Source organism: Elgaria multicarinata, chromosome 13 (genome assembly GCF_023053635.1).
Source record: "Elgaria multicarinata webbii isolate HBS135686 ecotype San Diego chromosome 13, rElgMul1.1.pri, whole genome shotgun sequence".
Taxonomy (NCBI): Eukaryota; Metazoa; Chordata; class Lepidosauria; order Squamata; family Anguidae; genus Elgaria; species Elgaria multicarinata.
Genome location: NC_086183.1, coordinates 25,210,962 through 25,355,140, shown reverse-complemented (window position 1 = coordinate 25,355,140; position 144,179 = coordinate 25,210,962). Strand labels below are relative to the sequence as shown.

At 47.9% G+C, this 144,179-nt stretch overlaps 1 protein-coding gene across 1 annotated transcript; it reads left to right on the top strand.

Annotated features, from left to right (window-relative positions):
- The first annotated feature begins 31,414 nt into the window (after positions 1-31,414).
- IGLON5 (IgLON family member 5) lies at positions 31,415-137,338 on the top strand. The gene is made up of 8 exons (XM_063140072.1): positions 31,415-31,631; positions 105,393-105,471; positions 117,692-117,924; positions 124,059-124,178; positions 126,965-127,096; positions 127,909-128,029; positions 133,753-133,904; positions 136,787-137,338. Exons 1-8 carry the CDS (start codon positions 31,466-31,468, stop codon positions 136,885-136,887), a joined length of 1,104 nt encoding a protein of 367 aa, XP_062996142.1. The 5' UTR covers positions 31,415-31,465; the 3' UTR covers positions 136,888-137,338.
- Positions 137,339-144,179: the final 6,841 nt, after the last annotated feature.

Below are 144,179 nucleotides of genomic sequence, written 5' to 3'. Positions count from 1 at the left end.
AAGTGCAACAGAAATGCCAGGAGAACAGAATTTTGGAAACCGGTGTTTCCTTTGGCTGCTGTTGGGCCATTCCCTTTATTTGGCAGAATGACTGGTTAATAGCCCAGCACGGTCAGTGGGTTAAAGAGAGGATTTCCTGATCAGTGGGGAATCTACGTGTTGCAATGGGTAGACCCACAAGAGCTTGGAGAAGGTGACCTCGCCTCGGCGAAGGGGGCCGGCATAAAATGTAAGGTGTGTGAGTGAAAACAGAGATGGGTGGTTTGAGAAAGAGAGGCAGAAAGGTACGGGTTGTGTGAGGGTGCATAACCTTGGGATGCAGGCCTTTTCTGTCTCTGGTAGCAAACCAGCTTGCCTTCTGGGAGGACCTGTTTTTGCCACACCAGTCTGAATATCTCTATCTATCTGCCTGGTTATATACCTGAACATTTCTTTTTTTTTGGTGGTGGGAGGATACTAATTGGAGAAATGGGTCAGAGGGAGAGGCCCATTTGGGGTCTTTGGTGTGCCCAGCATCACGCTTATTGGGCGTTTGTGGGAAAAGTCTTCCTATCTCACCTGCATTGTTGGATCCACCTAGTGTGGGGAGAAATCCTCTTTTTCACTGGGGCAGGGAGTAAGAGAGACCCCTCCACAAAGAGGTGAAGCTGGCAATCTCCCCTCTTAACCAGGGGAACAATGTGGGGGGAACTTGGTAGCAAATGAAGTTAAATACCCTATTGTCACAGGGAAATTAACACCTTATAAATCACCCCGACAGGCGCTGGTTAAGGACAATTTTCTTCCTGTCAGGTCTCCTGGTGCATGATGTATTGGACAATATTTCCCAGGCTGCGTGGAGAGGTTTCGGCCTGAGGTGTTGCCATAACAACATAATTTTGGTCAGAGGTTTTATCTATATTGCTCCCCTTTCAATATGGATATAATAGAAATATTTGGGGTTAGGTTGAACCTTGAAGAGACAAAGCCAGGGCTGCTCCTTGACATGGAAAGGAGAAAGAATGGGAAAAGTACCCCACCCTGACGTGAGGAGAGCAAGGGTCACAAGCAATCGCGGGCTTTGAGGTTAATACAGCTGTGACTGTGTGTTACGGCTGTCTCCATTCTATCATCTCGGCTTGCCCTTTGAACGAGCCTTCATGTCCCTGAAGCTGTTCTCTCTTTTTCTTTTCTTTTTCTTTTATGCAGCCCCATCAAGGCACGAGCGGGCCTTGCAGCGTTTGCCTTCTTCATCTTCGCTGCAACCTGTTGTGATGCATCGGCGTTGCCGTTCCCATTTTACTGATGGAGGATCATGGGTGAGGGACAGTGGCACGTAAGAGGTGTGTTATTTGCTCGCTGAAAGACTGGCATCGCTGGTGGTGGTCTGTGCCACATGGATGTGGAATTACTAGAGGAGGAGGAGGAGACTGGAGGGGCTTCTCACAGAGGAGAGAAGAAAGTTGCTCTTATCCAAATAGCTCAGTGGTAGAGCACATGTTTTGTAGCATACACAGAAGGTCGGGAAAGATGCCTCTGTCTGTTTCACTTTCTCCCGGATTCAGGTATCAGAAAATCTCGCATTGGGTCTGTTCCCACAAACTGCTAATCTGTACTCAGTGGTTGAGTGTGGATTGTTGTTGAACCATGGGTTGTTCCTTGAACCATAGGTTAGTATGTTGTCATACTAACAGGACATTTTCTGCAGGGTGGCTCGTTAACCATACAGGGTGGCTTGTTCACCACCCTGAACAACCTGAACAACAAACCATGGGTTCTCAAGGTAGCTTGCTCGAGAAAATAAGCCGTACTGCATGGCTAACAATCCACCCTGCAGAAAATGTCCTGGGTTTGGACGACACACTAACCCACTGTTCAACAAGACAACCCACGGTTCAACATCAACCACTGAGTGTGGGTTAGCATGTTGCGTGAACCAGGTTATTTTTTCCTTGTCCGGTTTATGAAGAACTTTGCAAATTTTGGTAAGTTCTTATTAAAATTGAGCTGAAAGGAATTCTTACCCATCTGCACCACCCAATTTCAATTGGTGAACTGATTCCCAGCACGGAGAAGACTAAAGCCTTAGCTAGATCTAAGGTTTATCCTGGGATTGTCCCGGGGTCGTCCCTGCCTGCTACCGGGATCCTCTGTGTGTCATTTACATGAACAGGGATGACCCCAGGACATGCCAGGATAAACCTTAGGTCTAACTAAGGCCCAAGTAGTCTCAACCTGTCATGTAGCTGTTAAAGATCAGGAGCCTATCAGAAATAAAAAGAGAGGTGACAACTCTAACACAGCACCATTGACATGATGGAAGTGTGCAGGGATGCAGACCTGGGCTTTTAAGAGCCAAGCATTCGAGACCCTCTGGCTGGGTGGATGATTCAGTCAGTTTCACTTCCTCCCACATTCAGATTCTATTCCAGCAGGCCTATCCAGTAGAATTTTAGGATGTTTTTAGAAAATTTTAATAATGTATACTATGTTTTTAAATCAGTTTTATGTATTCTATACTTACAGTATTGATGTTCCCTGCCTCGATCCAAATGGAGAGGCAGGTAAGAAATAATAATAATAATAATAATAATAATAATAATAATAATAATAATAATAATATAATAATAATAATATCCCAAGCCCCTCTCCTCCCTTCCTTCTTCTCTTCTCCTATTATATTTCTAATTTGCCCAATTGCAAATGTTCCATTTATGAAGTCTGTTTGCAGTTTTTGGTAAGTTTTCATAACCTCCTGCTTCCACCAAACTTAATGAAATTCTCATCTGTCCCTACTCTTAACAGGAGATCCCTGGTTTGATTTCCAGCACCCTCTAGTCAAAAGGATCAGGTAGGAGGAAAAGGGAAAAACACCTCACTGACTAAGGCTGAAGCCCTATGCCTGTTTAGACCGGGGGGGGGGGGGGGGGCGGCGACGACGACACACTCCTGAAATTCCCAGCATCCCCCAGCCATGGCTGGCTGGGGAGTGCTGGGAGCTGTAGGACTTTTTTCTGTCCAAACATACATAGGATTGAATCTTCAGATGCTGGAGAGCTGCTACCAGACAGACTAGGCAACATTGGGCTACATGGACTTTCTTTCCCTTTTTTTTTTTTGAGGTCTATGTGCTCTTCTGTATCATAACGCTTAAAAAGTTAGTAACATACATAATAACAACAACAACAAAAACAACAACATTCTTCTTTGCATCTGGTCTTCTCTCTACCGTAGCATCGCCTATCTCTGTGCCACCTAGACAAGCTATTTTGTAAAGTCTTTGCTTGTGCTGGATTGATTGCCTCTGCAGGATCAGGACACTAGGGATGCAGTTCAAGCAGAGCCATTCACACAGGGAGCAGCCAGGTGCACATTTGTCATCAGAGTCAAGCTCTGGAGCTTGCAAAGTCCTCAGAGTCCATGTAGCCAGGTCGGTGTCGGTAGAGATAAAGCTGCCAGAGACTCTTCCCTCTTTTGTATCTGCTCACTCTAGGCAGGGCTCCTGCAGCTTTAACTGTTGTGATGAAGAGGGAATTTCACCAGGTGCTGCATACATACATATATATGACACCTGCTGAAATCCCCTTTTCTCTACAACTGTTAAAGATACAGGAGCCCTGTCCTCCTTTCCCTATGGTCACCCTAAGTAAGGCCGTAGCTACACCTAAGGTTTATCCCAGGATTCTCCTGGGGTCAAACCTGTTCATCTAAGTGCCACACAGGGCATCCAGCAGGGACAAACCCGGGATGATCCTGGGATAAACCTTAGGTCTAGCTACGGCCCAAGTGTAGGATAACTGTGAAATAAATAAATATTTTCTTTGCATTGACGCAGGAACTAGGATCAAAGAAGCATTTGCTAGACAGTTGCACGTACGAGGAGAGAATGCCCGCAAAGGGGAATGGAGGAAGCATCTATTTTCAAAAAGCCACTGTTTGGTTTCCTCCCACTCGGCGCTGCTGTGTCTGACTGTGTGTGACAGGGGCTTGTATATCTATAAAGTCTGTGTTTATTAACTCCAGATAATTTTCTGCTAATATTAGCTTGCAGGCACCATAATAACTTCTTCATCACCACATCATAAACCTCTGACCTTCTCCTCCAACATCTTCCCAGCAATAAAAAAACAAAACAAAAAGCCACCCATAAATATTTAGCATTGGGGACTGACTGACCAGCTATTACCAACAGCCGCTGGAGAAGGGGCACGGTGGCCATATTTTTGTAGGGTCATTACAACTGATTCATAGAATCATAGAACCATAGAATAGCAGAGTTGGAAGGGGCCTACAAGGCCATCGAGTCCAACCCCCTGCTCAATGCAGGAATCCATCCTAAAGCATCCCTGACAGATGGTTGTCCAGCTGCCTCTTGAAGGCCTCTAGTGTGGGAGAGCCCACAACCTCCCTAGGTAACTGATTCCATTGTCGCACTGCTCTAACAGTCAGGAAGTTTTTCCTGATGTCCAGCCGGAATCTGGCTTCCTTTAACTTGAGCCCGTTATTCCGTGTCCTGCCCTCTGGGAGGATCGAGAAGAGATTCTGGCCCTCCTCTGTGAGACAACCTTTTAAGTATTTGAAGAGTGCTATCATGTCTCCCCTCAATCTTCTCTTCTCCAGGCTAAACATGCCCAGTTCTTTTAGTCTCTCTTCATAGGGTTTTGTTTCCAGACCCCTGATCATCCTGGTTCTCTTCTAGTGGTATGCCTCTGGTAGCACAGTGGCTTCGGTCCTGTCCTCAGACTGTAATTACTTCTTGTCATATTACTTACCTGGAAGACGGAGGGCCTGATGAAAAAAGGACGGAGTAGCCAACCTTTGGTGCCTCCAGACGTAGTTGGACTACAATTCCTATCATCCATGGCCATTGGCTATGCTAGCTGGGGATGCTTGGAGTTGAAACTATCTGGAGGCCACCAGGTTGCCTGACCCTGTTATATGGCGTAAGCACTCAAACCTTTTTGCTTTCAGAGAGCACTTTGCACATTCATGGCCTGAGCAGCCCCTGATCCTTGAAAATGATTCTGCAAAATATTCTGGTGGGTGGAAGGTGGATCAGGATCCACAGACAGATCTCTGATTTGCATTAGATCAGGTGCTGGCAGAAGGTAGATTAGGATCTGGTGGCACGTCTCTAGATCAGAGGAGGGGAACGTGTGGCCTTCCGGATAGCTGTTGGACTCCAACACCCATCAGCCCCAGCCAACTCCCATCAGCTTGCCTAGCCCAGGTCTGACCAGAGCACCATGCTGGCTTTCAAGGACAGTGGCGACGCTTCCCTTTGGGGGTTGAGTAAGGGTCAAGGAGTGATTAGAAGCAGGAGAGGTGAAAATGGTACCCTTTGGCCAGTGGAGGCTGGTGGCTCCAGTGTCAGTGGGGCAGTGAATCTGCTCCTGGTTTCAGTCAGAACTGACTAAAACAGGAGATTTCTCCCAACCCCTTAGAAATATGGCAACAGAGCAACTGGGATGGGCATCCTGGTGATACAAATATAAATGGAACAAAAACTAATAATATTTTTTATATACTTAAAATATCAGGAAAAGCTTCCTGACTGTTAGAGCAGTATGACAATGTAACCAATGAGTTAGGGAGGTTGTGGGCTCTCCCACACTAGAGGCATTCAAGAGGCAGCTGGACAGCGGTCTGTCAGGGATGCTTTAAGGTGGATTCCTGCATTGAGCAGGGGCTTGGACTTGATGGCCTTTTAGGCCCCTTCCAACTCTACTATTCTATGATTCTATGATTCTATATACATAAAAACACTAAGTAAGAACACACTGTTTCCATGCTGTAAAACAGATACATCAAATCATTGAGAGAGAATGCAATGTTATAAAAACCTAACCATACCGAAAAATGACCAATACCAAATAAGCCAAATGCGTTTCGACATGCAGTCTTCCTCAGTGGTCCAGGGCTAAGGATATGGTCTAGTGTATAAGAGGTCTGACTCTGAACCAGTCAAAACTCTAGAGGTGCTATGCAAGGTGCTTTAGCATTCTGACTGGTTCAGACTGGCACACAGAGTGGATTCACCGCCCCACTGACATTGTAGCTGCCAGCCTTCACTGCCTTTGACCATGCATAAAGAGGCTTTGGGTGGGGTGAATTTAGGCTTAGGGGTGGGGTGCAGAAACAGCCCACTGGGGGTCCCAGTCCAGCCCTCTGAGGTTTCCCAGAAGTCCACGCCTCTTTTCCCCAGCTCCGCCTCCTTCCCACAATCATCAGTCTTTGGGTGTTTTTACAGCTTTCAAGCACCCACCCCCTCTAAAAGTCTGCAATGTCTTTTATAAGGCTTAAATACTAGCAGTAAGAGCTTTCAGCTCAAATAGGCTCCTCCCCCTTTTCCCTCTGCTGGAATCAGAACATAAGAAGAGCCCTGATGCTGGATCAGACCAAGGTATATACTGCTTCTGAGACTGGATGAATCCGGTCCCTAAGAGCTTCTCTGCAATTGCATTCGGCCCTTGCCTTGAAGGACGTTCTGCAATGCTGACTTTGAGCAACCAGATGCAATGCAAAGGAGGAACTCGTATAACTTTGGGAGTTTGGAACACTGGCACCTGGCTAATTCCCTTCTTCGATCCAGCCCTGCAAGGTACAGGAGTCCTGCCTTCCTTTGCATCTGGCTGTCGTGTGCCAGAGGCAGCTGCATTTCCACCACAGCACCAAGTGAAAAGCAAAGCAGCAGATTTTTTTATGAATTCATTTTTCATGAAATAATAATAATAATGATGATAAAATGATTTGGAATCCTTCAAAGCAGCCATTAGAGACACAGATGGAGGAGGGGGGATAGAGAGGAGGGGGAGGCAGGAATCTACCAGGGTGATCGATTTGGGTGGGGGTATATCAATTATGGAACCTGTTTGCTAAATGTCCGTTAATTAGAATTGAAGACGTCGATGGGAATTACGGCCTTGAATAAATACCCCAACCAAACATATGGCTTTGTTAGACTTAATAGGACAATTACTGCAAGTTCGATACAAATTAATAATTTATCCTTGAAATTATTTTTCTCCAAGGTTTAAGTAATGTTGCAATCAGATCTATGCATTGATATTGATGGGCTGAAGGAGGTTTGGCTTGCGACCGGAAGAAAGGAGAGGCAAACGGGTACTGAATTAGTTATGGTGCAGTGGGGAGACCAGAGCTGGTGCAAGGAACAAAGTGTGAGGCTAAAGAAAGATTTGGGACACCAAGGGCAGCTTTGGAGGTTCAGCTCTGGACTCACTGTGCAAGCAACCAAATCCCAGCCCTGGATCCCTGAACTTTTTATTTCACTGAGGGATTTCTATGCAGCCGTTTGTCAAAGATTCCACACAACACACTCTGTGGATGAGGGTGGGTTGTTGTTGAACCATGGGTTGTTTGTTGAACTGTTGGTTAGCTTGTTGTCTGAACCCAGGACCTCTTCCACTGTGTGGCTCGTTAACCACCCTGAATAACCCAACGACAAACCAGGGGTTCTTAAAGTGGTTTGTTTGAGAACCCTACGCCACACTGTATGGTTAACAAGCCACCTTGTGGAAAATGACCTGGGTTCAGATGACACACTAATCCACAGTTCAACAAACAAACCAGAGTTCATCAACAACCCATGCTCAAAGAGTGAGTGTGGGTTAGCATGTTGTGTGAACAGAGACATTGCCTTTTTCATTTTTCACAAAATATCTAGAGGGCACCAAATAGGAGGATGGCTGCTGTGAAACAGCAATGAAATAGTAGTTGAAGCAGCAGGAAGATCAAGCTGCTACCTACTGATAGCCAGTAATATTTATTTATTTATTTATTTATTTATTTATTTATTTATTACATTTCTATACTGTCCAATAGCCTGAGCTCTCTGGGCGGTTCACAAAAATATGGATGGCTTTAGAGGGGGGTTGGACATATTCATGGCTACTAGTCCTGATGGCCACTTGCTACCTCCAGTACCAGAGGCAGCATGTCTATGAAACCAGTTGCTGGAGAACATACGCGGCAGGTTGCTGTTGCATTCATGTCCTACTTGTGGAATTCTCATGGATAGATGTTAGGCCATTGTGCGAACAGATTGCTGGACTAGATGGATCTTTGGTCTGATCTATCAGGGCGCTTCATATGTTCTTAAGCTCTAATATATTTTTCAGAAGGCATGGGAGGGTGAAAAGAAGTAGCCTACTTCACAAGTTAGTTAGGAACATACAGTTCATAGTTAAACTTTGGAATTTACTACCACAAGATGTAGTGAGGGTGACCAATTTGGATGGCTTTAAAAGGGGACTGGGCAAATCCCTGGAGGAGAAGACTATCAATGGCTACTAGCCCTGATGGCAGTGTGCCTATTTACACCAGTTGCTGGGGAACATGGGTGGAGCACGTTGTCATGTTACCAGTGTTGAAATAAGATTCCGGAAACTTTCCAATTCCTCTCAATTTTGAATATGAAATTTCAAATTCAAACTTCACATTTGTGCTCATTTATTTATTTATTTATTTATTTATTAATTACATTTTTATACCGCCCAATAGCCGAAGCTCTCTGGGCGGTTCACAAAAATTAAAACCACAGTAAAACACCCAACAGGTTAAAACACAATTACGAAATACAATATAAAAAGCGCAACCAGGATAAAACCACACAGCAAAGTTGGAAGTAAAACGAAACAAAACAAAACCAACACTCATAATTTGAAATGTAAATGCTTCGGGAGTAAAGAAAATTTACTTTTGCTTCTTATTCCTTCCACGCTATTGGCTGAGCTGCTGTGATGCCACAGAATTTGCTATGAAGTCTTATGGAGAAATGATTGTGAGGGTGGCAAAAACCTGGCAGGGAAACAACTCACTCAAGGTCTTACATGGGATGGGGTGGGTCACTGTCTTGTGCTTGACCTCAGTTGGCAAAATGTCTTTGCCCACACACCTAAGGGGCCTTGAACTGCAGGATACGCCCTTCGCGTCTAGATGCCCAAACATCAGGCCTCATCCTGAATCTCTTAAGGACAGAGGGGACTCTGTTTTGCTGTCTGTGTACTATGCACAGAACAGCAGAGATCAGATTTGTGGTGGTTGGAGGGTGGTGGTGGTAGAGGGTGTGTGTGTGTGATGAGCTGTCACATGTGCCTATAATAGCCAGGATAATGACGCGCCATATTTCACCTCGGAAGTCTCTGTTCGGAGTGGGAGCGGTTCTCCTGCTGACGAGGCGGCTTGAAGGATTCCTCCTGCTGCCTGTGGGTTGGCAAGTGGGAGGGAAGCATGAAAATCAATGAGAATATCAGCGCTTGTGGTTTGAGAGACAGAGAAAGAGACCACAGCAGCGATGTATCATCCTTGACAGGTGCAGTTGTGTAAGGTTTTTTCTTTCTTTCCCATCCTCTAGCAGGAAGTGAGTCAAAGGACAGGGCTCCATTGTACTTTGATTTTGACATGGGCCTGGACCAACCCACTAAAGTAACTCTTCACTTTGTCCTATTGAGCACAACGATTCCTTATTCTTTTTAGACTTCCATCTTACCTCACGGGAATCACGAACGAAGACATTTAAAAGTCTTCTGAGTGTAACTTCAACCTCTGCACTCACCCTTCGTATCCACAATCTAAGAAAGCTAGGGTTGAAGCAAATTATTTGCAAATATGCAAAATTTGGGGGGTGGGGGGTGGAAATCCAATTTCTCTCTATTTTGAATGTGAAACTTCAAATTCAAAATTCACGTTTGTACTCATTGGAAACAAAACTAGAACATTACTCATATTTTGAAATGTAAATGTTTCGGGAGTGAAGAAAACGTTCTTTTGCTTTTTATTGGCCATTCCTTTGATGCTATTGGCTGAGCTGCTGTGATGTCACAGAATTTGTTATGGACATTCTGAAGTCTTATGGGGAAATGATCAGCAATAGAATGTTGATAAACTGTCAGACTTCATGAGGGAGGGAAAAACCTGGCTGGGAAACAAACTCATTCAGGGTCTTGGGATGGTTTGTGTGGGCTGAAATAAGACCAAAGAGGTGGTGGAAATGGGCTAAATTTCGTATATTGATTTGAACTAACCAGCCAAATCTCTGGCTGCAGGTTCCTTGTTAAGATACTAATGCAATTTGCATTGGCAACTGACATACACTGAGATAACTGGTGCTGTGCCAATTAAGCAGAAGGAGCGTGCATGTGTGTGTTAACAGTAGCACAGTAGTGTGAATCCTGAATTCAAAGTCTCACTGTCTATTTCATGTGCTTTGTTACCCTCATGTACTTTTAAAGATACTTGTTGGGAAATCATATAGAATATGCACATGAGTCTAATTTGTGGATTACCAGGGCATGCCCACTAACAGTGTCAAATAATTTTTGGTTGATTAATCATCTGCTGTATAACAGATCAACAGAGCAATTTTATATTCTGAGGGAGGGAGACGCAGCACCATTACACTAGCAGAGTGGCTGCTGGATCTATGCGTGATCAACCCAGGAGAGGAGGGGGGAAAGACAGAACCAGAAAATACACCCCCCCCCAAAGGTGTATAAACGGAATGCAGTGAAAGGGAACGACACATGGGTTGCCAAGTAGATACCCAAGCAAACTTGAGGTGTGCTTTGTCCTGGAACTCTTAATTGTTGGAATGGAATTTCAGATTGGGTGTTTGTGCTAGTATTAACATTCAAAGCTCTAAACAGCTTGGGGCCAGGTTATCCAAAGGAATGCCTCTTTCCATATCTATCTGCCCAGACCCTAAGATTATCTTCAGGGGTCCTCCTCCTTGAGCTCCTGCCAAAGAAAGTGAGGCAGATGGCTACCAGGAGGAGGGCCTTCTCTGCTGTGGCACCCCTAGAGAGGTTTGACTGGCACCTGTTATACACTTTTCGACGCCAGGTGAAGACTTCTTTATTTTCCCAGTATTTTCCCAGTTTACTATCTTAGTCTTTTAACTTTGCTGTTTTAAATCTGTATTTTAAACGTCTGCATTGTGGCTCGGTTTTATCGTGGTTGTTCTTTTATATTGTGTTTTTATTTTGTGTTTTTATATTGTGGTTTTTTTTATACCTTGAATTGTACTTGATGGTTTTAACTTTTGTTGAAAACACCCCCCTCAGAGAGCTTTGGCTATTGGGCGGTATAGAAATGCAATAAATAAATTAAAAATAAATCTGTAGCTGGAGTCCCAAGGTGAGGTACTGTAGCTGTTAGTATAGAATTATAAGGCAAAAAAGAATTAGCAACGTGCTCAAGTTCTTATAAGAGTTCTGGAGATAGTCTGTTTGTGCAAAGTGCCTTCTTTGTGTGTATGGTACCCTTTCGCCCTGCAATCCATCACTAAAGTTCTCCGCTGTGGGCTCTGAATGTGCATGATCTGAATCCAGAAAAATATGGCCCCATGCAGTGCACCCTGTCTTCTGAATTATGGTCTCCGCTAGGAGTGACGAACTTGGTACTCTCCATGGCCCTGAAATGACTTTGTTCCAGATCTGCACCAGTCGACTGCCTTACTATTATGCCACCATTTTTAAATCTGTTTTGGAAGACCTGGAGTCAGAAAGAGCAAAGGCGAGAGAGGACAAAAGAGGGCAGAGTTTCTTTACTATAAGTAACTGTGAAAGGGGGAGAGTCGAATTTGACAGGTGCAATTTCTGAACCCACCAGACAACCTGCCCAAACTCCCCTCTTGGTGTACAACACATGCTGGTTTCAATTTAGTTCAGTTTAAAGCAAGGGGGCCTTAATCTACCAACTGAACTTTGCAGTCTTGACGCCCATAAAGCCACAGGGGTCTCCAACTCGCAGCTCTCGGCCTAATTTCAAATGCCCTTTGCGAGCGATTAGTTCAGACCTCTGGCAGCAGAGATCTGTTCCTCCTCCATCAGGCTTATGGGTGGAGCAGAAGATGACAGAAGGGGAGAGAGAATAGCATGGCAGAAAGAGAGAGGGGGGGAGGTCTGGGGGAAAAAGGGGTGCCCTTGCCCACTTTTGGCTCCGGCACGTCTACAGCTGGCATGTTCCCCTCAACAGAAAAGAGGTTTCCTGCCCCTGGCACAGAAGCTTTAAATTTTAAAGATATCCCCCACCCAATCCACAGATATGACAGCTGCTAAAGCTCACAGAGCTTACACTGCCATGAGAGGTGACTACAGTAGACCGGGCCTCCCTGTTTGGTTCAAGGAAGACTCTATGAAACAGTGCTTGGTATGGAAGTTCTCTGAGGCCGGGCTAGTCAGTTCTCTCAAGGGCACGAAGGGAACGTAAAAGCCTGCTGGTTTCCCATTGATCACACCGCTGTACCGGCTGCGTCAATAAAGCCCAAGTAACCTGGAAACCGCTTGGGAATTGACCAGACAGTAAACTGGCCCATTGATTTCCTATGGCAATCAGACACATGCAGAAGGGCGGAGACGGAGGGGAACAAGCAAGGTCTAATACAGGTGGGGATTGATGCTATGGGTTGCACAAAACCCTTGGGGCTGGTCTAAAGTGTATGGTGGGTGTAGGGGAAGAGGGGAAATGCTGCATCCACCAGCTGTGCTTTGAACCGCAGGAAGAAGGTCCATCCCGCATTCAGCCTCCAACTTGGTAGGCCTTAGATAGAAAGGAGGTGGTGCCTCGCCCACCCACAGGGAAAAAGGGATGGAGACCACCAGAAGCAAAGGAAGATAAACTTCTTCTGTCTTTGCCGCATAAAAGGTGGAGTTTCAACAGATATAGTTTGTCATGTTGAGGTCAGAAAAGCTGCACCAACCAAACTTTCCCCATAGCTGTGCAGAGTCTCTGGTCCCATCTTCCTTTGCAGCCTGCACAGCTTTGTGAACCACCAGGACTGCTACAATTGGCTACGTGTGGTTAGAGTGGGACTCAGAAAACCCGGCTTCTAGTCCCCACTCAGCCATGAAGCTCAGTGGGTGATTTTGAGCCAGCAAGGGACTGTCCGCCTAACCTACCTCACAGGGTTGTTGTGGAGATAAAAGAGGATCATGCCGGCTGCCTTGAACTCCTTGGAGGACAGGTGGGATATAAATGTAACAAATAAAAGTAATAATAAAGAAATGTGGTGGTCTCCAAGGTGCTTGATAACACCCCTCTTTTTGTAGTCCCAGGTGGGCAGCCAAAACAGGAGATTGTTTATCCACACGTGGGTCTCCATGCAAGGCTGGTGGTCTCCATTTGGCTTGAGGGGTCGCACATCCCTGTACACGAGCCTGCCCAGCAATTAAGAATTGGAAGGCCTTCTCTGAGTGCCCCCCCCCATTTGAAGTTACATGGATGGCTACTAAAGAGATGGTCATGTCTGTGCCTAAATCTGTGCTCCTGCCATCTTCTTTGTGAAATTTTATGCACCAGGCAGAATCTGTCCTGTTTTCTTGGGCTTAGAATAGCATTGGATCTGCCAGGCACCAGGCAGATCTAGAAGGAACAACCAAGGTGATGAAAGAAAGAGCACCTCTGAGCATGTACAGGATGACTGTCTGTCATTATACCATGAACTGAGTGAACTTGTAGACATCTGAGATGAGAAAGATGAGCTATTAAGAAAGGAGTGAGTTCCCTGAGTCCTGACACACTTTTTTTTTTTAAGACATTAAACCTTTGGAGAACTGTATGGTCGATCAGGTGGGGGCTGTGTGGGAGGCAAATAAATAAACATTAACTTAACCTGAGCAGCAATTACATTTTATCCTCATTCATCTCCCCCTTTGATCCCATCTGCAACCCGCCCACCTTTTTGTCTGTTAGCCTGTAGAAGGATGAAGTTAATTGATAACGCTTAATCTTATACATTAATGTGTTTAAAATGATCCCTCTCTAATCTAACCCTGTTAATCTCTTCATCTGTTTAATCTAGTTTAAACCATTAAATTCTAATCCTTAATCTGAGTACTGGAAGATTTCTCTCTCTTTCTGTACCTGCCAACACCATTAACTACGGAATTGATCAGGCAGGAGCACCGGTCTGATGCCTCTATATCCTCTTCCCAATTTGGGGCATCTGCAATTACGCTGGACTCAAAATCAGTCAGAAATTAGGAAATCAAACAATCTTGGTTTATGTTGCGCTTTATCAGTGGAAAACTGTACATATTTACCAGAGAGAGAGAGAGAGAGAGAGAGAGAGAAGGAGCCAAGACAAAAAAACAGAACTCTACTACATTATTGTCCGGAGAACACCTGTGTTCATTTCTGTTCTTGCTCTTTTTCATTTCCCCCCTATCCCCATCTGATTCCCTCCTTCTCGGTGTGCCAAATCTCTCTCCCCACCCCAAATCCCTTTAGCAGGACTATTTGCTAAAGGGGTACTATTTGGTGACTTTTGGTAGGCAGGGGAATTGTAAGAATTTATGAGCAACCTGACGTTTAAAGCTGAAGGCTTTTCTTCTTCTTTTAAAATAAATAAATAAAAAGCCGTAGCTTTGCTTCAAGCATCAGCAAATTCATGGAGGATAAGGCCATCAATGGCTACTAGTCATGATAGCTATCTCCATAGAATGGAATACATATGGAATACATACGCTTTCTCTCAATTACAGTTAGGCTTCGACAAAAGTTAACCAAATAATCCAAATAAGAATCCATTTGAAGGGTCGTCTATAAGTCACCCGTTCAAATATTGAAAACATTGTAAGTTCCTCAATCCATTGCATTAGAGGAGGAGAGTGTTTATCCTTCCAATATCGTAATATCAGCCTTTTAGCTGCCAAAAGGGCACAGAGAATCAATTTATGCTGAGCATTTGTTCATTTCCATGAAAGAGGTAAATAATTTAAAAGAGCGTGTACATCAGTGAACATTAAAGACTGTTCCAGGACAAAATTTATCTGTGTAATAACCTCCCCGCAGAAAGAACCAACTGCTGGACAATGCCAAAACATATGTTTGAAAGAAGCATTAGCTTTATTGCATTGCCAGCAAATAACTAAATTAAACAATCCCTTATTAAAGAGATGTTGCAGTGTCTAATAGACAGGAAGCCAACGTTTTTGCTGAAGAAGATGCAGCCTAATAGTCATAGATGACAGGTAGATTCCAAAGCAGTGACCCACTGATTAGGCATGTTGTGGTGAGCCACAGCAGTTTCCCAAAATTCCGAAATTGGTAAACCAACAACAAGCCATGGTTTGTAGCTGGTTAACAAACCATGGTTTGTTGGTGAGGATGGGTTCAGGCTCAACAAGAAGTGAGATTCCAACAAACCATACCATGGCTTAAAGTTGTATGCGAATCAGGCCACTGTGTACTTTTTTGTCTGTACTTGTGCATCCACATGCACAAACATATGTAACAAAACCTGATGATGCTTTAGGGTGGATTCCTGCATTGAGCAGGGGATTGGACTAGATGGCCTTGTAGGCCCCTTCCAACTCTGCTATTCTATGATTCTATGATGATGATGATGATGATAATATGAATATGCCCATGGAGCGTGTGACATCAGGGAATGGGGCATATGACAGAAGTGGAGGAGCTTTGGTGAGCATGTCTTTCCATAGCTTACCTCCGCCTTCCCACTTTAACCTTGCTTCCTGCTCCCCCGTCCCGTGTCTCTTGGCTTCCATCGCCCCAAATGCCTCCCTTGCATCATCCCTCCTTTTGCACTCCACATCTGGACTGAAGGAGTCTGAGATGGCTCCTTTGTACCTGTTAACCATCTTGGGCTCACCATCCATGACGCCACTTAAGACCTTCATTACTATGTGCTGCACGAGTTTAATGAAGTGGCTGAGCTCTTGTACTGCATAATGAGGAGGAGTCCGTAAGGCTCATTATATCCGCTTTCCCTTTTGTGCAGCTTCTGTTTCAACACTCCAGAATTCAAAGAACAATTGTCAGAAGCCCCCCTCTAAATATTAATTTATTTTTTTTAAAAAAAACAAAAACAAAAACCCAAACTCTTTTGAAACCATGACCCGTATTAGAAAAGCTGTACCCCATCACTGAACCGTATTGGAAAGGCGGTTTCAAAGATGCAGCCCTAGGGAAAGAAAGGCATTTTCAATTCACATATGAAACCCCGTGATGATTGCAGTTCATAGTGTGTGTTTTTCTATATATATTTAAATGACGATCTTCTTTTAATTTCACTTCATTAAAAGCACCATCCCATTCATTCTTTAATGATGTCAATTCAAATGTGTGGATTTGAATTGATTGGTGGGAGAGCCAGGACAAATGAAAGGAACGGCTTCTTCACACAGCGCATAGTTAAATGACAGAACTCCCTACCACAAGATGTAGTGACGGCCACCAATCTGGATGGCTTTAAAAGGGGGGTTGGATCAATTCCTGGAGGCAAAGGTTATCAATGGCTACTAGCCCTGAGGGTTGTGTGCTATCTCCAGTATTCGAGGCAATAAGCTTGTGTGCACCGGTTGCTGGGAAATCATAGAATCATAGAATCATAGAATATCAGAGTTGGAAGGGGCCTACAAGGCCATCGAGTCCAACCCCCTGCTCAATGCAGGAATCCACCCTAAAGCATCCCCGACAGATGCTTGTCCAGCTGCCTCTTGAAGGCCTCTAGTGTGGGAGAGCCTACAACCTCCCTAGGTAACTGATTCCATTGTCGTACTGCTCTAACAGTCAGGAAATTTTTCCTGATGTCCAGCTGGAATCTGGCTTCCTTTAACTTGAGCCCGTTATTCTGTGTCCTGCACTCTGGAAGGATCGAGAAGAGATCCTGGCCCTCCTCTGTGTGACAACCTTTTAAGTATTTGAAGAGTGCTCTCATGTCTCCCCTCAGTCTCCTCTTCTCCAGGCTAAACATGCCTAGTTTAGAGCTTCGGCTATTGGGTGGTATAAAAATGTAATAAATAAATAAATAAATAAATAAATAAATAAATAAATAAATAAATAAATAAAGAAAGAAAGAAAGAAAGAAAGAAAGAAAGAAAGAAAGAAATAGTTTTTTCAGTCTCTCTTCATAGGGCTTTGTTTCCAGACCCCTGATCATCCTGGTCACCTTCCTCAGAACACGCTCTAGCTTGTCTGTGTCCTTCTTGAATCGTGGAGCCCAGAACTGAACGCAATACTCTAGATGAGGCCTAACCAGGAACATGGGTGGGAGGATGCTGTTGCACCATGTCCTGCTTGTTCATCCCTTGCTGATGGCTGCTTGGCCTCTGTGTGAACAGAGCGCTGGACTCGATGGACCTTTGGTCTGATCCAGCATCAGGGCACTTCTTAGGTTCTTATGAGTTGTGGAATTGTGCCAGGCGTTCACATGTGCCTTTTCTACTCTCGATTCTCCCTTCATGTGCTTTGTGGTTCACCCGAAGGGCACTGAACAACATTAGGGGGTTATTGCATGACTCATATTTACAGGGCCAGTATCAGACTATTTTGCGCCCTAGGCAAGGTGAGCTACTGAATCAAAATTTGCCAACTTTGATTCAGCTGTTCAAGAAGAGTTTCTGAACTATTATATTTCCCTTTTATTATGTTTTTTTCTTAAAACAGCTAATGTGTATAAAACTGTGAATCTTAAAGGGCAGTACTGCGCCCCTCTGAGGTCTGCGCCTTAGGCGGCCGCCTAGTTAGCCTAATGGTAGCATCGGCCCAGCCCATTTACTTTGATGAGCAGGAGAGGTTTTGAGTGGATCATTATCAGAGGGTGGGGAGGCAGGGCCGGTGCTACCATAGATGCCACTCAGGCGGCCGCCTAGAGCGCCAAGTTAAGAGTTGTTGGCTGTGAGCTGTCCCAGCCCGGCCCGAGGATTCAGCTGGGCCTGGGTGGGCGAGATGGCGCCTCACGCCCGCCCAGCCAAAGCAAAGCCAGGGGCGTTGGGGTGGGGGCGGCTCCACATTCAGACTTCCACCTGGAAGCCGCCCTCCCAGAGCCGCTCTAGCTGCCCGGAAGCCACTCTCCCAGAACTGGGAGGCCGCTGCCAGAAGAAGAAGAAGAAAAAGCATGTTGTGTGCTTGACCCTGGCTCAAGCCAGCCTCTGCCTTACTCCCGAGGAAAGGGCACCGGGTCACCTCGCCTCTCTCCTCAAACAGGCCGCGATGTCCGGGCAGGCGGGCAAGCGGGACTCCCTCTCCCTTTCCCCAGGAAAGCTAGGGAGTTGTGGACTCCTCGCTAGGCAAACTCTTCTGCTTCCCAATCCTGCACGCATGGATCAACGGGACTTGCATCCGAGAAAACGTTGCACCGGGAGGCACCATGCGGCCCGATCCGCCTATGCCTCCTTACTTGGAAGCCTTATTCCCTCGAGTAAACGTGCGGAGGGGATCGGGACGCCAGGCTGCGTAGCAAGTTGCGTTCGCACGGAAGTAAGTCCCGGTGAATTCCAGATGGCTTGTTCCCAAATCAAAGTGAGCCAATCCCAGCTCTCCACCCGGCGCACACTTTCGGACTTCTGCGCAATTTGGGGGTGGGTGGGTTTGCAAGTAGCTCACCTTGCCTAGGGCACAAAATAGTCTGGCACCGGCCCTGTGGGGAGGCAGTGGAGGTTGGTGGCATTGATGTCAGTGGCGTGGTGAATCTGCTCCGGGTTTCAGTCAGAACCAGTCAGAACTCTAAAGGAGCTATTCCGACTGGTTCTGACTGAAACCCGGAGCGGATTCACCACCCTACTGAATCAGAGCCACCAGCCTCCAGTGCTGGTGAGTGTTCTAGTTTGGCCACTAGTCATGTGGCTATATGCTACTTCCAAGTTCACAGGCAGTATTCCTATGACTACTGGTTGCTAGAGAGGAACAGGAGGAGGACGCTCATTTTTAAAGTGCACATCTTTCTAATGTATGCATTTTTTGAGAGAGAGAGGTCAAGACCTTTTTTTGGCTTGTTGTTGTTGTTGTTGTTATTTTGTTATTTACCCCTGTTGTTAGTCACCTTGAGTTCGTCTCAGGAAAAGCGAGATATAAATATTGATGATACATAAAATTAGCACTACTCATATTTAAAGAAGTTGGATAATAGTGCCTGCATGCTTCCAGACACAAGAGGGAGATAGTGAATATCCAGTAGCTTGAACCGTTGCTTTTTCCTGCTCCTTCTTCTTCCTGCTTTCTCTGCCTCTGCAGCTCAGCACCCTGTGGCTCTCTCCCTGAAGGAAGCAAGTAACCCCGTCTCATACCTTCGCTCCCTTACACTAATGCACCCAGCTTTAGGGGGTACGTGTAGTTCATAGAATCATAGAATAGTAGAGTTGGAAGGGGCCTACAAGGTCATTGAGTCCAACCCTCTGCTCAGTGCAGGAATCCACCTTAAAGCATCCCTGACAGATGCCTGTCCAGCTGCCTCTTGAATGCCTCTAGTGTGGGAGAGCCTACAACCTCCCTAGGTCATTGGTTACATTTTCATACTGCTCTAACAGTCAGGAAGTTTTTCTTGATGTCCAGCTGGAATCGGGCTTCCTGTCACTTGAGCCCATTAGTCCGTGTCCTGCACTCTGGGATGATCGAGAAGAGATCCTGGCCGTCCGCTTTGTGACTACCATTCAAGTATTTGAAGAGTGCTATCATGTCTCCCCTCAATCTTCTCTCTCCAGGCTAAAAATGCCCACAGTAGTTAAACAATGTTAGAGACAGCTTTCTCTGACAATGCGTACATGTAAAAGCACTCATAAAGTAGGTAAACAGGGGTGTCAGATGACATCATCGTCCCTGCTATCAAAACAGTCTTGGTGCTTTGGCCCTGTGAGCCGTGGTTCCACTACCTCACGGCTTCAGTGCTCTTCTAAACTGTGGAAGGGCGCTCTGCACATGCCTGTAGGCATGCGGTGCTTTTAAAAAGCTAGGCTGCCTCACCTTTTGTTTTCAGTGGCAATCTAAGGAAAGAATCACATAGGGTGGGGAGGGACAGGATATTACAGGACTACCTAATCTGTTATTTTCTTCTTCAGTTGTCTGCGATGGTGTCCCCCACCACTCCACGAGATCCCCCGGGGGTGGGGGGAGGCACAATCAGGAAGCATGATCAGGAAGACACATTGACAGCAGTAATTCTTCCTGTTTGTTTTTATTTGGTGGTTTGCTAGTAATAAATGTAATTAGTTTGGGGGGGAGCTGAAGAGAGATGCTGGGGACATGTGGAGTGTGGAGCCCAGGACTCCGGGGTCCTTTACAGAGAATGATGTCATCAAAATGGTTGGCTCACATTTGTAGGGTAGATAGTGGACTCCTGTGGTTGCTGATGGCTGCTGCGGATTTCCTCACCCAGTCCAAGGGACTTAATCCCTATGAAGGGGCTTGAGAGCTGATTTGATCTCTGCTGCAACCACAACTAAACAATAAAATAAATCAATAAATATTACCATTTACCATTTATTTTGCAAGGGAGTGGTCACCACTGTATGTGAGTGACATCGTTCCTATCCAGAAGGTGTCCTGTACGTTTTGTTTGCAAATGCGATCGGCGCATGCAGATTGGTTTGAGTCTTTAGAAGCAGAAATATTGCCCTCCTCTTTCTCAGGACAGTCTATGGGGAATTCCCTTTCAAACTCATAGTTCCTGCAAGGTTAAGAACATAAGTGCTTTGATGCTGGATCAGACCAACGGTCCATCTAGTCCAGCACTCTGTTCACACAGTGGCCAACCAGCCATCGGCCAGGGATGAACAAGCAGGACATGGTGCAACAGCACCCTCCCTCCCATGTTCCCCAGCAGCTGGTGCACACAGGCTTACTGCCTCGAATACTGGAGATAGCACATAACACAGGAGGTCTTGGGTACGAGACCTCATGGTCACATCGATTCTGGCTTCAAGGTTCTTCTTCGAGGGATCCCTATGAAGGGGCTTGAGAGCTGCTTCGCTGCTTCTGAACATTTCACTATTATCTATTTCTCTTTTAATGTCTGGATCTTGTATTTTATTGGGCTGTTAACTCGTAAGCTGTTTTGAAGACCCTTGGGTGGAGACGTGGCCTAAAACGAAATATTAATACAAACAAATAGCATGAACCGCAGCAATGACTAATTTGGGAAGACAGGGACTGAATGATTTCCTAAGAAGTCAACAGTTAAATTGAAATTAGGAAGTGCAAGTGGCGAGGGTGGGGGGGATGGGGAAAGAGATGTGTAACTTTTAGATTGTTCCAGCGGGTAAATTATATAATTTATCAAAAGGCATTTATTATGAGAAGGAATGGGGAGCGACAGCGTGAATTAGGCAGTCAGCTCAGTGGGGGCAGAAGAACTAGTAAAGAGAAGGGCAGTTCATAGTAAAATTCCAAGAGCAACTCTGAATAATAATAATAATAATAATAATAATAATAATAATAATAATAATTTAAAAATCCATCCCAGGGTTTTTGCCATCTGTATGTGCAGCACACACAGGTACTTGGAACATCATTTTGCCAGTTCCCCGACTCTGAGCAGAAGATGCTCAGTTGTACGGCAATCTCCTGGCCATGCTCCAGGGATCATCATGTGCAGCAATGGACTGTGTTCATTCATGATGCTGGGAACCTGGATCGGTACACACCTTAGCACTGTTGTCTCCAAGTCTTGTGATGTAAGAATCGTTCTACTTTATCCTGCATGAGTCAGATCTCATAGATTCATAGAACAGTAGAGTTGGAAGGGTCCTATAAGTCCATCGAGTCCAACCTCCTGCTCAATGCAGGAATCCACCCTAAAGCATACCTGACAGATGGCTGTCCAGCTGCCTCTTGAAGGCCTCCAGTGTGGGGAAGCCCACAACCTCCCTAGGTAACTGGTTTCATTGTCGTACTGCTCTAACGGTCACAGAGTGATGTGTCCAGTTCTGGGTCCTGCACTTTACGAAAGATGTAGACAATCTGGAATGGGTTCACAGGAGGCAACGGGCAACGAAGGTGGTCCAGGAGCATGGGAAAATGCGTGCCGTGAAGAAAGGTAGAAGGAACTGGGTCTCAGGGCCAGGGTAGGGATGGTTGGGCACTTGCCAAGGAACTACACACCATTAGCGGTCCCCTAACCAAAACCCCCGGGAGTCTTTTCTCCTCTTCTCCATTCCTACCTGCTTCTCTCGCACTGGCCCAGACAATGGGGGCAGCGAGATGGAGGAACAGCAGCTGCCCCTGCCAAATTGCTCACTGGTTCTCTGCCTGCCAAGCAAGTAAGTGGGAGCAGCGATAAGGGGACGAGGATCATGAGCAGCTGGTGGCAATGGAGGTCAGAGGGTAGACTCACTTAGGGAGTGGGTGTCCCGCCTAAGGGTCCTCCAAATCCTGGAGATAGTACTGGTGTGTTTAGCCGGGAGAAGAGAAGCCTGGAGGAGAGGAGTGGGGGAGTAGGAGCATGACAGCACTCTTCAAACACAGTGGCCTAGTTCAGACAACACGCTAAGCCATGCTGCTTAACCACAAAATGGTTAATGGAATGCATGCACTCCCTTAATCATTTTGTGGTTAAGCAGTATGGCTTAGCGTGTTGTCTGAACCACGCCACAGAAGAAGGCAAGGACGTATCCACTGCTGGAGGGCAGGGCTAAGTCTAAGAGACTTTAGTTACTGGAGGGCAGATTTCATTTTTGGACATTAGATGACAGGGCAGTTTGAAAATGGAACCATTTACTTAAAATGGGTGGTCTCTCTCCCATCCTACAGGTCTCTGGTATCAGAGGCAGAAAGGCTATGTACACCAGATGCTGGAGATTATGGGTGGGAGGGTGGTGTTGCATCGGGTCCTGCTTGTGGGTTCCTGATCGTCATCTGTTGGCCACTGTATGAACAGAATGCTGGATTAGATGGTCCCTTGGTCTGATCCAGCAGGGCTCTTCCTGTGTTCTTATGTCTTCAAGGAGAGTCTGGGCAGCCACCCGCTGGTGATGCTCTTGCTTTGGAATTCCTGAATTGAGCAGGGGGTCAGGCTAGATGGCCTTCATGGACACCTCCAATGCTGTGATGCTTTATCTACCCAACACCTAGGAGGAGGGCTTTCTCCGCTGTGGCACCCCGGTTGTGGAACGAGCTCCGCAGAGAGGTCCGCTTGGCGCCTACACTGTACTGTTTTCGTCGCCAGCTGAAGACCTTTTTATTCACTCAGTATTTTAACACTTAATTTTAACTTAAATTTAAATTTTACTGTTTTAACTCTGTATTTTAATCCTACATCAACTTTGCTGTGTGGTTTTATCCTGGTTGCGCTTTTTACACTGTATTTTGTATTTGTGTTTTTAACCTGTTGGTTGTTTTATGATGGTTTTAATTTTTGTGAACCGCCCAGAGAGCTTCGGCTATTGGGCGGTATAAAAATGTAATAAATAAACAAATAAATAAATAAATAAACACCAGTAAACAGTTCTGTCCTTAAACAACAACCAACCAAACAGAATAGGTTCAAGGAAAATGGTGTGTGTTAAAAAAATATGACATTTTAATATAAATATTGATATGTCAATCAGCATTCAAAACAATTGATTACCAGTCTATTAATATATTTACAACACTGACTTCCAAATCAAAAGGATGTACAAATATACAATGTCTATGTGGCTAGCGCGTTTCCGCCAAACTGGTCCTTTTCAGTGGGATATATATATATATATATATATATATATATATATATATATATATTACAGCCCTTACTAAAACAATGTTTTTCATGATGTTAAACTTCTTACATGGAACCATTAAATATTACCTATGCAAACTCTGGAATCCACAGAGCACGTCTGGTAGCTAAATGAAAAAAAAAAAAAAAAGGTGGGGTGGGGAGAGAACGCATTCAAAAATGATTAGTCCCTTCTGTGTATAGCAGACGTTTACAATAAACACAAAGGAATAAACAGGAGTGTTGTTTTGAACTGTTTTGTAGGTACTGGCACACTAGCTAACTGAACAGTTTTTGAGATACTGGCATACCGGCTAACTCTTGCAAAAGGTTTGGAAGCGTCCAAGGTTTTTGCAGGAGTTAGGCACTGTGCCAAAAGCATCAGCTACCCAAACAGTTTTAACCACAGATGTGCCAACGTGGGAGTGCAGAAATAAAGCACATAATGTGGCACTGGGTACAGGATTCAGATGCCTAAGAATCTCAGAATTTTCTCTCTTTTTAAAGGCAAGTTTCTAGTCCTTATAAAAAGCTTCGTGTGGCGCAGAGCAGTAAAGCAGCAGTTTCTGCAGCTGAAACTCTCCCCACGGCCTGAGTTCGATCCCAGCGGAAGCTGGTTTCAGGCAGCCGGCTCGGGTCGACTCAGCCTTCCATCCTCCCAAGGCCGGTAAAATGAGTACCCAGTTAGCTGGGGGAAAGGTAATAATGGCTGGGAAGGCAACGGCAAACCACCCCGCTATAAGGCCTGCCAAGAAAATGTCAGCGAAAGCTGGCGTCCCTCCAAGAGTCAGTAATGACTCAGTGCTTGCACGAGAGGTTCCTTTCCTTTCCCTTCTAGTCCTTATGGGAGCAAATATAAGCTTCAGCATGGGCAAGCAATATCTGCTGAAACTTACAAAGCCAGAAGAATGGGATGTGCCCTTTATAGATCTTTGCCCTTTCCCTGTGAACACACACACAAAACATCCTCATTCCTCCACCCTCTCCAAAACTACAAACAACAGCATGACTTAATTCCCCGCCCCAGCAGCATGCTCGTCTCCTATCTACTATGTGGCGATGGCACAGTGTGCTCGTTGAAGGCGAGACGAATAAAACGCAACGCATCTCTTCGTTGTGTGGAAAGGCCTTGAAGTAACAGAGGACAGCTTTGCTCAACCTGAGCTGCTAGATTGCAGACACCTGAGTTCTTGCAAGGGAGACTTAGCTCAGGATTCGCAAGCAAAGTAGGATCCTTTCTTTAAAAAAAAAATCCTAAAGGCCCATGAGCAATAGCCTGGGGATTGGGCCCAGCGAGATACCTTCTCTCCCTGACCCTTTTTGGATTGGCGTAATCAGCCGACGGCGCCTCGGAACATGGTTTCTCTCCTTGCTGTCTTAGCGCCGCCGCCATCCATTTCCCACCCACTCGGATGTCGCCTGCCAGACCGATGGGCCCACCTAACCTGGCACTCCTGCCTCACCCCCAATAGATCAGACCAACGGCCCCCATCTAGCCTTGAAGCGTGAAATTCGATTACCACGTCCCTATCATTAGCCTCATTGCTATAGCAACAGATGTTATTAGCAGTCGTAAAATTCCCCAAACCCTTTATTAAATCTAACTGCGGAATTTGACTCCTTGACCTGCTGCGTCTGCTGCAGCTGTTGGGTGATTAGAGTTGGGGGGATTGCAAGCCTCGTCTCTTGGGTCTTTCCGCTCATCAAGAGCAGGGCGAGTGGAGCCGGGGTTCCGCTCCTAATGCAGCCAGGGTAGGGCTAACCAGGCTGCCAGCTGGAGAGAGCATCTGTCTCTCTAAAGCAAGGGGTGCAGAGCCTAAGCCCCAGCCAGGGCCAAACCCAGCCCACCTGGGATTGCAATACGGCCTTCCAGTGTTCCTCAGATGTCCACCCACCCCTTCCCCTTTTCCCTGACCACCTGTCCTTTCATCATTTCCTGGGGTTTGCACAGGTTTTTCCCCCCATTCTGAAAAGTTGAAATGCCTCCAAGGTTTAATTATTCGCAGTCAGAGCTTTAAGGTAAAACAGGTGCCCCTCTTTGGCTCCGCCCAGTTTTGCCTTTGGGCCCACCCCTTTTTGCCTTGGGCCCGCCCACCAATGGAATGTGGCCCCTGGCAGCTCCTAAGAAACGGAATGCGGCCCTTGGGTGGAAAGAGGTTTGACCTCCCTGCTTTGAAAACTCTGCGATGATCACGGTGAAGGCAGATGTTCAGAAGGTGAAGACGCCCCTCCTCCAGGACACGTCTGCTTCTCCTGCTCGATGGAGCTGCCTCTCATTTCGACAAGGATGGGTGAACAGAGCAATGGAGGAGTAGGGCACCATGGAGAGCAAGGCCAGCTGAGCTCTGTGGAGCTGCCGCCGCCTGCCCTCTGGCTCAGGCAGTGACTCCTCTCATTGCAAGCCAATGAGACCTGCATCAGTTGAGGAAGCAGCCAGCGCAGCTCTTCAGAGAGCTGGCTAGGTCAAAATGCCCGGCTCTCCTTCCTCAGAGCCAGGAGCTGTGGAAGGAGCATTTTGGGTTCCAGGAGATGGCCTGTATAGGCTGCCTCCTGGGACATCCTTCCCATGCCTGGCTCTGAGGAAGGAGGTCTTCAGAGCCAGGCATTTCAGAGACATGGTGGTTGCTTCCTTCAGCTGATGTGGCTCTCTGGAAAGCCTGCCTGCCCTCTGGCTTGTGCGGTGCAGCATGATGCAGCAGTAAAGGGGGGCTGGAGGGAGTCACAATGTGCCAGGAAGAGGAAGGGGCTGTGCTGGGAGATGCAATGCAGTGCCAGTGGGAAGAGGGCATGTCAATGCAGGGCTCATGTGCTGTCCCATCGAAGGTGGTGGGACAGCTTGCACCAGGGCTTCTGGGACAGTGTGAGCTTTTTTAAAAAGACTTTACAATACGTCCTGAGTATTGCTATGTCTAATACCTGTGAGCTCTTCCTTTTGAGTCACTGGCTGAACAGCTGTGATGCCATGGAACATGGACCAACATTCTGCTTGTTGAGGGGAAAGGGCTGGTCATGCGATGTTGACAAACAGTACAGGAATTCAGTGCAATGGATTGCTCCAGTCTCCTCTGTCAGCCTGCTTGGCTTCTGTGCTAGCCAAGACTATCTTCCCCCATGACCATCTCAGAATTGCAGCGGGCTGGCGAAGGAGGACCAAAATATGACAAATATTTCGACTAGCCCAAGAACTTGGTAGTAGCCCACAGTTCACGGAGGACAGGACTTCCCCTCCTCTGTGACCAGCAAGGAAATACAGACCACTAGCTTCTTAGCAACACACTAGCCGAGGGCATGTCTATACCATGCCTTATCCCAGGGATCATTCCTATGCATCTGCATGATGCTCAGGGGATCCTGGGGGCAGGGAGTGACGATCCCTCCATTTCCCTGGGATAACTGGGACAGCTTTTAGCCCGATTTTTCCTGTGGTCTTGGGATTGTCCCGAGACCATGGGTGGTGTGGGCAGCCATACTGGTTTTGCCTGGCTCCTCATGAGTAAATATGAAGAGGACGGAACCGGGCATGGGGCACAGAGCTCTTCATGTGCTCTGTGCCCATTGGGGGTGGGGTGGGTGAAACCTTACATTTGCATTGGAGCACAACATCCCTCGTTCCTCCTGGGATGTCGCATGCTTGTCCATCCAAATGGGAGGATCTTGTGAGCACAATATCGCAAGATCCTCCCCCTTCCCTCCCGGAAGGCCGGGAGGTGTAGGCATGGCCCATGTCTTTTACAGGCTGGTAACTTTTGTGGGCCGATTGATGAGGCTGTTCTAACCACTGGGCCTTTGGCAGGTGAAGCTTTTCCTCACAGCTGTTAAAGACAGAAAGAGCCCTCTCAGTGGGGAAGCAGTGTGCGTGTGTGCGTGCGCGCACGCCCACGTGCAAGTTGGCAACGCTGCTTAAAGAGCAGCAAGGTATGAAATGGGCATCACGGACATTGAAGGTAGATGGAGTCAATGAAGCACAGAGAAAGAGAGAGAGAGGAGACCGTTCTCTCCTCCCACCCCTTCCAATCCAGCTCCATGGGAATTGCTCATATTAATGATCTTCTCCCTATCCCAGAAGCTGAGTGGTTCGTCGCTAATGGTGTAAAGAGGAGCAATTAAACCCCTGGTAATTAGCATCCATCACTAGCTCACCAACATCAGCGTTTCTGGAGCGGTGATACTATACCCAAATGAGTGAACGTCGGGGCTCACTAGGGGGCGCCCTCATTGCCGTCATGTCTGACCCCAATGGCAACTGTGCAGTGGGTGGCACCAGATGGGCTGGTAGCGGTACTGTGCCACAGGAGGGGAGGCGATTGACTCTCCTTATTAGGAGGGGGCAATTACTGAAGGGGAAATCAACCGGGGAGCAAACCCCCATTCAACAGGGGTCTGCCAGTGTGGGAAAATGGGGTTGCCCCATTTTTGTATTTTACTCTGACTCTGAGCTTGGCCTAATCTACACCAAGTAGGATATTGCACCATGAAAGTGGTATATAAGAGGCAGGAGCCACACCAAACAGGATACAGCGCGGTATGAAAGCGGTATATGGTATGTGTCAATGGACCCCAACCATCGTCAGTCCACTTCAGTACCGCTACAAAGCACTAGTGTGGCTCCTTCTCATTTTATATACCACTTTCATACCCCTTTCACCATCTTGCCTGGTATAGATCAGTCCCTAGACTCCAATGGCTGCATTTCTATCATCCTCCCAAACCCCCCTGTATCCCAGCCTCAACCCGTTCTCCCAACTCTCTCAGCTATCTTCACATTGGCCGTTAATGCAGGGCATGGTTGGTTCACATCACCTATTGTGGTGTAGTGGTTAGAGCCCCTGTGGTTTAGCAGTGAGAGAGTTGGAGTGGGACTCGGGAGTTCAGGGTTCTACGCCCCACTCGGCCATGGAAACCCACTGGGTGTCTTTGGGCCAGTCTCTGACTCTCAGCCTAATCTACCTCACAGGGTTGTTGTGAGGATAAAATGGAGTGGAGGATGACCATGAACTCAGCTTTGGGCTCCTTGGAGGGAAATGTCACAAACAGAGAAACAAAACAAACATCATTCTCCAGCTTAGTGTGGATGAGGCCCTTGTGGCTTTCTCAGGGGTTGGAACACAGATGTTCAAGTATGGTGCATGGGAGGCTGCCTTCTGAGTCATAGAATCATAGAATCATAGAATTGCAGAGTTGGAAGGGGCCTACAAGGCCATCGAGTCCAACCCCCCTGCTCAATGCAGGAATCCACCCTAAAGCATCCCTGACAGATGGTTGTCCAGCTGCCTCTTGAAGGCCTCTAGTGTGGGAGAGCCCACAACTTCACCAGGCAACTGATTCCATTGTCGTACTGCTCTAACAGTCAGGAAGTTTTTCCTGATGTCCAGCTGGAATCTGGCTTCCTTTAACTTGAGCCCGTTATTCTGTGTCCTGCACTCTGGAAGGATCGAGAAGAGATCCTGGCCCTCCTCTGTGTGACAACCTTTTATTTGAAGAGTGCTATCATGTCTCCCCTCAATCTTCTCTTCTCCAGGCTAAACATGCCCAGTTCTTTCAGTCTCTCTTCATAGGGCTTTGTTTCCAGATCCCTGATCATCCTGGTTGCCCTCCTCTGAACACGCTCCAGCTTGTCTGAGTCCTTCTTGAATTGTGGAGCCCAGAACCGGACACATAACTTCAGACCATCTAGCCCAGGTTCTTGGGGTTTCAGGCAGGATTCCCAACCCTCAGCCCTACCTGGAGAATCTGGGGGATCGAACCTGGGACCTTCTGTGTCCAAAGCAGGAGCTCTACCACTGAGCTATGCCCCCCCTCAAGTTCTCACTCTGGCTGAGCACAACTTTGGGAGGAGATGTTGCATGTTGGTTCCAATGAAGGAGATGGATGCCGGGGCGCTGGGAGATGGCATGCATATTTGAGGGCATCTAGGATGGATACACCTGCACAGAATTAGTGCTTGCATTTCCTGGGAGACCATTCTCCTGTTCTCAGATGCTGGGGGCTGCATCCTCCTCCCTAAACTCATACAGCTGTGGCAGGTGCTGAGCAGTCTTCACACCCTCAATGACACTCTTTCCATTATTATTATTACTTCACGTGTCATCAAGATTAGGTTCTGGCAGAATAAATAAATTAAAGGCTCCCAAAATGAGACTTGGTGGGTGCTGGGTTTGAATTGAGCCCTGCACAGGATGGGGAGAGGGTGTTGAGTTGGGGTGATGGGCTTGACAAAGGGCTAAGAGACTTGAAGATAAAGGACCTGAGAGAGACAGGATGCTGGCACTTTTGGACCAGCCTTCAGCAACTTGTATGTGTACAAGCCCCATCATCCCCACCAGTAAGATCATGCTGGGTGGACTGATGAAAGTTGTAGTCCAATCCGTTTGGAAGGTACCAGGTGGTGGGAGACTGCATGGTGAGGATGAGGAGAAAAGGAGAATTCTGCAACGATGGGAGAAGCTGCACGGCCCCCCAATTTCCCCTTCTAGACAATGAAAGGCACCAAAGCCCTGCCTGGTTTAGTATCTGGCAACCTTGAAGGAATCCGCAAGGTGCGTTCATTGACTCTCCACCCCGGCGCCTTACCCTTCTTCTTAGGAGTGGAGTGCATTTTGTTAGCCTAACAACAACCCAGCGAGGGAGGGCAGGGATAGAAAGTGTGGCTGTACAAGGGGGTGACTGCAGGCCCATAGGGCAGATATGATGAAAACATTGTTTTGCTGCCTGCTAAACCAAGGTGTTGTGGGAGGCAGAGCTCAGAGGCAGCGGAGCTAAGCAAAATAAGGGGACGTGATGACTTTGGATGCTGGAGGCCTAGTCAGGGGCTCGGAGGGATGAGGGGAAGAGAAACTTTAGAGCACAACAGCACTCAGTCGGTGCCCGCACACCCAGTGGAGGCTGGTGACTCCAACATCAGTAGCGCTGTGAATCCATTCCGAGGTTTCAGTCTGAACCAGCCAGAACTCTAAAGGAGCTATCCAAGGTGATGAGCCCTAGGCCCCAAAATTAGGTTCAGCACCTTGGATAGCTCCTGAGGTTTGGCTGTTCCTGACCAAAACCCAGAACGGGTTCACGGCCCCACCGAAATCAGAGCCACCAGCGTCCGCTGCTTACATCTGTTTCCCATTGAGGGTCTGTCAGAGTCCTGGGAAGAAACAAGACTCCGTGGGCTTCCCTTCCTTTAACTCCATCATCTCCACCGGACACCCCACACTCCCGCTTCTGTTCTCATGCCCTAGTAAATACAAGCACTTGAGAGCATGTGCAGAGTGTTTTCTCTCTCTTCCATCTCAGCTCAGAGCAGCTGCAACCTGCCTCCACGCAATCGAAGGAAGTTGAGCCCCAGGACGTTTCCCCCCTTATTTTCCTTCCTTTTTAAAGAAATCGAGGGCGAGTGAGTAAGGAGACGGTGAAGGGGTGAGGTGGGAGGGTTACGCACCCAGCAAAGACGAAGGACTGGGGAAAGCTTGACAGGGGAAGAGGAGGAGGGAGGAGGAGAGACTTTGGAAGGGATCAGACTATTGGAAGAAGGGGGGGGTATTGAGCAACGGACCGCATGGGTTAATTCCCCGTCCTCCCCCTTGGGAGACCCACAGATGATGATCTTCTCGGGGAAAGCCGGAGGAGGGCGACTAGGAGGGGGGAGGGAAGGAAAGCGACCGGCCAAGCTGGGATCTCTCTGGGTTTCCCTGATCGTGTGTGTGCGTGTGTGGTGGGGTGTTCTACTTCCTCCTCCCCCCCCCGTCCTCTTCCCCAGCATTGCTGCAGTAACAAAGAGCCCCTCATAAATCAGCTGCCCCCTCCCCGGCCCCTCCCACCAGCCCCCTCTCCCTCGCCCCCATTGGTGGGCCCTGCTCTCGTTCATTTGCATGCCCGGCCCTTTTCCCAGTTAGCCCATCTCCTGATTGGCCCTCCCTGGCACGTCCCTCATCTCTGCCCAGCTGTCTATCAGAATTTTCAACCCCTTCTGTGGCTTTCTCCCCCCCCCCCCTCCCTCCCTCTTCCTCCACAATACACCCCCTCTTATGAGATGCAGCAAGGCTGGCGGGTTGAATGCGAGCACCAGCCTGTACCTTCCTCCATCGCTCCCTGTGTCTCGCTCTCCCCCTCCAGCTGCTGCAGCGTTTCCCCGGCCGGCACCCAGGACCAGCGAGAGACATGCACTGCGTAGCGCTGGGCGCACTCCTCTCCAGGATGGGGATGCTGTTCCTCTACCAAGGTACTGCATACCAGCTCGGCTGCTGCTGTTGCTGCTAGTGGTGGTGATGCGGGATGGAGCGGGGAGGGGGGGAAGCTGAGCTGGGAGAGAAGGAGTGCGCGGACGGAATACCCAATGCGTACCTGTGCGCGCGTATGGGGGTGCGTGGGTACGCGCACCGCTGGGAGACACGGCTGTTGTGGCACGCCACCGCGATGGCACCATCTCACCCCTGTGCGGGTTTCTCTGCAGACTGCCGGATGCCACAGATGTACGTGGCTGTGCCTCTCTGTGGCACCATTCTGGCATTTTGGTGCGCGTTCCACCAAGGTACTCGAGGCGTTTCACTTCTGGAGTTGTCCCAAGTACAGGCGTGTGTGTCTGTGTGCGTGCGCTACCCCTCCTCTTCTCTCTCCGGTGTACACATTTGTGTCCTGGTTTTGGTGTCACGGATGCATGCCATGGAAACCCAGTTCCCCCCCACCCCACCCCACCGAGGCGTCACAACAACTGCATGCGTGCTGTACGAATGCACAATTTTGCCACCTCCTTACGAACATCCGGCTCGCTCTCTTCTGTGCCGTTCATTTTCTGTCTAAATGCTTACTGGGCATTTCCTTTCACGGAGAGCTATGTATGCACACCGGTGCTGTTCGCTTACTGAATTTGCACTCATGTTCCTGCCACGGGTTGCTAGCTGAAACCAGGGGGTGGGGGGTGGGGGGTGGGGCGGGGGAGAGACTTAAGAGCAAGCTGCCTAAAGAACTGCAAAGGCTTGTACAGTGGAGAAACACAGGGCACACTGTGTAGATCCGGAGAGAAACAGGCGGGTATGTGTACATCTTATGTGGAGGGATGGAGGGATGGACATATAGGAGAGAGCAAAAGGGAGACCATGGTCCATGAATGAGAGGTTTGTATGTCTGTTAATTGCTGGATGGCTACATTTGTTTATGTAGGGATAACAGTCAAAAGGGTACTTGTGTAGTGTGTGTGTGAGAGAGAGAAAGAGGGGGGGGGATTGAGGAGAGATGATGATATAGGTAATGGTGGTTGTGATGATGACCAGAATATTTATAGAGGCATAGAGGGACCCAAAGGATAGATGGAAGCTTCAGAAGGTGAGAGACACACAGAGATGCGCAGAGGGGAGCATGATCGCAATGCTCACTTGGGGAAAGCGAACCTGCAACCCTTCTGCACACTTACCTGGAAGCAGGTCCCGTTGAACACTGCAGGACTTATTTCCAAATCAAACAGCACAGGGATCCCACCTGCTTGGGTTCATGCCCTCTGTTCTCATCTTTGGCACATGGTCATCCCAGCCACCTGCCCGGCCCCATCACTCCATGCCTTGGGCTGCCATGGGGAGCACATGTGGGTATCATGGACATTGACCCAACTCAACCAAGGTGCTGCCAGTAGCATCACAGAGGCCAGTTCTGTCATTTTTGGTGCGGTTGTTGGCACTGATGGAGATGGTTCGATTATAAGGGCTTATAGTGTTGCTGATGTGGTTTGCGTGTCTTTGTGGTGTTGACAACGGTGCTAACAGTAGGGCAGGTGGTTTGGTGAGCCACGGATGGCTTTCTTGGCTTCAGGACATGCTAAGAAGAACCCTGTTGGATCTGACCAAAGTGGCCTAGTAATGGGCATTATTTCCAACAGAGGCAGGACATCTCCTGTTATTGTCCCAGCATCTGGCATTTGAAGGTATACTGCCCCTGAAGGGGAAGGCTCCATTTTGCTCTCAGGGCCAACTGCCATCAACAGCTTTAATCCCTTCTTAAAATTCATCTAAGACAGCAGACATCATATCCTGTGGTGGTGCATTCCATAAATTAATTATGTGTTACTTTATTTTGTCTTTCCTGAATCAACTGCCAAACAATTTAATTGAGTAACCAGGAGTTCTAGGGGTGTGTGTGTGTGTGTGTGTGTGTGTAAAAGAGACAGAGAGGTGGAGGGAGGGAGAACTCTCTCTCTCCCTCTCCCTCCCTCTCCCTTCCTCTTTCCAGAAGTTGGTGTGACAGGAAGCATTGGTATTGGTAAGATTTTCATGAGTCCCATTTGTTCGATCATGTCATCTTCATTCCTGCACTGAAGTTTCCTTATTAGTATTGGTCAGTTGATGGAATTAGCAGAAGTCTGCCTGATTGGCACACATAGCACAAACATCTTAAAAACAAATACCCTAAAGCAAAAATAAAAAATAAAAATGACAACCATGAGACCTGTGTCATCTTAAAGATGAACACATTTGCGGTGGCATCAGCTTTAGTTAACTAGCACCTCCTTCATCGGATGCATCCAGCGATGTATTTGTTCATCTTCAAGATGCCACGGGATTCTTGGTCATCATTTATGTTTGGGGTGCTACAAAGAGACTACACAGCTAGCTTTCTGGAGCACTTGAGTAAGCTTGCTAGTACTGCTTTCCCCCCTTCTTTTTCTTTCAAGAGCCCCGTAAGCTACCAAACTGTGGGCCTTGTCTGTGGGCAGCAAGTGCTCTCACCTGGCCTCCTTTTGAGAGGAGCGTTCTCATTGGCTGGTAGTGTGGCATCGCCAACCATCCACTTAGGGTTGGCGTCACAGTGGTGGTGTCACTGGAAAGGGCCATTTCATTGGCAGAGCTGGAGGGTTGGTGAGCTTTGATATGCACATGATTGGCAGCTTTGGGGGTGGGCATATCAAGTGGTTCTTGTGGCAGTGTGGCTCATGGACTCGTGGGATCAGTATCAATGTGATGGGATGAGTTTTCTTTCTTTTTTGAAAATCAGACCAGGGACACTCTGACTGCAGATGGCTTTCCAGGGCTTCTGAAGGTAGGGTCTTTCTCAGACTCTGCACCTAAGGTCCTTTATGATTTGGGGAGGGGGCATCGCTTAGTGGTAGAGACCCTGCATGGGACCCTTCACAAGGTCCTGGTTCCAATCCTGAGCATGTGCAATTTAAAGGATCAGGTGGCAGAGATGGGAGGTGGAGAGCCACAACCAGTTCACATGGAGAATGCCAGGCTGTAGAGATCAATTGTTTGACCTGGTATAGGCCAAGCTTCCTGTGATCCTATAAGTTCCTGCAGCCAGAAACGTCTGGCATGCAACTGAATGCAAAACCTGAGCTTCGCTGCACTCCTCCTATTGCTGTTGCTGCTAAGAATGATCACAATAGCCATCAGCATTATCAATGGAGGCTGAAAGCAGGGATAGCTGTGGAGTAGGCCAGCTGTCAGGGCCCCCCACCAGAGCTCAGAGGGGTTGGCCAAATCCATCAGAGCAGCGGCACCAGAGGGAGAGGTGCTGGAAAACCACAGTCGCTCTGTACCCTTTTTTTGCAGTGGAGGCTGGTGGTTCCTATGTCGATGGGGGAGTGAGTCCCTTTCTACACCTAGGGATTATCCCAGGCAAATTGAGGGATCGTCCCTGCCTGCTCCCGGGATCCGCTGTGTGTCATTTGGATGCACAGGGATGATCCCAGGACAATCCCAGGGGGAAAAGGCAGGTGTAGAAATGGCTTGAGTCTACTCTGGTTTTCAGTCAAAACCAGCCAGGAGGCTAAAGGAGCTCTCCAAGGTGCTGAACACATTCTGGGACTTCACTGGGCCCTGCCTATAGGTTCTGTGCAAATCTATCCTTCGGAGTTCTGACTCGCTTGACTGAAAGCCAGAGAAGATCCACAGCCACTATTCTCCACTGCTAGGACTTATCCTCTTCTGAAGGCATCCTCTATAATCAATGGTTGCCCAGTCCAGGTCTGGGCGCTGAAGTTATGCATCCGTTGGTTAGCACTGGGACAGCGGATAGAGCAGGCAGGCATCTACTTCGCCTGGTCACAGTCTTCCACACGTTAGCGAGATGTGTTGTATTTTGATTTGAATTATAGTATTTGTTTCCACATCTGCATATGTAAATGTTAAGCAAATTGGTGATCTCTTTTACCCCCTTTTTGGTGATGCATTTCCTCTTTTTTGGCAATCCGTAAGTGGCCATCCTGCTGGAAATCAACCCAGGCCACAGCATCCCTGAGCCATTTCAGCTCCCCCCAAAGTGGGACCTCCAGAGCCCATACCAAACAAGCCTCCCCCTCCAAGTAACAACCACCCCTTCATGACGGGGACTCACATCCCCATGTTGGTCCATCCGCACCAGCCATCAGCCTGGAGGGAATCCACAATGAGGAGGAAGAGGGCTAGGTTTGTATCTTCTTCAAAGAATCCAGAGCATAACCTGGGATGAGACCAAGGATTTGTCTTGCCTAGTGTTCTGTTTCCAACACAAGCCAGCCAGATGCCTTTGGAAAATTGAACCAGCAGGGCCTAGCAGAGAGGGCCACTCTCTGTTGGCCATCTTTTGGCCATCCTCTAACAATCCTCCTCAATTGTGTTTGTTTTATCTTCAGTATCTGACACTGAGGGGTATACTCTCACTGATCATGGAGGTTCCATAAAGCCAACATGGCTAATAGGTCATAGAACCATAGAGCTGGAGGATGGCTTGCAGGACAACTGGTCTATCCAGCTGCTCGATGCCAGCAATCCAGACTAAGAACATTCCCAACAGATGACTGTCCAAGTTCTGCAAGAAAACCTCCAGTGAGGTTGAGCCCAGCACCCCTCTGGGTAATCAGTTCCATTGTCAAACTGCTCTTACTAGCAATTAGTGAAGGCCAAGGCCTCTTCCGGCTTCAACCGGGGCCTCAATTGAATCTGCGACGGAGGAAGGTAAGGGGGCGGGGTGGGTGGGTGGTTTCTCTGGCGGCGGCACCGTCGATATAGTGACGGTGGCAAAGCCAGATCTCGCTCCGCAGAGCGGAGCGGGAGACGGGTGGAGCAGCGCGAAGAGGATCAGGCCCGATCCGGATTTTCCAGATCGGGTCACGAAGCGGATTGGGGGGTCCGTGCACACCCCTACTAGCAATACGTTTCTCCCAATGTTCACCTGAAATCTACCCTCCTATAACTTAAGCCCATTGTCTGTTTGCTTATTACATTTATATCCCAACTTTTCCTCCAAGGAGCCCAAGGTGGTGTACATAATCCTCCTCCCTTCCATTTTATCCTCACAACAACCCTGTTGAGAGTTGGTGACTGGCCCAAAGCCAACTTCATGGCTGAGTTGAGGACTAGCACCTTGAGGTTAAATCCAACATAATTCCTGTTTAGAGCAGACCTAATTTAGGTCCCACTGATTTCAATGGGCCTACTCTATGGAGGACTTATGTTGGATCTTACCCTGGGTTTCCTCAGTCCCAGTCTAGCACTCTAACCAATACACCACAAAGTTGCTCATTAGAATTAGTCCTGCCCTCAAGATTTTGCCCTCTTCCGTATAACAACCCTTCAGGTCTTTGAAGGATATGTTGTGATCTGCCCCTTACCCCTTCTCCTCTCTCCTCTGGGTTAACAGGCGGAGCCAAACAGAACAAAACCTTTCTGACCCCAATGATCTCAACATTATCCTCCCTAAATTGATCCAAGTTCTGTGAACTCACCGTGTTGCTCAAGGCCGCTCTCGGATGTTATACCTCTAATAGTTAGGAACTTTCTTCTCATTTCCAGTCTAAATTTGTTCATGTCCAATTTGTAGCTGTCTGTTTTGATGGCTGGTGCTGCCAGCTACATGCACACTTTCCACAACACTGACACTGACTAACATTTACTGTACGGCACCGAGCGCTCCAACGCTGACGATGATTTTGGTGGTGGGTGCGGAACGAAGATGCCAAAATGCTGGCATTGTTAGTAGCGAGGCGCTCGGTGTTCTTAACTTTGTCAATGCCAGAATAATTGTCTCTGTGATTTAGCTGAATTAGTTTGGTGGAACCAGCCCCTGAACAACTGGTGCATAACTAGCAATGACATTGACAATACTCATCGGGGTGCCTGTACCACCGTTGATACCCATTAGAGTTGTCAGCTTTGATTTCAAATATTCCAGTAACTGGGCAAGGCCACAGGGAGGATTCCAGAAGAATATGTGTGTTATGGAAAGGGAAGTGAGAACGTTCTTGGGTTCCAGAACATATGCAAAATTCTTTGCAGAAAAGATGGTCAGAGAGATAGAGAGAGAGAGAGAGAGAGAGAGAGAGAGAGAGAGAGAGTGCATCTTGGCCTCCAGTTAGATCAGTGGTTCCCAAAGTGGGCGGTACTGCTCCCTTGGGGGCAGTGGGACTGCATAGGGGGCCGTTAAGAGGCAAGGGGGCAGCAGGGGGCGCTCGAGGTGGTCTTTTCCGAGAAGTGCCTCTCCAGAAGGTCTTAAAACCCAGGGACATTTTTATGGGAGAAGGTAGTTTGGTCCCAAGACATATAGGGGAAGGATCCACACGTGTATTAATACCGTTTAAGAAGAGTCCTTTTAACGGTGAATTGAAATGTTTCAAAAGCACCAAAACGCTAATGAAGAGACATACCCTGCTGGGTGTGCGCCGCCACGCCGGCTGCAAAACAGAGGCGTTCGCTCTCTTTTCCCTCTCTCCCTTGGCAAGTCTGCGGTGGGTGCTTCCCATTTAAAGGGGCTGTGCGCAGGGGGCACTGGGCATGAGTTTGTGGAACCAAGGGGGCGGTTACCTGAAAAAGTTTGGGAACCACTGCTCTAGGGGGTACTGTTGGGCTCAATCAGAACTTAGGGGTTTATCACAATGTGTGAATGGCAGAAGGGCCCTGTTTGTGCTAGTGGCTGGTGCTGGCAAATCCAGTGGACTGAATCTATGCTTGAGTTCTGTTGTGGGGTGATGGAGCTGGATGTGAGAACAGCCCTTGCAACTACCGTTGCTGAGCCACCAACATTGCTCTGTCATAGCCAGGGACATGGCTTGGCAGAACATGCGTAGAGGTGGCAAGAGATAAGATGGAACCGCTTTCATGCATCCATGCAACCTCTAGTACACCAATGCATGAAACTTTTTATTTATTTATTTAATTTATAGAAATATTTATGTTCTGCCTTTTGGCCCCCTTCACAGCCCTGACGGCAGTTCACAACCATAAAAACCCCACTAGTGATGCAATAAAGATTGAGAAGGAGGGAAGGCACTATAAAAACAAACAGAATACAAACAACAGCAGGCAATGTTAACGTACGGTGGAAAACTTCGCTAAAAGCCTGGCAAAGTAAAAAAATGCCTTGACTTGCCTGCCCAAAAGCCATCAATGAAGAGATTGGGTGAATCTCCCTTTGTGAATGAGGTGCTTCCTTCTCAGGGTGCTTCCACCAAGAAGCCACACCTGCCTTGGCTGCAGAACACAGAGCAAGGCCTCCAACGATGACCACAACGGATGGGCAAGGCCATGAAGGAGAAGGCAGTCCTGCATCAGATAATGGGGCTGCAGGAACTGATCTCAGCAACCTGGCTTCTTACTGTGTGTCAGTGAGCTGCACAGTTCAGGCCAGTGTTTGGTTTGTCAGTTTGTTTTATCCTCACCCCTCATTTGAACTTCACAACAACCCTGAGAGGTAAGCCAGGCTGAACAATAGTGCCTGGCCCAAGGTTATCCAGCAAACTTCCGGGCTGTCTGGGGATTTGATCCCTGGTCTCCACAGCCCTAATCCCACAGGCCTAACTGCTGCACCACGTTGGCTCCCAGTGTGAAAGCGGGTTGGGATATTCAAGCATTCTAACTTTACAACAACAACACCGTCAACACAACTCTGGCAAGTAGCCCAGTGATAAAAAAAAATAAAAAATACAGGCTGGGATATATGTTTTTTCCTGGTTGGCTGGCAAACCTAGTATCCATTAGTGCTCTGCTCTGATTTGGATTGTGAATCCAGAGCGGAGCGACCCGTTCCGCCTTCGCCAAAGGTGGATCCGGATCGGGTCAGGGGAGCTGCGGATCGAGGTGAAACGGTTCACCTCCATCCAGAGCTCCAAAGGCAGGTAAGGGGAGGGAGGGGGCTCACTTCGCACCGGCGTTGCTGCCGCAGTCTGCAGTGACGGCGGCGGAGCCAGGTAAGGGGGCAAGGGGCAGGGGGGCTTACCTGTGTCTGTCACAGTTCGTCGCAGGCTTCAACTGAGGCCCAGGCGGGGGGGGGCTTATTCGGCTGCCATTCCCCCCCCTTCTCCACTTATCTGCCCCCGCCGTCCCCTGCAGAGGCAAGAAAGTAGGGAAGGGGGGGCAAACTGTCGATACGTCCCTCTGGATCTCACTCTGCAGAGCGGGGGAGGGGTGGATCGGCCTGAAGCAGTTCGGGGGGTCCGTGCACAGCCCTAATGATAATGTTGAACATGTAAGTGTTTGATTTCTATCCAGCTGGGATTGTGTATTAATTTTTAACTTTGTTCCAGGAACCCTGGGGCTCCTTGGAACTTTCTCGAGAGTTTCCTTAGTTAGAAGATCAGTAATGGTGGATGAGTGCATTTAAAAGAGGTCTGTCCTTCCCATTCTCATCTTCCCTTGTATTGTCCGGTTGCAGGAGGGTGTGACAGTAAGGACCCCTAAAGCTTGGCTTGGGAGGCAAAGTAAACTGTGTGCTTGTCCTAGCATACACCTAGAATCCTTTGTGGTGGGATGGGCTTCTAAGGGGGCTTCTAAGGGTGGTAGATGCTCAGGATTCCTTGGCAGCAGTCTACATGGAATGCACGACTGAAGCTAGAAAACTTTAAAATTATTGGCATACTTTGCCGATACGTGTGTGTTTTGCAATTCAGAGTGGCAGAAATTAATTGCAGGTGCTTCTTTGGAATGCAGCACCCTTGGAAAGCAAGCAAGCTCCTTCTGGCATTGGGGGCTGCAGAGAGAGGTTGTGCAATGGTCAAGGATGAAATCTCAGAAGATGGATCTGGGGTGGGCAGTGGTGGAGTGGACATCAAAGAACTGTTGACCTCCACTGCAGGAAGTTGAGGTGTAAGGGGGAAATGTGGAGTGTGGGTATCACAGGCCAGTTCTGTTTAGGCCACAGAACAACTTTGGAGTGAAGTTGTAGGATGCTCAGACAGTGGGACAGAATGTACTACCTAAAGCTGCCAGTGGGCCATCAGATTGCTGAGTGCTCCCTTGCATGCCTCTGCATGTGGAAAGCAAGCACAACAGGTTGCATGGACTGGGATGAAACCTCATGTTCTAGCTGCTAATTTGAAGGGGTGATTGGCATTTTGGGGTAGGGGGTATGTGGGGAAGCATTAGAAATGTGATCCCCTCACCTGCAGCCTGTAATGGCACAGTCCACTGTATCTACCACCCCATCCAACTGCATGAATACTCCAGGCCGAAGCCCTGGTGAACTCAGGTGTTAAGGTTGGGAGATGGTAGAATGGAATGTACCACTTCAGACTGTGGGTATTTTTTTTGAGAGGGGGGGGGAATCACTTAAAAATAATAATGCTCTTCTTCATGAAAATAACCCTTGCAAATAGAAAGTCATCCAGCAAGGGAGGATATGCAACTTTTGGCTGAGGGGAGATGTGTTTTTTCTTTTAGTTTTTGATGCTGCGGAATCATTTCAAACCTGGAATCCACACCTGTAGTTAGAAATGGTGCAGTCCACTGCCCCACCTTGTGTAGATCTTAGCATGTGGTTGCTGGTTGGCTAGCAGCCTCTGGTGATGTCAGAATCCCGTCCTCACCGCCCCAGAAGCTGCTAGCCGGTCGACACTGAATGCACTACTTTCATGCTGCTCACAAAGCCACCATCAGCCTCCACTGCTGCCTCCCAATGGTTAGCAGAAATAGGATAGTTTTTTCCTCCGGCCTTGATCACCTTGTAGTGGCTGTGGGTTATTCCCACCAGGAAACCATCTCATCAGCATCTACTGCAAGGTTAGGGAGGTGGTGGGCTCTCCCACCCTAGAGGCCTTCAAGAGGCAGCTGGACAGCCATCTGTTAGGGATGCTTTAAGGTGGATTCCTGCATTCAGTAGGGGGTTGGACTTGATGGCCTTAGAGGTCCCTTCCAACTCTACTATTCTATGGTTCTATATTTCAGTCTGAGGATAAAATTCAGTTTCAGAGAGCCTCTCAGGAGCCACATGGTGGACAGGGCAAAAGGTGAAAGGGGTGAAGTCCAAAACAGCCACCCACCCCACACACCCTGAAAGACTGCATATTTTAGCTCAGAGCTGTTACTGGCAGTAACTAAGCTTTAGAAGAGACATTTCAGCTTTTTTTAGGATGGGGGGAAAAACTGTGCAAAACCTGGAAATCCATCAAAGAATTGAAAGATGGGAGAAAGGGAGCAGGGCCTGAGGAATGGGTGACTTCTAGGGAACCCTAGAGGACTGGATTGGGACCCATGGATAGTCCTCTGCTCGACTGGTTGGTTTGGGGGCGGGGAAGAGGAAACTGAGCAGGATTTCTGTGCCTTTTCCCATACCTAGCTGAAGATGGATGCATTAAATATTTCTCGGGACAGAATTTCGAATGTCTTTTGCTGTTTACTGCTGTACAGTTGCCTCAGTCCAGGATCAGAGCAGTACGTTTCATTTCCATTTTATGGAACCAGGCCTTGGTCCACCCCACACAATATTCTGCTGCAAGGAAACAGTTAAAGCCCAAGGCTGTGGACACAAAAACGCCTGGCTAGGATAAAAGCAACAGACAGGTTTATACGTTTGTCGGCGCAGTTTGGAGCACTGAGTGGAACAAATGTTCCTCCTTGCAATTAATCGAATTTCCTTGTGCACATTTTAGACTAAACTGATCACCTCTTGCATGATGCTTGCATCAAAATCCGCAAGGACTTCGTTTCGAGAGAAGGATCTCAGACGGCTAACTGATTTAAAAGTCAGTTAAGGAACACGTCACTCAGTAGGTATGGGGGTGGACGCATCAGAAGGAAACGTAGGGTTTGTCCACCTCCCCAGAACTATGGAGCTATAATCAGTGTTGTGTATTCCCCCACCCCTGAAATAAAACCCATCACATTAATTAAGATGCCTCCCAGGAATCCAAACTTAGCAACAAGAAATGCTGGGACTGGTCTAAATTGTGTACACTGAGCAACTTTGCTTATATTGCATAATTTTGTACCAGGCTCCAGGATCTTGGGGATTCTGGGAGTGGGGTGGGGGATGGAATCCAACATAGTAGATCCTGTAGTTCTGGGCTCTGTATTTCCCTGGTCTTAGGGCTGATGTAGTTACTGTTATGAGTCAGTGTGTCTTATTAATGATGCAAGTGTGCAGACTGTGGTCTAGACTCTGGACATGATTTGCAATGCAGACGTTGACTTGATGATCCAGAAATGATAGGGAATGGCCCCAGATCCAACGAATCCATGCAACCAGTTTGGTGTACCCAAGATGTGTGTTTTTCAAATAGCAGGTTCTTCTCCCCTCCCTCGTGGCAAGCTCTCTCTCTCTCTCTCTCTCTCTCTCTCTCAATCCTTCTCCCTCCCTCCCTCCCTCTTTCTCTTTCTCTGAGACTGCAGGAAATTCCAAAGCACTTTGTGATATGGTATTGGCAGGGAGCGGGTTGTGGGGTGAATCCTGCTTTCCGAAGGAAAATAATAATAATAATCCCAGTGGATCTACCCTACTCAAGCCCTCAGGCATGCCTGAAGTACATACCTGGATCTTGGCCACGGCTAGCCACACGGACACTGCCGGTGATGCTATACTTACAGTAGCGGTAAGGGTGTTACAAAAGCTGTGTTTTGGATTACCGAGAAACTTTCATCGAAGCTCAAAGTAGAATTCCTTTATTCCCCTAAACTGCTCTGTATTGCTGGACATTGCTGACAATGCCAAATAGCACATGCCTTTTTTTTGTTTTTTTTGTTTTTTAAATGGAACCTTTCATTAATATGTACACGCGGGACCTGAAATGTCGCTTCTGTTCAGGATTTCAGCCACTCCGTTCCGTTCCCTCGCTATTAAACATTCTCAGTCCTCATTTGGCTGTTTGTGGAGATTAGCTGTTAGTGTTTCCCCCCTGTTTCCTAAAAGGCTCTTCCTTCCTTCTGCAAACCTTGGGGTTCACCTGAGCTTGCTGCTACCTCCTTTTTTGTGTATGGGTAGTGCTGTTTTTGGTACGAAAGGAGCAGTACTCAGGAAAATTTCATTCACTAGTACTGCTTATGGCAGCTGCCCCCAGATGTGCTGGACTACAACTCCCATCATTCTCAGCTGGCATGGCCATTGGCAGCCTTCCCCAACCTGGCACCCTCCAGATCCCCATTGCCATGCCGGTTGGGGATGATAGGAATTGTACTATGATCCATCTGGAGGACATTGTTTTGGGAAAGGCCAGGAGATGTTTCATCCTAACGCAAGAGCTGCCTTGCTGAATCAAACCCTAGTTCATTCTTCTGTTTCTGGCAATAGTCAACAGGAGTCCTCCAGGAAATCCAGAAGAAAGGTGGGGTGCTGGGCAGAGTTCTGTGATCAAGGGGCTCCAATAGCACCTTCTGCCAAATCGGCAAAGGTTGGAATTGGGACCAGAGCGTGAGATTCCCCCTTCCTCCTTCCATGCATTCAGTGGACATGGCGAACAGTGTGTTAATGCATTTCGGGAAAGCTTAAGTGCTATGGGTAACCTGCTCACTAGGCCTACACAGCTGTTCTAGCTTGCTCCCATGGGGGCTAAACATGGGGAGGGAATGTGAGGGCTCATGTAAGCCCCACCTCCAGCATCCTCATCCCCCAGTCATGGTCCAATGAGTGACATTCGAGATAGCCAGGCTTCTTCAAATGTCATCTCACCGTTTGCCCCATGACTGATTCCCATTCATGTTTGGACTCACTCCTTGCTCAGCACCAACGGGAAACTTGCGCAAGTCCAGCAGCAATCGAAGGAGAGATTTGCACAGGTTTCAACAAATTTGCGCAACTTTCCTAATTTGCGCAACTTTCCTCCATGCAATAAAGCTGGGCTGATTCTGTCCCTGCAGGAAATTTGTGGAAAACATATTTTTGCAAATTGAACTGGGAAACAGGAACAAGACAGTTGTGAGCACATGTTTGACAATTTGCAAATATTGTTGGTGGATACATGCTCACGTTCGGAGCTTTGAATGGGGCAAGATTGCATGTTTTGGGAGTAAAAATGAATTTCTCATATATCCCCAGTCTCCTTTGCCCTTGACCTCACCACATTGTGCATCAAAGTCTGAAGTAGGGTCCATGCAATCAGAAACCAGGATGAAGGGAAGCTTGATCTCTCAGAGTTTTTTTTAAAAAATATTATTTACACTCACTCCATTTCAAGCCATTTCCCCCTCCCATGGGAAATTGGGGACCCTGTGGATGGGGCATCATAGACATGGGCCTTACATCTACATCTAAGTCTCCTCCACACTTTTATCTCATATGTGAGCAGGCTGAACATCCATATGGATCTACTGAGGAGCTGATAAGATCCCGAGGAATTCCCTGGACAGCAAAATCCAAAGGATTTCCTGACTGGGCCTCCGAAATGACCTTGGAGCCAGATGCATGAAGTCCACCCCGCGTCAGCCTTCCCCAACTTGATGCCCTCCAGATCCGTTGGACTAAATCTTCCATTAGCCCCAGCCAGCATGGCAAATGGTCATGGTCAATGGATGTTGTAGTCCAAAACAACTGGAGGGCAGACATTTGGGTATTATGGCCTAGGTCTTCCAGATGCTATGCTTCAGGATTTGGAATCCCTCCCCCAGCCCTTGCCTGGGCGCTCTCAGTTTCAGGACCATTTTCAGCCTTTCTATCAGTGCAGTCCATCACCGCAGCATATATCGAATTGGAAGGGTTGTAGATCGCTAGATGGTGATTCCCATGATGGTCTTCATGGATTAGTGCTTCCGATCGACAGGCAGAGGACACTTACAGTGGCTGCCCACACTGCCAAGCAGACTGAGACAAACGCTGCCAGGAGTCTAGGTCAGGGATGGACATAAAATAGATCTGGATTGACAGAGAGATCTTTGGCTGATTTCCAGCTGATCCGCAAGGGTTTCCACTTCCCAGCTGTTTGACTAAACCTGTAAACCGGGGTGGTCAACCTCTTTGGGTCGAGTGCCGAAATAAATTCTGGAGAGAGTCTTGGGGGCCACATTCCGCTGGTGGGTAGAAATGAAGGCAAAGGGGGTGGAGCCAAAGGGATGGGGCCCTATCTATCTATCTATCTATCTATCTATCTATCTATCTATCTATCTATCTATATCAGGATGTTGTAGCTGAAAGCTCTTACTGCTGGTAATTAAAGCCTTATGGAGAAAAAACTGCACAAAAGTTCGGAAACCACTGAACGATCAGTGGTTGGAGGAAAGGGCTGGGGGAAGGGGTAGAGCATCTCAGAAATCTCAGAGGGCTAAACTGGGTCCCCAGGTAGGCTGAATTTGGCCCCTGGACCCCAGGTTCCCGATCCCTGCTATGAGCACATTACATTAGAGGTTAAAAGAAAATAAATTCTCTGCTATGGAAGGCCTTGTACCATTCGGAGTCATTCACAGGGCTTCTCTGTGTTTTAAAGCTTTTAAAAAGGGCAGGTGTTCTGTGGTGGTCACAGCAATCCCTCCCTCTGGGGTGATCTCACCCCAAAATGCATCTGAGGAAGGATGCCACATTGTGACTCAGATCAGATGCATTGTGGGGTGAGATGGCCCCGGGTGGCAAGAGGTGTGTAGCCACCACCCTCCTGCAACGGAGAAAAAGTGCTTGAAAGAAAAAGAAAGAAAAAAAGAAAGAAAGGAAAGAACTTTTAAAAGACAAACGTTTTGGAGTGATTACTAAACACATCATCATCATCATAATCATCATCATCAATTTATTTCTTACCTGCCTCTCCCTCTGGATCTGATTCAAGCACAGGGCCAACATCCTAAAAGTCCCTCCCCAAAAAGAGATCAGACATTTTCCAGCCCACTGAGTTTTTCACGCCCCCCCTTCCCAGCCCCCCCATCTCAAATATGCTAAAAATGCTGCCTTGGGAATAATTTGCCCAGCTCTACTGAATACGTAAACTGTTCATACGGCTGACCATGGAGTGTAGCACGGTGCCATTGTTATCATCCAAACAGCTCACCGGAAACCTTCAAGGAACAGGACTAGTCAGACGAGGGTGTATAAACCTCAGCGAAAAACACTGGAGTCTCCTCCGACCCGCCCTCTATCAGAAGGCTCATTCACTTTCCCAGATACGCTTCTTGGGCTGTGACAAGCAGCAAACTGGATCTGCATATGAATCCCAAGGAGACGGAAAAGGTCACATCACCCTGCGTGAGTGCTCTGTCTCGAAAATCAAAACCCAGATTCTGTAACCAAGAAACCCAGTTTCTGTGCTCTGAATACGTTATGCAGGCGGCATGTGTCTGCATATATTCACTTACCTTAATTTTCTGTGATTCACACTGTGTGTGTGTGTGTGTGTATGTAGCAAAGCAGGGTGAAAGGTGGAGAAGTTCATTGAGATGTTTCACAACAGCCATGAGGTCTTGGAACTTGCTTCTTGATTCAAATCAAAGCAGGGAGCCTCCTGAGGAAACAAGCTCAGGGCAGAATATATTGTCTAAAGCAAAATATATACTGTGTATATATTTTGGGGACTACGTGTGCTCTGCACCCTCCAACCCTCCCTAAATCAATGTTCTTCACAAAAGTTAAAAACATTACAGTTAAACATATTTGTTTGTAATTCTTCATCATCATCATCATCATCATCATCATCATCATCATCATCATCCCAGTCATGACAAAGGGTAAAATATTGGTAGGGTGCTGAAACCCTGACCCCTGACTACAGGAGAACTTTCTCTGCTTTGCCTCTGGTTTTGGAGGTTTCATGCAACATTGCCTCTGTGTTTTCAAGCCTTGAGGGCTAGTCACTTGATGGTTTAAAATGAAAGCGTTGATGCTGAATGCCATTGTCTGCTGCTCTTGAATAGCATTGCTATATAACATGCACAGGTCATATCGTTATTGCACAGTGAGAGGCAACCTGTATTGTCAGGTCCAGCCTATCCAGGCCTGGAGTCAGTTGTTGGAGCTGATCTTACATGAAGAAGGCAAAAGATACTGCTCAATTGGTGTCCTGTTCCTGCCATCCTTGTCATAGAGGTCAACCCCTGCCTGATCAAGGGAAGTCCTGTGGTTCCAGGATCAGGAAGGTCAGGCTAGCAAGGGAGCTGTCCGGCAGAGAGCACAGTATGAAAAATGTTGCTTCAGCAAAGACTGGGCTCCAAGTGAGCAGCTTTATAGGGGGTGCTGATGCCCCAGCTATTCCTGGCTTCCTTCCCATTAATAGGGCTTGAGGATATTTGACTGCCAGAGGGGCCCTGCACCTCTGGCTCTTGATTTATATCTGGATGGGGTGCCACTTTTAATCCTGGCATCCTGAGAATGATCCTGGTGGGTCTGGAGCAAGGGGATGGGACCAACCGAGCCACTTCTAAAGCCACAGGTATCTCAAGCGGAACATCACTCCTGGTGTGGTCTTGGGAGGGCTACCAGCATCCCCCAATTTCCTCTGATTCTCTCAGCCACTAGGACCAGTGAGAGGACCCTCCTCCTCTGAGGTCTCCTTAAATTCCAGGATGCCCCTGCCAGGAAGGTGGTGAGATACAACCATTGGCCAGGCAAGGGCAGAAGACCAGGCTCCTAGTAGTTACAACCAGGCCTGATTCTGCCATTCAAGCACAGGGGACAACATCATGTGCCCCCTGTTCCCTTCTTTGCCCTAAGAACATTCTGACTCCCAGTCCAACACTTTAGCCACTACACCACACTGGCTCTAGATGCCGATGTTTCCCTCCTTCCTCCTTTGAGGAGAGAGAGAGAGAGAGAGAGAGAACCTCTGCCCACTCTGAGACAAGTCAGAGGAAGATGGAAGAATCAGATCTGGAATCCTTTTCTGAAGGACAAGGGAACCAGCCCTCTCGGGCTGACAGCTCGGTAAGGTAACCAATGTCATCATAATTTCTGCAAAGGGATGGGAGGGAAGTGACAGGTGAGGTTGCCAGCGACAGCACAAGAGGAGCAGATGAGAGGTCGTCCAAAAAAAACCCCAAACCAAAAAAATAAAATAAAAATGAAAAAGGATCCTTGAAGGGTGTCTTATGGACTGCAAATGGAGCAGAGAGCCAGATGGAGAAACGAGCTGACGGGGCAGCCGGAACGTACCTGGCCAAGAACAACGCAGGACAAAAGATGCCACGCTGAGCATCAGAAGCCTTTGTGCAGTGTGGCAGTCCAGGGAAGTCCTTGGGAGCATACCTGCCGCTCCTCAGTGAGGAGATCAGTGGTGGTGGAGAAGCGGAAAAGGCATAAGAAACGCTATTCACACCTTCCAATCTCATTCACTGAATGCGTCTAGGGAGCAAGGTGGGCTGGACCCACTGGGCTACAGTTCCAACCAGGATTGGCCAGCTCCAGATGTGTGTGTGTGTGTGTGGCCATAGTGTAGGTCTCCCCACGAGCTCCCCTCCCATATCAATGGTACCTCTGTTGCAAAAATAGCTCGTTCCCTGGTGTACCAAGTCCAATTCAGCACACAAGGAGGAGAGGAGATGAAGTATGGGTCAAACAGCATTGACTCTGCAGAATAAAGAGGCACAAGAGCTAATTGCTGCAAAGCATGTGCCTACCTCGCAAGGGAGGTAGCTAGGTATACACTATCTTCGGAGGCAGCCTTCTGACAGGAAATTTCTAGCTGTGGAAAGAAACTACATGGAAATACAGTCTCTGTTCTTTTGGTTTGGTTATCTTAAGGATTTCTTGGCTTCTTAGACGTTTCAATTTTGCAACATTTCATTAGAAACTACTGTAGCAACTAGCATAGGTTACTCTGGTTCAGAGCTGGGCACTTCTCCAACACCTCCACCTTGCAGGAGAACGGGGTTGGAAGATCAGCTCATGGACCCTTAGAATCATAGAAGCACAGAATAGTAGAGTTGGAAGGGTCCTATGAGGCAATTGAGTCCAACCCCCTGCTCAACGCAGGAATCCACCTTCAAGCATCCCTGACAGATGGTTGTCCAGCTGCCTCCTGAAGGCCTCTAATGTGGGAGAGCCCATGCCTCCCTGGGTCATTGGTTCTATTGTCATACTGCTCTAACTGTCAGGAAGTCTTCATGGAGTTCTAAGCTTGTGCACATTCTCTTATGCACAATCAGGAACCTTGTTCAACCAGGATCCCTGATTGTTGATACGTGCACACAGCTTTACATACATAGAGCTTTGTTCATGCTTTATGCTGAACTTGCATGTTGTCATGTGAAAGAAATAGGCAATAGGCAAAGAGTCTTGACTGTTACTGGGGTTGAGGAAGAGCCGATGACACGACCTTCGGAACCTTAAACGTTGTTTGCCTTGTGACTAATGGCAATCCATGTGCTCAGATTAATAACATGGTTTAGGGGTTGTGGGATGACTCCGTTTTTGACAGCAGGTGGGGCAGGTGGGCATGTTTGAATATGTTTTCCCTGCATCTATATCTCCCATCCTATGGAAACGGGTAGGTCAGTGTGAGGATTGTGTCCTAGTCTAGTCATAATCACTTTGGTCATTCAGAGAGGGTTATTTGCATCTCTGGGCAGAAATGGGACTGTCCCAGAAACTGGGTCCAATGTGATTGTCATATAGATTGACTCTGAGTTTAAATAATGAGTCAAAGTAACCCAATTTCTGTGGCCAGAAAAGCAGAATTCTGCTGCCTGTGTAAACTATGCAGATGGATCTGATGTGCTTCACTTTGCCCGCTCTGCATAACTGCAGAGAGGAAGAGCAAGGGGCTTCATGGAGAATGTAAGCCCCATTTCCCTGTGAACCTCAGCTCTTTTCTTTTCAGGCAATCACGTTTCTAGCCTTCAAGGATGTGAGAAATGCAACCATTTTCTGATTGAAATCAGCCACTGTCCACCCTTTTAAGAATGCCACCTCCAGGAACAGAGGGATAGACCACTGACACATTTAAATTTATTATTATTATTATTATTATTATTATTATTATTATTATTATTATTTTCTAATGTGCCTAAACATTCCAAAAGCTGTAAAGATATTGTAAGATAAGACAGTCTCTGCCTGCAGGCTCACAATCTAACAAACATGATATAAAAGGGGGGAAAGAACAGGTAGGAAGGGGCCTATAAGGCCATCAAGTCCAAACTCCCGCTCAGTGCAGGAATCCACCTTAAAGCATACCTGACAGATGGTTGTCCAGCTGCACCTTGAATTCCACTAGTGTGGGAGAGCCCACAACCTCCCTAGGTAACTGGTTCCATTATCGTACTGCTCTAACAGTCAGGAAGTTTTTTCTGATGTTCAGCCGGAATCTGGCTTCCTGTAACTTCAGCCCCTTATTCTGTGTCCTGCACTCTGGGATGATGGAGAAGAGATCCTGGCCCTCCTCTGTGTGATGACCTTTCAAGTATTTGAAGAGTGCTATCATGTGTCCTCTCAATCTTCTCTTCTCCAGACTAAACATGCCCAGTTCTTTCAGTAGCAAGCATTGGGCAAAAGATCCTTCTCTGGCTGATGGAGGGGGGCAGGTTGGCCTCCCCCTTGCCATGATGGCCTTCTCGGTCACCTGACTGAGTCTGGGAGTCTGGCAGACTTCTGCATCTCCACCTCCCCTGGACTCAGTTCATTGGGCTGTGGTGCATTCGCAGGCCCACTCTTTGAGCACCGTTCATTCCTTTAATCTTTTGTAAAGGGGGCCTTTACAGCTGCCATTTATGCAGCGTGGGAGGTATGCCATTGCTGGAGCCTTTATTGTGTGCAACAACGGAAGCTCTGGATGGGGGTAGGTGGTCTTGCAGCTTCATCGAGTGCCCTTTGGGCTGGAAGGAAGCTGACCCGGTGCCACGAGCTGAGCTGGGCAGCGGTGGCTTGGCAGGTGTCCAACAGAGTCAGATGCAGGTGAGTCCATCCCTAGTCTGAGGGATGCAGCCTTCCAGTGTCCCTGCATCTTTCGGATGATGCGCTGCCCTTCAGCCTCTCCAGTCCCAGGGAATTTGCGCCCAGCCTCGCATCCCATAATTCCCTGGCGCTCCTGTGCAAAATCATCAAATGCACACACACCCCTTGTCTGTAGGCTGGAGCTGGGAGCTGCCCTGCTGCATCTGTGTGAGTTGGTTTTGAGAATGCTCTGCCATCCTTTTCTGCCCCCTTCGAGAGGCTCACCTCCTGCTCTGAGTGACACGGTGATAAAAGAAGCAGCCAATCAGGGCGTGATAACAAGAAGCGTCTGCCAGAGCCGGGCTGTCAAACTTTGCACAAGTGTCAGGGCTCCGGCGAGGGTTCGCATTTAGGTATGTTTGTTTGCAAAGGGGGAAAAAAAAGCCTATTTATATCGCACCGGAATCTGGTGGCTGAGGAATATTTTATGCGTTAGAGGAAGGGAGACGTAATCAGGATAAACATCAGCAGCTGGGCACACTCCCTCTCTGCAATAAGCATGATGAATAAACAAAAGCAGTAATGCAAGTTGCAGCAGCAAATCCAGGATCTGGGGCTGGGGGCTGGGGGTGTTCAAGCCCCTCCCAGTGCATTCTCTAAACCTGAAAGAGGCGGGGCATGCCGATAGAGCGTTCTCCCCAGTGGGACCTCCCATCCTTGGGTACTCCGTACAAAATCCACAACATTGGGGTACTGTTGCGGGCAGTGCCTCATGGGCTGGATTTGGGGTCCAACCAAATATGCAATCTCCCTCACCTCGGGAGTCAGAGGCACAAGCTAAAATTAGCACTCTCCAAGTGTCTGTGATGTTTAACAGTATTTAGTATTTATTTTATTCATTTAAAAGGTTTTTGAATCCACCTGTCGGGGCGCATGGGATGGGCTCCCCACTTTGGATGGCTCCTTGAGAGTTCTGGCTGGTACCGACTGAAACCCAGTTTGGATTCACCGCCCCACTGAAATTGGAGCCACCAGTCTCAACTTCATACCTACACAAAACTTCTGTTGGTTCTTTAGAGGTCCAAGATCAGGTTTTTTGGGGGGTCTTATGAGGTTGAATCACAGCACTGCGAGGGAAATGGGACAGTCGGGTTTTATGTCTCTCGCAGGTAGAAACTCCCTGGCTTGCAGGTATGTGCCACACCCTCTCTGTAAGTGTGTGGACTGAGCCCTCTGCATTGTTATTCATGTGTCGGCTGAACTGCAAGTGAATTGAATAATTATCCAAGTGTCGGTTGAAGTGTGTGACTGTATTTAAGTTGGACAGCAGAGGCTGTGCTTGGTCTCCCTGCACCCCCCTTCGGATGATTCATAAGCTGGACACTTGCCTGGCACCTCTCATCTTCAGGGCACACTGTGGCCATGAATCCTGACTAGGGATGAGTGAATCCAGCAAGCCTGAGTTTGCTCAAGTTCTCAAGTTTGTCCTGTTCCAATGCCGTGTCAGATGGCAATTTCTTTTTCGTCTGCTTGAAAACATATATGCATTTTTGTGCACTTTTTTTTTAAAAAAAAAATCCATTTCTTGTATGTGTTTGACCAAATGTGCATTTTTGTGTGCACTATTGCAAATGTATCCATGATGATGATGATGATGATTATTATTATTATTATTATTATTATTTAAAAAAAAACATTATTAAATGTTGTTGTTTGCAAACTGTGTTGCAAACTTTGGGAATGTATGTGTGTCGGTAGCAAACTGCAATCCAGTTCGTGTAGTCTTGGGTACGTTTGCATTGAAATGTGGAACTGAACACATTTCTCACCCATTCCTAGTCATGAGACCAGCTGGAGCAGATTACCTGTCTCTATATTTTTTTACATTGCACCATGATCTTTTGAACGCCATTGTAGAGAGAGATTTTGAAAAAAACATACATTCAATGCCTTTTTAACTTATTGTGAACCTTCCAGAGAGCTTCGACTATTGGATGGTATAAACATGTAATAAATAAATAAATAAATAAATAAATAAATAAATAAATAAATAAATATTCAACAACTGTCCTCCAATTCATCGCTTCCCAAGATTCTTTTCATTTACTCAAGATTATCCTGGACTATTTCTGCATCACCTTAGTTTGTATCTCTGCTGCCTCCCGGCTCTGCATGCTTCCATTCACTCATTTGCTACTTGTTGACCTTTCTCACCATCTCAGAGGGAGGGAGGGGGAGGATCTTGTGATACCCTGATTGCGAGATCCTTCCCTTAGTCCACATGCGGGCGCAACATCTCAGGAGGAAGGAGGGTGTCACGCCCGCCATTTTTAAAATTAATTTTTTAAAGGACCTGAGCGCACCTGCGCTCCAACGAACAGTGAGTTAAAAAAAATCCCAGACCCCTCCCCACCACCGCTGATTCCTCCTGGCCCGGCTCCCTCCTTCTACTGCTCCCCATTACTTGCAGGGAGGAGGGAAGAAGCTGGGATGGGTGGCCACACCTCCCACGGTCTCGGGATGATCCCAAGACCTTGGGAAGAATCGGATTTCTCCAGGGATTATTTATCCCTGGGAAAACCATCACTTGTCCCCCCTGCCCCTGGGAGTCCCTGTGCATCATTTGGATGCACAGGGACTCGGCTGCGACCAGCCCGCATTTTCAGGCTGGTGTAGAAACGGCCTCTGTCTCATCCATTATTCTAGTTTACAATTCCTCAGGGAAGCAATTTCATTACAATTGTGTTTGTGGTGCACAATACCTAGTACACTCTGGGCATCTACATTATTATTATTATTATTATTATTATTATTATTGTCAACATCGAGCACATATGCACTCTGGCTTCCCCAGTGTGTGTGTGTGTGTGTGTGTGTGTGTGTGTATGCTTAACATGGTGGGTCAATTTGCAGCGTCCTTCAAGTTTCTAGAGAAAAATAGGTCAGGGTGGGGGCAAAATCCAAATGTTGAGGCCCAGTATTGGGCAAAACGTGGGATACAAATAAATATAATAATAATATAATAATTGTTTCAAGCCTTGAAATTCCTGTTGCCAACCCCATCATCCAACGATTCTCATTCTTGGGCTCTCATATAATAAATCCCATGTTATATAGAGAGTAGAAAATGTATTTATTTATGAAATTGATTTATTATATTTATATCCTACCTTGCTACCGAAGCCATTGCTCAAGACAGCTAACAGTAATAAAAACTTGTATTAAAAATTGAACACAGGTCAAAATGCATCTTAACTGTGGCTCACTTCCAATGATTCTCCAAGCCATCGGCTTGCCACAGGCTCAACTGCTCCTCTGCTCTCTTGGCCTCCCTCTCTGTTTCCTGTTTACCATTAGCTAGGGTGACCCTATGAAAAGGAGGACAGGGCTCCTGTATCTTTAATAGTTGCATAGAAAAGGAAATTTCAGCAGGTGTCATTTGTATATATAGAGAACCTGGTGAAATTCCCTCTTCATCACAACAGTTAAAGCTGCAGGAGCTATACTAGAGTGACCAGATTTAAAAGAGGGCAGGGCACCTGCAGCTTTAACTGTGGTGATGAAGAGGAAATGTCACCAGGTTCCCCATATATATAAATGACCCCTGCTGAAATTTCCTTTTCAATACAACTGTTAAAGATACAGGAGCCCTGTCCTCCTTTTCATACAGTCACCCTACCATTAGCCATAATACTGAAACCAAAATGACGACTAAGGCGTGCTCTCTGATTCAGGATGGATAGTTAATCTAAGGAATTTGCTTTCAGAAGATGCAGGGATAGCCACCAATTTGGACAGCTTTAAAAGGGGATTGGACGAATTCCTGGAAGATAAGGCTAGGAATTCCTCCGGTTGCTGGGGAATATGGGTGGGTGGGTCCTGATGCACTCAAGTCCTGCTTGTGGGTTTCCCATGGGCAGGTGGTTGGGCACTAAGTGAGCAGAACGCTGGGCAAGATGGATCCATGGTCTGATCCAGCAGGTCTCTCCTGATGTTCTTATGAAACTCATTTCAAATGATGGTTTCTGATTCCATTTTGGAGGGCCAGGGCTAGCGCTAGTTAGACAATTCAGATGCCATGGCAGATGATGGTTCATGATAAACAGAAAATGGAAAGAGAAGCCATCAGAGAGAGGGGAACGGAGGGACCATGCATGACTCCGCAGCTGATTTATGGCCCTCCAAACCATGGTTTAGAAGACCAGCTGAATCAAGCTGCTGTCAAGTTTGGCCTGAGCATATGACATTACCTGCAGTGCTGTGCGTGTGCCGTGTGTTGCTTTGCCTCCCCCTGCCTGCAGAATTCGCTCCTTCTAATTCCCCCTCTGATTCATCCAAGAGGAGGCATAAAACGCTATTTATTTAATTAGAGCTAAAGATTTCAGGCCTCGTTTGTTCCCTGGCTGCATTAGGACATGTCACAGCTTTGGATGTTCCTCCCCATGCCCGACGTTGATAGAGTGGCGGAGATGTCTGGAGGAATCAATGCCGCTTGAATCATTGCGACTGGCACCGAGACACTCTGGGTTCTGCTCCAAGCCCTGGGTGGAGTGGCTGGAGCTGTTATTTGGGAAACCTGGGTTCAAATCGCACATACGAACTGCCTTTAGTCTCTTCAAAGCCTGGCTTTGAATCCCCGTGTATTCAACTGTGTTGATTGTGCTGAATTAAGGCTTGCCACCTCTTTTTTTCTGACAGGCTGCTCATCTTTAACTGTGATATGGCAGGCAGGGACATCATGGTTCTCCCCATGCTGGGAATAGCCTATTGGATTTGGCAGGTGTGCAGGTGGGTGGGAATTCCATTGGTTCATTTTTGATGAGAATTTATCAAAGTTTGCACATTACTTCATAAGTTGGATGGAAAGAACTTGGGATTTGAATGTGTGGAGTGAGCTGGCTAAGAGTCTCATTCTTTGGAATCACTTCCTGTGTTTGCTGCCATGTGCCATGGCCCTCACCAGGGCACAGAAGCATCTGCCTCGAGGGCTTTCTTTTCATGGATCAAATGTGCTCATTTAATACACACAGTTCTGGTACCAGGGTTGAGGGGGACCTTGGTAAAGGGCCAACTGGGGAAGCCCCATGCTAGTTTTCATAAGAACATCAGAAGAGCCATGTTGGATCAGACCAAGTACGACAATGGAGCCAATTGCCTAGGGAGGTCGTGGGCTCTCCCACACTAGAGGTATTCAAGAGGCAGCTGGACAACCATCTGTCAGGGATGCTTGAAAGTGGATTCCTGCATTGAGCAGGGGGTTGGACTGGTTGGCCTCATAGGACCCTTCCAACTCTACTATTCTGTGATTCTATGATTCTAAGGGTCCATGAGCTGATCTTCCAAACCACGCTTTGGAGCACTACAAGTGAGTCACGGAGTCATGCATGGCCCCTCCATACCCCTCTCCCCCATGGCTTCCTTCTCCATCTTCTGTTTAGCATTAACCATCATCTGCAATAATCTCAGGTCTCAATCCAGCCCTGCAGGGTTACCCAGAAGGCCTTGCTCCCTCCCCCTGGCTTTTGTTCAGTTTCCCTCCCCCTTCTAAAAGGTCAAAATGCCTCTCCTAATGCTGAGCTCCTGCCATGAAGAGCTTTATGCTAAAATCTGCTGGTAGTTCGGGTGTTTCTGGCCCCGCCCATTTTGCCTTGGCCCCGCCCACAACTGGAATGCAGCCCCCGAGAGCGTCTCTGAATTTGCATTTGGCCCTCGGTCCGAGAGTGGTTCTGCACCCAGGCCTAAAGAGAGTGGCGTCAGTTGGGCTTTTCTAATTGGCATTGTTTATATATGGATTCTGAAATCCCATTACGCCCAACAGGACTTATCTGCTGCTGCAGGCAATGAGGCCTTTGTGAGCCACCTGCCTGTTTTAAGCTCACAAACCCATCCAAATAAAAAAAGAAATAACCACCTCCCATTGTTTGTCAGCTCTCCCATTCTTTACAATCTGATTGCAGGATTTAATACAATATCCAAGTCTCTAGCAACCCTTCGGTCGCTGTGTGTCATCATAACTCACCACCGTTTGCCCATTCTCTTCTAAAGGAAGATGGTGCTAAAATAACACATCAGAGCAAATCAAAGCCCCAGACTGCTTCGTCTATTTCCAAAAACAGAAAAGAGCTGCACTGTAGCTTCTTATTGCTATGATATCCCCTCTACATCTTGGAGAGTGAGCTTAAAGTTCAGAACCTGGGTCTGTGAATAGGGTGGCCGGGTGGCCTCTCTGACAGACGATAGTCCTGTGTTTGAAGGGCTGTCAGAGGACCAGCCTCTATTTGAAGGTGTCCTTGGTTTGAAGGGTGGAGCAAAATGATGGAATAAAATGAATTCAGATTCTAGGAATTCAACCAGCGAAATCGTCTATGCATTGCCCTCCCCAGGGCCGCACGGAATCCACAGACTTCCAGATATATATTTTTCTTACTCTCCTGAAATTTATACACATTGTTGCAGGAAAATTCACACGTTTCTGCTGAGATGTATGCCATACTGGAAAATATATACAGGGAAAAGTCAAATGGAATGGGGGACAATACACTAAATGGTATGTACAAGCAGAAATTCTGTAAATAGTTGTAAACTTCCTTACAGAATTATTTGTGTATTTTTCTGTATAATGGCGGGGGCGGGGGGGGGAACAGATGTCTGTGAAGGGACACCAGAGTGAATGAAACTGTACAATGCATGAAACATACATGGGATGGGTTTTACAAAATCCGGGCATCCCTACTGGATGGGGCCTGTTTTGGCAAGTCTGAAGGACAGAACGTGCTGTGTATGGTAGGCTTTAGGCCAAAACTTAGCACAAAAGCTGTCTAGTCACCTAAGGGGTACAGCTAAAAATAGTAAGAGGAGGGAGGAATCAACCTTGTATCTAGCTTTTTTGGGTACTGGTGTAAAAGGAAGCTCTGTTCTTTTCGTTCTTCAAGTAGCTGGGAGCCCATCAGAGGCTCAATAAACATCCCAGTTTTGCTGCCAGTTTGGAGCAGCAAAAATGGAGATCCCTTCTCAGCACTTGGAAGACTAAAATGTGTCACTGGTGGGGGCTCTTGGCTTGGTGGGTTGCATTGATCAGGCCTGATCTAGGAAAAACACATAAGTGCAGGACTGGCATCATGGATTGGCATAATTGGGCACCGACTGATGCCCGTATGAAAGCAGGTGTGTGTGTGTGTGTGTGTGTGTGTGTGAGAGAGAGAGAGAGAGAGAGAGAGAGAGCATACCTTGGAGTCCCATCCCCAAAGCTTTGCTGCTTTTCCTCCTTGCTGTCACTGCCTTTTCACCTGCCTTCTGAGTGGACCAGGTATGACAAGAGCCGGAAGGATTGGCAACTTCTATTTCCCTTGCTGTTTTGTTATGGACTGTGATGCAGAGTGGATCCAGAGGGAAAGGGCAAGTGAATGGGTGGGGAGAAGGAGCAGGCCCCATGCAGGGAGGAGGGCTGATGGTCAGCCTCTTGCCCAAGTGTTGCCCCATGGCTGAAGCTGACATTGCCTAGGGTAACAGTGCTGAAGTTCTCCATCCCGGGTTTAAGGATATTTTAGGTCCCCAAATAGGCTCCTGTGTTCATGTTTTTAAGGAATGTTGTTGTTTTTACAGCCGTATGTCTGCATATTCCACAACGCTGCCTTTGTGCAAGTGAGAGAAATAGTTCTGGGTATCAAATTCTGAGTGTATACTAGGGTGACCATATTTGGGAAACCAAAAAAGAGGACACCTAGTGTGTGTGTAGGGAAGCAGCTTTCTGAGTCCTGCAGAAAGTACGTTATTCCCCCTCCGCCTTAAAGAACCCGATTGGAGTGGAGGAGGGGAAAAGATTTCATTCTGCACCACCACCATCCACTCCAATCGGGGCCTTTTCTATAATGTCCACAAATGACCCACTTTCCCCTTTAAGACCTCAATTGGAGCTCGGGGTGGGGGAATGATGTGCCTCAAGAAAGCATGTCATTCCCTCCTGCCATGCTAATGGCAGCCTTAAAGGGGAAGGTGTGTCATTCCAGGATGTTATTGAAAATTATAGAAAATCCCCCCTGACACCATGGAAAGAACAAAAACCAGGACAAATCCGGGGAAATCCTGACAGTTGGTCACCCTATACATTTGTATTTTAAACCAACTTTCTAGCCCTGAGGGTGGTGAAAATCGAAGGTATAGATTAAAGACCAGACAGTCTGCAAGCCAATTTAGGCAATGGCTAGACCAGGCCTATATCCTACATCATCATGTAGATGCACAGGGGATCCCGGGAGCAGGGAGGAATGATCCCTCCCTTGGCCCGGGATACAGCCCTACACTTTAATCCCATGTTTCCCATGGTCTTGGGATGATCCCAAGACCGTGGAACGTGTGGGCGTGTGTCTTGGGTTGTCCTGGCTCCATGCAATTAACCGTGAGGAGCTGGGACTGGGGCAAGGGGCACAGAGCTCCTCAGGAGCTCTGTGCCCATTGGAGGTGGAGGAAGGGGGAGATTTTCCTTTAAAAAAAACCTCACCGTTTGTGTTCGAGCACTCCTGCGCTCCTTTCCCTTTAAAAACTGAAATCCAAAATGGTGGCTGTGATGTCATGTGCTGCGTGTAAACAAGGGCGCCGATCTCACAACCATCAAATCACGAGATCATCGCCCTCTGACCCCTCGTCTAGCCATGGCCTTAGCTTTTTTTTTTTTTTTTTTTTAAAAAGAAGTTATTTTCTTTCTCTGCCCCCACTCTCAACCAGAGGAGAAGTGTGATTCAGAATTAATCTCTTATGGTTTTTAATCAATGTATCATAACGAAACCAACATTTTGTACGACATCAGATGTTGTTGACGGAAATTGTTCATTCATCTGTTGGTGGCAATCGTTCCTCTGCTTATTTATAGAGCATGTTAGAGTTATCTGCTTTAAGGGATGAAAATAAGGGAAATCGGGAGTGGACAAATTTCTAGTCCTCATGATTGACAAGACAGAGGTAGGGGGTTAGAAAAAGGGGCCAGAGAAGCTGCAACCCAACTCCTTCTTACCCTGTTGTGTTAAAGAACACTTTGCAGGACCTTGTGAGCATCAGCATTGATGTGCTACAACTAGAGATGGGCGCACACCCCTGTGTCCTGTTCGCGCTCTGCTCTTTGGGCTTCTGCCGGTTGCCTGACCCCCGTGGGCCTGCAGGAGGAGCAGCCAGATGATACACAGACACCTGGCAAGAGCTTCCAACTTTTTTATTATTCCTGAAATGCAATTTTGCGCAAAATCACGGGTGGGAATATTTATGGAACATAAGAACATAAGAAGGTCCCTGCTGGATCAGACCAAGGGTCCATCTAGTCCAGCACTCTGTTCACACAGTGGCCAACCAGCCATCAGCCAGGGATGAACAAGCAGGACATGGTGCAACAGCACCCTCCCGCCCATGTTCCCCAGCAACTGGTGCACCCAGGCTTACTGCCTCGAATTCTGGAGATCTCACACAACCATCAGGGCTAGTAGCCATTGATAGCCTTCGCCTCCAGGAATTTATCCAACCCCCTTTTGAAGCCATCCAGATTGGTGGCCATCACCACATCCTGTGGTAGTGAGTTCCATAATTTAACTATGTGCTGTGTGAAGAAGTACTTCCTTTTATTTGTCCTGGATCTCTCACCAATCAGTTTCATGGGATGACCCCTTTGGGTTCTAGTATTTTGAGAGAGGGAGAAAAATGTCTCCCTATAAACATTCTCGATACCATGCATAATTTTGTACGCCTCTAGCATGTCTCCCCTTAGTCTCCTTTTTTTCAAGCTAAACAATCCCAGTTGATATAACCTTCCCTCACAGAGGAGATGCTCCAGCCCCTTAATCATTTTAGTTGCCCTTTTCTGCACTTTTTCCAGCTCTATAATATCCTGTTTTAGGTGTGGCAACCAGAACTGTACACAGTATTCTAACAGCCGCAAATAGCACAATTTACATAAAATTGCGGATGTAAAGAATTCCCACATCTGTGCAAATTACAATTTGCACCAAAAAAAAAAGGGGGGGGAATGATGAGCTAGCCAGATTTGGCACACGGCGAGTGGAGCTGGCTCCACAAGCTGGCGTTCGGAGGGGGGCGGGATCGAGCTGGCAAAAATTCACCGAGCTCCCCCCACACCCAGACTCCTCTGACATCTCTAGCTGTAACATCACATGGCTTTAATTGTTGATTTGTCATTCGAGCACCCTTCACCTGAGGAAGATGCTTGTGTGTTTTGAAAGCTTGCCTGCAGTAGTGTTTGACATCAGTAGTAAATAAGGAGCTGTCTTACGCTGGGGAGGGGGTGGAGAGAGGGAGGGGCTGACCTCATCACTCTCTTTTGTCTTCCCTGATTGACAGTAGCTCACCAGAGTCCCAGGTGGGTCTTTTCCAGCCCTGCTATCGATGAGATCCCTGTGAAACATTCTCCCCCCGCCCCGCCGAGATACCGGGGGATTGAATTTGCCCTTATCTAAGCAAAACACAAGCTCTCTTTTTTCAACAAAGGACAGAAGAAGCTGTACTGAGACAGACCACACCTGGTCTGATCTGGTCTACCCAGCTTAGTATAGCCTATTCTTCTGGCCAGCAGCTGCTCCCAGTAGTAGGCTTGCTAAGCAGCTATGGTTTTACCAATCCAAGCCAGTAAAATTGTATTGTGTCAATCCAGGCTTTGGAAAAACCAAGTGAAACTGTCAATGTTTACAGACACCACCCTGTACCCCACCATTTCGGTCAGGATCTACCCATAATTCATTAGGTTTTGCCCTGGCTCTGTCCCAGTTCGTCCACATCAGGGATGGGGAATCGCTTTCAGCTGAACGTGCTTACATTGCCCCTGTGATCAGGGGGTCCCCCCGGGGTTCCTGATTTGCGGCACCTCTGTAAGCACATTCAGCCGAACACGCTCACAAGCCCCTATTCAGATCTTCCCGCTCAACGTACATAGATTTTCAATATAGCCGGGGGAAAGTGCGGGCAGAGCTTGCACCTGCACAGGGCTAATGAAACATAATTGATCATTACCTGATCTCTGACGCTCATTTTACAAGTTGTTCAAGTTGTTCCTGGAACATGGGCTGGCGCCACAGGTTGGCACACTGGGTTCCTCCCGAGGCTCACACTGGAGCATGGGACCTGACTGCTTGCTTTTCTTTCCTGGTTTTTCTTTCCTGATCATCTCCTCTCTCTAAGCACGCATGCAGCGACAAGATCAAGGCAGCTACAACTCCCCTCGCCCCTCTCCTCCTAGGCAGCGATGCAGACTGATCCCTGAGGGAGAGGGCCAAGGAATGGGTAGTAGTGACAGTGAGTACTCAAGGCCCGTAACATGGGTAGGTGTCTTTGGGCATTTGCCAAGGGCCCAGATCCAAGCAGGAGCCCACTGGCAAGAGCCCCCTGGAGTTGTTGCTCCTCCTCCTCCTCATTGCAACCTACTTGTTTCACCTGCCTCTCGCTCTGGCGTGGACAAGGGTGGCGGTGAGAATGAGGAGAGGCAGATGCCGTTGCCTCCTTGCTCACTGACTCCCTGCCTGTCAAGCAAGGAAGTGCTAGCAAGGAGGAGGAGGAGGAAGAGCAGTTGTTGACAACGGCGATGAGAACGTAGACTCATTGAAGAGGGTGTCTTGCCCAAAGGCCTTAAAAAAATGGTACCGACAGTGGCAAAAAGGTCCCATTAATGGCAACTTGTTCTCCTCTTCCTCAAACCTGTGGTCATCACTGTCTGAAATGGGCACGTTTGTTGCTCCACCCTAGAGACATCACTGCTCTACCATGCCAGATCGCCCTGGTGCTAAGATGAGCTCCTGTCTAAACGCAAGGCAGGCCAAAATGTCTTGACACGCGCCCCAGGGAGGTTGGAACTGGCTTAGTAGGTTAGTGCCGAGTCAGGCTTCCTTAACAGACTGCAGAAGGATCAATATGAGGGGAGGGAAGTAGAGAGGCTTGAGGGGTGGGGGTGGGGGTGGAGGAACTTGATGAGATGAAGGGTCTACACAGTTTCCAGAGATAGCAACGCAAGTTGGCTGACTTTAAGCTAGCTCGACTGGGGAAGATGCCAGTCCCTGACAGCTGAGATGGAAATGATGCAGACACTGTTTTTTTTTTTTAAGATTTCTTCATTTCTTCCAGAGGGGAGGAAGAGTGTATTGGCTTTGCGGTCCCCATTCATGGCAGCCTTCACAGGAAAAGTCTTTGATGGAGCACCAATCTTACACGTGCTTCCTTGGAAGAAAGTCCCATTGGAAGAAATGCCCCATTATAGGCCATTAAATGCCTGGGGGTGGAAGGCACCAAAAATATGACACTGTTTAGGGTGACCAACTGTCAGGATTTCCCCGGATTTGTCCTGGTTTTTGTTCTTTCCATGGTGTCAGGGGGGATTTTCTATAATTTTCAATAATGTCCTGGAATGACACACCTTCCCCTTTAAGGCTGCCATTAGCATGGCAGGAGGGAATGACATGCTTTCTTGAGGCACATCATTCCCCCACCCCGAGCTCCAACTGAGGTCTTAAAGGGGAAAGTGGGTCATTTGTGGACATTATAGAAAAGGCCCTAATTGGAGTGGATGGTGGTGGTGCAGAATGAAATCCTTTCCCCTCCTCCACTCCAATCGGGTTCTTTAAGGTGGCGGGGGAATAACGTACTTTCTGCAGGACTCAGAAAGCTGTTTCCCACACACACACTAGGTGTCCTCTTTTTTGGTTTCCCAAATATGGTCACCCTAACACTGTTGGCACCAAATGGGGGGAGCTCATTCCCTAGTCAAGGGGGGCCACCACTGAAAAGGCCTTCTCCCTTGTTGCCCCTACCCCCAAAATTTTGGTTGTAATGTCTGGGTATGTTCAGGTTGAGACAGCCGTCCTGTCAGGTGTTGCAGTTCCGAGCCTTGTAAGGCTTTATAGCAGTGGTTCCCAAAGTGGGTGGTATTGCCCCCTTGGGGGCAGTGGGATTGCATAGGGGGGGCGTTAAGAGGCAAAGGGATGGCAGGGGGTGCTAAAGGGGGCACTAACAGGCAAAGGGGCAGCAAGGGGGTGCTTGATGTGATCTCTCCAGAAGGTCCTAAAACCCAGGGACCGAGCAGGAAAGAGCGGCAAATTTAGCTGTTCTCCCCACACGGCTCCTGCTCAGGAAGGACTTTCTCACTCACGCAGCCGCTCCCTCCTCCTATCTCAAGCCCACAGCGGCTCCACCAGAAGTAGGGGGTGGGGGAAGCACCCACAGGAGGCAGCAGAGCAGGAAACAGCGATGAATTCAGCTGCTCTGCCCACTCTTCTCCTGCCTAGGAGGGCCGAGGGCTTCTTTCCTGCTGGAGCCACCACTGCTCACTCGCTCGCAGGGCACACCAATTGGATTTTGAATAAAGTATTCAATTAAATGTTACTGTTTTGAATTTTATTGTTATTATCTTCCTTGGTGGGTCGTTGAAAACCACTATTCTGAATAATGATTTTTATAGTGTAGGGTAGGGGGGCGCTGGGCATGAGTTTGTGGAACCAAGGGGGTGGTGACCTGAAAAAGTTTGGGAACCACTGCTTTATAGTTTAAAACCACCCTCCTTTTAAAAGGGGTTTGAGGTTGCTGTTTCAAATATGTGCATTAATATAAGCAGGCCACATGTCTAAATAAGCCTCCAAATGAAGTTTATGACTATAAGATATGTGTTCAAAAAAGCAGCGAGAGCAGTAAGATCTTCAGTCCATTGAATAATAGGTGGTAGGTGTGTTTATCCTTTCAGGCTTGGAGTATAAGTTTCTTTGCAAGTGTTAGGGCTCTCAGAGACCACTTCTTCGGTGTGTATTTTTTAATAATGGTGTAAAGGAAGAAGTGACATGAATTGGCAGGAGGAGAGACAAGGCAGAGGAGATCAGAAACAGCGGGCCTGTTCAGACAATACGCTAAGCCACGGTTAGGCTGCTAACCCCTTTGCAGCAAATGGTTAGCGTGTGTGGTTAAACTGTGGTTATGCCACCATGGTTAGGAATGGTTCATACGGCGTGCTAAATCATGGTTCACATCACACGCTAAGCCATAATATTTAGCTTAAAGCGCTTCACCACCACAGGTTAGTGTGTTGTCTGAACAGGGACAGTGAAGTAAAGTATATAGTCAAGGGGAAGGAGTAAGGTACTTTGAAAAAATGAAGTGCTGTGCAAGACACTGGCACAAGTTTTTCACACTTGAGGGCAACCATTTCAGAACAAGAGTCTTGTTGAACAAGTGGAACATATTCACCACCAGCTGTACTTTGGCATCTGCTCCATTCACAACAAGGATATGCAAAGTACGTCAATGCCATGCAACTCAGGATGCAAATTAATGGTGACATCCCGGCATGTGGCAAATTTCCCATGTGAATCTTGGGACTGAACAATTCACCCAATTCTGGACTAGATGGTAGGTGATTCGAAGGTGTACGGAGAGGCACATAATGCATGTAGATGGATGCCATGGAGGCAAAGGGAAGCTTTCAACAATGACAAGGACAATGCTGTCATAATTACCACTATATGAGCACAACACAATGAAAGCAGGCAGGGCAGATTAAAAATAAACTTCGGGCAAAAGCATTGAGTTGGAACCAAGTCCTGCCTTTCTTAAGAGGAAGGGATCTGTTCGTAGAAGGGTCTCCAGGCATTCTGGCTGGGTTCACACAACCCACTAACCCACCATGGCTTCTTGTTGAACCATGGGTTATCATGTCATGGGAATGCAGCGCATTTTCTGCAGGGTGGGTTACCATGTTTTCTAAACAGAATGCTTTTTCCACAAGGTGGATTATTGTGTTGTCTGAACTATCGGTTCCTGTGTTTTAATGTTCAGTATTGTATTATTTCGATACTTCTATTGCTATTTTTTGGTTTGGTTATTTTATTGTTGTATTGGACAGGGCCGGGCAGAGCTCGTAATAGGCCCGGGCCAGATGGGAAATGTAGGCCCCATTTCAAACTGCTCATTAAGTATTTTTTTTTATCATTTCTAAATACATCTGAACTAGAACGATTTATAAAAATCGCTTGTTCCAGCCTTTTGTGATTGCTTTCAGACCCATTCATGTGCTTTTGTCTCATCTCTGCTGGAGATGGGGGGGGTGAAGACACCTTGGCTTCAGGGCCGGCGCCAGACTATATTGCACCCTAGGCAGGCGCGTTCTGAAGCCGCCCCCCCACTCGCTCACTCACCGTCCCCTCACTCGCCTGCCCACCCGCCCGCTCGCTCACTCACTGCTCCTCCCCCGCCCGCTCGCCTGCCCACTCCCTCCTGCTCCCGGCTTTGAAGCCAGGATGCTGGGGTTGGGGGGCAGGGCAGAGGCTTTGAAGCGGCGTGCCTGGATCGCGGAACTGGAGCGCGTCGCGGGCGAGAGCTGGGCCGGGCCGAGGCGAGGCACGGCGACGACGACAATGCAGGGTGGGGACGCCGACGCCGTGGACCGGCCCACCGACCCCCTCACAGCTGCCGACGCCGCCACCTCCGGGACGTGAGGAGCCGCTGCTGCTGCTGAGGGGCCGCCGAGGCCACACCCCGCCCGGCTGCCCCTGCTGCTGCTGCTCCCCCCCGTGGGCCAGTCAGCTGGCTAAAAGAATGAGAAAAAAAATGAAGCGGCACGCCTGGAAGTACTGAAGCCTCCTCCTCCAACCCCAGCATCCTGACTTCGAAGGAGCCAGGACGCTGGGGTCGGGCGGAGGCTGGGGCGGCGGCTTTGGAACAGCACACCCGGAAGCCGCTCTAGGAGAGCAGCTTCCGGGTACGCTGTTCGGCGCCCTCGTTTGCTTGGCGCTCTAGGCGGCCGCCTGAGTTGCCTCTATGGCAGCACCGGGCCTGCTTGGCTTTTTGGCTGTCTCAAAATGGAGTCGGTACTGTTCACTCACAAGAGAGCTACTTTGTAACAAATCTTTACTAAAGGGTCCCCCTTTGCCTCTACCAGGTGGACTTGGAGTGGGCCCCCTCAAAATGCCAACTGCCCCCCCCTCTGCCCAGCCTTGGTTTTGGAGTCTTTTATGATTGCAAATTGCCCTGAAGACATTTGCCAGTTGAGCAGTATATAAATCTAACAAACAAAGAAGAACCCCTCCATCATATTTTCAGTCGCAGCAGGCTGGCTTCTATGGGAGGAGGTATCCTGAATTCAAACCGCTTAGGGCTTGAGAGGTAATTAATTACCCTTTGAACTCTGCCTGGAAATAAATGAGCAACTAGTGCAGTTGCTGACTCCCATGAGCAAGGAAACATCCCCATGGCTTTGACCTCTAACCTCCGAAATGGCTTGGGGATGCTTTTTCCCAAATGAACCTGCCCAGTTGTTAAGATCTGCTTCAGAGGATTTCTTCTGGGTACCCCGGATGTCAGAACATAGGCAAGTGTCAGGTAGAGAGTAGAGATGTCCAAGGATTTCATTCGGTCTGCAATTTTAAGTAGGGTGACCATATGGAAAGGAGGACAGGCTCCTGTATTTTAAACAGTGGTATAGAAAAGGGAATTTCAGCCAGTGTCATTTGTGTGCATGCAGCACCTGGTGAAATCCCCTCTTCATCACAACAGTTAAAGCTGCAGGAGCCCTGCCCTCTTTTGTATCTGGTCAAGAGGGCAGGGCTCCTGCAGTTTTAACTATTGTGATGAAGAGGGAATTTCACCAGGTGCTGCATGCACACAAATGACACCTGCTGAAATTCCCTTTTCTCTACAACTGTTAAAGATACAGGAGCCCTGTCCTCTTTTCCATATGGTCACCCTATTTTAAGTGAACCCTCCCGATTCGCACTACCTGGATTGATACATGGATCATAAGGCAGATATCCTTTGTTTTCTGCTCTTCCTCAAACTTTGTGATATAGTTCATGGCTTTAAAACCATAGTATGCCAATGCAGGGAAAACCATAGCCCAAAATGCATATAAAATGTGTGCTTTAGAATGAAATGACAGCAAAAGTGTGTATTTTAAGATAAAATGTGTACAAAACAGCCTGGTGTGTGTGTGTGTGTGTGTGTGTGTGTGTGTGTAAACACATTCATATTGGAATGTGATTTTTTTTGTGGTTTTAAAAAATAAAAACAATGCAGATTGGTGTGGAAATGGAATGAAACATACTTGTATCCATATAAATTCATAGGCACCAACACTCGTGTCCTTATGGCCTCAGGCCTAGAATTTTATTCTTTAAAAAAAATCTCATGGCTTTAAAAATTGAGTGATCTGTCTCCTCACTTCCTTTATCTACTGCTTTTATCTAATCTTAGTTGATCTATTTGATTTAAATTGGTGGGGCTTTTTTAAACATCCTCTTGCTTGCAATGATAGTGCTTAATCTGTGCATTTTTATCATTTTAAATGGTATGTTTTACATTTTGTAAGCTGCTTTGCAGAGAGATCTATATGGAAAATGCCAAATATGGATTGCAATTTACTTATGTATTTATTAAAAGGATGGGTATCCTAGGGTGACGGTATGAAAAGGAGGACAGGACTCTTGCACCTTTAGCAGTTGTACAGAAAAGGGAATTTCAGCAGGTGTCCTTTGTATGCATGCAGCACCTGGCGAAATGCCCTCTTCATCACAGTAGTTAAAGCTGCAGGAGCCCTGACTCTTTCGTAGAGTGACTGGATACAAAAGAGGGCAGCTTTAACTGTTGTGATGAAGAGGGCATTTCACCAGGGGCTTCAGGCATACAAAGGACACCTGCTGAAATTCCCTTTTCTATGCAACTGTTTAAGATACAGGAGCCCTGTCCTCCTTTCCATATGCTCACCCTATAGGAGGGTAAGTTGGTGTCTACAAGCAGAGAGAGCCTTTTCAGCAGTGTTACCCAATTATTATTTTGTTTTTGTTTTAATAGTTGTACTCTACATTTTTAAGGCATTGCATGCTGCCCAGAGGATTCCAGTTATTTAAAAGTACAACAAATAAAGAAAGAAATATAAAGTACTCCAGGCAAGGCAGCTGGCAAAATCAAAACAACCCATCAATGATGTTATAAAACATAAAGATAACACGTTTAAAATGACAGTTAAAAAAAGGAATAAGACAATATGGCAGCGTAGTAACATTAAAGGACACAGAGGCTGCAATTTTAGGCAGGTTTGCTCAGAAGCAAGTCCCAACAACTTCAGTGGGGCTTACTTCCAAGAAAGTGCGCATAGGGTTGCTGCCCGTGGCTAATCTCAATTTTGGACATAGGAGAGATCAGCCTTCCCCATACTGGCTAGGGATGGGACTGTAGACCAACTCATAGGGAGGGCACCATGCTGGAGAAGGAGAACGATGTTGTAGAAATCCGCAATGGATTCAAATAAGGTCAGATTTCTATACATCTGACCTATGGATTCAGCAGCAGACTGAGTTCCTTTTCAAGTCCAGCAGATTCCTTGGACCGCTTTTTACTTTATGTGGGGGATTTGTGCAAAATTGCACTTTCACTATTATCTAGGGTGACCTTATGAAAAAGAGGACGGGGCTCCTGTATCTTTAACAGCTGCATAGACAAGGGAATTTCAGCAAGTGTCATTTGTATATACAGAGAAGGAAAGGAAAGGAACCTCTCATGCAAGCACTTGAGTCATTACTGACTCCTAGAGGGACACCTGCTTTCGCTGACGTTTTCTTGGCAGGCTTTGTAGCGGGGTGGTTTGCCATTGCCTTCCCCAGTCATGGTTACCTTTCCCCCAGCTAGCTGGGTATTCATTTTACCGACCTCGGAAGGATGGAAGGCTGAGTCGACCTGAGCCGGCTGCCTGAGAACCACGTTCCGCTGGGATCAAACTCAGGCCGTGGGGAGAGTTTCGGCTGCAGTAACTGCCACTTACCACTCTGTGCCACACGAGGATGTGTGCAGGAGCTATACTAGAGTGACCAGATTTAAAAGAGGGCAGGGCACCTGCAGCTTTAACTGTTGTGACGAAGAGGGAATTTCACCAGGTTCTCCATATATACAAATAACACCTTGTATATTGTATACACCTTGTATAGGGGGGCTAGGTTATTCCTGAGGTAGGGTGACCATATGAAAAGGAGGACAGGGCTCTTGTATCTTTAACAGTTGAATTGATAAGGAAATTTCAGCAGGAGTCATTTGTATATATGGAGAGCCTGGTGAAATTTCCTCTTCATCACAACAGTTAAAGCTGCAGGTGTCCTGCCCTCTTTTAAATCTGGTCACTCTAGTATAGCTCCTGCAGCTTTAACTGTTGTGATGAAGAGGGAATTTCACCAGGTTCTCCATATATACAAATGACACCTGCTGAAATTCCTCTTTCAATACAACTGTTAAAGATGCAGGAGCCCTGTCCTCCTTTTCATATGGGCACCCTACTATTATCCAGCCCCATACATTACAACCCGACAAGCAAACCTCCAGAAAATGAGCTGTCGATATGCATCCTAAGGGCTGAACTCTACTGCCCCCAAGGAAGCTGGGTTTAAGGCACCCTTGTGCTTGTGTGTCATCTCTGTGGAAGGAAATGGCCAGCAGTGCAACTCCAGATGTGTCTGCTCAGAAGTAAATCCCGTTGAGTTCCATGAGGCTTACACCCAAGTAGGCAGGTACAGGATTGCATAGAGATGTCAGAGGATGTCTGTTACCAGGCCAAGAGGCAGCGTGGTGTATTGATTAGAGCATGGGACTTCAGATAGTGAGACCTGGGTTTGCCACAAAGCTCACTAGATGACTTTGGGCCTGTCACTGACTCTCAGGCTAATGTACTTCCAGGGTTGTTGTGAGGATGAAATGAGGAGAAGGCAGAGGATTATGCATGTCACCGTAGGCTCCTTGGAGGCAAGGGTGAATATAAATGTGCCAAATAAATACCGAATCACACCATCGGCCCATTTAGCAGCACCTTTCCACAGTTTCAAGCTACAGCCCTACCTGGAGATGGCGGGTATCGAACTTGGGACCTTCACCATGCCAAACACAAGCTCCACCACTGAGCTACGGCCCCCTTGCAGCGTTCAGGCAGACTGAACTGCTTCATAAAGGAGAGTGCGGGGTGAGATGGGAGGCCTACGGCGAATGTAGACAGACAACTATTCCATTCGTTTCCCTCTGCTGCTCCAATTCTTGTATTTGGATGCTGTGCCCAGAGGGCTTCCTTCTCTTCCTGGCTGCCTCCCGAGGGACTCCGGCCCTTTCCTGTCCTCCTCTTCCTCCCCGAGGCGGGACTGATGGGAAATTCCGACACCTGCTTTGGCTCTGCGGACCGAGGCTGATGGTCCGGTTAATGCAACAGCCGAGGAGCGGGGTTAAAGGAATGCATTCCCATCAGCCCGCCGAGCGCAGTCCAATTTATAATCGTATGGACTTTCGGCGCGCCGAGACCGGCTGTGCCCTGCGAGGCCTTTCGGGATCTTTGATTTGTTATTGCTGCCTCTTTTGCCCCGGGTCTGGACAAGGCCGGTTGGTTATTGTTCTGTCTCTCTCGCTATCGCAGCTCTGTGACTGCAGGTTCTTGGCTGGTGATTTCGCGGGGCGAAGGGTCTCGCGTTTCTGCCTGTTCCATGCCACAGGTCCTCCTGGGAGCATTGATCTGTTGTTGTGAGGCATTTATTTACACTGGACGGCATTTGCAAAGTCCCTGGGCTCCATCGCTCTCTCTCCTCTCTCCATCTATCACTCTACAACCCCCCACCCCCATCCTCCAAAATGTCTGCTTGTCAGCCTGTGACTCGCCTAGGTCCATGATAAGTGTTTCCTCTCCTTTGGTCTCTTCCCATCCTGCTGTGGGGGCAGAGGTGTTGCTAGGCGCTTCAAACCAGCAGAAAATGCCCATTTCATAGGGTGACCATATGAAAAGGAGGACAGGGCTCCTGTTTCTTCACCAGTTTCATAGAAAAGGGAATTTCAGCAGGTGTCATTTGTATATATGGGGAACCTGGTGAAATTCCCTCTTCATCACCACAGTTAAAGCTGCAGGAGCTATACTAGAGTGACAAGGTTTAAAAGAGGGCAGGGCACCTGCAGATTTAACTGTTGTGATGAAGAGGGGATTTCACCAGGTGCTGCATGAATAGAAATGACACCTGCTGAAATTCTCTTTTCTACACAACTGTTAAAGATACAGGAGCCCTGTCCTGCTTTTCATATGGTCACCCTACATTTCTCCCATAGGCTAAAGGGTGAAAATGGGGGATTCATGCATTTTTGCCAGCATAAATTTGTGCATGTGTTAATTTGCACAAATTCAGAAACTTAAAACAAAAATCTGATTCTGTCGATGAGCAGAGGATAGAACGAAAGGCCCCCGACAATCCGCGAAACACAGATGGGACAGATTTTACTCTGCACATACTGGGTGGGAGTGCTGGACTGGGACTTGGGAGATCTGGGTTCTGGACCCCAGTTGGCCGCATGAAGCTCACTGGGTGACTTTGGGCCAGCCTCGGACTTGCCTTTGTGAACCGCCCAGAGAGCTCCGGCTATTGGGCAGTATAGAAATGTAATAAATAAATAAATAAATACCTCAGAGGGTTGTTGTGAGGATAAAATGGAGAGGAGGAAGACCATACAAGTCACCTTGAGTTCTCTGCAAGAGGGAGAAAAAGAAGGTGGAATATAAATGTAATAATGGACAAATTAATGAATTAATGGAGAACAGAGTGAAGCCATTCTTTTCCTGCATGCCCAACACGCCCAGTTATGGACGTGTGTTTTCTTTGCTTTGGCTATCTGTGGATTTTAAGTGTGCCGCAGTACCCGCACGGCCTGTCTATCTTCTCTCTTTGAACCCCTCTTTCATCCTCAGCTATCCTGCTGTTTCCTAGTCCCACATCTCATTTTCCGAGCAGGCAAAAGATCTACCCTGAGAAATGGCGTAATCCCATCTATGCGATGCCAGGCGTGAAGAAGCCAAACACTCTGTTCTCCTGGATTCTGGCCTGGCCTGTGGGAAGTTTAGCTTGTCTGGATGTGTTTAGAAATGCTGTGCTTCTAAGAAGAACTGTGTGTTCAAGTGCATGGGCAGGCCCAGCATCAGCACCTATTTTTCCCGAGCATGGGCTGGGCAGTGAGTTCTGGGAGCTGCCATTTTATTTTCTCATTATGCCCCCAATGTAGCACTCCGGGCCACTATGGGAAATTACAGCAGAGGCCTCAAGGCCCAGCCGCCCAACGCTCATCAAAGTCCCATGATGCTGTGTGGCATGCCACTACAGGCAGTCAAGCTAGGGTGTCCCTTTATCCTCTTTTACAGGGGACAGTCCTCTCTTTGAAGGCTTGGCAGAGGACTGTCCTCTATTTGAAGCGCTGTCCCATCCAATTCTAAGTTAGAGATAATGAACCGTAGGAACAGTCGCCCATCAACAGTTAACAACTGAAGAGCAGACCAAATTGGTAATGGGTGGGCGGCTTTGTGAAGATCTTGCCAAGCTGTGGGGCACTCAATGAGCGGGTCCGAAAGCGCCCCACGCCTCGGCGAGTGGATTTTAGGATGCATGCCATCCATCACCTGAGGGGATGTCGTGCATTTTGGAAAGTGCACACATTTTTCTTTTTCACATTTTTCAAACGTGACCATGCTGTCGAACACGTTTTGTTCTGTTTTCCTAGAACACGTGGAAAACTCGGAATTTCCAAATGCAAATTGCGTTTCTGTCCACTTCCAGGTCTGGGAAGTTGAACTGGGTAAATCTGTAAAAAAAGAAAGAAAAGCCTTTCTGGCTGAGGATGATGGGAGTTGTAGTGCAAGTCGTGTGTGTGCATGTGTGCATGTGTACACACATGTAGAATGTTTAGAGTTCTTTCTGCAGAAAGTCCTGGAGGCAGACTTGTTCTGTTTTCCTAGAACACGTGGAAAACTCGGAATTTCCAAATGCAAATTGCGTTTCTGTCCACTTCCAGGTCTGGGAAGTTGAACTGGGTAAATCTGTAAAAAAAAGAAAGAAGAGCCTTTCTGGCTGAGGATGATGGGAGTTGTAGTGCAAGTCATGTGTCTGTGTGTGTGCGTGCGTGTGTGTGTGCGTGTGTACACGCATGCAGAACGTTTAGAGTTCTTTCTGCAGAAAGTCCTGGAGGCAAAAAGCATACCCTGATGTAGGATCAAAATATGTGAGAAAATGTTCGTTCTCCATTTTAAAGGGTTTTTTTGGGGGGGTGGCTTAACATTGAGATAACTGATGAAGGCTTTTGTGTGTATGCATGGGAAAGTGAAAGGTTGACTCTCTCTCTCTCTCTCTCTCTCTGTGTGTGTGTGTGTGTGTGTGTGTGCTAGATACACATTGGGGAATCTCCCTCCCTCCTCCCTCCTCCCTTGCCGACACTGCAGACCTGGCTGCTTCCTTATCTCCACCTCTAATCCATTCCCTCACTCTCTCCCCCCCCCACTCATGCTTCCATCTCTCCCTTCTGCTGCCTCTGCATTTTCCACCTGGCTGCTCCCTCCTCTTTTTCTGCATCTCGGTGCTAGGCTAGTAAGCGCAGTGCATTGTCCCTACAGGGCAGATGTCCCCCACCCTACCCTAATCTGTCCAGGAGCTGGCTGGATTTCTGTGCCCAGCACCCCAAAAATGGAGCAAAGGCTGTCCCAGCTGCTCCAGTGGAAACTGCAGCCTGGAATCCACCCCGCTAGGAGTCGGGCTCTCAGCCTGTTCTCCAGGACAAGCACCGAAAAAATATGCTGGCTTTGGGACGTTGGTGCAGGAAAGATCAGGGGATAATAAGCATCCTTGGAACTCATCCCAGAAGGGTAGTCCGTTATAGCGAAGACAACAAAGACTCGGCTCAGTTGTAACTCCAAGCCACAGTTTGTTGTGATGACTAAAGCCACAACATCTGACAAACCATGGGCTGTGAGAAGCTGCCAAACTAGGATCTGAAACCGTGTTTTGAAGCTGGATACATCTGAATCAGCATCTATTTTTATTTTATTTGTTAATTTGGCTTCCTGCCTTACCGCTAAGTCCTCAAGTCAAATTGAGCATACCAGAGGATCCAGTCCAGCTCTCTGGGGGTTCCCCCCAGTTAGCAACACACCTTGCCCCCAACTTCCAGCTGGTGGTTTCCAGCTTTTGTGCAGTTCCATCCCCCGACATAAAAGGTTGAAATGCTTCTCTTGAAGCTTAGCTACTGGCAGTAAGGGATTTAAGCTAACATATGCTGGCATTCGGGATTTTTTTTGTGTGTGGTTTGCCTATTGCCACACCCCTTTACCTTTTGCCCCATCCGCCAATGGAATGCAGCCTTCGAGAGCTTCTCTGGAATTGAATTCAGCCTCCAGGCTGAAATGTTTTCCTCACCTCTGATCTAATGGTGGCCATACCATGGTTTGGGGCATTGGTTCATCCATCAGGTTCAGAATAGCATCTTTGGTAGGGTTTTGCTTTGCCTTGGTCCTGAACCCCAAATCTGAGTCAAAGTGGGATGATGCAGCCCATCTAAGGCCGAATCCGGTTTGGGATTAGATTGGGCCACCTTGGCCAGCCCCTCCCCTCCCACCCACCCATGGGACTTACCTGAAGCTTCCACCTGCCCGTCTTCCATGAGAACCACCCGTCCTCCATGAGAGCTTCTCTGACCTGCCATAGATCTACTGTTATACTGTTGATCCACTGTTGTTGGGAAACCACAACACCCAGCCTGCTTCAGATTTGGAACCGAAACTGAAGTGCACCGGGATAGTGCTGAGGCACCCCAAGTTGAGTTGGGGCCAATTTGGAAGCCCTGAATCAGCCTGAGTCAAATCAGGTGGGCTGTGCACAGCCCTAATCTTTGGATTCCCAGGGATGGTGGGTGAGAGAAAAGGAAAATACACAGAGCATGATTCACCTCTACTGGCCGAGATGGCTTTAAAAGAGACCTGGAAAAATTCATGGAAGGAGGCCAGGTCTAGCAACAACTCTTAATCATCATGAGGGTCAAATGGAACCTCCATGTTCAGTGTATGCAAAGTGCCTTCCCATCACCAGAGAGTATCCACAGCCAACCATTCACCTAAGTCGGCTGCCACCGCTGCCCTCCCCCCACATCTGCCGCCTGACCTGACCACCTCACTCTGCCTAATGATAGGGCTGGCCCTGGTGTTGGTAGAGTTAACATGGAACCTCCATGTTCAGTGTGTGCAAAGTGCCTTCCCATCGCCAGAGAGTAGCCACAGAAAACCATTCACCTAAGTCGGCTGCCACCGCTGCCCTCCCCCCACATCTGCCGCCTGAGCTGACCACCTCACTCTGCCTAATGATAGGGCTGGCCCTGGTGTTGGTAGAGTTAAATATATCTAGTGATTTGGAAAGCTCTGGCTGTATGGTGCTCGGTCGGTGATGGCTCTTTCATCCATGCAAATCATCTCTTGATGATTCATCACAGCAAATCATCTCCACGAATCACCCCAGTCACTGAGCGATGATAGAACTGCCAGGTTGCAACCTGAAAAATCCACACCACTTTAAAAAGACACAAAAAGCAACAACAACTGCTACTGAAAAGGAAAATAAGGTAGGCTCAGCTTCCCCAGTCCTTTTTGATGTCCTGCCTTCCCTCTACCTGTTACACAGCATACTTAGAGAGTCCTGCTTGTGACAGACGGTGAGAACAGGAGGGGAGGGGGGAGAGCAAAACACAAGCAGGCGGAGAAGCCTTGGCAGCTTGCCCCCACCCTGAAAAAACAAACAAACATCACAAGAGATAAAAGTAAAGAGAGTTAGAATCTGGCAACCCGGAGTGATGAACACCTTTCTGATCACTCGCTTCTCAGTCTGTCCCCCATGTTCAGGACTGATGCTGCTCCCTCTGTTTCCAGCATGCAGAGGTGAGTGCCATTGCCTCTGTACTCAGAACTCCACTGTCCATACACAAGAGAAGCCAAAGGTTTGCAGAGGAGCAATACTTTGGGGGAAAGTACACTTTTAAGAGGGGGACCCACCGCCCATCATTCCAGTGAGGACTTCTGATTGATTGTTGAGGAGATGGACATCAAACCAAGATGTGGAGTTGAAATGGAGAGGCTGGAATCGGAAAAGCAGCTGCAAACTCCATACTGCAACATTTTGTTGCAGGTTCTCCTTATGTCGCTGGAGGCCATTTGCTTGGTGGGGTGGGGTGGGAGCACTGGGGGAGGGCTGTCGCCCAAACTCTGTTGGGAAGCTTCTGGAAGGATCTGTCAGTCACTGTGAGGTGCGGGATGCTGTACTAGTTGGACGTTTTGACTGATCTGTTCTGGCAGCCCTCTCTTCTTGCGTCCTGCGTATTCCTCTACGCCTAGTAGAGATTGTCAACTCCTTGAGGGCAGGGACCTGCCAGTGTTGCCTCTGAGGCTCTCAAAGGTGCTGTGCATGGCACAGCATGAAGGGTAACAGCTGGAGCCTTCAAATTCCTGGCCCATGCAAAGAGTCAGTTCTCCTCCATCAGCTGTCCAGCAAGGATCACTTCAAATGCAGGGAAGTAGTGCCATAGCTCTAGGTTTCTGAGAGTCTTTGGGCAAGACCCCCCCTCAATAGACCCCCTCCCTCTGTGGGCAGGTCTACACCACATGGGGTTGCGGGAGGGAGGGGGAGGATCTTGTGGTATTATGCTCGCGAGATCCTCCCCCTCAGTCTACACATGGCGTGCGACGTCCCGAGAGGACGGAGGATGTCGCACCTGCCACTTTTTTTAAAAATGTAGATGAGCGCTCAAGCGCTTGAACGAAAAAGTGAGGTGTGGGTTTTTTTTTTTAAAAAAAAAATATTCCTGCTCCTTCCACCCCACCCTCAATGGGCATGGAGCTCCTGAAGAGCTCTGTGCCCCATGTCTGGGTCCCTGCTCTTTGCAGTTACTTGCACGGAGCCGGGACGAAACGGTGATGGCGGCCACAGAAAAAACTGATTAAAGGGTAGGGCAATATCCCAGGGCAAGGGAGGAATCATCCCTCCCTGCTCCCGGGAACCCTTGTGTGTCATGTGGACGCACAGGGACGATCCCGGGGATATCGCCCCTTGTAGTGACTCTACCTCCTCGCCAGCTGCTATCGCTCCTTGCCCCCTTTCTCATTATCGCTGCCACTGGCTTGTGTGACAAGCAGGAAGCCAATGAGCAAGTGGGCAGGGCCGAAGATTGCTCCTCCTCTTCCCTATCACCGTTGTCTGGGCCAGAGCGAGAGGCCAGGCAACAAGCAGGTTGCAATGGAGAAGAGAAGAAACAACTCCAGGGGAGCTCTTGTCAGTGGGCCCCTGTCGTGGGGCGAGCCCTCGGCAGCTGCCTAACCATGCCTGACCTTGATGCTGGCACGGCAGGAAAATGCCCCATGCTAACCAGCGGCCTGTCCAGTCTCGTTTTGTCTCCTGTGGCAGCAGCTCTCCACATCTCAGACTGGGCCTGTTCAGACAACACGCTTGAGTATTCTTGAATATTCTTTCAAAAGCTGTATATTATTATTATTATTATTATTATTATTATTATTATTATTAGTTATATAGCATAGTTTTTTTGAGTAAATCATGGTTAAACATCACACATCACCAATGTGAACACTGATTTTATACGTTCAAATGAAATTATCTCAAAAACTAATGGAGTTAGCAAAAATGTGTAATTACAAAAAGGATTTGTCATTAAATTTGAAACATTTCAGAAAGAAATCCATCTCTGTAGCCTAAACGGGTGAGAAGTTAGGCATATTTAAATGTGGCAACTACATAGTAGCGCAGCAGCCATATTGATGACGTCATCATGCAGCCCCCCCACCACCACCACTGGAATATTGTAAGACTCCCTTTTCTGAGACACTTATGTCATATATATAAACAAAAAATATTCACTAAGCTTTTGCACTCGCTGGGGTAAATAAATCCTGCCTGGTTCTGGGACTACTTAGCCATGGTTAGGCTGGTAACAATTTCACAGTAAGTGGTTAGTGAGCGTGTTGAAACCATGGTGATGTAGCCACCATGGTGAGGAATGGTTTGCAAGACACTCTAAGCCAGTGTGGTTAGCTCAAAACACTTAACCATCATGGTTTAGCGCAGCGGTTCTCAACCTGTGGGTTGGGACCCCTTTGGGGGTCGAATGACCCTTTCACAGGGGTCGCCTAAGACCATCGGAAAACACATATTTCCGATGGTCTTAGGAAACTGTATTGACTGAACTATGTCATGTATCATCTTTTGTATTATTAAAGCTATTGTTATGCATTATTTTCATTAGCAAACCATCCCATGACAATGGATCGTGTAGAGAAGAACGAAAATACTTTTATGGTTGGGGGTCACCACAACATGAGGAACTGTATTAAAGGGTCGCGGCATTAGGAAGGTTGAGAACCACTGGTTTAGCATATTGTCTGAACAGGGCCACTATGTGTGTGAGTGATGGGATAAAGGGTCTTTTACAACACCCAGCATTGGGTGGGAAGTGTCAAGGATTGATCCGGGGGTGTTCGGCATGCACAGAAACTATGTGCTCCCCCCAAGACCGGACTCCATCTCTCCCCCCTTCTGCCTTTTTTTTTAATCCAAACGTTATTTATTGAAAAATGGGGGTGCCCGTTATTACTGCTTGTTACTTGGGAAGGCTCCTGCACCTTTCGTTGCACTGGAATAGATAGAAGTGAAGGTGTATGGTGCCTGGAACCTAGCATACCTTTCTGGCTACATCCCTAAAACCCTTCCATTATTCCTGGACCAGGAGGGTGAAGTTCATATACGTGTGTGTGTGTGTGTGTGTGTGTGTGTGTGTGTGTGTGTGTTGAGGTCTGTGTGTGTGGGATTGCTATTCAAGTTCCTCCTCCACTGTGTCTAGGCAGCAGCAAACCGAGCCTTCCTCCGGCTGCCCCTCGCAGCGCACGGGGATTAACTGCAGCTGCCTTCCACCGCAATGGCCCCCCACTACAGCGTCAGAAGGTGGGCAGGTGAAGTGAACCGGGAAATAGCGCCAAGGCGGTTCTGCCGCAGACTCCGTCTTCACGTTGATCAGATCAGCTCCCTCGGAAAATGCCAGCTTTGCGGGTGGGTGGGGGGAGAGCAGGGAGGGAGTGGGCTGCATTTAGATTCCTGGCTCCTTGTACATTAAACAAAGGAGGAGAGAAACAATGGGAGCGATGATTATTGCAGGGTCGGCCAAAAGCAGACAGTTAAAATTCTTTACAGTTTGTATTCCTGTCTATCTCTATCTATCTATCTATCTATCTATCTATCTATCTATCTATCTTCTCCCTGTCTGTCTGTATGTCTGTCTGTCTGTCCAGCAACTCCCCTCTCTCTTTTTGTCTTTCCCTTCTTCATGCGTAATGGACACTTCATCCATCTGTAAGGTACGTGGGATTCTAAATAACCCCAGCTTTCTTAAGGAAGGAAACTCTTGGCCGAAAAAGCAGACTTGGCTTTATTATTCCCATCTCCCAGGAGGGAAGTAAGACCTAGTGGTTGCTCTCAGTTTGGAGCTGGATTAGAGCCGGCAGCACACTTGCCAGGGGGTGTGCAGCAAGGGAGTGAGGATGGGGAGGGAGATGACCCCTCTCTATCCCAAAGCCCTCCCCCCTCTTCCCCATCTCCACTGTAATCGGTGCCGGAAGCAAGCCAGGATTTTCCACCCAGCAGATGTGCTGAGCTTTGGGGTGACCTTCTTCCCTGGGGGAACGCCGCAGGCTGTAAAAGCACTTTTCCTCCCAAGAAGGATTTCTAATCGCTTGGTGGCTAGGATCAGGAGATGGAAAATCCTCAAGTAATTATGGTGGTGGGTGAATGTGTCCCCCTCCCTCCACTGTCCGTCAGTTCTTTGTTGGCTGGTTCCCCAGGAGAGAGAGAGAGAGAGGGAGGGAGGCAGGCAGGCAGGTCAGGAGTGGTACTGTGTGCAGCTTTGGAGGCAGATGTTCCAGGTTTTTCTGGTCTGGGCTCTGAGAAGAGTGGATATAGCAACCCAGATATCTGAGTTTCATTCCTGGCTTGGACAGATTTTTCCAGAGAACTGCAGGTTCCCAGCCAGGATTCATGAAGCCCTACCCTGAGTGACCCATCAGTCCACAAGGCTTTATCCAGGACTAGCTGGACTCTAGGACCCTAGGATGGCCAGATGCAAGAGGATGGGGCTCCTACACCTTTAATAATAGTGTCAACAAGACACAGGGTAGGAATTATGAGAATTTAATTCTTACTCACAAAACATGTGAGCATACCAGTTTGAACTTCCAAGCAAGAGCCTGAACCCGTGTCCTCCACCGAAAATATTCGCAAATTGTCAAACAAGTGCTTAAGTTAAGCTCATCCCCAATTTAAAATAATAATAATAATAATAATAATAATAATAATAATAATAATAAAATAAATCATGTCCATATCACTATGGAGCACCAAGAGGGTCAAGATTACCTTGCAAACAACCTAAATTTGATTCTACTGGTGCTCTGTAGTGTTACAGATGCCTCCCCCCCTAATTTCTTCCCCCCAAATTTTGTAGGCAGTGGGGGATGGGCCATATGTGGCTTGCGGTCCACTTGTTGTCTGCCCTTAGTCTATTCAGATAATGCATGCTAAGTGGTCTATTCAGGTAATGTATGGCAAATAGAACCACAATAGTGACAGAGAGAAATCTCTCCATGTAGGGAGGGTCTAAAAGCATCCCAGGGGCTTTTGGTGGGTGGCCCCCTGAGTCCAGCAATGACTGATCCTGAGGAACCTGATGTTTCATACACATCCTTGCTCAGTGTCCCAGAGCCACTTCAATGCATTCTGAAACTCAACTTGATTTTTATGCAGGGCAGAGTAGGAGTAATCATTTCAGTGGGTGGTGGGGGAGGTGTTTAGCAAGACACAGCCTACATTGTGGTGGACAATTTGTGCCCCTCCAGATGTTTTTGCCTACAATTCCCAATTGTCCGTAGTCAACATAACTTGTGGTGAGGTAGGATGGGTCTTGAATGTTAAAACATCTGGAGGGCCACATGTTACCCGCCCCTGGCCTGTGCATTGTAATGGTAGACATTTGAATGGGCAGCTTTTCCCTGTATAGTCATTTGAAGACAATCCCTAGTAAGCAGCCAAGCGTCCTTGCTTTTAATGCATTCTAGTGGACATTGGAACATTCTCAGTGTTCCTATGGCCATTGCACACCCTGGCCTCCCAATCTCACCCATACTTATATCCCTGCCAATGACCTTGCCAATACCAGCTCCATCATCCTCGGCCCTCTGAATGTCTTCAGCGCCCGTGAAGACCTGTGTGTGATGTGTCACCTCCCTTCCTTCAATCCCTCCTCCAAACTCATCTTTTCCAATAAGGTTTCCCACCCCAAGTCCCCCATGGGCATTTGTTTTTCTAACAAGAAAATGTCCAAATTCCGTATCCCCGTAATAGCTTCAGTAGGCCAACTCAGAAGTCTCAAAAATACCGTGCAAACTTTCGAGTTCTTCAGAAGATGGTAACCAAAGGGTGTGTGTGTGGGGGAAACAGTGGTAGTGGAGGTGGTAGGGAAGGAAGTGGTTAATGTTTAAGCCATGCATTTGATTACACTCTTAAGATAGAAAGTAGGGGGAAGATGCAAACATTCAAATTAGGCAGTAGCAAATATAGTGGTGTTTTTTTATTACACCTGGGATCCTCACCAGGCTTGCTGGGAAGAAGGAGCAAACAAACAGTGATTCATCCCCTATTGTTGAAAATAGAAAATCCAGCTGTTACTCAAAAACTATCTGTTTCCTTAGGCAATTTCTCCACCCCCCCGTTATCTATCCTTGCCTCCCCTTCCCTCCCCTTCTTCTGTTGTCTCTCCTGTGTCGAATTTGAGATTGTAAGCTCCTTGGGGCGATTACTTGTCCCTTTTTATACCTTGTAAATTGACATGAATGTAGGATGACCCTATGAAAAGGAGGACAGGGCTCCTGTATCTTTAACAGTTGCATAGAAAGGGGAAGTTCAGCCGGTGCATGCATACAGCACCTGGTGAAATGCCCTCTTCATCACAACAGTTGAAGCTGCAGGAGCCCTGCCCTCTTTTGTATCTGGTCAAGAGGGCAGGGCTCCTGCACCTTTAACTGTGGTAATGAAGAGGGCATTTCACCAGGTGCTGCATGCATACAAATGACACCTTCTGAAATTCCCTTTTCTATGCAACTGTTAAAGATACAGGAGCCCTGTCCTCCTTTCCATAGGGTCATCCTTACCAGTGTTGGAGGCTGTATGCCTCTGAATGCCAGCAGCTGGAGAACATGTGCAGGAGGGTGCTACTGCCCTCTTGTCCTGCTTGCGGCCCTCCCAGGGGCATCTGGTTGGCCACAGTGAGAAACAGGATGCTTGACGTAGTAGAGTGGCCAGGTGCCCTGCCTTACTGAGGTTTGTCCTCTGTTTTGGAAGGCCGGCAGAGGATGTTCCTCTACTAGAAGTCATCCTCTATTTTAAGGGCTGACCAGCATGCCCACAAAGAAGCATAAGAGCATGAGCAGAGGCCTTGAATTTGCCCATCTACAGATCGCACCCGGACCTCTCCTTCCTGTTTTCCCTTTCACCCATGAAGAATCATAACAGCACCGTGCCATTGTGTGTGTATGGAGGGGCACGTTCACTTGGGCTCATGGCGGAGCTGTCCCCGAGGTAATACAAGCCACTTTTTACATGGACTGGCCCAGGGATTAGAATAACCAGGCCAGTTCATCGATAGCCAGACAAAAGAAAAGCCTAGTTACAGCGAGGGATGCTGGGAGTCCAGGCCTTTGGCTCTCGTCTTCTACTGGTGACTCTTCCTAGAGAGGAGAATGTTTTTCTGTGGCCATAGCTAGATGGGGCAATATCCCGGGGATCGCCCTGGGATCATCCCTGTGCACTCGCATGATGCACAGGGGATCCCGGGAGCAGGGAGGGATGATCCCTCCTTTTCCCCAGGATCTCACCTGGGGATCTCACCTGCTTTTTCCATGGTTACGGGCTGATCCCACACCATGGAACGTGTGGGCAGGTGTCGCAGTTTGTCCCGTCTCCACGCAAGTAACTGCGAGGAGCCGGGAACCGTGCATGGGGTGCAGAGCTCCTCAGGAGGTGGGGTGGAGGGAGCGGGGAAAGTGTTTTTTTTAAAAAAAAACCACCATTTTTTGCACGAGCGCTTGTGCACTCTCTCTGCTTTAAACAAAATGGTGGGCGCAATGTCGCACGCCGCGTGTAGACCAGGGCGATGATCTCACGATTGTTGCCCCAAAATTGGGGTTCATGCTCCTAGGAGGAGAGTCAATTTCCCCCATAAGAGGCACAGAGACTTCAGACCAGTCCCTGGCTATCACGATCATAAAATCGCAAGATTGTCGCTGTAACCCTCCCTGGTCTAGCTGAGGCCCGTATGTCTTTCCCCACGTGTCTGTTGTTTTTCGCTTCCATCCTCCAAACTTGGACTCCCCTCAGGAATGCAGCCTTCCCAAATACTAGATGGATTGGCCAAGCAGGCCCTGGCCTCATGAGCACAGATCTAAGGAGGAGCCGTATCTCGCCTCCCCCCCCCCCCGCGCCTCTCCTCTCTCCTCCTCCCCCACCCTTCGGTTCAACTGCTGCCTCAGCGACCGTGTGAGGCTGAACGGGACTGGCAGGCGCAGCTCTTTCGCTCGCCACTCCCACCCCAGTGGCCTTTTCACAATCAATAAGCTTGCAAAGAGCCACTTTCTTATTAAAATCCAGGCATCTCTCTGTCTTTGCCTAACTCTCCCACTTCCCTTGCCACGTCTGATGAAAAGACGTGGTCGTGGCAGACAGACAGCTTACTCTGAGCCCCGGGCCCAGGAAGAGGCAGGCCAGATGGAGTCTGTTGAGGTAAAGGCAGAGAGGTGGGTAAACGAGAAGAGAAAAAGGGATATCCATGAAAGATTTTTTTTTGTGGGGGGGGGCAGACGCTGACCTACAAGAGACTGCTAAAAAGCCTATTAAAGCATACCCTCTGCATACTCCTAATTTATCACCCACGGTTTCCATTTCCTGGCTTTGGCATATACCTGCTCCATATTTTTCCATTTGGAAATGCCTTGACAGATATTTATTGATAGTAGCGAGAGTTTTCCTTCTTTAGAGATTGCCACCACTCCCTGGTCCCTAGCAGTTAAATCTCTGGCCATAGCTAGACGAGGCTTTATCCCGGGGCAATCCCCGGGATCATCTCTGTGTTTTCACCTGATGCACAGGGACGATCCCGGGATCAGGGAGGGATGATCCCTCCTTTCCCCCGGGATATGGCCCTGCACTTTAGGCCTGCCTTTTCCACAGTCTCAGGATGATCCCGAGACTGCGGAAAGTGTGGCCCACTGTCACGGTTTGTCCCGGCTCCTCGCAGTTACTCGTGAGGAGCTGGGACCCGTGCACAGGGCACAGAGTACCTGATGGGTACTCTGCACCCATCAGGGGTAGGGGGGAGCAGGGAGTTTGTTTAAAAATAAAAAAAGTACTTTTTGCGCACAAGTGCTCATGCGCTCCTTCCTCTTTAAAAAGCAAGAACAAAATGGTGAGCACGACGTCCTCTCCCTCTGAGGTTGTCGCGCGCTGCGTGTAAACAGAGGGGGAGATCTCACGATAAAAATATCTTGAGAGCTTCACCCCTCCGTTGCTCTAGACAGGTAGGTCTAGCTGAGGCCTCTAAGTGGGTTAAGATGTTTGCGGAGGTATTTTGCTTCTACTGCATATGCACATCAAGCCACAGATATGAACACTAAAGTATCATGTAATGCACAGCCTGTCATTGTGCATGCTGCAGCTACTGAAGGATGAATATGAGAACGTAAGAACATAAGAAGCACCATGCTGGATCTGACCAAAGGTCCATCTAGTCCAGCGCTCTGTTCACACAGTGGCCAACCAGCTGTCAACCAAGAACCCACAAGCAGGACACAGGTGCAACAGAACCCTCCCGCCCATGTTCCCCAGCAACTGGTACATATAGCCTTAAGTAGCTGGGAGTAGCACATAGCCATCAGAACTACTGTATTTCTTCGATTCTAAGATGCACTTCCCCCCCCCCATATAAACATCTCTAAAAACGGGGTGCATCTTATAATTGCATGTGCAATTATAATTCTTAGAACCAAAGCTTTTTTTCTGTTGGTGGTACTGAAATTAGGGTGTGTCTTACAATCGATGGCGTCTTACAATCAAAGAAATATGGTATTAGCCATTGATAGCCTTCTCCTCCAGAAATGTAACCCTCTTTTAAAGCCATCCAAATTGGTGGTCATCACTACATCTTACGGTAGTGAATTCCATAATTTAACTATCTTTTGGATTGTTGAAAACAGATTGTAGGAGATAGAGACAGAGAGATATACAGAGATACACTCCCAGCTTTTAAATCAACAGAGGGCAGCCCACTGCAGAATAAATGGATACAACAGCGTAGAACCTTCAGCAATGTACAGAATGGGGGTGTTACATACGCGTGTCTTTGCTGCCATCCGTCTGTGAAATGTTGGAGGGTATCGTTATGTGCACCCCAGTTCTCCGAGCAGTGAGAATTCCTGATGTGCAAGCAGTTAACCGGGGTTTGGGCTTTTTTGGAATGCTTGTGGTGTTCTACTGATATGTGCTTTATTTATGCATATATATACAGGCTGAACATAGATGGAGATGCACGGCATTAACACTCCTTACAGATTCCTGCTGCTCCATTAGGTGTCTCTAAAGGCCATCCTAAAGACGCTTCTGGAGTTCCAGCCAAACTCTGACCCTCTTTCTGCCTTCAGCTGCCACTACTTGCATTTCCAGAGACCTCTGCATCAGCATATCCAGGGCCAGCTCAAGACATTTTTTGTTCCTGAGACAAAGGACAGGAGGGCCTCCTTCCCATTCCATGTACTAGAACTAGAAAGATTGCTGAATCTTGCTTCAACGCTGGCAGTGGGACAGCGTCTTCGACTATATCTCAAGGCAGCAGGCTAGCTTAAGGGGTACAGGTGACACAGCTCTCTGCTCCAACACCTTGCTGCCACCTCCCAGCATCTGCCGCCTGAGGCAACTGTCTCATTCTGCCTAATGGTAGGGCTGGCCCTGAGCACATTCCGCAGGTAGGAGGTGGGAGGAAGATAAGCCCCCATCCAGAACATCCCAGAAGGTGCTGGACACTTTTCCAGAATGATCAGCAAGTCCAAGGCTCTAGACCCAGGTAATCTACACTCATAGAAAGCTCATTCAAAGAAATTTTACGTGTCATGAACTACTGAGTTGGAAGGGTCCCCATGAGGTCATCCAGACCAAACCTGCAAGCTTACAACTGTATGCTAAAGCCCTTTTCAGAACAGCCACATTCAGATGATTATTTATTTATTAACAATATTTATGTACTGCTTCTCATTTGAAACAAATCGCAAAGTAGTTTATAAAAGAATCAAAACAACAACAAAACACACAGAGACAGAGAGAATACTATCATGAGTCTGATACATAGATAGCGCATGGCTGGTATCTTGGCTTCTAATTAACCTTGGCTTCTAATTAACCATCATTTCCTATTTTGTCCAAACTGGGAAATAGGGCTATCAGGGAATTTCACCAGGTGTCATTTGTATGCATGCCGCACCGGGCGAATTTCCCTCTTCATCACAACAGTAAAAGCTGCAGGAACTCTGCCCTCTCTTGTATCTGGTCAAGAGGGCAGGGCTCCTGCCATTTTAACTGTTGTGATGAAGAGGGAACTTCAGCAAGTGTTGCATGCATATAAATGACACCTGCAGAAATTCCCTTTTCTATACAACCGTTGAAGATACAGGAGCCCTGTCCTCCTTTTCATATGGTCACCCTACCCTACTCAAAAGACAGCAATGCATAAGTCACAGATGGGCATATTCTGTTCTTCCTGCGCACTACAGTTCCAGGATGAGAAGATTTCCCAAACATTGAATGAGATGCTGAATGGGTATCCCACCCTGACCAATTATGGACAGATGGCCCCCACAAGCAGATCATTAGGACAACCTGCCTGCTGATTGGTCTCTTCTCCCAGCCTCCCTTAATTTCTCAGGGCTCCGGCTGGTCCTCCATCAGTTGCCTTGACTCAGTTGCTGAGTCGGATCAGAGCTGGTGCCTGGAGAACCAGGGCAGCGACACGCGTTGCCCAGGTGAAGAGTGATTGATGGCACGTCAGAGGGTTCAGGAGTTAATTGAGTAATTGGGGAATGGCAGCTACTTATTGACAGAGATTGATTGTGCAGGGGCAAGATGGGAGAGGATGAGGCGGATAGAGGGGGTGGTGGATATGGAGATCCTGGGCAAGATGGATCAAGGAAGGAAGGAAGGAAGGGACAAAAACCTGCATTTCTTGAGAATGCTCTCAAGGTGTCTGATGGAGATCCCTCTCAGAAACAAAGCGAGTTGGGGCGTGGCTAATACCTGGATGGGTTACTGCTCGTAAGGAGGATTGCCAACTGACCCCAAAAGCAACCCACCTGGCCTGCTCCTGGGCCTTTTGTTATAGCAGCTTGTTCTACAGCGATTGGCAGGTGTAGCTTTTCACAGTGCTGACACGTTCAGCCTGGAATGTCTGCAGCCAAGGTGCTGTTCAAAGCACAAAAGCAGCGAGGTGTTGGTGTTGGTGTTGGTGAGAGATTGAAAAGTTGGCAACCCCGTGACCCCCCCCCCCCCAATATGCTCTTCTGAAAACCTTCAAGGAATTGTGAGACAAAAATGTAGTGGATAAATAAAATTTGCAAACGGGTGCTGTTTAGGGAGCGGGTTTGGATGATTATTCCTCAGGTTCACCTGTATTTCTTCCCAGATTAGTGGTTTTCCATTCTGAATGGCTATTGTTATAACCAGTTTTAGATGTATTAAATAGGCATGCCAAAGGCACCAGTTCCAAGAAAGAAAGATAGAAAGACTAATCTTTTTTGATAACACTACTGTTGTGGTTCCTAAAGGAACCACAAGAAACGTTCTTGGAATATCTTGCTTTTGTCTTGTTGTTGTTGTTGTTTGTATGGTTTTTGGGACATTTAATCCTGAATATATTTAAGAGTGAGCCAATAAATGAAGCCAATAAATGTGCCTCCTCGAACAGCAAAGGGACTCTCCGTTAAAGCATATCACCCCTTTTTAAAGGCCTTTTTAACCTCCTCTCCTTGCCACAGTTTGCCCTGCTTAGCAGGTGACCGGTTCCTCCCCCGTTTGTGACGTTGCGACCCCTCCCCTCCCCTCCCCTCGCTTGATGCGCGACATACTTAATGGATGGTCCCAAATCTGGGATGACGCCCCTGATCTGAAATGGAGTACATGCTCCTTATGTTGGTGCAGTGCATGAAGGATACAAGCCAGCCGTGATAAGACTGTTAAGTGCTAATCGGCGTTCAGCCGTCGCACAGAGCGGGGAGAGGTGGTGGGTGCATCTCCTCTCCCATGTAGCGCCTTGGGAGAATCTGCACTTGTCAAATTTCTCCTTTCTAGGACGCCAGACTGGCAAACTCAGCTACAGTGTACCTAGGCTCCTTTTCAGCCCAGCCTCCATTCTACCAACACTTGTTTAGGGACCTGGCCAGTGGCAGAACCTTGAAAAGTAGTGTGGCTGGCTGGGGAATGCTGGGAATTGCTGTCCAGATGTATGGACAGGAATTCCCATACAGGTTGGGAAGGCTGAACAAGAGGGTCGCGGCAGCAGCAGCCGTGAACATGCCCCATTGCCCCAGGACAAAACGCTGCAGACAAGGAAATGACTATTCCAAAATAGATTCATGGATTTCAAAACTCTTTCTTGAATTGCGGCTTACATCCAGCCTCCTGCCTCAGTTTCCCTGGCGATGGGTGGACCGGGGGTGGCTCCGAGTGGGATTTTGTGTGAAAGGAGATGAGAAGGAAGAGGCAGCCCCAGACGCCGTGCCAGGAGATTTCAGTTCCTTTAAGTTTCTTTGTAGGATTAGGGAGGTTTTAAAGAGGAGGGATGGGTTTAAAGGAGGGATTAGGCAAGATTAAGCAAGTGTGTGTGTGTGTGTGTGTGTAGGGGGGAGAAAAGAAAGAAAGAAAGAAAGAAAGAAAGAAAGAAAGAAAGAAAGAAAGAAAGAAAGAAACTTTTCTGTGTATCAATATTTCAACAATATTAAAATCTGTCTCACTCTGTCTCCTTAAATGTTGAATTCATAAGTGGCTGTGTGCAATACCACTTCATCATCATCATCATCATCATCATCATTTAGCTTCCTCCGTATAGGGTGACCATATGGAAAGGAGGACAAGGCTCTTGTATCTTCAAAAGTTGTAGAGAAAATGGAATTTCAGCAGGTGTCATTTGTATGCATGCAGCACCTGGTGAAATTCCCTCTTCATCACAACAGTTAAAATTGCAGGAGCCCTGCCGTCTTTTACATCTGGTCACGCTAGATAGTTTTAAATTGAACAAGTTTTTTTTTAAAAAAAACAAAAAAAACACAGGCTGGCAATTCTAAAGGGCAGGATCAACATGGACTTTCTGCCTCAGGCACTGCAATGTTTCGTGTCAGCTCTGCCATATAACCCAGTTAACTTGAGTTGTGTACCTCTTAGACCGAGTACAAATTAGGGCTGTACGTAGCCCCTGTGATTTGACTCAGAGGTTGATTCGGAGCCTCCAAATCTGTCCTAAGTTGACTCGTGTGCCTTGGCACTGGCCCAGTTCGCTTCGGATTCAGCTCCGAATCTGAAGCAGGCGGGGTGTTGCAGTTTACCAGCTGCCCACAGGCACCTGGGGAAGCTGAGGACGAGGCTAACTGGGAGTCCATAGGACTACCATCCTACCTGCCCACTCCCCTCCCCAGAGCAGCTCTCAAGGAGGATGGGTGGTCCGCCAACATGCACAGAGACTTCTGATAAGTCCCATGGGTAGGAGAAGAGGGTGGGGAGAGGGGAAGGGGCAGCAGCTGATCACTGGTCCAAATTAGCCTGAAGCACATTGCCTGGTCCCAAATAGGGACCAGGCTGAATTGGCGCACTTCAACTTGGATTCGGGGTTTGTGACCGAAGTGGGGAAAGTCCAACTGCTCCCCTCTCATAGCTGCAGCCTTGTCGAAGTACAGGTTGCAAGGGAGACAATCTGGGGTTGGGAGAATGTGTACACCATTACAAGTAAAGAATGTACTTTTGCCTGTTTTCCTGCAAGTACAAGTTGTTGGGGAGCTGCCAGGCCTAAAGAAATGCATCTGATGTGGCTTTTCCAAACAAGTGGTGGGGGGAAGCTGTACAAGTAGAATCTCTGCCTGATTTGAAACTGACAAAGAATATAGATCAGGTAAAAACATCGCCACTCTGTTTAACTTCTAGGATGCCCAGGGCTCTACTGAATGGTCTTTGTGCGCCCCCACAGACTTGATAGAACCCCATTACCCAACCCCAAAAGGGATTGGATAAATTCCTGGAGGAGAAGGCTATCAATGGCTACTACTAGCCCTGATGGTTGTGTGCTTTTTGGTTTTTTGGTTCCCACAAGGTTTCTGATCTAGGCCCAGTGGTTTTTCTAAACAGCTTGAGGGAACTCACTAGGGCAGCCAGATGTCCTACTTTACAGAGGATAGTCCTCTGTTTTGGAGGGCTGTCAGATGAGAGGCCTCTATTTGAAGCGTACGGGTCACCTTCTCCACTATGGTGAGCAGTCTTGCACTTCTATTTAAATAATAGCTATTCCTTCTAAATTTGGACCTGTGCATATCTCTTTGCATACGCTAATGTTATGCAAATCGCTGTCCTCCTTTGCCCACTCTATTTTTGGGTGATGCGTTTCCTCTTGTTTGGTGATGCATAAGTCCCTAGGGAACTCTTTCCTTGATGGTTTGTTTGCCTGCTGAGGAATCCCTGTGCAGCTGTCCTGTGTGTTGCAGAGGATTCTGGGAACCCCCCTGAAGGCTCACGGTCAGTTCTCACGGCTCAGTTGGCAGGCCGGTTGGGCAGACCTCACGGTCGCTCCCCGTAGACCAGTTGTGCCCGCTAAGGCATGGCTCATGCTCCCACGAAGCTTCATGGTTTAGGAAACACCCACGAATGGGAAGCCAATCTTTTCACCCAGGAATCCCTGAAGGGCCTCTGAGGAAACTGAGGCTTTTCCCTGAAGTCAGCTGTGGGGAAACGTGGACAGGATACCCTTCTTTCCTTCCCGACATCCTGAAGCAAAGCCTCCCGGTCCCGACTTTTCTGCCTCACTCTCTTCCCACTGCCTCTCAAATTCACCTCACACCAATTTGCATAATTCCCAGGCACCATTAATCATTCTAATTAGCTGGAGCCAGTGAACTGAACGCCAGAGAGGAGGATGGCAGAAGAGTAACACTGAGGGGATGGAGTGAGTGGGGGAGGGGAGAGGCTTAACTGGTGCTAGAGGGAAGGAAGAGGCTTCTCCAAGCTGCATCATGGAAGGCAGAGATACCTGTCCATTTCTCTGCAGCTGGTTCCAGATGCTGCTGCTATCCTTCTGAGCAGAGATTGTCCTTTGGAGCACCTGAGTCCTTTTTCAGCCCAGGTGCATTGGCTACCCATCTGTTTCCGGGTTCAATTCACGATGCTGGTTTACTATCTTTAAACCCTAAACAAGCCTTCTCCAAGATGGCGTCCTCCAGATGCTTTGGAGTTCAACTTCTCTCAGGTCGAGCCCACATGGCCGACTTGGTCAGGAATTCTGGGAGTTGTAGTCCACAACGTCTGGAGGGCACCAGGTTGGGGAAGGCTACCCTAAATGGTTCTCAGCCTCCCAAATTGCACTATGAGGGCAATGATAAGGTTTGCTTTGCAACAGCCTTTCCCAACCTGATGCCCGGCAGATGTGTTGGACTGCAAATCCCATCATTCTCATCCAGCGTAGCCATTGGCCCTCATCTACAGGCATAGTAATGTTTATCTCCGTGCTGGTCCTAAGCACAGAATTTGAAGATATGCTGGAGGTCTCTTCTAAATTGCACCCAGCTCCGATTCCTGTTGCCTCTCTACTGTATGGTATTCTATCCCAATATTTTGGGGTGAAGGGATAGGAGTGGGATTAACAAATGAAATCATAATTATATTTTCCTTTTATGTCTGATTTCCATCGATGGAAGAATGTGCAAGCTTTACAGTTAAACAGAACTCTCTCTCTCTCTCTCTCTCTCTCCTCATCAAACAATACTGAGAAGTCATTTGTTCCCCGGTATATAGAGGGCGGCATTACATATTAAAGCAGAGCAGAAGGTTAATATGGATGAAAAAAAAATCCTTGGGGAATGATTTTCTGTTTCTCGCCTTTCCCTAAGTAGTAGACGTCACAGTTAATTTTGCCTCCCTTCATCTTCACATTGCGAACTTTCCATTTTCAGATGGCAAGTTCCGGTATCTTTCATAGTAATGGGATATAGACAGCTGTTGCCGTGTTGGTCCCAGAGATTAAGGAGAGACAAAATGAGTTAGGTGATGGTTTTATTACAATGTCAGGCAGCACAGAAGGGCTCTGCTGTCTGCCCTGGCTGGCTCTCAAGCACACTTCAAGATGCAAAGAGCCATTGTTGTGGTTTTGTTGAGCGATGCTGGCGGTCTGGATCCGGATCGCCAGATTTGGGGTGGGGGAAGGCAAGCAATTTCCTTGGACTACTTCTGAGGCCAGGTGAAATGCCTGGATTCTAAAACAGGATCAGCTTTTACCTCTCTTGTGCATCTGGGAAGGGGACCCAGGTCCGTATTTAAGGAAGTACCCTGGAAGCATTATAAAACCCAAATTGCCCATGGCAAAAGTAGAAAAGGGTAAACAAGCATGTATATCATACCCATGATGAGGATGAGGATGTGCAGGGCCAGCCCTACCATGAAGCGGGAGGATGTGGGCACAGCAGGTGGTGGAGTATGGGAAGAGCGGCTCTCTCCCCCTCCAAATAGTCTGCCGCTTGTTGGTCCTACCGGCTGGCCATGCAGACAGCTGGCACAACCAAGAAAGAGCTGCTTGCTTTCCCACATGCCTCCCACCCCAGCCTGCCCCACCTGTGCACCTGCCACCCAGCTGACTGGTCGGCTTACTTTTCTTGGTGCGCATCCTCATGCATGCTTCACCAGCACACTGCCCATAAGGTTTTTCCATCTTTAAAAACCACCTGGCATGAGGTCAGGCAATGTATCAACACGAGGCCCAGGAAGTTCTGGGACCTTTCGTGATACTTTGCCCGATGTGCAGGCCCCATGTGGCTCCTGGAATCAGAAATACCTTATGGGCAGCATGCTGATGTGATGGGCACATGGACGCCACCCCAAAAAGTAAGGTAGCTGGTGAGCGGGGTGGTGAGTCGCATGTGCGTATGCACGCCGAGAAATGTAAGAGGGCAGATTGTGGTGGGAGAGGAACGGTGGTGCAAGCAGCAGTGGTAAATTCCCACTTCAGGCAGCCTTGGGCCGGGTCTGAATCTGTGATCATCTTTCCAAACTGAATAACATGTACAAGACCTAGCAGGCAAGACATGAGTGCCCTGTTTTTAGCATTTTTGATTGTGGGGCCTGTGACAAAATTCGGCTGTCATTTGCGGAAATTGTTCAGAAATTTGTACAAATGGAGGAACATGTCAAAAAGAACGTGCAAAAGAAGCCCCCGTAGTTCAGGAAAAAGCCAGCAGCTTGGCTCACATATGGATGTGGAATCATACATGCCATGCAACTCTGTCAAGCCAAACGGAGAACTGTTTTTTTTTGCAGCTGCCGGTCAATGTACAGAATATTGCGCTAGTTAGACCAACGGTTTGACAAGTATAAGGCATCTTGCTATGTTACATGAGAGCCAAAGAGCACTGAACACTTTATAGCTCTCTCTGAATTGAAAGCAAAGTATTATTATCTAAGTTCGGTAAAGGACTAACCCATTGCAAAAGAAAGAAAATCACACAGAGGCAGGCAAAGAGAAACACGCACTGAAGTGCAAATCTGCCCATTTCCAAGAGCATATCCCCCCACCCACCCATTTCAAGAACCTTCCAGAAAAACCAAAGTTCACATGCTTTCGAAAGGGAGCTTGCATGTCTGCCTAGAGGAGGTGGAAGGGGCAGATCAAAAAGGGATGTGGAAGGGGCAGATTAAAATTGCAATCCTATGTATGTTTAGAGAAGAAAAAAAGTCCTACGAGTCCCAGCGTTGCTGGGACTCGTAGGACTTTTCCCTCTCTAAGCATGCACAGGATTGCACCATAAATCTGCTGAGCTGTGTTTCGGAGCCAGACCTCTAAACTAAAGCACAACGGCTCAGCCTCGAAAGCTGCAGGCAGGAGGCTGCGTTGCTGAGGCCTGGTGGAAAGGAGCCTTGGCGCTGGGAGGCATGAAGCCCCATCTCCCCGGGTTTGACCTTCCCGACTCCTTCAGGTAGAAAGAACGATATTGACGGGCAGCCATGTATGCCGATGGGATGCGAAGGCTGTTAGCCAATGAAGAAAAAGAGACAGGAGGGGAAGGGGGGACATCTCCATATGGATAGGCCCAGTGGTGCAGGAGGGAGCAGGAATGGACACTGAGCCAGAAGGACCACCGTGGGACCATGGTGTTATTTCACAAGGGGACGCATTATTGCTTTTGAAACAATATTCTTAGTCTTTGAATAGTTTGATGCATTCATTATTGCATGTATTGTTTTGTTTGTTATTTTAGTGTTGTAGGTTTTTTATTTATTTATCTTTTTTAATGACTGTAAGCGACTCCCAAGGTCAGTTGGGCATGACATAAATTGAATAAATACATTTCAGGTCATGTCATTGATTATGTTTCTATACTGCCCAATAGCCAAGGCTCTCTGGCTGGCTTACCAAGATGAAAACCATAAAATGCAATATAATTGCCTGGTATCAAACCAAATAACTAAAATATAACTGTTTTAAACCATCAACAGTAAAAAAAAACCTTATCAGTAAAACAAACAGACAGACTTGACCAGACGACGTCATCCCAGAGTGCAGGATAGGGAACAATGGGCTCAAGTTAAAGGAAGCCAGATTCCAGCTGGACATCAGGAAAAACTTCCTGACTGTTAGAGCAGTACGACAATGGAACCAATGACCTAAGGAGGTTGTGGGCTCTCCCACACTAGAGGCCTTCAAGAGGCAGCTGGACCACCATCTGTCAGGGATGCTTTAGGGTGGATTCCTGCATTGAGCAGGGGGTTGGCCTCGATGGCCTTGTAGGCCCCTTCCAACTCTACTGTTCTATGACTCTACGAAATGCCTGCGAGTAGAGGAAAAAGCTTAACTTGGTACTGAAAAGATGGCAATGCTGGTGCCAGCTACATGGCCTCCTTCTTGCAGGTGGTGGGGAACCTGGCAGGCACAGGAGTCGTTCCTTTCATTCTGTACACCTGTTTGGGAGTGGAAGCAGATGGGCTGCTCCAAGCCCCACCCAAATCTGGCAGTCTAGAAACACAACCACTGGAAAATGAAAAATAATAATAAAAAGATGCACATCATCTGTTTCAGCCTCCACACCAGGGACTCCTGTGGTGCTCTGATCTGAGTAATAAATTGTTATTATGGCAAGGTTGTATAGCATCTTCCCTCCCCTTGTTGACACCTGGGAAGCTTTATATTAAACGCTGCAAACGGGAATGTTGGACTAAATGAACGTTTGATTTGATCCATCAAGGCTGTTCTGTATCGGGAGGGGGGAGCCACAAAACATAGGGAATGACCTTATACTGCGTCAGACCCTAGGTCAGGTCTAGAGAACACATGGCCCTCCAGATGTTGTTGGACTCCAACTTCCATCAGCCCCATCCAGCATGGCCAATGGCCAGGGATGATGGGAGTTGTTCTTCAACATCTAGCAGGCCACAGGTTCCTCGCCCCTGCCCTAGGTTCACATAGCTCCTTATTATCTTCTTTGACTGGCAATGGATCCAGGCAGAGTTTTTTTCTCAGCCCTACCTGGAAATGTGGGTGATTGAAGCTGGGACTTTCTGCATGGAGTGCATGTGCTCCATCACTGAGCCATGTCCTGCTCCCTAAAGTTAGCAACACATGGCACTGCAGAGGTTACAGTGATATGTCCCAGAAGTGAGAAAACTGATTAGTGGAAGATTCAGAATAAATAAAAAGAAATACTAAGATGGACTGTTTGATCCAGCATGGTTCTTCTTACGTTCTTAAATCAAACACATGTCTTCAGTTTCCTGTTGCAATCTATTCATAGCCTTCTCCTTCATGAATTTGTTGAATCCCTTTCTAAAGCCATCCAAATTTCTGCCCGTCACTACCTCTTGTGATAGTTTAACCATGTGCTGTGTGAAGAAGTACTCTCCTCCTCCTCCTCCTCCTCCTCCTCCTCCTCCTCCTCCTCCTCCTCCTCCTCCTCCTCTAGCATGTTTTACAAAATTAGGAATGGTACTGGAGAAACTAGAGGGCCATCATATCCACTCTCTCCCATAGTTCTAGAACACAGACTTCTTCAAACTATGTACAATTGCCCCTAGAGAAGTGTGATAAGAACATAAGAGGGGCCCTGCTGGATCAGACCAAGGGTCCATCAAGTCCAGCACTCTGTTCACACAGCGGCCAACCAGCTGTTGAGCAGGGACCAACAAAGCAGGACACGGTGCAGCAGCCCCCTCCCACCCATATTCCCCAATAACTGGTGTATACAGGCATTCTGCCTCTGATACTGGAGGTAGCACATCACCATCAGGGCTAGTAGCCATTGATAGCCTTCTCCTCCAGGAATTTATCCAACCCCCTTTTAAAGCCATCCAAATTGGTGGCCTTCACTACATTTTGTGCTAGTGAATTCCATAGTCTGACTATGTGCTGTGTGACGAAGCCCTTCCTTTTATCTGTCCTGAATCTCCCACCAATCAGCTGAGCGACTTAAGTGCATGTGTGAATTTGCCTTGAACGGCGACAGGAAAGCACTCTGCCCATGCTTAGGGAACACCGTCTTCCCTAGCCAGCCTGCTGGCACTAGGGTTGCCGGTGGGCATTTTCAGGTGAAGTATGATGTAGCCAAAGTGTTTTTCGGTGCTGTCCATGGTGCCGGTGTATGAGTTAAGAAGGAGGCTTCTTGCTCCAGGAAGAAGAGAGATGGCTGGGCTAGGGAGCATCTGTTCTAGCATCACGTTCTTGAGGAGCCACGATGCCAGTCCCTGAGCATTGACAGTCGCCACTCGTAGGCAGAGCAAGAACATGAAGTAAACACGGTGTCACATCCAAGTGGGAGCCGCCAATTAGATACCTGCTCGTTGCAAGCTGCCATGGAGGAGGGCTATCAGTCTGGAGCGGTAGGCGGGACACCACTCAGAGCAGAGGAGACACCTGGAGTCCGCCTCCCCTGCCCTCTAGGGAACATTGAGGGGATCCGTGAGGCAAGGTGGCAGGAGCTCCGGATGAATTTGGGGAGGAGGGGAGAGGCGACAGCCGGAGGCTTGTGGGGCTATCGCGGAGGAAAGCTGCCATTGTGTAGGCTGTGATTGATCTCTGTCCGTGTCTCTTTCTTCCCTCGTCACCTTCTTCTCTCTGGTTCTGCATGCAAAGTAACCGTCTGCCTCTCCAGCTCATGTCCGGCTCTATTCGTCAGTCAGACAGAATCTTAATCAACTGCTTCAACACTAGGGCCAAGACAAGCTCACCCGCCCCTCTCTCCCTCACACACACCATGTCACTGCTCTGTGGGCAGATTTAAGAATCACCAAGGTCAACCAGGCCTTACACTGTCTGGATTCCCCAGGAACATAAATGCACACACGCACACATACACAAGCAGTAGATCACACCCTTTTATTCTGGCTTAAACAACCCAGGGTTCAGGATTTTGGGGGGGGGACCCCTCGGTTTCATACTCACCACCATGAATATGGATTAGGACTGCCCCAAATATTATCTTCTTTTGATGTTTCAGGCATAGCTTTTGGTAGGGTAAAAATTATCCTTGGTGTCTGGGAAAGCACAATTTGATGGGGGTGAGTGAGTGGTATTTTACTACGGGTGTGCACGGAACCCCAAATCCGCTTCGTGGCCCGATCCGGAAAATCCGGATAGGAAAATCCGGATCGGGCCCGATCCTCTTTGCGCTGCTCCGCCCGTCTCCCGCTCCGCTCCGCGGAGTGAGATCCGGCTTCGCCGCCGTCACTATATGGACGGCGGCGGCAGTGGCGGCAGCGCCAGAGAAACCACCCACCCACCCCGCCCCCTTACCTTCCTCCATTGCGGGATTCAATTGAGGCCCCGGTTGAAGCCGGAAGAGGCCTCGGCCTTCACTTCCAGCTTCAACCGGGGCCTCAATTGAAGCCGGTGACAGAGGAAGGTAAGCGTCCCTCCTCCCTGCTCCCTTACCTGGTGCTGCTGCCGCCGCCGCCGCCGCATGGATGGCGGCACCGGCAGCGCCAGATTAGTCCCCCTCCCCCCCCACTTACCTTCAGGCGAAGCTCCGGATTGAGGCGATCCTCTTCGCCTCGATCCGCAGCCCCTGTGACTCTCTTCACATCCGCCTTAAAGGTAGGCGAAGCCCCCCGCTCCGTTCCTGCTTCTCCAGTTCGAGGAGAAGCGGAGCACATCCCTAATAATACCCTCACGTGCCCCCTGTCCTTTCTTTAATGGCTGCCATTCATTCCTCTGAATTTGGGGAAAGCATAGAGCTTGTAAATACTATGGCTCTGAGGACCAAAACCTACCCTCCAACTTGATCCTGGATGCAATGAGCCTCACTAGGGATTAGGGCTGTGCACAGCCCCCCACCCCACCCGACTCACCTTGGAGGCCATTTTGGAGCATCCAAAATGACCCCAATTCGACACAAGGCATTTTGGGGGAGGGGGCTGCCTAACCTCAGTACTGAAGCAAGGTTCACCTCCCCCAAAGCGACTTGGCCTTGCAGGTTCCTGTGTGCTGGTCGCATGGCCAGCACCCAGGAAAACCAGACACAAGGCTGACTGGGAGTCCATGGGACTCCCGACTCTCCATACTCCGCTCACAGTCCCCTTCACAACCCCCCTGCACCCTTCCCCCAACCCAGCGCCACCACTGCCACTGGGACTTACCTGTAAATGGCATCCTCCTCTAAGCTAAGATCATGGCGGCTCTCTGCTTTTACTATATCTATGGTCGCAAACTATAACAGGGAGTAGGAGGGGACTGAGGAGGCTGGTTTATGGAGAAACTTCCAGCCTCTGCTTGAAGGAGCACCAAAAAAGCCCATCTAGCAAAACGGCAGCATGGGAGCAGCATGGAGGCAAAGGTCGCCTCAGCACTCCTCCTGCTCTGCATAGGGTGCCCATCAGCCTCCCCAGGATAGCAGCCTCATTCATCCTTTTATGCAGGCATGAATTGCAATATGCTTTTAGGTGGATTTGGAGAACCTTGATGACACAGGTGTTGTTGATTTGCCCATCCCAAGTGTGTATATGTCAAACACACACACACACACACACGCACACACACACACACACACACACACTGGGTCCCTGGTATTTGCAAACCCTCTCTCTACCACACCTGTCCATCACAATGGTAGGCATTTTGCTGCCCCTTCCCTTCCATTTGCTTGCTCTTGATATCCGAGAATGGTGTTTGAAAAGCTGGCTATAAATATTCGTAACAAATGAACAGTCCGTGACCAGTGGCAAATTAGGAGAAGAGAGATTCAGAGTTTTGCATACTAAGATTGAGCGAGGAGAATTTCCTTGAGAATCACGCAAATGCAACCCACCCTCCCCCTTGTTTTGTCTTTAGCTCAGACGCATCATTATTCTGGAAGGAAAGTGCAGAATGTCATGTATGGGGCAGAAGAGACAGGTTGAGGCCGCCTCTGTCCAAACCCCTCCATCTCTATCCCAGCAGTGGCAGCCCACATAGCCGGGGGCATGATTGAGTGACCTGCACTCTGTGAGGGAGTGGAGGGAAATCGCTCGAAGCTCTTCGACAACATAAATAAATAAATCCATAATAAATATGGTGCCTCTTGGGTCTCCAGCCGCATTGTTGCTGAATAAGCATTGACCCGTAGATCTGTCTCGGATACTGAGGTCTGTCAATCACAACCAGGCTCTTCATTTAGATCAGCCTTCCTCAACCTGGGGCGCTCCAGATGTGTTGGACTATAACTCCCAGAATGCCCCAGCCAGCTCTGCTGGCTGGGGCATTCTGGGAGATGCAGTCCAACACATCTGGAGCGCCCCAGGTTGAGGAAGGCTGATTTAGATGGAGGAGGGGGTTGAGAGAGGTACGCCGCCCCCAATGTTTTGTTGCTGGGACCAGGCCTCAGGACCGGTTTTCAAGCGTCAGAGCTTGGAAAATGTGAACTTTCATGGAGCCAGCTGGTAACCAATGCATGGGGTCACAGCCCCACACCTAATATACTGTCCATGGGGAAACAAATGCCAGTAGGCTTCCTACTCGCGTTACGCCACCAATGCAGTATAAAACTGTCAGGGCCCTGTGAAAACAAGGAAGGAAGGACCCATGGGAAAGCCTTCCAATTGGAGCTCCATAGCTCAGTAGCAGGACATGCAGGTAAGATCTCCAACCATCAGCCAGCTGGCTGGCTATGCTTCTTTCAGGAGACTCCATTTCATTTTGTCCCTTTTCAGACATTCAGAGATAGGTGGGTCAGCTGTGATTGCACAATTGTGAGGGAAATTAATTCTCCACGTGCTCAGAAACACTCTTTTAGGCCATTCTCACTCCTTTGGTGAACACACAGGGCTGGTGGGGGTGAATCAAGATTGTGCCCTTTGGTCCTGCTCCTGAACGTCTGTGTAAATTTAAACGATGGTCTGAATAGGGTCTACTTGGGCACAGTTATGGATAAGGGAGGATCCTGTTCAGTTTTCATCTTGATACAAATTTACCCAATCCACACTTCCAAAATCAATATACGAACAGGAACGCAGTTGTCCATTGACATTTGCACTTCTCCAGATTTTGGGATGCGGTTCCCCAGGTGGAAAAATGCATACAAATGGGCATATATTACTGGAAAACATGAACAAGAAACATTGAATGTGAGAAAACTGCTTGCAAAAAAATGCATATTTGGGGCAAAAGCCTTTTTTTAAAAACAACAACACCCCGTGTGTTTGGAGAAATGCAAACAAATTTCTATGGGGACCTTAAAAACAAGGAGGGAAAAGACCTTCACAAACCAATATGGAAACCCAGGACTGGGATTTCAGCCTCCCAGAACAGTTGATGTGACTGCTTGACCTTTGACCCACCCTTCTCTCCCCTCCTCCGTCACTCTCTTCCCTGCCCCCCCTCTCTGTTTGGTCTATATTTTAAGGCTGTCTTTGTGTGTTTTGATCTGGCTCGTTCATGCCTTCAGGTCATCACCTGATGTATTAGTCATCACATATCAAGCAATGAGTACTGTGTGGGCAAACCTTACCAACTACAAATCGTCTGGATTAGCTCTGCTATGAATGCAAAGCCTTTACCTGTTTGAAATCATGATATTCCCTTCACGATATCCCGGGTTTGTGATGATAAGACAGCCAGCTGTGTTGGGGCATTCGTATGGGCCCCGGTGCCACTCTCTCCCCTCAGCTTCTGCAACAGATTCAAGTCAAGCAGCTAAGTCATGGCATATTTGCAAGCTGGGTTCCGCAGCAGCATCAGATCCGATCCAGTTAACGGCCAGATCACTCATGGCCCCTGTTTTATCCGCAGTCCCCTGCCACTGGATCACCACTTTCCCCAGCTATCATGCATGCACTTCCCAGGCCTCCTGACATGAGCTCCCTGGAAGAAGGACTTAGTGGAGTTTTGACAGAGAAAGAGAGCTGAGGCAGATCAGATGAGGCACCCCCGTTGATGAGCCCTCAGGCAGTCTAGCCTGTACATGCACAAGCACCCATGCACACATACAGAAGGGAAGAGAGGCTTGTACCTTGAGTCAGATTCTTTCACAAATCCTCTCTAACAGCCCAGATAGGAGCTGGCAGTAAAATGTCCTTGTTGCTGGCCTGGATATTCAATCAGTGGTTACATCACAGGCTGGAAACCAGGACTCCTGGGTCCTATTTCCCACACAAGTGTAATATAGAGAGTGCTGTCTTTGCTGTGATGAGGGCTTAGCATCATTTGGGTGCTGACGAGGCCTGGATTGCGGGGTTCAGCTATGGATTGTGGGTTTTCAGCAAGGTCAGGTTTCAGGAATGGTCAGCAAGGTCAGGAACAGCACCATGGAAAGCTCTGAGTGGTCCCTAGTCTGGAAGCCAGGCAGGCTTGTCTGTAAAGCAAAAAGAGCAAGGAGCAGAGTGAGATTGAGCCTTAAATGTGAGTGTAGCTTCATTTAGGCTGTTTGGCCCCACCTCCATATTGATGCAGACTTTGTCTATTAAAAAGACATGGCCTGTTTTAACAATCTCAGCCTGCAACAATGTGGTAGCAGATGTGCTATGCTAAATATCCTCACAGCAGAGTCCTCAGAGGATGGCAAAGCATCTCCTCTTGATGCAGTGGAGCTGATTTCTGGAGTTTTTCTGGAGAACTGGGTTCTGGGGAGATGGGAGCCTCTCCCATTAATTCTGGAACCTCTTCTTCTGAGGTCGGGTTCTCTGTGGATGAGGGTTTGGAGTCCTGGCCTGTCTGAGACAGTTAGAGTAAAATGAAGGAACCTTGGAGGCCTATTAACCACCATGATTGCTAAATGGAGCTTCCATGTTCAGGGGTAGTATACCTCTGAATAGCCACTGCTGGGCACAGTCAACAAAGGTGGGCTATTGCCTCCAGACCCTGCTTGTGATTTTCCCAGAGGCATCTGTTCCACCGCTGTTGGAAACAGAATGCTGAACCAGATGGACCATTGGTTTGATCTAGCAAGGCCGTTTTTATGTAATTATAGGTAAATGGAACCTCCTCATTCAGAGGCAGTATACCTTTCAGTACCAGATGCTGGGGACAAGCAAGATGAAGCTGTTGCCTTAATGCCCTGCCTGCTGGTGAGTTTCCCAGGGGCACCTGATGGGTCACTGTTGGAAATAGGCATGCTCAAAGTTTTCTTTCGGGTTACGTTTTTAAGCAAATTGATCTGATTTGCACTTCCCAGCCAAATACATACGTTGGAATTCAGTTATCCTTCACTCCCCACCCCAATTTTGATTCTTCAATGCAGTTGTTGTTTCCAAAATGGATAAAATGCATACAAAACATGCATATTTTTAGAGTAAAACGCATACAGAAATGCATCTTTTAGGGTTAAAATGCACACAAAATGAGCATTTTGTGAAAACAGCATTTAAAAATAATGCATGTTTTTGTGCAGGGATTTATTATTGTTGTTGTTGTTGTTGTTGTTGTTGTTGTTGTATGGAAATGGGATGGAATGGACTTACAAAGGTGCACATGGGAAACTTACACGGACCGGATATAGAGTGATCTGTCCATCCTTAGCTGGGGTAGATCTGGGATGGGCAGGAAGTAGATCTCCAGATGCTTTGGACCAACCTCCAGCATTCCTGATCATTGATCATGTGGCAGGAGCTTCTGGGAGGTGAAGTCCAAAATATCAGGAGATCTACCTTCTGTCCACTCCTGGTGGAGATGACCCTTGATCTGATCTTGCATATGTCCTTCTAAATGCCAGCTCTTGTGTATTATTTTGTCTCTCACCTCCTTCCCTCTCTTTTAGAGGAGGGTACGTTTAGAGGATGGGGTCCTGGGAGCCTAAACTGTCAAGACTAGATTAATTATAGAGCATACCTGGGCAGCTGTCCAGTTCTTCATTGTTTTCTTCACTTCTGTGTGTATGTCCAGGAAGGGAGGAAGGAATATTGCTGTCCCTTTAAACAAAAAGTTCTTGCAAAGGGGTTAAGTAATGCAGTATCCTGGCAGTTAAACAGGAAATGACACAGCGCACTTCAATGCACTTCAGTGCTGTTCAGTCAATGATACCTGAAAGAAGGCTACAGCAAAGTGAAAGATGCATTCATACCCTTAAAAAGCAGAAAAGAAAAATAAGAAGGGAATATTGCTACTTTCTACTCCTCCATCCCAGATTAGACACCATAGCTCAGAGTAGCTCAGTATACTGGTGGTACCTTCTAATGGACTCTTGTGGTAGAGCTGTGTCACTTTGGCGCCCTACAGAACTCTGCGTCAGGCAGAATTATTACAGGGTGTCGATAGGAAATTGAAAGTTCTTTGTGTAGCTCAAAAAGCTTACATGCATCTACATTGTGCTGACGAAAAGCTCTGTTCCTAAAAGAGGTGTGCGTTGAGCTTGCCACTCCCCTACGAGGCACTTCCATTGGCCAAACCCTAACGACAACCCTCTCTCTGTGTGTCTTTTGCTGCGCAGGGTTGCTGGTTCGGGGTGCCGATTTTAATCAGGCAGCTGAAAATTACACAGTTTGCCAAGGGGACAATACAACACTAAGGTGAGTTTTTTGCCTCTGACTGGGGTGGGGATGGGGTGGGGAGAACTGGTATATGTCTACAGTGGGGGTGGGTGTCTCTCTTTGCTGGATGGCATGACAAATCCGCCCTGTTGATTTATTAGTGTGGACTGCAGAGCTTCTCACGGTATATGTAAAAGCATGTCTCCCTCCCATTCTAAACTTTCTAGGGCTTTCTCCCACGTTGCCCTGTTCATAGAATCATAGAATAGTACAGTGAAGGTACCTATAAGGCCATTGAGTCCAACCCCCTGCTCAATGCAGAAATCCACCCTAAAGCATACCTGACAGATGGTTGTCCAGTTGCCTCTTGAATGCCTCTAGTGTGGAAGAGCCCACGACCTCCCTGGGTAACTGGCTCCATTGTCATACTGCTCTAACACTCAGGAAGTTTTTCCTGATGTCCAGCTGGAATCTGGCTTCCTGTAACTTGACCCCATTATTCCACGTCCGGCACTCTGGGATGATCGAGAAGAGATCCTGGCCCTCCTCTGTGTGACAACCTTTCAAGTATTTGAAGAGTGCTCTCATGGCTCCCCTCAATCTTCTCTTCTCCAGGCTAAACATGCCCAGTTGTTTCAGTCTCTCTTCAAAGGGCTTTGTTTCCAGACCCCTGATCATCCTGGTTGCCCTGCAGGATGTCCATCCAGACATCTCCTTAGGTGTACCTGTAGGACAACCTTCTCTAACCTGTCTCCCCTTGCTCTCAGATCATTAGGTTGCAACTCCCATCACGTGCACCTCCTCTCCCTTGGCTCCTTACCACAACCCCTTTCCTCACACCGCCATCTTCAGACCGACAGTATATAATGCGGACACAGCAGGCTGGAGTTGCAACTCCACTCTTGTTCACTTTCATGATGAAAGCACAGGAACCCACATTTAGAGTACGTCTGGACTTTGGTTTAGTCTCTGTCTCTGTCTCTGTCTCTGTCTCTGCCTCTGTCTCTGTCTCTGCCTCTGTCTCTGTCTCTGTCTCTGTCTCTCTCTCTCTCTCTCTCTCTCTAAAATAGCCCTGAGGCAAAAGGAAAAAAGTTGAGGGCAACAATGAGCACCCAACGGTAGGGCCGGCATCCAAAGTTGGTGTTCTCTGCCTATCAAGATCAAAAACAGGGGAAGAAAAGCACCCAAATCAGGTGAAAAAAAGGGGAGAAGCAAATTCTCAGGATGCTGAACTTTTTATTTGTAGGTTGAAGAGCCCGACGTGAAACGCATCGGACTCTTCAACCTACAAATAAAAAGTTCAGCATCCTACTTGCTTCTCTCCTTTCCCACCCCCCCCTCACCTTTCTCTCTGCCTATCAAGGAAGCAAGTGGTAACTAAGGTTGGTGCGAAAATCCGCCTGGGCCCACAAGGGCAGCAGACAGGCCCAGTGCCAGGACAGGCCCATGCCTGACTGCTCCCTAGCCTGACTGTGCCCCCTTTGTCCTCCCCCCCCCCACTGCCTTAATGGCAGTGACCATTAACACAGCAGGGGGGGAATGTGCAATTTCCCAAGCCTTGGGGAAACTGTGTTTCTCTCTCCCCTACACACACACACACACACACACACACACACACACTGGTAGGAGCCTTAAAGGTCCTATTAACATGGCCTTTAAGGCACCCATCAGTGGGGGGGGGATAACAGAGAAGTGTGATTTCCCCAAGGCTGGGGAAAACTTATATTTCCCCACACACACACTCTAATGGTGGCGGCTGCCAATAGAGTGGTGGGGGGAAATTACGTCCCCCTTCCATACGTTTCCGAGCCCAAATCAAGGTGCTGGGTTTAACCTATAAAGCCTTGCACAGCTTGGAACCACAATACCTGACGGAACGCCTCTTCCGACATAAACCTACCTGAACGCTATGTTCAACATCTAAGGTCCTCCTCTGGGTTTCTACTCCGAGGGATACTTGGAGGATGGCAAGAAGGGAGAGGGCCTTTTCAGTGGTGGCCCCCCAATTATGGAATGATCTCCCCAACGAGGCTTGCCTGGCACCAACGTTGTTACCTTCTCAGCGCCAGGTCAAGACTTTTCTCCCAGGCAGTTAACAACCTGTGCTGAGTTTGTTTGTTTTTAACTGACCCCAGAATACTTGTTTTAAAAGGATATTGTTGTTTTTATGCTTTTCATGCTTTTAAATTTTGTATATTTGTTTTCAATGTTCACTTTTGTAAAACGCCCAGAGAGCTTCAGCTATGGAGCGGTATATTTATTTTATTTATTTATTTTATTTATTGCATTTCTATACCGCCCAATAGCTGAAGCTATTATATAAATGTAATCAATCAATCAATCAATCAATCAATCAATACCATTAGCATGGCCAGGGGAACTGCACACTTTACAGAGGCCCTGAAAACGTGCTTTGCCATCCTCCCCATGGCTCCAATCAGGGCCTTAAAGACCCTCTTAATGCAAGGTTAAAAGGGCCTTTAAGGCCCTGGTTGACATGGAGGGAAGGCAAATGGCATGTCAGGGGCATTGCAGACCTTCTGGAGGCCCTGGTGTCCTTTGCTGGCCCAGCTCTTCAGACCAGGGCTCGGCGAACTCACGGTGCAAGCTTCTCATGAGTTCTTCATTCCTCACTGGTAGCAGTGATAAGAATGAGGGTGAGGAGCAACAGCAGCTGGCAACCATGGCAGTGAGATGTTAGACTCATGGAAGAAATGGGCCCATTGAGGGTGTCTTGCCTGAGGACCATCAAGAGCCTGGAGCCAGCACTACCCAACAGGCCACCGTACAGAGCGACTGTGCTATTGTGTACGGACCAGGGGCTGTAGGCTGTGACTGGCCTCCTACGTAATGGAACAGGGCCTCCTTTCTAAAAGCACCCTCTAGTGGCGCAATGATTTTTCAGCTGCATTCTCCAACCCACATGAGTACCCAACCTGACACGGAGAACGGGACCATTCTTTGACCCCCGTCCTCCCATTTTCCCCTTCTGAACCCGGCACAATTTTGCGCCGCCAGCCCGCGGTTCAATAATTTAGCCGGTCTATTAAAGTTTCATCACAACATCTTGACTGTATTTAAATAAAAGATCCCCCCCTCCCTGCAAAACGCACTATTACCTTCTCATAACGCGTTAATAGCAGCCACCAATGGCTTACGGAACGGCTAATAACTCTGTCAAGTGCGGCATAAATTTACCAGGCCTTGATTTTAATACTCTTGCATTCTTTCACTTTGAATGCCTTTCCCTGCATCTGGGAGAGTAATATCCCCGGGTCTAAGGGAATCGTATTCCCTCACCCCCACATGAAGATCACTTCTGTGTGGTGCTGGAGCACTTAGAGAAAGCCTCAGACTATGCGTGGTTTGTGGCTTCTTTCCCCATGATCTGATTCCCGTCCTTCATAGACACAAACTGGGAAATCCTTCTGAGCCTTAGGGATGGACGGACTTGCCCGTGTCCAGCTCATCAGATGCTCGCCGATCCACTGCTGTCATCCTCCCCCATTTACGGCACCACTTCTTTTGAAATTAGGGCACAGGATGCACCCCTGCTATAAACAAACACGTTATCACAGCAGTAGGGCGACCATATGACTGGATTTGCCCAGATTTGTCCGGGGTTTTGATGACAAATCTGGGAGGGGGAGGGGAAATCTGGATTTTTTTTCTTCAAAGAGCAGCTCTAATGGGAATTAACCAAAATGCTTATAACTCTGTCATTTTTTAAGATAAAGACATGAAACTTGGCACAATGGTAGCTCTTAGGAAGAGTTTTAGTCATACCAAATTTGAAACAGATCTGTTCATGCATTGATTGTTTAGAACTTTTTTAAAAATTAAGGTTTTAAAATTATTATTTTTAAATTATCATTTTTAAAGATAAAGAGATGAAAGTTGGCACCATGATAGCTTTTAGGTAGAGCTTTAGCCATACCAAATTTGAAACAGATCTGTTCATTAATTGATTTTTAGGAATTTTTTAAAATTTGAGGATTTAATTTTTTTTTTAAATGTTATTTTTAAAGATAAAGAGATGAAAGTTGGCATCATGACTGCTCTTAACAAGGACTTTAGCTATGCCAAGTTTGAAACAGATCTGTCCATCCATTGAGTTTCAGGATTTTTTTTAAAGTTTGAGTTTTTAAAAATATTTTTTTAAAAATAATTTTAACATAGCAACCATGTTGTCCTCCTTTTGGGTTTCCAAAATATGGTCACCCTACACAGTAGCAACCCACCCACCCCCATCAATCCTCCAATAGAGATCAGTTGAGCATATTTGGGAATGATCGCATTGTCATTCAATAACAACCCTATCATGTAGATTAGGCAGAGAGAGAGAAAGAGAGAGAGATCCAGAACTCATAACTGAGGGCCAAACCCAGGCATGGGATCAGCATGCAGAACCTTTAGGGGGTTGCTGAGGTCCCAGCAGCCTGGACAAGCACCACCACCAATCAGATGCCTGCCCTGGGCTCCCATGACTGGCGCCTGGGTTTGAATTCCTCACACTGTTCCAGAGCAACGTGACGTAGATGTGTTGTGGGAAACTGAAGTGGCAGCTTGGACATAGCCACTGGGCATTCCTCGCAGTGCTGTTGCCACTTCTCACCCTGCCAGCCGCTAGGTAAAAGTTTGAGGAGCCGCTTGCGTAGGAGGTGGCCCACTGAAGGGCAGGCTGCCAGAGGTCCCCTCGAACCCAGAGCTGGCCTTTAGCATGGCAGGGCCTTGCTGTGTGCCTGAAAACATGTAGCAAGTAGGGAATGGAGTCCAATTTTAAACTCAGAACGAGTGTGGGGGTGAGGAGAGAAGAACCCTCCATCTTCCTGCCTAGGGCTTCCTTCCCCACGAATCATAGAATCATAGAATAGGAGCGTTGGAAGGGGCCTCTAAGGCCATTGAGCCCAACACACACCCACACCCACACCCATGCTCAGTGCAGGAATTCATCTTAAAGCATCCCTGACAGATGGCTGTCCAGCTGCCTCTTGAAGGCCTCTAGTGTGGGAGAGCCCACCACCTCCCTAGGTCATTGGTTCCATTGTTGTACTGCTCTAACAGTCAGGAAGTTTTTCCTGGTGTCCAGCCAGAATCTGGTAAGATTGAATTCTTACCTATACCCTGGTATCGGACGTGACCTTGAATGGGATAAAACCCTCTGTCTGTCTGTTTGTCTGTCTGTCTCTGAGAGGTCTATGGGGAAGTAAGCCACAGTTTTGGGACAGAGGGAGGAAGGATCACGCTCTCCATCCACGCACCCCTCCAGTTTTCAAAATCACATTTCCGCCACTCCCCTCTTCCTCTTTTTACCTGATTAGGGAAGTGCCTTGTGTAAAACGCACAGAACTGCTGACAACCCATCCTGCTTGGCCCCAAGTGGAGCTTTTGAACCCAAGTCTCCCTGGCCCAACATCCTGTCCACTGCTGCCACACCAGCTATCAACCTAAGACATTGCCCCTAGCACCGCCTTGGGTCTTGTCCCGCAGAGAGCAAGATCGCCGGGCCGTAAGATCCTGATCTCCTCCAAAGCTCTTTGCTCGCTTAGCCGACATCAAAGCGATTGGGACGCTTGTTTGAGGGAGCTCAGTCAGCAGCACGGGTTGGGTGGGGCAGGGAGCCATAAACCGGAAGCCTCTTCTCCCCCTGCCCCAACACCATATATCCTCTGCCTCTGCATCCATCCCCCTCTACGCACACCCAGCTGGAAGTTGTGAGTCAGCATGCCAAGACGGTGTCCCTGCTGTTCTCTCCCCACTCCAGCCTCCTCCCCTCAGCCTCTTCCCTCTTCCCTGCCAGACCCCCAATTTCCAAGCAGCCTGCAGTGCGCTGGGTTCCCACCAGCCTGAATCAGCGGAGGCTTTGACCTACTTCCCAAGACCTCTCCCTCCTACGCTCTCTGCAGAATAGGAGGGGGGGAGAGGGAGAGGAAGGGGACAAAGCCCTCGCTTGGCTGGCAAGAAGATACCAAGAGAAAGGTGGCGAGACAGGCGTCACGGAGTCATAGAATCATAGAATCATAGAAAAGCAGAGTTGGAAGGGGCCTAAAAGGCCATCGAGTCCAACCCCCTGCTCAGTGCAGGAATCCACCCTAAAGCATCCCTGACAGATGGTTGTCCAGCTGCCTCTTGAAGGCCTCTAGTGTGGGAGAGCCCACAACCTCACCAGGCAACTGATTCCATTGTCGGGAGTCAAAATCCTCTGTTATCCACCACCAGTTTGGATTTCAACTCTCATCAGCCCCAAGCACCATGGCCAGGAATGCTGGAGTTCTAGCCCAAAACATCAGGAGGCCACCAGGTTTTGGGGAAGGGCGCTCCTGACCCCACAGCTGGTCTCCCGCAGAACCCTTTCCTTGCTCGGAGGTCACAGCATCATTGAATAGTAGAGTTGGAAGGGGGCTGTAAGGCCATCAAGTCCAACCCCTGCTGGATGCAGGAATCCACTTTCAAGCATATCTAGTCTGCCATTCTGTTTGCCACGGTAGCCAGAGAGATGCTTCGCAAAAGATAAGCAAGAGAGAGAGGGGCATGGGCTACTGCCAGTCTGAGACACTGGAGGAGCCCAATTTGCAGTGACCCCGTTCAGATGACACGCTAAGCCATGGCGGTTAAGCATTTAGAGCTAAACATTGTGGCTTAGTGTGGCTTATGAACATTCCTAACCATAGTGGCTACATAACCATGGTTTAAACATGCCCACTAACCATTTGCTGCAAAGGGGTTAGCGGCCTAACCATGGCTTAGTGTGTTGTCTGAGCAGGCCCATTACCTATCTATCTCTTTGTCTACCACTTTTTTTTATCCTGTCCTACCTATGAGGAACCCAGAACTGCTGCAGATATTTCTTAAAAAATGCCAATGAAAGAGAGGATGAGGCAGCCTTACAGCTTTGCTTGGCCTGTTTTCTCCTGATCCCCTCGTCTGTCCTCCTCTCTTGCCTGCTCTTGCAACCAGGACACCCATTTCTCCCGCTGCATCAGCAGTTGGCAGGCAGATGTATGGGGCAGGGTTATGGGGGTGAGGTGTGGATGTGGGGCAGGAGAAGCTGTGGCTGCCTTGTGGCACTAAAAGACAGGAGCGGCATCACTGGGCTGCAACTTGGCAACTCGGAAAGCAACCGGAAACTGGACTACTTGCGTCTTTGATAGTTCCGAAGAAAGGGGAAATTTGACAGTTGCAACTTTTCTCTCTGCTGTTTAGCCTGGAGAAGAGAAGATTGAGGGGAGACATGATGGCACTCTTCAAATACTTAAAAGGTTGTCACACAGAGGAGGGCCAGGATCTCTTCTCGATCCTCCCAGAGTGCAGGACATGGAATAATGGGCTCAAGTTAAAGGAAGCAAGATTCCAGCTGGACATCAGGAAAAACTTCCTGACTGTTAGAGCAGTACATCAATGGAATCAGTTACCTAGGGAGGTTGTGGGCTCTCCCACACTAGAGGCCTTCAAGAGGCAGCTGGATCTGTCAGAGATGCTTTAGGGTGGATTCCTGCATTGAGCAGGAGGTTGGACTTGATGGCCTTGTAGGCCTCTTCCAACTCTGCTATTCTATGATTCTGCTGTGGCTCTGTCAGGCACCTATAGTGCTTTAAGGGCCAAACAACCCAGTATGTTTAAGTATGTTTAAGCATTTTGAGCTAAACATTATGGCTTAGCCTGCCATGTGAACCATTCCTAGCCAAGGCGGCTACATAACCACGGTTTAAACATGCTCTCTAACCATTTGCTGCAAAAGGCTTAGTGGTCTAACCATGGCTTAGCGTGTTGTCTGAACAGGCCGACTGTGTGTGCAAGTGTTTGTGCAATCTTGAGCAGACAACTCTTTCCCAGGAAGAATTCCTCAACCGACCAGCTACTGTATTTATTGGTACTTTGTTTTAAACTGAACAATTTTAATTTGATGTTTTTAATCTTCTTCCTTTTGGCTGTTTTATTCTTTGGCGCACCGCTCCAGAATCTATTTTTAGATATGGAGCGGTATATAAATATATTTTTTAAAATAAATAATAAATAAACGGCTGACCTCAAAATGGGTTAAACAGACCCTCTCTTTCCCCCACCCAAATAGACACCAAGATTTCAGTTTCCTTAAAGCTATTTCTTAAAAAAAAAAAAAAAAAAGTGAGGAAAAATTATCATGCAACTTCACATGATGTGTACGCTTGAGCCTTTAGGATCCAGCAATCCACCCCTCCCGGTCACTCTAGCCACGGCACTGTGTGGCGTACCCCTGGCAGACATCTCAGCTCTGGGTCCATTCTGCAGTTTGAGGGAGGAGAAGTCACTTTTATAAAGTATTGGGGTCACTTGTGATTTGAAGGGGAGAGCACAAAGTCCTCCCCCCTCCAGCTCTTCTCTGGTTATCTTCAGAACACTTGTCCAATCTGTGCCTGACAGCTGTCAGGGAACAAGAAACGGGATTACTTAGCACCCGTTCGCCTTCAAGGCGAGAGAGAAACCACTCTGATAATTAAATCTCGCAGCTGGGAGCCACGGGGTGAGGAGAGAGAGCCCGTCGAAATGAGGTGGCCGGGGGACTGGCATGGGGCCAAGGGGGGGTCAGGGACAGGGGGACGTAAAGTGGGGAGGGGAAGCAGCCCGGGCCCAGTTACAGGATGAGGGTTGTGTTTGAAATGTGTCCGTGCGGGAATTCACTGAGCAGCTGAGTTCACGAGGTTTGGCCTTTTCTTTCGTTCTCCTTCCTTCCTTTCTTTCTTTCTCCCCTCAAACGCTCGTTATTTTTGTAAATCCGCCATTTGGAAGGTGTTCAAGTTTTTAGGGCTTGATAAAAAGAGCTGTAATAACATGGGCTTTTGGACTTCAAAGGGCTTGGTAGAGAGAGGCAGCCAAAGGCCTCACCAAAGCTGCGAGGAGAACCCAGGAGTTATATTTCTCTCTATCTCCTGACTCTCCAAACCCTCCTTTCTCTCTCTCTCTCTCTCTCTCTTTCTCTCTCTCTCTCTCTCTCTCTCTCACACACACACACAGAGCTATATAATAAATTGGACTCCACTCCCTACTCAGAGACAGAAACAGGGCCATCTTTTCCATTTATAAATGCAGCAATACATCATTCAGGTGTTGAGGACCAATTCTCTCAAGTCCCTGATGTATAGATTTTGCATGTGGTGGGGTATGGGAGTAAGCAAGCCTTCAGCTTGCATATTATTATTATTATTATTACATGTCTATACTGCCCAACAGCTGAAGCTCTGTACACCCTCCTCCACTGTGTATAAAGGAGGCCCCACTGCGTGTTTTATGAGGCAGGTGGCTTACAGTACATCTCACTATAGTGTGGAAAATTTTGACCAGGTGACTGGTGGGCCAGGTAGTGGTCCAAGTGCTGTTGATGGGCAACTTCAAAGCCCTATTCCTCCTTCGGCTACTTTTGTGTCTTTAAACCAGAATTGGGCAGGACAGGCCTTTGAACAGAGGATGTCTTCAAAACAGAGAACAGTCCTCTTTCAGCCCTCCAAATAGAGGACTGTAAAAGAGGACACATGGCCACCCTAGGTCCTTGCCTCATGATGCCTAAGCCCCGACACCATCCCATCTTTGAATTATAATGTAGAAGGGGGGCATTTCAGTCAATGCAGGTTGTCATGCAGGGGTGACGAAAGCTGTACTTGATGAAATTCCCCCTTTTAGAGAAATATTAAAGGTAGGAATAGCCAATGGAGTCTACAGGGTGAGTGTCCCTGAGACCATAGGATGGCTCGGATTCAACCTCTGAAGTTGGAGGCAGTGTTCCAATCTTGGAAGGGTGATTCAGAGATCTGACCACCTGACCCCATCACAGCTAGCTCAGAGAGAACGGTGCACGGTGGCCTCTCCATGGTAAGAAAAACAACCTCAGAGAAGGGGGAAAGGGGTCATTTTGATGGGCAGAGAGGGGAGAGGACTGGAAAAGCCAGGATAGGATTTATCCTAGGTTTCCTCCAGCCCCCTCCCCTCCAAGGCTGGTGGCTCTAATGTCAAAGGGGCTGTGAAACAACTTTGGGGCCAAGTCTACACCAAGCAGGATATAACAAAATGGTTTGAAAATGGTGTATGTAATGTGTCCTGTGCCCAAACAGTTGTCAAAACCATTAAAAACTGTTCTAAAGCAGTAGTGTAGATCCTGCCTATATTTCAGCCAGAGCCTGTTGTAACTTTCAAGGAGCTATCCAAGGTGCTGAACCCAAACCCTGAACTAGGTTCAGCATCTTGGAGAGCTCCTTTAGAGTTATGGCTGGTATTGAACGAAACCCAGAGTGGATCCACCAGCCTCCACTGGGGGCTCCCTGTCCTCTGTTGAACAGATCCCCTTTCTTGGCAATCCAAAGAAGCTCTTAGCTCTCCTGATGGCATCCGTTACAGACCCTTAATCTTTGTAGGAATATAGCAAGCCACTACATAGCAGTTCAGACTGTTTGTCCATATACCCCAGTGTTGCCAACTCTGACTGGCAGGGACTCTCCGGGGTCGTAAGCAGACACAGGTTTTCCCTGTGATCTGCTACCTGATTCTTTTAGCAGAAAATGTCAGTGACTGAATCTGGGGCTTTCTGCATGCAAAGCATGCGCTCTACGACTGAGCTACAGGCCCTCCCCCTTGGGCTCGAACACTGCAAATCCCACTAAAGTAAACAGCTCTTGGATAACTGGCTTTCCTTTTTTTTCAAGCATTGAAATGCAAGCTTTAAATCTGAATTGGGAGATTTCCACACTTGCGCCCACCCCTTTCTCAGCTCTAGCCTGTGGCAGGGACAACACAAGTTGGAATACCCTGTTCTGGGCTCCTCTTAGGATTGCCATCAGTTTGATATTTCCTCAGCACTGCCGGTATTTTGGTCACCAAGCTGGGACTTATTATTCGCCCTATTATGCCTAGTAAAAATGTCTATGGGGAAAGCATACCGGGGACCATAGGATGGTTCAGATTCCCCTTCCAAGGTCAGAGACAGTGTCCTGATCTTGGAAGGGAGAGTCAAAGATCTGACCACCCCACCCGTTCACGGCTGGCTCAGAGAGAACAGCGCTGGTGGCCTCTCTGTGGTTAGAAAAACAACCTCAGAAAAGGGACGAAGGGGTCATTCTGGTGGGCAGGGAGGGGAGGAGACCAGAAAGGCCAGGGTAAGATTTATCCTGAGTCTCCTCCAGCCTCCTTCCCTCCCCATCCAAAGTGCCCTTGCTAGACAGGCTAAACAGCCCATCTAGCAAAAACTCAAAGTGGGAGGCTGAGGAGGCAAAGATCACCTTTACTGCTCAGTTGGCAGGGCATAGGAATCTCAGAAGCTTCCAAGTCTGAGCACTTCTGAACAGCGATGACACACTCCGTGAGATTATGCCCTAAACCATTTGGGCACATGCACACAAGATGAGATAGGGTTTCTTTGGGGGCTGGTATCAATATTGCTTATTGCACATGCTTTATCTCTTCACCAGCATATACATACACTATGCTGAACTTTTCTATATGAGGCTTTTAACCCACCACTTTACCAAGGCTTCTGCTTCTGGATTCTTCGTGGGATTAAGCTTGGCTCCTTTAGACATCTTTTTTTTTTGAGGGGAGGGGTCTTTCTCTGCCTTTCTCCGTGTTCCATTACATAACCACTAGGTGGCGCTGAGGTATAGTAGAATTGTGCAACTATGCTAGGATTTCATGCCACCATTCACAAGATACCAGATGTTCCTCATTAGGGGAAAAAAATGCTATTGTTGTGAACAATAGGAGACGCCTTGGAGGATGACAACATTGTGTGCAGCTCCTGCAAACTAAGAATCATGAGGAAACAATAAATGCCTTGTGTAGAAAGGTTCACTATCCCATTTTGTCCCACATCAGGGACATTAGAAGATCACAGCCGCCTTTCATCTATGCACTTGGCAGGACTCTATAATTGGTGTAGAGTCACCTCTACCATGACATCCATCTTAACTGTAATAGCGATGGGTGAGTATTTCTTTTCAGTTAGGCTTTGATAAGAATTGACCAAAATTGGCAAAGTTCTCCATATTCGACAAAAAAGAACTTGAGATTTACAAAATTTAAATGTGGGAGAAATCAAAATCCGTAGTCTCGTCTTTGCCTCCTCATCCTTCCACCTTTGAGTTTTTGCTAGATGGGATTTTTAGCCTGTCTAGCAAGTCTGAGTTTGAATGCATTGCAGCATCCAGCCCTCCTCTGACCTGCCACAACCATTACGTTTCCCCCTCCCTCCTGGTTCTGCTACTCAACCTCACTACAGGTTCCTCCCCTTTCTCTGCAGCTGCTTCATCAACCAGGAGGTGACGCGCGTGGCATGGCTGAACCGTTCCAACATCCTGTATGCCGGCAATGACAAGTGGTCCATCGACCCGCGGGTGCAGCTGGTGACCTACATCCCCTCCAAGTTCAGCATCATGATCACCCATGTCAACGTGTATGATGAGGGACTCTACACCTGCTCCTTCCAGACACAGGACAAGCCCCACACCTCGCAGGTGTACCTCATCGTGCACGGTACAAGCCTGGGGAAAGGATGGGACCATAAATGGCTAACCTGACCAAAGAGACTCCGGGTTCTTCCAGATAGGTTCTCATTCTGCAATCACCCTGCCTCATTCATGGAGTTTTGCGGAGCTGTGTGTATGTCTTCCTACACCTAAAAAAAAAAGATTGTAGAGCTGGAAAAAATGCAGAAAAGGGCAACTAAAATGTTTAAGGGGCTGGAGCATCTCCCCTATAAGGGAAGGTTACAACAGCTGGGACTGTTTAGCTTGGAAAAAAGGAGGCTAAGGGGAGACATGATAGAGATGTAGGCCATAGCTAGATGGGGTGATATCCCAGGGATCACCCTGGGATCATCCCTGTGCATTCATATGATGCACAGGAGATCCTGAGAGCAGGGAGGGATGATCCCTCCCTTTCTCTGGGATCTCACCCTACACTTCTATCCTGCTTTTTCTGTGGTCTTGGCCTGATCCCGAGACCACAGAACATGTGGGTGGGTATCGCGGTTTGTCCCGGCTCCTCGTGAGAAACTGTGAGGAGCTGGGAACTGCACACAGGGTACAGAGCTCCTCAGGAGCTGTGTGCCCATCGGGTGGGGGGTGGGGAGTGGGGAAAGTATTTTTTTTAAAAAAAAAACACCTCACCATTTTTTGCACGAGTGCTTGTGTGCTCCAGCTGCTTTAAGAACAACAACAAAAATGATGGCCACAATGTCGCACACCGCGTGTAGACCAGGCTGATGATCTCGCAATCATAAAATCATGAGATTGTCAGTGTAAACCCCCCTGGTCTAGCTGATTTTCTCCCTCTCCCATAATACTAGAACCCAGGGTCATCCCATGAAGCTGATTGGTGGGAGATTCAGGACAGCTAAAAGTATCAGAGGCAGTAAGCATATATGCACCAGCTGCTGGGGAACATGGGTGGGAGGGTGCTGTTGCAACTGTGTCCTTCTTGTGGGCTCCTGGTCAACAGCTGGCTGGCCATTGTGTGAACAGAGTGCTGGACTAGATGGATCCTCGGTCTGATCCAGCAGGGCTCTTCTTAAATTTTTGCATTCTTATGTGGTTCAAGATGATGTCATCTTCTGATTGTTTTTTGTGGTTGCTACATTCCCCCTTCCGTTTTAATCAATTTAACTCAAACAAAAATACATCAATACATCCAAGAAGGGGGGGAAAACCAAAAACAAAGTAAAATCAGTAGCGTTATCTTAATGGCAGGGAAAATAACACAAGCCAAAATAAACTCCATCACACTTGGAGGTTAAAAGCCTGCCTAGGAAGAAACATCTTTATAGCCCATCTAAATGGCCTCAGCTTTCAAACCTGGCAAATTTCAAGTACCATCCGAACTGAAAAACAGTGTAATCACAAAGTAGCAAATCTCTTCATTGCAATGTATGCAGTTAATATAAACCTGTCGTATATTTCACAGTAATGCAGAAGTTTCGTTTTTTAAAAAAAGACCGGGCCCGGGAGGGGGGGGGCAGACACCCTAAATTGTTATGTTCTCATTTTTTAAAAACAGAAACACCAATTAATTACCCAAAAGTCATCCAAACACTTATATAGTCCCCTGTAGCTTCTCTGCAATCCAGGGCAACCCTTTCTTTTCACTGCCAAATCACAGAATCACAGAGTTGGAAGGGGCCTACAAGGCCATCGAGTCCAACCCCCTGCTCAATGCAGGAATCAATGTACATGGGGTTTCCAGGTAGTTACCCTTCTAGAAACTGACCAGGCCTAGCCCCGCTTAGCTTCATCAAGGTTGCAGCCTCCCATGCCATCACACCAGATAAGCCTAATGGATCTTCTTCTTCTTCTTCTTCTTCTTCTTCTTCTTCTTCTTCTTCTTCTTCTTCTTCTTCTTCTTCTTCTTCTTCTTCTTCTGCTGCTGCTGCTGCTGCTTCTGCTTCTGCTTCTGCTTCTGCTTCTGCTTCTGCTTCTGCTTCTGCTTCTGCTTCTCCTTCTCCTTCTCCTTCTCCTTCTCCTTCTTCTCCTTCTCCTTCTCCTTCTCCTTCTCCTTCTCCTTCTCCTTCTCCTTCTCCTTCTCCTTCTCCTTCCTTTTGCCCAATACTGGGCCTCAAGGCAGTATTACAAAGTTTAAAACATACATTTTAAAACATAGGAAAAGAAATGTAAAAAAAAAAAAAGGTTAAAATAACACCCCCAAAGGAGCCTGCTTCTTAAGCTCCCAGTCCCAAAAAGATGTTGCAGCTGGGGGTGAGATGGTTCTGTGCTGGGAGCCTGAGTCTGCTAGGAGGCAGTTCTCTTAGCCATTCTTCTGCTTGTGGTCAGGCCTCTTCCACCTGCCTCCCTCCCAAGTTTCCCTCTTTTTCTGTCCTCTTTCTTACCACAGCAGATCCATGAAAGACGACAATGTCTTCTTATTGGCAGAACTGAAAACAGCCTTGATCCCTTCTACACCAGATTATCCCCATGCTATTTTCATTTGTTTGTTTTTAAATAGAGTATGTTGCTTCCGGTTCACAGGGAAGCACACAGAGACCGACGCAAAGAGTTCCCCTCCAGGCCAGGCCTTCTCCACTTCCTTCCATTCCCTATTTAATGGTACTGGAGGAGTCAAAACCTTGAGATTGCTTTTATGCCAGGGGCTGGAAAACACGCAGTGGCCACATCACTGAAACCCCTGTGATTCTGCTGGTAAACAAGGCATGCTGGGAACAGAATGGTTGTTTCCTAGCAGAACTGGCTCACCATCCCATCCCACCAAACAGCTGTTTAAGCTTTTTAAATGGCTTTCGAACTATGGCCTCCTTTATGGATATCCCCTTCAGGGCATTTCAGCCCTGCATCTATGCTGCTTATCTTGAGCCATTTGTTGGTGGGTGGAATCCAACGAACTGCAAATTCCACGCGGGAGAGGCAATAGCCGTGCGACTGTTTAAGATGATTACTTATCCATGGATGCCGGCAGGGCCGGCGCTACCGTTAGGCCAACTAGGCAGCCGCCTAGGGCGCAGACCTCAGAGGGGCGCAGCTGACCTTTAAGGGTCACAGTTTTATACGAATTAGCTGTGTTAAGGAAAAACCATAATAAAAGGACAATATAGTTCAGAAATTCTTCTTGAACAGCTGAATTGAAGTTGGCAATTTTTTGGTGTGTGTGTGTGAGTGTGTGTGTGCGCGTGTGTGTGTGTGTGTGTGTGTGTGTGCAAGTAGCTCGCCTTGCCTAGGGCGCAAAATAGTCTGGCACCGACTAATTCGAGACAGACTAAAATGAATTTGGATTTCTATGATTCCAGCGTATGGAATCTGGTGCGGACTGGCCTCCACAGGATGCACGGAGTCTGTGGAAATTTATGCAAATTTACTCGCAGGAAAATACGTAAGTTTCTCTTGAGACATATGCAATGCAGAGAAAAGTTGAATGGGATGGTGAACGATAAGCTAAACGTTCCTTGAACAAGCCCCATTGAAGTGAACAAGGTATTGCTGTTGTCCTGGCTCCTGTTCATGGCAGTGGCCAAAGGAACGTCCAGGTGGCTTACCGGGCAGGCATCGTCCATTCCGCTACCTTAATGGCATCCCAGATCTGCTGCCTGCCGACCACACTACGTGTTACGATGTAGAAGCATAAAGCCAGGATCTCTTCTCGATCCTCCCAGAGTGCAGGACACGGAATAACGAGCTCAAGTTAAAGGAAGCCAGATTCCAGCAGGACATCAGGAAAAACTTCCTGACTGTTAGAGCAGTACAACAATGGAATCAGTTACCTAGGGAGGTTGTGGGCTCTCCCACACTAGAGGCATTCAAGAGGCAGCTGGACAACCGCCTGTCAGGGATGCTTTAGGGTGGATTCCTGCACTGTGTGAGGGGTTGGACTCGATGGCCTTATAGGCCCCCTCCAACTCTGCTATTCTATGATTCCATGATTCTATGAAATGCATCTCTGTCTCTTTTGTGCTTTTACAAACAGCAGCCAAAAGTGTGGAGAGGGGGACAGTACTATAATTTCACTGATTATTATTTTTTAAAGTGTAACTGCACATCCTCAGAGTATTTCTTTAAAAAAAAAATCAGGGTTAGCAGGCTTTTTTTGTTTTATTTTTTAGCTCTAACATATTAGGATTTTTGGAGGTGTAAAGCATGCAGGGAATAAATGTGAGTTGTGTGCTTCACAACTGAAGTAATACACACAGCCACCAAAAGGGGGAGCCCATCACAACGTTCAGTCCAGGGTCGGAAATCACCTGGCTGCACCACTGCAGAAATTCGCCTGTAGAAGGGAGAATCCCACCCCACCCCAGCCTAGGATGGCCAGCTGCATTTTCTAAAATGTCCTAATTATTGGAGATAAAGGAGTCCTGTTGTTCTTTGTATTTGGTCACTTTAAGGGACTGCTCAGAAATAGCTTTCCTCCCCCACACACCGCCCGCGCCATCCCCCATCCCAGAGGGTGGCTTCACTTTGGTCCTGGATGACTCGGAATCACTCTCCAGCTGTCAAAATTGACAAGAGACCTCTCTCATCCCCCCTCCCTTTTCATTTCCTTCGCTGATTCCCAGCCGCCTCCAGGATTTCTGCAGCATTTGCAAAAGCTACAACTGCAATACTACCCACCCCATAATTACACACACACACTGTTTTTCCCATGGTTGCAGGAACTGGGAAGCTGGTACAATAGGAGCTGATTGGACCCGGTCCGGAATGAGCAGCCTGGGCGTCAGGAAACAGATGTTCCTGGCTTCTCCATCATCCTCTGTCACCAACGTCCCCCCCACAACCTATCAGGGCAGACAATGGGGATCGTTAGACTCAATTAGTAGGGGGGGGAAGCAATTTGTTTTGGGGGGCTCTTCCGCTGGGGCAGGGAAAACAGCCATTGGGAATTAACCCTGAAAGTACGGAGGTGGGCCTTTGGTGAGGAGGCACTCAAAAGGCAGCTGTTTCTGGGGCGGAGCAGCTATTGTATGTGCAGCAGTGGAGGCGGGCAGCTCCAGTTTAAGTGGGACCGTGAATCCATTCTGAGTTTCAGTCAAAACCAGCCAAAACTCTATCCAACCTTATCCACAAAATAGGTCCAGCACCTTGGATGCATTGCATGGACCTCTTTGAGGAAGGTGAATCTCTGTCGGCCCCATGTCCAGAGAGGCATGTCAGTTTCTCCTGTGGAATATCCCCATCTGCAAGTGGCTTCTCGATATCACAGAACGGGGAGGAAGCAGAATTCCGCCTTCAATGCTCAGCGCATTAGTTCTCCATCAGAACAAATGACGACTGGGCACTTTTCTTGGTCACAGTAAGGTGTGATAGTCAAGGATCCCACTGGGGCTAGGATTCTTCCCAAGGTATCAAGACTCAAAAAACAAACCTTCTTTTGCCTGGGTACACCAATCCTGGGCAGTGCTTCCTGGTCATGCTAGGAGGTGGCAGAATGCTGAATGTAACCAGAGACAGTTCCAGGTTTTGGGAGGCCCTTGGGCAAGTTGCCTTCGGTGCCCCCCTCCCTGAACATCCCCCTTTCCTTGCCACTGTGATTTGACACCATTCATTCATTTGCTCTCTCCCTCTGACCGCCATCTGCATGCCCTGATTTGTGGGTCCCTTGTCGACAGCTGGTTGGCCACTGTGTGAACAGAGCGCTGGACTAGATGGACCCTTGGTCTGATCCAGCAGGGCCCTTCTTGGGTTCTCATGCTGCTCCTTCCCCTTGCTCTTGTCACTAGCCACATGCCTGGAGAAGGCAAGCAAACCTCAGGAATAGCAAGGGGAGGAGCAGGGCTAGGGGACTCTGGGGGACAGCAGAGGGACCCCTGCTTGGGGGTAGGCCTCAGCAGGTGCCCCACAATGCCAACCCATGCCACCCATCCTGAACATAACCTATAGTAAGGACAGCCCTGCTTGGTCATGCTACAGTAAGGTTCGCAGTTGGCCTGGGGGGAAAAAAGCCAGCCTGGCTTGATCTTGATACAGTATGTAAGAATTAGCAAGTGAAGCTTTTCGTAGCCTGCAGAGAAACATGATCATTCGCTAATTGGGTGCTGCAGGTCAAACAGTTGCTAACGGCAGACCTCCGGGGCTCTGCCATTAGTGCAGTGACAGAGAAGACAGCACCCCTGGTGGCGGGAGGCCGGAACTGTCTTGATACTCACTGCCCGTCTCCTCCAATCTCCACAGTCCCAGCTCGAATTGTTAACATTTCATCTGCCGTGACCGTGAACGAGGGAAGCAACGTGAATCTGCTCTGCCTAGCCATGGGGAAGCCAGAGCCCACGGTGACTTGGCGGCAACTAAAAGGTAAGGGAGGCTGGAGGAGGGAGGCAGGCTGAAGGTATCTTTGTTGTCCCCTATTCTGGCAGAAGCTCGCTTGCCGTTCTGAACCATCGTGCTGTGTGAATGACAGAAGGCAGCGAGAAGGGAACCGTTTGGCAAAGTAGAACTGGTGTTTGCATAAAAATTCTGCCCAAAGCAGGTTTCAGCCCAAAGCACTGCAACTCACGCCCGTGGATATTTTTCAAGAGGGTGGAGTTTGGTACTGGTGAAGAAGTTATCATCATCATCATCGGGCAGGATTGAAAGTATTATATTTTTATTTAAAGTTTTTAAGTAACAATAAACTTTTTATTATTTTGTTAGCTACCAAATACCACCTGTCAGCTTGGCATTATTTACCTGCCTTACAGTCCTTAAACACCCGCCCCCATATTATACCCACAGTATATTTAGAGCAGATCCTGTATAAAACCTGTTTCTCGCCTAGCTAGGGAAAGTATGTCAGAATTTGCAATGGCAGACATTGACGACAGTGCCATCTTCAGTAAATCCCTTCCAGAACATTTAACACACTTGAGTCAGGGGCTGAAGGCAATAGGGGCAGCCAGCTTGACCATCAAGGCTTCCAAATGCCAGTCATCATCACTATTATTTTGGTGATCCCGCTTTTCTTGTCTTAAACCCTTCAATCAGATGCCTAGTCCATAAGACTGTAAAGGTAGTTCCGAACGGGCGTCGGCAACGGCTGGTGAAATTCCAGTAGCTGGGAGAGGTCAGACGGGGGGCTGAGAAAACACTGTGCTGATAAGGGCTGTCAGACGTAGCCCCCCCTCGCTCTTCCCCATAATTAGCAGATGTCAATGCTTTGCCTCATTTATTTCAGCCACTGAATGCCACTATTTCTTGGTGCACGGTTTTATATATGCACACAGTGCAGCTTTTACGCGCAGCTGTGGCCGATACATGTGTGCCGTTTTGGAACTTAAACTTTTGGATTGCCATTGGCCTTGGAGGCTGGGGATGATGGAAGCTGTGGAGGAACAGGTCTCCAATGACCTCGGTGGAGAAGGCTGATCTGCCGCTTGCCCCAGTTCCACAGCTCTTTACTGCATTCTCGTCGAGGGTAGGCGTGGTTGGGCACCCGCCAGAGGTCCATGCCCTAGCAGGGGCCCACTGGCTGGAGCATCCTGGACTTGTTCCTCCTCTTCAGCATTGCAAGCTGCTTGTTCACCTGCCTCTTGCTCCAACCCAGATCCCTGGCTCCCTGCTTGTCAATCAAGCAAGTGATAGCAATAAGGAGGAAGAGGAATAATAGCAGCTGGTCACAATGCTGGTGAGAAGGAAAGGGGCCCATTGAGGGTGCCTTGACCAAGGGCCCTCCACTGATCCTGCCGCTCCTGAGTTTGCATTACATCCCTTTTCCTTCTCAATCCTCCCAGAGTGCAGGACACGGAATAACAGGCCCAAGTTAAAGGAAGGCAGATTCCAGCTGGACATCAGGAAAAACTTCCTGACTGTTAGAGCAGTGCGACAATGGAATCAGTTACCTAGGGAGGTTGTGGGCTCTCCCACACTAGAGGCCTTCAAGAGGCAGCTGGACAACCATCTGTTAGGGATGCTTTAGGGTGGATTCCTGCATTGAGCAAGGGGTTGGACTCGATGGCCTTGTAGGCCCCTTCCAACTCTGCTATTCTATGATTCTATGATTCTATGACTAAAGCAGACCTGCATAGCTTATGGTCCATCGGCTAGTCCACCAGCTGTTCCTTAGCCTTGCTTTCTCCCCACCTGACCTTTTCCCCGCCGCTTGGCTAGAACCCTGAAAGGGGAACAGTCCGTACCGCAACATTTTGTCTCGTGTCCCATTTATTGTGCTTTAATACGTAATCGCCCTAACAGTGTGTGAGTAATCTGGCCAGCTGCAGAGGGTGAAACAGCAGGCTTTGTCCAGGGTCTTCAAGTTTGTGCATGCACTCGTACCTGCATGTGCACTAGAGGCAAGGTACGTCTCTTCCCATCCTCCAGGAGCCAGAAAGTGAGCACCAGAGAGACCATCGCCCACAGCTGGTTTGTGTTCAGGTTGATGCCTCACAAGTTGTGCAGGTGTGTCCTAAACACTAGGCCTTGGTTCTCCAATGTGGTGCCCCTGGGCACCAGCGCGCCCACAGACGCCTCCCCTGGCACCCACCAAGCCTCCTTTCCCCCTCCTGATTTATATTTTAAAGATTCTTTTCAATCATTGTTTTTAAACTGGGTCATTGACATACTGCAAAGCCAAGTGCTGCCCTCTAGCTCCATCTTTATTTGGGGCTAGACCCCTACCTCTGCCTTATTATTATTATTATTTATTTATTTATTTATTTATTTATATAGCACCATCAGTGTACATGTACTTAGGTCCTTGGTTCTTACGCTCCTTCTCTTTTTGTCGCACCAGTTTGCCTTCTGGGAAAGGAATGTTTTGTGACCAGCCATGCCCCTGCCGTGGCTGCCATTTTATGAGTGGGCAGGCCCACCCAATGGCGGCCATTTTGTAAGAGTGCCAATTTCATTCTCTTGAAAATTCCAAATGCACCCACCAACCCAAAAAATTTGGAGACCACTGTTTTAGGCTCCCCCTCTTACATCTTACCCAGAATCCCCTGTGCTGCCCACATAGCTCCGGTGCACGGCAGCCCCTGCATGTAGGAGGCATTGATAACAGTGTTGTTGTTGTATGTGTTTTCTTGTGTGTAAGTCTGTGTTTGTGTCTGTCTCCCTACTGCTGTCCCTGACCCCTTCCCTGCTGCCCCCTGCCCCCTACCCCACAGATGGATTCACCAGTGAAGGGGAGTACTTGGAAATCACAGAGATCAACCGGCAGCAGGCTGGGGAGTATGAGTGCATCACATCAAATGACGTCTTGACACCCGACAGCAAGCGTGTCCTTATCACTGTCAACTGTGAGTGGTGCCCAAATTGCTCCCTATTGTCTCCTCTCCCCTTCTTTCAACCATACTATGGCCTCTGGTGTTTGGTGGTGGCGGTGGAGATGACATTAGCTGAGATCCAACCCTAGACTGAGAATCCAGCCTTCAGAGACCAGACTCAGGGATAATTCCAAGGGGTAGTGAGGGATAGAGGGTCTCCCCCAAAATATCTGTGACTTATTCACGTGCTCTCCAAGTTTTCAGTCCCATGTTTGGATCCAGATTTGTACTGGGTTGACTGTGTTGATGGAAGTGGAGCACTTCACCTCCTCCTTCCCACGGTGGCCCCACCAGCTCCCTGAAGACGCTACACAGAGAGCTGCTGTATGGGGTGAACTGTGGTTGGAGGTGAAGGGAGATCTCGGAGAACTTTCTTATGGAATTATTTTATGTATTTTTCTGCATAACGGGGGAATGTCTGTAAATGGACGCCGAAACGGACAACACTGCACCATCGACAAAACACATGTTGGACGGATTTCACAAAATATGGATATCCTTACCCGTCCCTACACAAGTGCTCCTAGAAGATGGGGAGGTCACTCTATACAGGCAGGGGGAGCTGAGGAATTGTTCCCGGGCTCAGATTTTTAATTTTGAGACTTGGAGGAGGGGGCTTGTAAAGCTTCATGAGCCCCCGAAGTTCTATTCTGCAATGGTCCTGAGCGAGTTTCATCTGGCGGCATCACTATCCGAAATGGCCTGCGTGCCCATCCAACGAGCGTGGGTCTCCAACGTTAGGACCCATTCATATGCCTCTTTATTCCATTGTTCTCCCTTGCCAGACCCTCCGACCATCACGGACGTAAAGGACTCGCATCCCCCCATAGGAAAGACAGCCCTCTTGCGCTGCGAAGCCATGGCTGTGCCGCCTGCTGAATTTCAGTGGTTCAAAGACGACAAACAGTAAGTCATTCTCCTGCCTTCTTCTTGGTCCTCGTCGGTCAGCAGCAGGGGTGGCCTGCCAAGACATTTGGGAGAGAGAGCCAAAGGTCAATGGTAGAGTGCTTGCTTTGGAAACAGGAGGCCACAGGTTCAGTCCTAGGCATCTCCACTTAAACGGACCAGGTAAGCAGGGGATAGATGAGATTTTTCTGTGCTGGACAAACCTAGACACAATAAACATGACAACATAGAGAGCCATTGACACCCAGAGTAGATAATACTGGGCCAGGAGGATGAACAGCCTGACTTGGCATAAAGCATCTCTCTTTCTTTCTTTCTTTCTTTCTTTCTTTCTTTCTTTCTTTCTTTCTTTCTTTCTTTCATTTATATACTGCCCCATAGCCGAAGCTCTCTGGGTGGTTTACAAAAGTTAAAAACAGTGAACATTAAAAAGAATACAAAATTTAAAACCATCAAAAGCATACAAACAACAGTATCCATTTAAAAACAACAGTTCTGGGGTCCGTGAAAAACAAACAAACTCAGCATATGTTGTTAAATGCTATTAAATGCCTGGGAGAGGAGAAAAGTCTTGACCTGGCACTGAAAAGATAGCAATGTTGGTGCCAGGCGAGCCTCGTCGGGGAGATCTTTCCATAATTGGGGAGGCCACCACTGAAAAGGCCCTCTCCCTTGTTGCCATCCTCCGAACTTCCCTATAGTCTTCCTATTGTCTCTAAGGGCTCATTGGCACCCTTAAAACTCCCCATAAAACTCTGGGAACTGAAGTACTGGTCTACATACGCAATTGGATGAAGATGTAATGTGGACCAAACCATGGAGTTGCTATTTTTGAATGCTCCTTCAAATATTTTAAAGTCCTTGATAGTAACAACAACAACAACTATTTGCTATTATTCCAAAGGGATCATGGGAGTTGTAGGCCAAAAATTTGGAGACCCGCACATTGCCCATCCCTGCACAAAGTTCATAATTGAGATCTGATTTGGAGAAGGGATGTCTGGACTCATCGCTCGATCTCTTAACTATTGCACTAGTTTTCCGTGCTCTGCTACAATCCTCTAGAACAGGCCCGGGGAACGTGGGGAGGGGGCAGATGTTCCTGAGCTGCCACTTCCATTAGCCCTCTCCACTAGGCTGGTTCAGGCTGATGAGAATTGCAGTCCGGCCACATCTGGAGGGCCATGCATTCCCCATCCCTGGCCTAGAAACATGTGGCAGGGATAGTGGTGTGCACGTGACTATCAGCCCTTCCGATCCCTCTCAGCTGTGTGGCATCACCTGTTTCACAAACGGAGTTGCTAGGTTACGACCCAGGGATTTCCTCTGAACTTTCCATTCCACTGCTGCCTTAGAAGATGAAGTGTTGGATGTTTCTCCCACCTGGATCATCCCCCAGGCCTTGGGGCCTGCTGCCCTGCCCCTTCCAGTGTCTCTGGAGGCTTGCTTGCTCCACACGTGGGCAGAAGAAGTGGGAGAAGATGTCCACTGCTCATCTCATCAGGCAGCAGCTAATGCAATGCTACAGAGGGGGTCTCCGGGTGAAGCCTGGCAACGGATGCACCATTTCATCACGCTCACACTCTTACTCAACTGAGTAGGAAGGAGTAAATCTGAAGGCAAATCCCCAAAGGCAGAGGGGTGCAGAGGCATATGGGGAAACGGCTCCTGCTTTTCCAGCCAGCCTCCTGCACCACCTGAGCCGCTGAGGCCTCTGCTTCCAGTTTTGCAGGGGATTGACACCTGACAAGATGATTTGCAATTAACTTCAGATCAGGCCTCCCATTTGCTTCTCTTTAGCGGGCGATAAAAGTTCATGGTTCAAACCTCGTGCATCTCAGGGGGGTGGTTTGCGGTTAGAACTGTTCGGCGAAAAAGAAACTGCTGCTCTTTATCTTGTTTTATTAGGAAATAGCGACAGGGCTGTGGGTGCGCTGAACATCAAATGCAAGAGAGAGAGAGAGAGAGAGAGAGAGAGAGAGAGAGAGAGAGAGAGAGAGAGAGAGAGAGAGAGAGAGAGAGAGGAGGATGGGGAAAGCCACCCAGGAACACGAGGACATAAAACCGGAGATTTGATAGCTGTCAATAAAAGCTATGTGGAATAGGGTCTATGCAACCAAATCACTAGAAGCCATAAAATCCTGAAGTTGGGTTCGATTAACAAGCAAATGCTGCTTAATTCGAGCTGGGGCCAAGGGGCAAATTGCACATTACGCAAGAGATCCATGGTTGTATCTCTTAACATTTTTATTTTTTACTTAAACACAACCATGGGGGGGGGAGGAGGGGGTTTGAACACTCTCTTAATAATGAGACAGAGTCAAGTTAAATAGGGAACTGTCTGAGGCCAGATCTGCACCAAGAAGGATGTAACACTTTGAAAATGGTTTGAAAACTGTATATGGAGAGCATCAGCACACAGGGGGAAATCGCATTTGCTCACTGTCGCTTCTCCACCCATGCGGTTGTCCCTCATTACTTCCTCTTTTGAAAAAGGAAGTAAACAACTTGCACAGGGGGCCGTTTTGATCCCGCTGCTTCTCCTGCATACAGCAGGAGACAGCGGCAACTTCTGTCTTTAAAAATAAGTCGGACTAACTGGGGTGTTTTTTGTCACATGAAGAAGGCTAGAAAGGGTGGGAGGTAGACAACATTGTGAGAGGCACCCGCAAAAATCCTTGAGTGCCCAGTGATGAGCGTGCAATAAACGCTTGTCTGATGGAGCTAGAAGTGTGTCCTCGGCCCCAACAGTTGTCAAAACTGTTATAAACTGTTCTAAAGCATTAGTGTAGATCCTGCCCAGGTCAGACTACTTATCCATCTATTCCTGCCTGTATTACTTCCCCTGTATTTCTTTTCTTGTGGGGCTAACAGCAGGGTTTTTTTTGGAAGGCAGAGGTGGAGATGATTCAGATCAGTAAAATGGTGTGGCTTCTCCCAGCTTCTCTGATTCAGTCAAATTGGATGATCTTTCTCCATTGCCTCCTTTAAATAATAACAACAACACTAGAAGTTTTGATCATGGATTTCCCCCCCCCAATGCATGGTTTTGACCAGGGCTTTACCTTGGAAGTATGAAGTAATAACAAAGATGCATTTGAGCATGTACAAAATGCCTCTCCCTTGCTGCTGAGCATGTGGTATTGTGGTTGGGGGCTGCTGATTCAACCTCTGAACTGCTGGATTGCTACACTTTTGATCTGTTCCACACCTTGAAAAAGACAGGTAGCAGGCCCAAAATTAACAGGGGAATCTTCCCATGTCATGGAAAGCTGTACCTGTTGACTTCTTGCCTGATAATGCAGCTATTAGAGCTTCTGCCTGGTGTGTGTGTGTGTGTGTGTGTGGAAAGGAGGGGCAAATTTAGCAAACTGTAAACAGATTTGCGGTCAACGTGAGTTCATGCAGGAGTCATTATCCATTTCTTGGGATCCATTTGTTTGACAGTTCATACAAATAAACTGCATCTGAGATAAGGGAGGTGGGAAGCATTAGGAGGCCAAGTATATGGAGTCAGACCCTTGGCCCACCTAGCACAGTATTGTTGACACTGACTGGCAGCAGAAATCCAGGGTTTTCAGTTAGGATTTTTTCCAGCCCTGCCTGGAGATGCCGGGGATTGAACTTGGGATCTTCTGCATGCAAAACATGCGCTTTACTGCAGAGCCACGACCCTTCCTGCTTTTACTACTGGCTCAGGCATGCAAAAAAAAATACCTGCCTGGTGGGCTGCATTCAGCATGGTGAGTCACAGGGAATGGGGCTTAAATCCAGCCCAAACCAAGCTAAATGAGTCCATAGGTCGGATGCTAGAATGGGAGAAGGGGGGAGAGGATAAAGTTGGCTGAGTCCTTTGGCCCAATAGGAGGATTGTATAAGGAATACTGTCTTTGCTGCCACATTTAATAATGATGAAGCATCCCTCTGAGAAGTCTCTCTCTCTCTCTCTCTCTCTCTCTCTCTCTCTCTCTCTCTCTCTCACACACACACACACACACACACACACAAAGAGAGAGAGAGATGTAAAAGAGGCAGGCAGGTGAGATGGGATTTTGGATCTACGGCCGCTGTGGGGATTGTGCTCCAACAGAAGATGGATCGCCTGTCTGACAGGCCCGAGCAGAGATAAACAGCCAGTGGGGCTACGGGAAGGTGGTACGGGGAGGTGTAGAGCCCTTTGACTGCATCAGCAGATTAAGCCTCCGAAAACTGTTGATCGCGGGGATGCTTTTGAAACTCTCCCCAGACAAATTTCTCCCTAGGATTTGAGGGAATTTCAAAATAACTGGTCTTGTTTCTGGAGTTCCACCAATGATGCACACACAATCTGCCCTCTCTTCCTTTTTGACTTCCTGACTTGGTTCAGGCTGTGCTACGCCTAGACCGCACACCGCAGAGTTGTTCTTGTTTTCTTCGTGTGTCTCTTCCCCAACACGGTTCTTCTCCACTGCAAGTTACTGAAGCGCTCCAGAGTACAGGCACAGGGATAAAATCATCACGGTGCGAAAAGGGATCTTGATGCTGTCGTGGAATTGCATAGAAAGATTCCTTTGTGCGCTGTAATTTCAGCGGTGCCTGTATGTGCCAGAGCACGTCAGCAACTTCGAAGGGGGACAGAAAGAAAGATGTGAACTGATAACTCTGCAAATATGTACCAGTTCCGAAATAAGTTTTAGAAATCCTCCCAAGTTAATCCAGGAAATAGCTGGAGCAGAAAGTGGACCACAGCCAGCCGATGGAATAATAATGGAATGGTGCAATGGTCTCATGCTTACTGGTAGTAACTATATTGTTTGGAGCTACAGGCCACCGAAATATACATAAAAAGAAAAAAAAGTACAATACAATCCCATGCTTACATATACATAAACACACATATCCAACAGGATCAGAATCATTGCCCTAAGCTGTTTGGTTTTTGGCATGTATTTTCCTTCCATACTTGCTGATTTCTGTTGGATGATGGTTCTTGTGTCCCCAAGAACCACATATGGTGGACATTACTTGGTTTCATGCAGACCTTTGTCTGCTTTGGAAACTCCACCCACTTTTGGCTCTGGCTCCGCCTGCGTTGGTTCTGACCATGCCCACTGTTGGACAGCTTCTTCACATGAGTGAAATAAGGCACACTCTTGACTGGCCACTCATGGAAGTTCATGGGTCCTTTTGATGATGTAAGCAACCTGTGCCTTTCCCCAGTAATTCTTTTTTTAAAAAAAAACTTGTGATATCCTGATTCTGCTGAATTATCTCGGGATTTCCTACGATGTACAGAGGAAGTGGTGCTACAAATTACCCGCTAGAGGGCGCTGTCCCAGTCAGGGCTGTGAGCAGCAAGAGGAGGGGAAGTTTTCCATCATAGACCACATGGTCATCCCACTCTAGCTGTGTAATGCAGCCCCATTATAATTGTGCAAGAAAAGCAGGAAGCAAAGTCCTGTTAAGGAAAATGTAATTTCCCCTTAATCTAAAGAAGCCCGGAATATGGGCCCCAAGAGGTTTCAAAGATACAATAACAAAAAAGAAGAGTGAAAAGGTGGATATTCACCAGAAGGTTGTCTCTTTAAGGGTAATCTCGCACAAAGAAAGCAGGAAGAGGATAATCAGGAATAGGGTCAGTCTCAAACTATTCATTTGAAGTTATCACTGGTACTCTTGGAGCACGATGCTTTAACTATGTATCTCTCCCACGGTCTCCCCCTTCCACTCCCTCTTCCTAGCAGACTAATCGGTGGCTTGGATGGACTGCAGATCCAGAATGAGCGAACTCGCTCCATACTGGTCTTCCCCAACGTTACTGCTCGACATTATGGGAACTACACCTGCCTGGCTTCTAACATCTTGGGCTCGTTCAATGTCAGCTTACGGCTTATCAGTGAGTCTCTCCTTCCCCCGGCTTCTTGGTCCCTTGGCAACTACTGGGGTTGCGCCTTAATCTTGGGCAGGTCTTTTCACCATCCACAGGCAATTTTAGGAGCCCCTTCGGCTTTGAAAGGCCAGAGCCAGAGCTCACTTGGAAGTCCTTAGCCCAAGAGCAGCAGATGTGGGACAACAGCAAGCTGGTGGGCATGATTTTGCATGTCATGCTGGTAAAAAGCCAATAAACGCTCATGGTTTATATCATCCTTCTCCAACTTGGTGCCCTCCAGATGTGTTGGACTACAACTCTCATTATCCTCAGTGTTGGCTGTGGGGTGATGGATTCTGTAGTCTATCTGGAGGGCCCCAGGTTGAACAAGCCTGGCTTAGATGTTCCCCAGTTGGAGATCATCACTTAGGATTGCTGAAATGGAGGAGACCTATCCCTGCTGTGGAGGCAATGACCTTGGGCTGAGGATGAAATGGTGTTGGGGGAGGAAGCTTGTAGAAAGCACAGAGGGAGAATAATGCAGGAACTGGGCCTAACTAATAGTACAGGCTGTGTGTCATATCCAGGCAAGTGAACCCATACAGGGCATTGTAGGCGTCAGGTGGGCACATTTCTCTAATGAGATATCCGGGATGGCGGAAATGCAGAACACCCAGTAAGTTTGGGAGGGGTGTGAATTCATTCAGTTTGCAGAACAGCGATGTAGGCAGGGGACAACCCGGCATTGTCACGTAGAGGACTATGATGTAAACGTGTCCCCTCCCCTCTTCCACTCCCACACATATCTTGGACAGATGGGATATGCACCAATGCTCAAGCTTTGCCATCCAATTGTCAAAGAACTCGCTCCTGAATATGAAATTCTATTTCAAAATTTTTGAAATTTTAGACCAGTTGGCATCTCTTGACCGTTTTGATTTCGGCAAGGCTTCTAATATAACATTTCATAAACTGCTGACCATGTCTTCTTTACATGTCTTCTTTAGAGTACAGTCAAATATTATACGAATGCATGACCCCTATCAAATACAATCAGTTACTAATACCACTGCATTCCACTTATAAAGTACAGTAAAATACTAAATTACTACTGCATGCCACCTTTTAAAAATGGTCAGACGTCAAGGGTTGGATCCAGATTCAGATGCATGCAACTGGGCTGCTGGAATCAGACATCATTCCCTCCTCCCCATAGCAGCTCCTCCAGCCCCCTGAAAATGCTACACGGAAATTTGTGCGGCACTACTAAATGGGGAAAAGTGTGGTGCAGGGAGGGGGAGAAGGGTGGATCCCCCCCTCCAAATTGGGCAGAAGCACCTTCTGTGAGCCAAGCCTTCCCATCAACCAAAGATTCTGGATCCAACCCCAAATATTGAAATCAAACGTAAATGGATGCCAAATGCAAACATCAAATATTTAGTGGCTATATTCAAGAGAATCTACAGAGAGTACATGGCGTCAGACTGCACAGGGAAGCTTTTGGGGAGCAAATTCATTTCACCCTACCAGGTTGTTTCTGATCTAGACCAGCTGTATGGACGTGGGGTGGAGGGTGGGATAGGAAAGGAGGTGAATTCACAGCGGCTGTGTAACCTCGGCTGGCCAAATATTCTGGCAGCAGCTTCTCGCGCCCCCAGTTTGGCTCTCGGCCACTCGCTGGGTGAGTGGGAAGTGAATGAATTGGCTTTTGTTTTCTTTTGAGAAAAGAAACAAAAATGAGTTTGGGCTCTTAGCTCTGCTTCTGCCATGGCAACCCCATGGCTGCTAGTCCTCTGTTTACTTCTTGATGAGACAAAGGGAGCCATAGCATGGTTGAAGGACACACGCCTTGCATGCAGAAGGTCTCTGGCATCTCTCATTGAAAAGGATCCAGAGGCAGATGAGGGGAAAGACCTCAGCTTGAGATGCTGGAGAGCTACTGCCAATAAGAGGAGACAACAGTGAGCTAGATTGACCAATAGTCTGCCTTGTTCTAAGGTGGCTTCCTGTGGTCCTACTTAGTTTGCCCTTTTCTAAGGAGGCTTCCTACACTCCTACTTAGGCTATAGGAAAAGATGAGAGGATAGCAATTGTGGGACCTGAACATGTCCTGGGTACTTAGTTCTCTCACTTTCTACCCCAAAGGGTCTTCAACCTAAGAAAGGACATTGTTCTGTCCCTCCTTAGGACATCCCACACTTCACAGTTGTCCAGAGGTGGTCCTACTATCTGAGCTCAAAAATGGACTCCTGACTCCTTCCAGTTGTATGCCTATTCCCCTCCCATAGCTAAGAGTGGACCTCAGGAATCCGAACTGGATCTCTAGGGTCATATCTAGATGGGGTGATATCGCAGAGCAATCCCCGGGATCATCCCTATGTGTTCACACGATGCACAGGGGATCCCAGGATCAGGGAGGGTTGGTCCCTCCCTTGCCCTGGGATCTTGCCCTCGCCTTTGAGCCCACTTTTTCCGTGGTCTCGGGCTGATCCCGAGACCACGTAACATGTGTGTGGGCATCGTGATTTGTCCTGGCTCCTTGCGGTTACTTGAGAGGAGCCAGGGCCCACGCAGGGGTGCAGAGCTCCTCAGGAGCTCTGCGCCTATCAAGGGTGGGGTGGGTGGAGCAGTGAAAAGTGTAAAAAAACACCACCCTTACCTTTTGCGCATGAGCATTCATGCGTACTGCCCCTTTAAGAAAAAACAAAACAAAATGGCGGCCAAGACGTCCTCTCCCTCCGAGGTCGTTGCACACCACGTGTAAACAGAGGGGGAGATCTCACGATAAAAATATCACGAGATCTTCACCCCTCCGTTGTGCTAGACCAGGTAGGTCTAGGTGAGGCCTTAGACTATAACGAAAACAATGACTGGCACAAGAACAAGCCCTTTTTTTCTTCTTCCTTCAGGACCAGGTTCCCTGGAAAACGTGGCAGTGGCCAGTGTCGGATCGCCCCTCTTCTTGGGCCTGCTGTCATCCGCCTTTGTGACTGTATTGTTCAAGATTTAGGGCAGCTCGGCAACGCAGCAGAACAAGGGAAAGAAACAGGTGAAAGGAAAAGAATACAAGAAAGATGGAGAAAGAGAGAGAGAGAAAGAGAGAAAATGAGAAGTGTCTCTACTTTCTGGAAAAGATGAAGAGAGAGAGAGAAATGAAATTTATCAAGAACCCCATCACTGTGAGGGATAGAAGAAAACAAAACAAAACAAAAAAAAATATGCATTTGTTTCTACAGCCATTTATCTTCACGCTCCATCTCAGACACTTCCTGACAAACTTCTTATTTAACACAACTGAACAGACACAGGGCTCTAAAGGGTTAACTGCAACCATCACCTTCCCCCGCCCCCCCACCTCTGCGACTTAATAGAACGGCATCCATTCTCCTCCTTGGGCTGGCTGGACCTTTCGTCTTTCAATGCACGGATCCACAAAGGGTTTCTATTATTATTATTATTATTATTATTATTATTATTATTATTATTATTATCATCATCATCATCATCATCATCATCATCATCATCATCAACAACCATCATCATCTTTGTTCCTTCTTTTGCTGTTGCCTGGGGTGAGAATTTCAGCAATTGACCTCATTTAGGAGGCTTCCTTTTTATTCTTATTTACTTAGCTCAAGCTGGGCAAAGAACTTCTGCAGCGGAGAACGGAATTCATTTCCCAAAATTATTTCAGAATTGCGGGCCAGTTTAGCAGCCCAGGGCTGGGCAAACTCTTAGTGCTCTTGGAGGTGGCTTCACCCAGCCTGGGCCTCCGACGGGGTGGCCACGAGAGAGACAGACATCTCACCAACCTATTCCACGAAAGCTGTCCGAGAGCCGACAACTTGGAGTTGAAGCTGCAGTCCATCGCCGTGATGCTGCATCAGAGCCCTGGGAGGAACTGTAAGGTCACTGAGTCAAGTCTGCTAAGTTTTTAAGGCATGGAGTTCCCACTCTTTAAAACACGGGGGTAAGAATGGCTTCTCCTGATGTATCTTGTGCCAGGTAACTTACTGTTGTCTGTAGACAGAAACCCAGAAGAGGGAATGGCTGGTTGTCCTTCTTCATTCATTAGGGTGTATATATATTTTTCTTCTAGAGAAAAGGAAATCATTGCTTGAAACACCTGCCAGCTCTTTAAATCAATGATGTTCCTTTTTTTTTTTTGCACTTTTCATGAAATCTTTTCTTGGCAATTTCCCCAGTGTCGCTGATGATTCCCGTTACCACCCACCTCCCCCCACCCACATACGGCTTATCTCTCAGCTGAACGTTGGTTGAACAAAAGGACTGTGCACTTGGATTTTTCCGTTATTTACGTCTCGGTTCTATTTTTATTTGATACTGTTTTTCCTAGAAATATTCCGAAGCTGTTATTGCCGATTGCATCTTGGGAAAGCCTGACTTCCTGGGTTCTGTTTCAACTGGAATTATAATCGGGGGTTTGTGTATTCAGTAGTGCTGAAACCGCGACGCACGCAGCCCGACATTTGGGGTGGTGGTGGTGGTGGAATTTAGCATCCGGTCGTTCTTCTCTTCTTTTTCGGTTTGTAAGCCTTCCTGCTATAAGCTCAAGAATGTGCCCACAATAGAGGACGTCTCGGCGGACACGGTGAGCCCAAGTCGGGTTTCCTGCGGTCATGAGTGGTTCTTCCACGATTGAAAAATCAGGCTGATAATGGGGAGTTGGTGGAGAGGTTCAGAGTCTGGGGTGGTTTGAACGAGAGGGATTGCTGCTCTTGGTGTGTCCACTCACCTTACTTTTGTTTCTGGTTTGTTACGTTTTTTGCATTCTTTGAGCATGGAACTGCAACTTATGGGAAATCCCTGGCTCCTACTGGAAACTTGAGAGGTTCGAGAGTCACGGCTGATCAGCAATGCCAGCTCCAGGTTTTTGAGGGCCCACAATGCCCCTCTCCCTCAGTGGGCCTACCTTCTCAGCTCCATTGCTACCACCAGCAGCTGATGCTCCACTTCTTTCTCAACACTGCTGCCCTTCACTTCCTTGACAGGTGGAGAGCCAGTGAGCAAGCTGGCTGCGGCGTCTGCTCCTCCTCCTTCTCACTGCCACCATTGTCTGGGCTAGAGAAAGAGGCAGGTCCAAGTTGCAAGGGAGAAGCAGAGGCCCAGGGCCAGGTGGCTCTTGTCAGTGGGGTGCGGGCCCTCGGCAGGTCCTCCACCTGGCCGACAGCTCTGCCGATAAGATGCGACTGTAATTCAATTTGAAAATCCCCGACGCGTTCCGCTGCCTTCATCAGGGGGGTGTTTATCCCACATCAAATTGCACCTCCGCCTAAGTTGCCATATGTAAAGGAGCTGCATCTCCAAGCATGTCAGGAGGAAGACAGCGGAAATGCGTCGGGAATTACTGCTTAAATTATAATTGCGCCTTGTCAGCCTTGGCTCTGGCATTGTTCCTGTTTTCGCTGCAGCTTTTTTCGCTGCCGAGACCATGCTGGCGGTGGTGGGGTTCTGGTCCAATGATGCTGCAGAGGGGAAACTCGGAATGGGGTGCCATCATGTCATGTGCTGCCTTTTTATTACTTCATCTTCCTGAGGGAAAGAGAGACGCGGCAGTCCCCATTCTCCTGTAATGTGTGGCTCTGCCTTCCAAACTGGCAAAATCTCTTTGACCAGAAGGGACGGCGGGATTTTTAAAAATTGTACAGCGTAGGAAGAGGAAATGAAGCCTCTCTCAAACCCCTTCCAGCTCTCTTAAATGTTCTTGTCTGTTTCCAAGATAAATTTTGCAAAATAGGCAAATGCATGTGAATGTGCTCAATTTCCACCATTTACGCAAGTTGCTAGACCTCAGCTTTTCTTGACACAGAACTTAGGTTAATGTAACGCAGGAGTTTATTTTATTTTTAAACACAGGTTCTCTACAGTCCTAGACAGCTGTGTATATGCTACAGTTTTGCAGGAGTACAAACAACTCACAGAATGTGGTTGTAGAGGTAGAATTCAGCTTTCTGAAAATCTCAGCTTTTATTGTGGAAAAAGAGAGAGAGAAAGTGAGAGAGAGAAAGAGAGAGAGAAGATGTTTCTAGCCATGTTGACATGCCTGAATGTTTGTGGGCCATGCCTGCCTGAATCTCTGAGGGGTCTTAACACCTTCTCCCTGCTCTTGACTAGCAGAAGGACAATTATGCACACACAAAAATAGTTTGTGTGTTTGAGAGAGAGAGAGAGAGAGAGAGAGAGAACATTTTATTGAGACTGTCCCAAGCACCAAGTGGTTTAGTGCAAATGTCAAGTAACTCTGATTATACCTCTCATACTTCCAGGACAATGTACATGAAAACATAGATACATCCCAACATAAGCATACATTTAGTCATTTACAGAGTGGTGCGGAAGGTGGCAGGGAGAGAGAGAGAGAAAGAGAAAGAGAGAGAGAGAGAGAGAGAGAGAGAGAGAGAGAGAGAGAGAGAGAGAGAATTTCAACCCAAGTATGAAATTAACTAGACCAGAAAATACTTATCTGGTCTAGTCAATTTCACCATTCTGGTAAGTCAGGGTTGGGCAACTTGTGCAGTCCTCTAAATGTGTAAGCCTGCAACCCCCATTAGCCCTAGTTAGCATGGCCAGTGGTGTGGGATGATGGGAGTTGTAGGTGGGCCATAACTTGCCCACCCCTGTATTAAGTGGTATAGATTTAAAGCTGCAATCCTAAATACATCTTCAAGGGAACTCAGTGGAACTTTTGAGTAGCTGTAATGAGTAAGCAGGAGGACAGAACAAAGAGATCCCCCAACCTCTGTGCCACAACTTATTTTCCTACATTACATTTGTCTAGTTATGGAGAGAGAAAGAGGGAAATCTCTTCCATTCTGCCACAGAAATATAGAACAGACTAGATGCTCTGTATTTGCCTTTCTTCTGCTAGTAATCTATCCCCAGGATGGAGTCATTGCATCCTTTGCACCCAAGGTTAAAGAGGGAGCTTCCATGGCAGGGGTGGACATGCCTTCCAGGCAGATCTGAGGCCCTTGATTCCCATCAATTAAGCGCTGGCCAGGCACGCTACGGACTATTTCCGAGAGCAAGAGGCTAACGATCAGGCTCCACAGGAAGAAGGCAACCAGGCTTCTGCAATGCCATTCAAAGAACCATGCTGGATGTTTACACCAGGCAGGACACAGAATGCGGCCACCAGTTGAGGCTGGTGGCTCCAATACCAGCAGGATGGTGAATCCGCTCCGGGTTTCAGACAGAACCAGTCAGAACTCTAAAAGAGCTCTCCATGTTCTTACTGGCTCTGAATAAAACCCAGAGTGGATTCACTGCCCCACTAACATTGGAGCCACCAGCCTCCACTGCAAATCCGTTTTGCAGCTCCCATTCACTTCAATCAGGTCTATGCAGGAGATCTTCCTTAATGGGCCGGGGCAACCTCACCTTCTCTCACAGCAGGGTGAGCCCTCACCCTTCTCTGTCCCCGCTCGAAGCAATCCACCATCCTTTTCGCTTCTTCGCCTGTTTACCTGACCATTTACAGCAACAGTTATTACTGTTTAACAATGTGGTGCAGGTGGCATAAGCAGACAGCATAGAAGTGGTGCATTCTTTGACCCCGAGGGCTTTGCAGTCTGCATTAGATGGACAAGGCTAGAGCTGAGCAAGAGGAGAGGCAGTGCAGGAAAGAGTCAAGTTCGGTGCCCTCTGGCAGTCATGACTCTGGGGAATAGGGGCTTTGTTATTTGCAGGAGAATTTTGACTAGGGGGTAATCGGCCACGGAATTAATGCAGAACTCAAACCAAAATGGATTTGGGACATGATTATTCATTCACTTTTGTTTTTGCTTCTGGGGTTTGCCATATTTTATTTTCCTGGCAGGGCTTCTCTGAGTTTTAAAGGGAATGTGGCAGGCAGAAATTGGACAGGTGCAGCGCCACTGCTTGAACACCTGATGCCAGAAAGCTCCATTTAAGCTGTCAAAATAGACTGCCCCATCTAGCCTAGTTATTGTCTTCAGGCAGTGCCTCAACCAAATCCCTAAACAGGGCCTCACCCTGCTCTGGCAAACGAGATCTTTAACTGGGGGTTAAGCCTGGGGTACTGCACACGCAAAGGTTGTGCCAGGTGTACCTCCCTGCCATATTCTGTTAAACACACAGGATCTATGTCATTAAACATGTGGCGACCCCATTCATTTGACCCGGAGGTACCGACCGCTCCGGTGTGAGCTAACGGCATGCCATGCCTGTAACAATACGTCCTTCACTTCTACTGTACATATTTACACCCAGAGAATCCGTTTATCTACCAGGCAACGTGGAAGCCCTTTTCTGGGTGCCACGAGCTCCAATCTTGAATTGATGCTCATTTAGCACCACCAAAGTCAATGGCGTTAATGACAAGTCTTTCATCTCACCTGGTTGGCGAATTGTGGCCATTCCATGGCCACCAGAGACGGTCCTTGCTGTGGTGTTTGCTTGTATTTCTCATAGGAAGTGAAATGGGTTTTGCACGAATGCACCTGTTAGTAAGAGAGAGAGAGAGATCTGGGATCTCCTTGATTGATCCCAGAATCTTCCTCTGGAATACTCTTGCTGCTTCACACATGTTGAAGGCTATGCTCTGGGTGAGCTTACACCATCGGGGTTTGATGGTTTGCTTGTTTATTTCTTGATAACTCTCACCATGAGATGTTTGCTTGATTTTATAAAGGGTGAAACTAGCACAGATTTCCTCCACTGAGAATTTGAAGATGCTTAAAACAAACACTCAGTAGCAAGAATATCTGCAGGGAGAGAAAAGGAGGGAAGTTGATACCCCCGCTCCTGCATCTCAGATGTCTTTCCTATTTATTATAACAGGAAAAACAACTATAAAAACCAGGGCTGTGCAGCGCCTCGGGCCAGGGCCCCGAATCCAAGCTGAGGCAGGCTGATTCGGCCCGCCTTGGCTGGGTTCCGAGGTGCTTCGGACAAAGCCCGAGGTGCCCTGAAGCTGAAGCCAATTGGCTTTGAAGCTTTAGGGCTCCTCAGTGCTTTGGAGTGGCCCCTGGCCGTCCCTTACCTGCTGCCTCTGCCGCTGCCTGCTGTCATCATCCGCCTCCGTTCGCCACCTCTGTCCTTGCAGCTGGCGGCTTCCACTGCCACCGACACATATGACAGGAAGTAGGCCGCAGCAGCCTACTTCCGGTCATATGTGTCAGCGGAAGCTGCCAGACACAAGGACGGAAGCAGGGGTGGCAGACAGCAGTGGTGGCAGATGGCAGCGGAGGCAGCAGGTAAGGGACTGCCCACCATCTGCTGCTGTCCGCCATTGACACATATGACTGGAAGTAGATCGGGGCCTACTCACGGCACCCCTGAGCTGAACTGGGGCTGCTTCAGGGGCTCCGATCCAGCCTCCGAGGTGGATCGGGGGTTGGGTGCACAGCCCTAATAAAAACACCGATAAGTTCTTTTTTCTAAAAATCTTTTGGGCGCAATTGGCCACAATTTGCAAACATCCTAGCATCTTCTGATGGGGTGAAGCCTCCCATTTTTTGAAGGTTCAGATTTATTTATTTTTGTACAAGAAGCCTTAAAAGCAGGGGTAGACAAACTAGTGCCCTCCAGTTGTTTTGCACTACAGCATCCATCAGCCCCATCCAGCTTGGCCAACGGTCAAGAAATTATGAGAGTGGTAGCCCAAAGTGTTTGGAGGACACCAGATGGCCTACCTTTGCTTTCAGATTTGCAAGAAAGTTACTTTTATTTTATTTTCAACCTTCTCCATGGTTTTAAGGGCAATTTGCATAAATGTACCACACAACACAGACACGCTTCTAAGGAAGCTCCCTGTAAAGTTTCAGAAGGGTAGGTTCAGGAACAGAAGGAGGTACGAGGAATGAAAAATGGTATTCGAGGCTTTTGCTGGTTTGTTTTCTGCAAACAAAATTTGCAGCGAAGTCACAGGAATTGCAACACCCGTGGGGCCAGAGCTGGAGGGAAGCATGTGATGGACGTAGGACAAGAATGTGAGAACCAAACCCCCTCCCAGTCCTATCAGAACAGTCGGGCAGGGAGAGAAAGGGTAATAGGGGCTTCCATATTTGGGGGGTAGGCTTCAGCATCTTGGATAGCTCCTATAGAATTCGGAACCCAGAGCAGATTCACTGACCTATGACATCAAAGCCACTGGCCTCCACTTCAGGAGGTCATGAGGTTTGGGTAGTGGTTTGTTGCTCACACACAACAAGCCACCTTGCCCAGGTTTGCACAAGCTGCGCTGCTGAGGTTAATTATCCCCCCAGTGCACAACTGGCGCAGGCACAGAGAGGAAATGAGCCACCGTAGCTTATTTCC

Excerpts from the sequence above, each read along its gene's own strand:
- IGLON5 (XM_063140072.1), top strand. The coding sequence starts at position 31,466 with ATGCGAGCACCAGCCTGTACCTTCCTCCATCGCTCCCTGTGTCTCGCT. Across the intron at positions 128,030-133,752 it reads TGGTTCAAAGACGACAAACA|ACTAATCGGTGGCTTGGATG; the intron begins GTAAGTCATTCT and ends TCTTCCTAGCAG. Across the intron at positions 133,905-136,786 it reads TGTCAGCTTACGGCTTATCA|GACCAGGTTCCCTGGAAAAC; the intron begins GTGAGTCTCTCC and ends TTCTTCCTTCAG.